Source organism: Lithobates pipiens, unplaced genomic scaffold, assembly GCF_037356315.1.
Source record: "Lithobates pipiens isolate NorthernLeopardFrog02 unplaced genomic scaffold, aLitPip1_a1.2 Scaffold_1, whole genome shotgun sequence".
NCBI lineage: Eukaryota > Metazoa > Chordata > Amphibia > Anura > Ranidae > Lithobates > Lithobates pipiens.
The window spans coordinates 207,767,980-207,912,158 of record NW_027507685.1 but is presented as its reverse complement, the minus strand read 5'-3'; the positions used below and the strand labels follow the sequence as shown (position 1 = coordinate 207,912,158).

At 44.3% G+C, this 144,179-nt stretch overlaps 3 protein-coding genes across 5 annotated transcripts; all 3 read left to right on the top strand.

The window, feature by feature from the left end:
• Positions 1-9,621: 9,621 nt before the first annotated feature.
• LOC143982445 (olfactomedin) lies at positions 9,622-33,409 on the top strand. Its single transcript, XM_077481158.1, has 5 exons — positions 9,622-9,787; positions 26,821-26,973; positions 28,725-28,940; positions 29,065-29,215; positions 32,095-33,409. Exons 1-5 carry the CDS (start codon positions 9,737-9,739, stop codon positions 32,916-32,918), a joined length of 1,395 nt encoding a protein of 464 aa, XP_077337284.1. The 5' UTR covers positions 9,622-9,736; the 3' UTR covers positions 32,919-33,409.
• Positions 33,410-48,517: 15,108 nt separating this feature from the next.
• HNRNPUL1 (heterogeneous nuclear ribonucleoprotein U like 1) lies at positions 48,518-86,177 on the top strand. 3 transcript variants are annotated; one of them, XM_077481139.1, is made up of 15 exons: positions 48,518-48,688; positions 64,699-64,833; positions 68,501-68,645; positions 69,425-69,501; positions 70,754-70,893; positions 71,010-71,109; positions 72,716-72,828; positions 74,828-75,094; positions 75,187-75,309; positions 75,605-75,733; positions 75,831-75,999; positions 78,583-78,900; positions 79,680-79,867; positions 79,955-80,521; positions 81,606-86,177. In XM_077481139.1, the coding sequence occupies exons 1-15, from the start codon at positions 48,619-48,621 to the stop codon at positions 81,765-81,767; spliced, it is 2,703 nt and encodes a 900-aa protein (XP_077337265.1). In that variant the 5' UTR covers positions 48,518-48,618; the 3' UTR covers positions 81,768-86,177. The 3 variants fall into 3 exon arrangements, with proteins under 3 accessions (XP_077337265.1, XP_077337272.1, XP_077337254.1); XM_077481146.1 differs by having other exon boundaries at positions 69,422-69,501; positions 79,958-80,521; XM_077481128.1 differs by having other exon boundaries at positions 48,519-48,688; positions 69,422-69,501.
• A 20,887-nt stretch (positions 86,178-107,064) lies between these two features.
• CCDC97 (coiled-coil domain containing 97) lies at positions 107,065-129,798 on the top strand. Its single transcript, XM_077481116.1, has 5 exons — positions 107,065-107,216; positions 112,504-113,001; positions 117,070-117,321; positions 119,314-119,440; positions 128,851-129,798. Exons 1-5 carry the CDS (start codon positions 107,129-107,131, stop codon positions 128,987-128,989), a joined length of 1,104 nt encoding a protein of 367 aa, XP_077337242.1. The 5' UTR covers positions 107,065-107,128; the 3' UTR covers positions 128,990-129,798.
• Positions 129,799-144,179: the final 14,381 nt, after the last annotated feature.

Genomic DNA, 144,179 nt, shown 5'->3' with positions numbered 1-144,179 from the left:
AGGATGAAACGCCCCTGCAGTCTCAGGTGAATCCCTGTATCAGTCAGCAGAGTTACAGGCAGTCTGATACTCATAGTGGTACCCCCAGAAGGCATCCTGGGTCCCATAACAGATGGTAATCCTGGTACTCGGATCATTTTCTCAGCAAAAATTGACTCTTCTCTTCAGTGTCCCACACAGACACGTGGTGCTTCGTGCAGCAAGTAGACAGAGAAGCTCCTCCTATAAGCTCCTCTGGTCACTCGTGGGCTTTTCTTGACTCCACCCACAGCTCACATGGCAGGTAGTAACCCGCAATTAGCCCCTTATGAATAAAACATGGCACAGTCCAGAACCCTCTATCGTGTAGACTTCAAACAGTTTCCTTGAATTGCGAGAGCAACTGCAAATCCCGGACGAGCCCCCACATGTAGCACTAACCCCCAAAGGAACTGCTGGTTTTATTCAAGCTTACCGTTACCTCTTCATCTTAGGTGGGTCCCATGGAAAGTAGTCCAAAGGACCATACACGTGGTCCTTTTTGAAGATTTATTTAGGGGTAATTCCAAAGAAAGACACAAGACACAGTCCTTCAATAGAGGGTTAGAGGATAAGGGGAGTTCAGGCACCTAGTAATTGCGGGTTAGAAGTATCAGTCAGATCCAGAGGACAAACAGCTCCACAGACTGGATCCAACAATCACCAGATAGGCCCCTCTCAGTTGACCTAGCAGCCGATGATATGCCAAACAAAGTCTCTGCCAAAGACTTGTTAATTAAACTTAGTGATTCTTGAAAGTAGATGCGCAACAAAGTCTCTGCCACAGACTTGTTAACCTGACTTAGAGATTCTTGAGAGTTTTAAGAAAGAACTACCATACAGTACCAGATTCTTTCAGCCGACCCGGCGATACTGTAAGGATATTGATCCGGGATGCGTCCTCAAACTGAGCTTCCAGGCTCCTCCAGAGACACCAGCCTTGCGCTCGGTCCTCCACTGGAAAATTTCTCCTCCTGTATGCCCTTTCCAGATGCTGTTTCTCCCTGTTTCATTCAGGGGAGAAATTTTCCAGTGGAGGACCGAGCGCAAGGCTGGTGTCTCTGGAGGAGCCTGGAAGAGATTCTTGAGAGTTTTAAGAAAGAACTACCATACAGTACCAGATTCTTTCAGCCGACCCGGCGATACTGTAAGGATATTGATCCGGGATGCGTCCTCAAACTGAGCTTCCAGGCTCCTCCAGAGACACCAGCCTTGCGCTCGGTCCTCCACTGGAAAATTTCTCCCCTGAATTCAGGGGAGAAATTTTCCAGTGGAGGACCGAGCGCAAGGCTGGTGTCTCTGGAGGAGCCTGGAAGAGATTCTTGAGAGTTTTAAGAAAGAACTACCATACAGTACCAGATTCTTTCAGCCGACCCGGCGATACTGTAAGGATATTGATCCGGGATGCGTCCTCAAACTGAGCTTCCAGGCTCCTCCAGAGACACCAGCCTTGCGCTCGGTCCTCCACTGGAAAATTTCTCCCCTGAATCCTTCAGCTTTCCTTGGCTTCTCCCCGGAGGCGAGACAGCACAGGCCCACCCCTGGATCAGTAGGCACCAAAACATTCCTGGGCCCACACTCTCAGTTGCGATGCTTCACACCCACTGACGGTGACAGCGATACCTACGGTCAGGTGGGAATCAGTGCAACCCAACTGGACTGGTACAGAAACCAGAACTTTTAGAGAAATTATTCTGAGCCAAACTACAGCTTCAGATAATTACATTTGAAAAAACAATAGCGTCTGCTCATCAGGAGCAGGGCGCTACAAGTGTATTTTAGTATTAGTTTTACTATGGTTTCTATGAATATGGCCCAGGAAGAACTTCATGGGCTAAAATGTATCTGCCCATGATATCTAACCACATTGCAAATACACGCTGGTAGGTTAATACTGTGTTTATCAACCTTTTTTAGTCACTGCACACTTTGTGAACATGCAAAATTTTGAGGTACCCAACTCTAAAATAGGGTCCCCTATTGCATCAGAACCACCCCCCTTCACATCAGAATTCCCAGCATCTCCTTTCACATCAGAGTCCTCAGCAACACCCTTTTTTTTGTAAAGTCAGAATGCAAAAAATGTTATCCTTATTTCTAATGCAAGGGATGTTTATATTCCTTGTAATAGGAATAAACGTGATCCAAAAAAAATTATAAGTAAAGGGACAGTGTAAAAAAAAATGAAAATAAAGGAAAAAAAGCGCCCTAACCCTCCATGTTCACGAGCAGAAGTGAACGCATACGTAATTTGCTAACGCATATGTAAACGGTGTTCAAACCACACATGTGAAGTATCACCGCGATCGTTAGAGCGAGAGCAATAGCACAAGAGCTTCTCTGCTACTCTAAACAGGTAACCTGTAAAAAAATGAAAGCACCACTGTGACAGATCCTATCCCACACTCCACTGAGTGCTTCCGTCAGCAATACCACTTCCTCCAGTCTGACCATAAGAGAGATACATTATTATAGCTGCATTGAATACAAGTCTAGCTAAAAATAGCTTGTAGAATCTTGAATGATTTATTGGACAGAATACAGTCTTTTTATATACTTTTAACACAAGGGGTTAGATAATGAGGTAGGGCTGCTCATGGATACTCCCCCCCTCCCCTATAGCAACAACTTAAAAGACAATTAATAATTAACATGTTATTAACACAGCACTTAAGGCAGCCTAGGTGACCAGACAGTCCCTCTCTGGAAGTCAATGTGATCAGTTCTTTCAATGACCATCTATTGTTCAGAATTAACAACCAAGAATAGTCTTTGGGCAAATCCAAGAAAACCTTCTCATAATAGCAGAGTTGATGACATCAGCATCTTCTATGAGCCCCAACATTATGAATCAGTCACTGTAATTTGTAATCATTTGTAATATGGCAAATTACAGGGTTCCCAGAGTCTGTGTGTCAGTGCCCATGATCGGATGGGCAAGAGGCTGGCATTCAAAAACCTCCAAAAACCTCTGTCCTGGCTAGGTCTGTCACATTTCTCCCCTTTCGGCAGAAGACTAACACAGGAGGAGAACCCAGGCTGGTTGACTCCAAAGTTATTGCATAGTTCCAGTCCCCCAAACAAATTGCTCCAAACAGAGCATTACTCACCCAGCCAACCTCTGCCTATCTTATAGAACATACTCCCTGCTGGGGGTAAGTGCGGGCTGGTCCTTCCCCCTGGAGTCCCTTCAGCTGCTGGAGAGAAGGCATTGTTGCTGGGCTCACTCTGTCATGCTGTTGGGCATCTGGACCAACTGCCCAGCATCCCTGGGGTACACAGGTGGAGACTGAAGTCCCATCCACTTTTACAGGAAATCCATTGTTTGTTATTGGAGGGCAGAGGCCAGAAGCGCTCTGTTCCGTTGCCAGCAGTTCAGCTGAGCATAGGAGCTTCCCTACATCATCTGCTCCAGCTAACTGTTTGGGGAGAGAGGGCAACTGCCCCAGCTCCCTGGAACTCTGCAGTTGTTGCCGATGCTGGGCAGAGGTTGGTAGCACTCTGCCCGGTTGCCAGCACTTCTGCTGGTTTTCTGTTAGTGGAGACCACAGGCCCATCCACCAACACCAGATCAAGCTGCAGTTGTGAGGTGACGACTGCATTCTCTCCTTGGATCCTGATCTGCAGCTCACGATAGACTGCCACCTCCTCACCCTGGGCCTTCAGAATTGCTACAGGTGTGGGGCATTGGTCTTGGACCCTCTGTCTGGTTGTCAGCACTTCTGCTGGGGGTTTGCTAGGAGGTTCCTCCTCTACAGAAATGGAAAATTAAATCCCCAGTCTCTGGAATTGCTAAAAGTGTGGGACAGAGGTCTTGGACCCTCTGTTCAGTTACCAGATCTTCAGCTGGGGAAGTTTGTTGTAACTCCATAGATGCTGCTGGCAGCAAATCCCATGTCCCTGTCAGTGTTGTGGGAGAAAGGCCGACTACCTCTTCTCTCAAGAAGGCTGAAGCCACTGTTGCTGCTGGGCAGAAGTTAGCAGAGCTTTGCCCTGTTGTCAGAACTTCAGGTTTGGGAGCGGCAATCGCCGGAGTTTCCACTGCCGATTCTCTGGCATGCTGCTGAACATGTTCTAGCAGTTTCCTGTATGCCCTTTCCAGATGCTGTTTCTTCCTTAGCAAATTGTCCAGATCTGGTTTAAGCTCTGAGACCCCTGCAAGACCGAGCATAGCCTCTCTATATTCTCGCAGGTCTTCAAGGGTAGGTTCCCCTTCATCCCCAAGCACAAGACGATCTGTAAGGCCCTCCCACAGCAATACAGGGCCTCCAAAGTCATAAGCATTCTTTTGTCTCCCCTAAATATCCCTGCTCTGCGTGCCATTGCAGAGCCCGATAATGATTGTCCAGCTCTATCTCCTGCTGGACTAGCCTGTCCAACTCAGTCAGCCATTGCTCCTGGAGCCGCTCTACCCATAATGCCATCCGCAATGCCCGTTGGTCACTGGCCCGTTGGTCTAGGGTTGGAAAGCACTTGCCCTGTTTTATACCAGCGAGCTGGAGGGCTCCAATTCAGAGCTCCACCCGAATCTGCTGCCTGAGCTGCAGGTATTCATCCTCAGACACAGTCTTAGTGTGTGCTGAAAGGACAATCAGCAGCAGCCCCGGGAACTCTAATGCCAGGTCCATATCTCTGCTGGGGTGACCGAAGTCTGCTATCCTGATCTTGGATCCAGGTGGAGGTTTGGATGTCCCAGACTGCAGGAAGCGTCCCACTGCTTGCCACCAATGTGACAGATCCTATCCCACACTCCACTGAGTGCTTCCGTCAGTAATACTGCTTCCTCCAGTCTGACCATCAGAGAGATATATTATTATAGCTGCATTGAATACAAGTCTAGCCGAAAATAGCTTGTAGAACCTGTAGAAAAGACCAGTCCTTGCTGCTCTCTCTCTGTGCATGGTGACTGGTCTTATCTCTGCTCCTTGCTCTAAATTCCTGTAGACGGCCTGTAATAGGAAAGGGGGGGAAGCTGCTGCGCTCCTCCAACAGCTCTCCTCTCTGCACAGGCTATGTACAGCTAAGAGACAATGAGGTTTATTTACTAAAGACAAATCCACTTTGCACTGCAAGTGCACTTGGAAGTAAAGTCACTGTAGATCCGAGGAGGATATGCAAGGAAAATAAAAAACAGCATTTTAGCTGGCACAAGATTTAATGATAAAATCAGCAGAGCTTCCACTTATTTCAGATCCACCCCTTAGGAAATTGGATGGTGTCAGTGAGTAGAGCAGTGGATGTCTCCCTAGGGCAGAGGCTGGTGTCAGTAGGACATTGGATGGTGTCAGTTAGTAGAGCAATGGACGTGTCAGTAGCACAGTGGATGGTGTCAGTGGGGCAGAGCTCTGTGTCAGTAGAGCAGTGGGCGTGTCAGTAGAGCAGTGGACATGTCAGTAGAGCAGTGGGCGTGTCAGTAGAGCAGTGGACGTGTCACTAGAGCAGTGGATGTGTCACTAGAGCAGACATTGGTGTCAATAGAGCAGTGGATGGTTCAGTAATTTTTTCATTATTATTTTTTAAATTATTTTTTACAATATATTTTTTTCAGGGGTCGGTAAGGAAGATTTACGGTCTACCTGCCCATGATTAACGGGTTGTTGAGCCCCAGATTAGGGTGTGCCCATGTACACCCGGTACACCCTGTGCACATGCCTATGGTTATTATCTTGTGAAAGTAACAGTGATATTGGGGGTTATTTACGAAAGGTAAATCCACTTTGCACTGCAAGTGCACTTGGAAGTCTAAGGCCGCGTACACACGGGCGGATTGTCTGCCCAACTAGGTTCGTCAGACAATCCGACAGACAGTCCGTTCAAACTTTTGAATGAACGGACTTGCCCACACACGGCACTTTTTGAGCGGACTAATTACAGCGGACTAAGTCCGGCATACAATCCGCCCAACTTTTGAAATGAACGGACTCGCCCACACACGCGGAGGAAAGTCCGCTCATTTCAAGCGCGTCTTCAGGTAGGCGGGGCCCGCGAGGGAGACGTCGCGGGCCCACCGCCTGGAATGTACTTAAAGGGGAACCCCAACGCCGAAAAAAATCGGCGTGGGGGTCCCCCCCAAGTCCACAACAGACCCTTGTCCGAGCACGCTACCCGTCCGGCCAGGAAAGGGGGGCGAGCGAGCGCCCCCCCCTCCTGAGCCGTACCAGGCCGCGTGCCCTCAACATGGGGGGTGCCTTGGGGAAGGGGGGGCCACGTGGCCCCCCTACCCCAAAGCACCTTGTCCCCATGTTGATGAGGACAAGGGCCTCTTCCCAACAACCCTGGCCGTTGGTTGTCGGGGTCTGCGGGCGGGGGGCTTATCGGAATCCGGGAGCCCCCTTTAATAAGGGGGCCCCCGGATACCGGCCCCCCACCCTATGTGAATGAGTATGGGGTACAATGTATCCCTACCCATTCACCTGTAAAATAAAAGTACCAAAAAAAAACACAACACACGAGATAAAATATTTTATTGCACAGCTCCGGGGGTCTTCCGTCTTCGGGGGTCTTCTCGCCGGACTCCTCCGCTATCTTCTTGTAGCTCTTTTGCTAGCGGAGGAGTCCGGCTTTCTTCCTCCCCGCCGCCGGCCTCTTCTCCCGACTTCGGGGGTCTTGTCCCCCTCTTCGGTTCTTCTGCCGGGCCACCGCGCCTTCTTATAGCTCTTTTAGAGGCGGTGGCCCGGTCTTCTGTCGCCGCCGCCTTCTGTTCTTCTTCTCCAGGAGATGTTGCCTTGACGATCTCTCCGGCCGGAATGCCAGAGCCGCGCTGCGCGGCCACTTATATAGTGACAATGGGGCGGTGTCACATGGTATATGTCACATGGGTTGATGTCACATGGGGACTATGACATCGTAAGGGGGCGGGGTCACCATGTGACACCAACCCATGTGACATATACCATGTGACACCGCCCCATTGTCACTATATAAGTGGCCGTGCAGCGCGGCTCTGGCATTCCGGCCGGAGAGAGCGTCGAGGCAACATCTCCTGGAGAAGAAGAAGAAGAAGAAGAACGGAAGGCGGCGGCGACAGCGGCGACAGAAGACCGGGCCACCGCCTCTAGCCGCTAGCAAAAGAGCTACAAGAAGATAGCGGAGGAGTCCGGCGAGAAGACACCCCAAAGACGGAAGACCCCCGGAGCTGTGCAATAAAATATTTTATCTCGTGTGTTGTGTTTTTTTTTGGTACTTTTATTTTACAGGTGAATGGGTAGGGATACATTGTACCCCATACTCATTCACATAGGGTGGGGGGCCGGTATCCGGGGGCCCCCTTATTAAAGGGGGCTCCCGGATTCCGATAAGCCCCCCGCCCGCAGACCCCGACAACCAACGGCCAGGGTTGTCGGGAAGAGGCCCTTGTCCTCATCAACATGGGGACAAGGTGCTTTGGGGTGGGGGGGCCGTGCGGCCCCCCCTTCCCCAAGGCACCCCCCATGTTGAGGGCACGCGGCCTGGTACGGCTCAGGAGGGGGGGCGCTCGCTTGCCCCCCTTTCCTGGCCGGCTGGGTAGCGTGCTCGGACAAGGGTCTGTTGTGGACTTGGGGGGGACCCCCACGCCGATTTTTTTCGGCATTGGGGTTCCCCTTTAAGTACATTCCAGGCGGCGGGCCCACGACGTCTCCCTCGCGGGCCCCGCCTACCTGAAGACGCGCTTGAAATGAGCAGACTTTCCTCCGCGTGTGTGGGCGAGTCCGTTCATTTCAAAAGTTGGGCGGATTGTATGCCGGACTTAGTCCGCTGTAATTAGTCCGCTCAAAAAGTGCCGTCTGTGGGCAAGTCCGTTCATTCAAAAGTTTGAACGGACTGTCTGTCGGATTGTCTGACGAACCTAGTTGGGCAGACAATCCGCCCGTGTGTACGCGGCCTTAGACTTCCAAGTGCACTTGCAGTGCAAAGTGGATTTACCTTTCGTAAATAACCCCCAATATCACTGTTACTTTCACAAGATAATAACCATAGGCATGTGCACAGGGTGTACCGGGTGTACATGGGCACACCCTAATCTGGGGCTCAACAACCCGTTAATCATGGGCAGGTAGACCGTAAATCTTCCTTACCGACCCCTGAAAAAAATATATTGTAAAAAATAATTTAAAAAATAATAATGAAAAAATTACTGAACCATCCACTGCTCTATTGACACCAATGTCTGCTCTAGTGACACATCCACTGCTCTAGTGAGACGTCCACTGCTCTACTGACACGCCCACTGCTCTACTGACATGTCCACTGCTCTACTGACACGCCAACTGCTCTACTGACACAGAGCTCTGCCCCACTGACACCATCCACTGTGCTACTGACACGTCCATTGCTCTACTAACTGACACCATCCAATGTCCTACTGACACCAGCCTCTGCCCTAGGGAGACATCCACTGCTCTACTCACTGACACCATCCAATTTCCTACTGACACCAACCTCTACCCTACTGACACATCCACTGCTCTACTGACACCATCCAAAGCCCTACTGACACTGTATACACACACACACACACACATTTGTGTTTGAGCTTTGGGGTGCACATACTAATGCAATGGGCGGAGCACACCAATGGTAATAACTGTGCTTGTAAAAAGCACTTGCTGCTTACAGAGTGTATTTCTTAGGATTTGAGGTTATTGAAGAATATATTTAAAGTGGCTGTAAGCCCTTACATATACCTGGTGAAGTGACTGCCCTTGGGCGATAAACAAAGATGAAACAAGTCCTCCTACATACGTTGTACTTATTTTTATGTAGTCTTTTGTTCTCTACATCCGTTCAAAGCCCAGGATTTATAAAGCTTGTCTGAGCTTCCAGAAAATAGGTGGCAGAGAGCTGAAGTTATACACTGAAAAGCTAAGTAAGGAGAGCTCTGAGAGCTGAGTGGAGGGAACGGACATACCCCTTTTCACACAGCACACAGCAATAGAGCTGAGACTGTCAATCACAGACTGTGTGCTGGAGATCCCTCCCCTGTCACCTTATTTCTCTTGGTTTCAGGAAAATGTATCAAAAGTGACTGAGGCAGCAGATGGAAATTACATTTAGTTTTAATTGAGACAAGTACACACTATATAGAGGGATATGCTTTGTTCACATTTCATGTCTGAGGTTTACAACCACTTTAAATGACATTTTTCGTGCCCAGAGTTCAGCTTTAAATGGTCTGTTCCATACCTTTTCTAATGTACATCTTCCAGCTGCTGTGAATTTGAATTGTATAGAGGATACATGCAGAAATTGTATTTTCATTCCATGACATGCACCCAAAATGTTCTCTGGCATTAGATGTGTCTAGCCATCCTGTGAATGCTGTAATGCAAGAGTTTACTTAAACATTGACAAATGACAACGAGAATTTTGGCAAATAAACACTAAAGTTTTTCCCTTTCATAAAGAGTCCACCAAGGGTGACACAGAAGGGCAGGACAATAGATGTGATTAGTCACAGGGGTTTTATTGCAGTACATGGAACACTGTGCCATTATGTACCATAATCCCAGGCACCTGCCACCATACACCATTAATCCCACATGGCACAGACTGATAGATACAACAGATATCAGTCTTCCCTGCACCCTATAATTATGACAAATATAATTTAAGGATAAAGATTACAAAACACTAATAGAGGGGAGGGTGGAGGAAAAAAGGATGTGATAGGGTCTTGATTCCTCTCTATATAAACCTGTACCTGGTACCCTCAAGTACTTGCAGTCCACCTCCGAAAAAGATGTATATCTGTCTCCTGACGCTGGTCCTGATCCATGCCGCTGCTGCATTCGTGAGTGTTTTTGCTTGTTTAGGACATTAGTATTAATCTATTATATCTAAGGAGGGACAGTAGGCTGATTTATTAAAGAAGTTGAGGACTGTCACTCTAAAAAGAATAAAGATTCACATCTATTGTCCAGTCATGGAAAAAGCAGATTCATCTGCACATGATTGAAAAAATCGAAGTGAATTTTCACTATTTTTATAGAAATCAGTGTCAACTCCTTTTGCAAATCAGCTTCAATGTCTGTCTGTCTAACATAGTAATACATTGATAAATTATGTCTTGCACCTCAATCTTAGAATTAATGCTTCTTTACCAATGAATGTCAATTTTCTTCAGTGAATTTTTACTTATCTAGATTATTTGGTTGTTTATCCCAGCCTTTTTTTAACCAGGGTGCCCAGGCACTCTCTGGTGCCTTGAGGTTCCTTTGGGGGTGCCTTGGCAAAATGTCTAAAAAATTCCCAAAAAATGTATACAAGCCAGCAGGTGGATCAAACCTGCCGTTTAGTTACACAAAGCCACAGGTTTTTTTGTACACCATTTCAACCTTCTAGCCACCGGCATCCTAACAACCAGTGATATCATCAGTGTTGATAAGAAAAGTGTTTTTTGATTGAAAATGTATACTTTATTTTGCATACAATTTATACAAAAATAATACAAATAAATTACATTCATCCTGCGGTATGATGCCTAATGTGTTGCGCAGAGTAATAATACCCTGAAACATGGAAACATCATGCATGACGCCACATTACCCCGAAAGCATTAACTAAAATCTAGTCAAATAACTTTTCAGACAAATTGCATTTCAACAGGCAACGAGTGTGAAGGGGGGTAGGGGGGATAGGGGAGGGGGAGAAAGAGTTTACAGGCCTGAGTTTTATTGAACTGCCAAAGGATACACGGGGGGGGGGGGGGGAATCTTCAGACCTCCTCTTCCTCCTTAAATCCATCAAGTTATAGTCTATGAGCAGACTGTGAACCAGTCTGTGACAGTCCTCGATGGACATCCTCTCCCGCTGGTGGATGAATCGCTTTCTGACGCACCATAAAACACCCTTTAAGCAACACAGCACCCTCTAGGTGCTGTCAATGGCCTCCTGTCAATGAGTTCCACAGAAGAGTCCGTTCAACACACCAAAATGTGCGATTGCACTCTGTGGCACAAAATCTTTAAGTTCAGGTTCCAAGCCCCTCAACAGGCCCTGTACAAAGGGGCACTCTCAGAAAACGTGCAAAGCAGTTACCTCCTGGATAAATGTCCTGAGCGGCAACCCCCCCCCCCCCCCCCTTGGATTGCCATCCATGCCAGATCTTTGTGCCTGTTGGTGAGTCTCTTTGAAGAAACATTCCTCCAGACCACTTTGCAAGTGGCTGAAGGAAGGCCTGGAAGTCTTAACAATGTCCAATGCTCTAATCAACTTGTGGATAGTTTTTGGCTTCCACAAGTTGGGCTTAACTCCTTGCAGTCCCAGCTCCTTAATAAACTTGGAAGTGTCCAAGTAATACCAAGGAGTGTCCCAGTTGAAGGGGAACGAACTGTCCCATTTGACCCATCCAAGGGACCTCCAAAGAGTCAAGAGGAAAAAATGGGACACGGAGTTACCGCCAGAGTCCAAAGTTGCAGTTACAAGCAAAGAACACCCTCAGTAGAGTGGCGATATCAGGCACACCCTTACCGCCCTTGAGATGTTGACAAGAAAGGTGTTGATCACCTGCACAGCATCCTTGTTTGACCCCCCCCTGCCCCCCCTCCGTCAACAGTGGGGTCACATTAGCTGAGTGATGGAGAGAAACTGAGGGAGATGAGAAACACTGGAATACTAGTCGGTACTAGTGTGCAAAAGTGTATTTGCTTTGGAAGAATAAATCACCTCTAATGCTGTGTCGAGGCTGCCACATTGTGTAAAACTGTTAGAATATTTTTTTACATATTACAATTGGGTGCCTTGAGATTGTCCATAATTTTAAATGGTGCCTTTAGATTGACTATAATTTTAAAAGGTGCCTTGATTAAAAAAAGGTTAAGAAACACTGGTTTATCCTTTACTCTCTAAAAGTAGTTGAGCTGAGCAGATAATATTTCTTGTATTTACAGGGATACTCTGCTTAAAAATTGCTGAAGATTATTCTGTTTTTACGAGCCTACAGAATGTTATGAGCTTGATTTACTAAAGGCTCTTCGGTTTTTCACTTTGTAAAATTCAACTTCGCTTGCAAAGGACTTTGCTCCAGAGCTTAGTGAATGTGATGAAGTTTCACTTTACAAAAAATCACATGCAAACAAAAAATAAATGTAAAAAAACATAATTTTTGCTTGCACATGATTGGCTGATGGTAGTTAGCAGTGCTTTACCTCATTCACTATCCTATAGACAATTCCCTTGCAAAGTGCAACTTCTCTTGCAAAAGGAATAGTATATTTGCCTTTAGTAAATCAACCCCTATAACTCAAAAACCCAGAGACAATTAATAGTTAATTCATTGTTGTAACATAAACAAGAGAGGTTTTTTTTTTTGTTATGGTACAGTTGGTTAGTTATTTCTAGAAACAAAGCTTCAAACTCCGGGATGGTTCCCGAAAGTGAGGAATTTTAGGCAACTTTGGGCCAGCTGTGGATTTGTTAAAGTAAGAGTAGTTAACTCTACAAATGGTGAGGTTGTAGGTGTTTTAATTAATACAGAATATTAATTATTTATTGTAAGGGTAGTAAACCTGTAAATGACTCATACAGTATATGAGGTGAACAGGTATAACGGCTGCTGAAGGCGTGCATACAATCTGCTGAAGACACGATTTGCACAGTGGTGGATGATATATGAATTGAGAAGTCACAATAATTGAGAAGTCACAATAATTCAATGCAGAAACGTTTCAGCATATGAACTTTTAATTGTACACATTATTATATAGATTTATTTATTTGAATATAATTTGATATGCACTTATATTTTTAATTTCATTTTATATGTTATATGGTGAAGTGAATTCACTGGAAGTGTACAGCAGCTGTGGAGTACTAATTAGTCAATTTTATCGTTTATTTATAGCACATAACACTTTAGGTAGATGGCGCTAATTGTCTTTTAAACATGATATAGAATCACCATTTTATTCACAAATCCAAAAAACAAGATGATTATTTGCCATGTAGGGCTAGTAATTCACAAAAATCCTCTGCTGGTAACCATGCATTAAACAATTTTTTATAGCACAGATAAAATCTAAAATATGGAGTCCTTTGTCTGCACTTAGACAAATATTTTTGGCAAAAACTATATAACATGAAAGTGTCTAAAGCTTGTTAGCTCTCATTAGTGCAAGATCTGGAATGCCTGGCTTCAACCAGGTAGCCATAGTCCCTATTTATTTCATACAACGTTGGTTAACCTGCAGATTCTGAATGTAACTGTAGTTACGCTGGATTTGTCTACTGTAATCAGACTGTGAACTATTTATTGTAAGGTCAGGCCATACTCTTTGTATTTCTCTGTAAGGTTAGCTAAGATGTGGATTCTTATCGTAAAGGTAGTCAGACAGTGGATTTATTACTGGGTAGTCAGACTCAGAATTTTTTATTGCAAAAGAGGTCAGACCTTGATTTTGTTATGCTAGTATTGATCAAATTGAACATGTTTGAGCTTAAAAGCAGTCAAATTAAGTGCAAGGATTTTTAATGTAAATGAAGGACTTTGATTTTGTTATTGTCAAGTAGGTTGTTGATTTTTTACAAGAAGTCTAAATTAGCCAGAAACAGAGGATACAATGAATTTGGAATTTTGATAAGGTTTTCCCCCATTTCAAAAGTACATTACTTTGTCTTCATCTAAATCTAAACTAGATATTCAAAATAAGTTGAATATAATGGATCAATGCTTTGAAAACTCTGATGCAATGTATAACATTGAACTATGATGATTAGAGAAAGGTGCTTAAACGTTTGTTACAGTGGCGAATAGCATGTCAGTCTGCCATTCTTCCAAGCTGAATTCTTTGTTTGGGGCATTTAAATCCCTTTAGACTTTACAACCCTCCAAGGGCCACCTCAACAAAATATTCAGGATTCAGCACCAAAGGCAAATACAGAGTGGAAAAAGCCTAAATGTGATGTTTAAAAATTGTTCAGAGATCAGACTTGAGTTTGCTGGTGGCAATAAAGCCCACCAACATATTCAAGGTCATTGTCAGTGAATGACCGATAATAAAAAATGTGCTTGTTGGGATCTAGGTGGCTTTGGGGTATAAGGGCAGTTGAGTCACTGACCTTGAGATTGCTTTATCCTTAAAACAATGTGATTTCCATGAGATACAGCAACATATGTAAAATATATGATTTTTCGAGAAGGTTCCATTTTGGTTCCCAACTCTATACTACTAGTAAATGCATATACAATTATGATATTCACAATGCTAATGATTACCACATGGTATGCTATCAGATTTTTTTAAATACTATTAATGTTCAAGATAAACTTTATAATATTATCAGTGCATGCATGACCATCGTTGTTACTGTATTTAAAAAGTCTGGATAAAATTTATGAAGCAAGGACATATTTGCTTAACTCAATAGAGTTTCTTTACAATGCAATGATTTGGACTGTCTGGAGTGTGCTGACATACTCAGTATTGCTGTGTATTGCAGCATGTTCATCTAATGTAGTATTAAATAAAAAAGATGAAGCTTTGCATCATTATAGAATCTGATCCATGCCAACAGTCAAATTTCACCTATATACCATCAAACAGGGCTGCCAAAAGCCCATATTGTGTGATTGGCCCATTAGTACTATTTTATATTAAATCTGCCCATTTGATATCCAAGTTAAAATAGCTTTGAAAGTCAGGTACTACAAGAGCAGTTTCACTGACTGCCATTCCAGTCTGCAATGGTGGGCAAAAGAACAAAGTTTCAGGGAGCAGGATCAATATAAGATATCACTTTATTCCACACATACATTAAAAACTCTGGTGTAACAGCCTGGCAGTGGAAGGGTGTTCACAGCAGCTAGTCCAGGAACCTCGAGAGTCCCTGAGCTGATACCATGCATCTGGACCCAACATTCAGCAGACAACCAGCAGAGATAGTGGGTGAGCATTATCTTCCAGATAAATCAAAACACCTGCTGTGTTGTCAAACCTAGCTCAGCACTCAACAAAGTTCATGCTCTCTGCTGATTAGAGAGGTCTAGATCGGTCTCTGCGTGGGGGGGGGGGGGGGGGTGTTCTTGACTTCTGCAGAAATACCACTGCTCCAGTGTGGCTGGAAAGTAAAATTATAAGAATTTCACACCTTGTTTTAAAGCGCCTTGAATGTATTTGACTGATTGAAGCTGAAAGTTCAATTGAGCTTTATTTTTAAGCTACTTAAAAGAAATCCTATACATACTTATCACTTCTATCTCCCACTTGCTGTTCTTCTCTTCTAAATGTGATTTTCTCATTCAACATTTAAAACTTCCTCTGTGCACAGGCAGGATGATGTAATGGATGTTTTAAGATAGTAGAACAGTTTTCGACTAAGCTAACTGGGGCTTCAGGGTAATATGAAATATATAGGGTTGGGTTTCTCAACCAGGGGGGAATTTGTCCCAATGACCACAAGGGTAAGGAGCATTATTCTCACTGACCATCACACTAGTGTATCAAGAGTTGTAGATATAGTAATTTGTAGCAGGGATTCCTTGAAATTGGAACGTTTGGAAAGTTATTTCAAGGGTTACTCTGTGTTGAAAAGGTTGAGAAAAGTTGATATAGGAAATCATATATACCTCAAAGGCAGGTTTGCATTGCACATAACACTTTGGAATTCTGTGACCCCAAGACTTTCCTATAAAAATATCTTGTACCTGAGAGGTTCACTAGCACTACTAGTGGATCAATTTCAAGACTGCAATAAAAAAAAGTTATCTGTGAGGAGACGGTTCCTAGCAGGATCTGTTGATATAGATACAAGTCGAATGATAACATTATTATATTGAATGAGTGCTATTACAAAGGGAGAATCATGTGAAGACTGCCAGGAGCTCAAGATACAAGTTCAAGAGAGAATTCCATACCAACTCTGAAGATACCAAAGCATGTTATAATGAACTCCCAACAAGTACGCGAAGGAAATGAGAAAAAGAAATTGTGTGCTGGAAGACAAAGTTATCTGGGTATGTTGCTTTGCCTTCTATAAAAATAAAATGAGAACATGTTGCACTATATAGTAATAGAGTATCTCTGTACACTTCCAGCCTGTTGAGACACTAAAGCAGGGGTCTGAAACTGGTGGCCCTCCAGCTGTTGTGAAATTACAAGTCCCATCATGCCCCTGACTGTGGGAGTCATGCTTGTAACTGTCAGCCTTGCAATGCCTCATGGTACTTGTAGTTTTGCAACAGCTGGAGGGCCGCCAGTTTGAGCCCCCTGCACTAAAGGAACCATTAACATTTTACTCTGTTTGAGAACTATTTAGACACAAGGGAGAGCTTTGCTCCAATGTATCTTTGCTGTTTTAAGTAAAGTGACTGATCTGCATTTAGTATATTTAAGCATATTAAAGCAAAAACAAAACATCTCTCATTTTGGCTAGAGTATGGAACCCTTAAAACCAATGACAGTTTGCCATATCTGTCCCATTGGATAGTTCTATCTTCACCTCCTTGTAGACACAACTGGAAGAGAGAAGAAATCTCTCTAAAGTGAGTGAAATGCCATTTTAGACAGCACATACTGGAAAAAGTGTTCCTATGGGAAACTTCCCTTCTTTACCTGTTCTGGTAACAACTCAAAATTTTTGATTTCCATTCTTTTATTCACCAAGAAAAAAGGAGGGACAGAGACACACACACACAGCAGAAAAGAAAAAAAACAATTGGGGTTCTCATCCCTTTATCAAATCTGAAAAAAATGTTTTGTCGTTAAAAACACTTTAACGTTACATACTTCATGGCATTGATCCAATGCTCTACCATCCCAAACATTAAACAATCTCCAGCTAAGTGTTGGGCTTTGAGAAGTCTAAGCAAAACCTCTACATCTTATAGTGAGGAATGGAGCTGGAAATAATTGTTAAGATTTTGAGGTTGAAGGAACGGAGCACCTAATAATGGGTGATAATATTAACATACTTAACCCATTCTCCTCTTGTTAAAATGGCCAAGAATCATTTAAATGGAGTTTTATTAATAATTTTAGGAAACAGAAAAAAAATGTATTTCTCTACAGAGTATAGGAATGCTCAAAAGTGTGTAGAAATATTTAGCATTGCTGATTTCCACAATTACTTTGGTCAAATGGTCATTCATAACTAGCCCTTTTCACTGAAACAGTTGACCTGACTGTCTACTTTAAAGCATGCTCTTTGAAAACAAGACTTTCTGGCAAATAGTTAAAAATGTAAAATGTAATAATTGTAATTTCATTGATGAATATTATATTTCAAAAGTGAAGTATTGTAATATAAAATATATACCTTTATATTTTTGAAAGTACTTCAAGATTCCATTTTTTATTACATTTTTTTGCATCTGCAGAGAATTGGGCACCAAGACACCAACAACAGGACACAATCTGTGGGCTGGCACATCCCCTTTGAAAAGCTTCCCTTGAAGACAAGACAAAAAGCTTTAATGTGAATTGTAACTGTGTCATTAACGTCTGTCTCAGTCCATTTTTAGTTATATTGTATTGTCAATATAAATAACATTTTAATCAGAAGTAGGAAGAGGCAAGCTCTATTGGATATGCTTATACAATGATATAAATAAAATGCATCAAAGTGTATCTATAGTAAAAACTTTTTAAAATTTATTTTATATAGTAGGACAGAGTTAGAACCCCCATCGGATTTTGTTTCTTGTCCTCACTGAAGAGATTCATCCTTTCCATTTGTTTGGGTGACCATTGTATTTTGGACTGAAAGTGAAGGAAAACCTGACATTTGAAGTAGTTACTATAATAGAAATTCTGGGAATTTTTCCAATGAGAACACTTGTCCATTTGTTCTGGTGACTATCAGTTAAAAAGGGGTTTTCTTCACTGTTGTGTCTGAGTAATTATTGTGTAATATAAGATATGAAGCTGAGTGATGCTACATTATGGGCACAATATTGAGCTGACAATCATAGAGAATAAAAAATTTTTCCTATGATCATTATCTCCCTCTTGTGGCTATAATAGGGTATTTTCCTGAGTTACTCTGTTCTGTATGAATGAATACAGTTCAACTTCGAGAGGACATAGTCTAATAAAATTTAGGTTCATAGAATAAATAGCCATGCGATTTATTTTTTTAATAAATACATATTTTAGTGTTGAATTTCACATTAAGGGTCCCTATCATTATTATGCTAATGATGCCCAAATATGGCACAGTTTGACTTCCTTTGTTTATTTTTACTTCACTTTTTTTTTTTTTAGAAAGTAGCGGATGGGAGGAAGGAATGCCCAAAGGGACCTTCTAAGTATTGGGCTCACGGTGTCCAGTTCCACATCCTAAGAAAGAATCTGCACAAAAAACCCTGAAAACTAAATTGCGGAATTTGGCAGTACCACTTTAATTATGATAAAATATCAAATATTTACTTTATTATACAAAATATAAAAACACGTAAACAATGAAAGGACTCGTATCGATACAGACATTAACATGTACACAAAATTTGTATGAAACTGTATGGTAGTTTCTTCATCATCCCTACTATGATCAGGTGATGGGTTGCTTGCTGTGACTTTGACGCATTTTACAGGTCACTGCCCGCTTCATCAGGAAGAGAACTACAGCCAAGACCTATAATATACTGTATGTATAAAGAGGCATTCAAAAAATAAACACAAAAATACTACGACCAGTTGTTGCCAACTCCCTCTGCAGATAGGGTAGTTCGTCAGGCTTGTGTGCACTGTGTCACCAAGGGCCAAGGTTCAAGCCACCATTACAGGTTTTCGTAATGGTGAATATCTTGGCAATATTTAGGAGTCCACAAGTGGTGGAATGTGTGTCCAGAAGCCAGTGTATGGTGACAGACAGCAAACTAGGGAGAAAGAGTATACAGCCATGTCCCTTATCAAGCCAGCATGGAGTTTGCACCTGAACAACTGGTCGTAGTATTATTGTGTTAATTTTTTGTATGTCTTGCCTCTTTATACATATATTAGAGAGCTTGGCTGTAGTTCTGTTCCTGATGAAGCAGGCAGCGGGCCGTGAAATGTGTCAAAGTCACAGCAAACAACTGATAACCTGATCATATTAGGGATGATGAGGAAACTACCATACAGTATCATACATATTTTGTGCTCATGTTAATGTCTGTATCAATATGAGTCCTTTCATTGTTTACACGTTTTTATATTTTGCGTAATGAATATTTAATATTTTAACATAATCAAAGTGGGACTGTCAAAGACCTCAATTTAGTTTTTAGAGTTTTTTTGTGCGGATACTTTACATTTACCTGCAGAAATGTGCAGTACCGATCTCTGCAACAAACACTGTCTTTTATAAATGAGTAACAGTATTGTCCCCTGCTTAAGCTTTTTCACTTTGTATTGTGTTCTTAAACATTTAATTTGCTTGTGATGTCTATTGACAGTCGATTATTGATGAAAGGATGGCGTCACCATGCCATAAAAGACCAAGAGGAGCCTGGTTCTGGACAAGACATTGAGATGTCCGGTGATGAAGATGTTCCAGTGATGAAGGAATGTGTGTGGCTGGTGAGAAGACCATCCTACAGTAGAAGGGATCTGGTTCTTTCTTCTGCTGTGTCGTGTCCATGTTCTGTTCAACTGAGTGTACAAAAGTCAACAATTTCTCTTTGAAGATTGAATGCAGTGAAAATTTTCTAGGCAGTATGAATAACGCCTGTTGTACAAACACACTTAAAAAGAAGTTGAAAAACATTTAAGAAAGCTCAAGCATAAACCTAGAAGTAAGGGCCGGTTCACACAGCGATGCGCGGCGAGGCGTCTCCGACTTACCTCGCCGCGACTTGCGGGGAGCTCAGCGGCGACTTGCAGAGGACTTCTGTATAGAAGTCAATGCAAGTCGCCCCCGAAGTCGCCCCGAAGTAGTACAGGAACCTTTTTTCTGAGTCGGAGCGACTCGAGTCGCTCCTCTCAGAACGGTTCCATAGTACTGAATGGGGGCGACTTGCGGGAGCGAGGCGAGGCGAGCCGTGTCGCCTCGCCTCGCCTCGCAGTGTGAACCGGCCCTAAGGGAGAGGTGGCACTATGTTTAACTGTTGCAGTTTTGCCAGCCATCTGACCTCATGTTAATAGCACATGCTATCAATGGACAGTGTACTACACTCTTATAACAGAGGCTGAGTTACTAAAACTGCAAAATATGGTGCAGCTGTGAATGATAGCCAATTAGCTTCTAACTTCAGCTTGTTCAATTAACCCCCCTGGCGGTATTTCCGAGTCTGGCTCGGGGTGAAAATTCAGTACCATTAGCGGTAACCCCAGAGCCAGACTTGGACCCCTGGATCCAGCGATGTCTCCCCGCACTGCGAGCGGCTCGTCCTCTGCTCGATGTATCACATCGCCGGGCTCCGTTCCCTGCGAGCGCTGCCACGCACGGGGATGGAAAACAGCGCCAAATTCAAAAAGTAAAATACACACATTACATACAGAATAATGTAATCTTACAGATTACATTACTGTATGTAATTATTTCACATCCCCTTTGTCCCTAGTGCTTTCTCCAGTGTCCTGCATGCAGTTTTATATTATAAAAACTGTTCTTTCTGCCTGGAAACTGGAGATTGTCCATAGCAACCAAAACTGTCCCTTTACATCAAAAGAGGTTTTAGACCAGCTAGAAAACAGCGATAATAAATTGGAATCACTCCCAGAATTGAGTGATATAGATTTGTGGGGAGATCCGCCATCAAATACTGAAAAGTAATGACAGCGACAATTCTGCAACTGAGCAAATTTCTGTGTTTTTGATTTGATTACATTATTGAAACATTTTTATTATTATTATATTATTATTTGGTATAATTATTTATAGTTAATTATATTATAATTAATGATTTAATTTTTCAAACTTTATCATACCCGGGATGTCTGCTAGACTCTGGTTTAGACCTGCCCAGGAATGGTTAAGTGCACAGTGCTCCGGACCACTTGGAAATGGTGGTCCAAGGCATGGTTGACTTGTGGTCCAGTGTGGTTCTCCTTAATGTGAGTGAAAACCGTGCCTGAGCACAGAACTCTCTACAGATGAATTAGCACAGAAGCAGGGATCTCTGTGGTTTGGTTGGTAGAAGTGATGCAGTAAGTATGCCCGGGAACACTTGCTCATAGCAGTGTGAGGACAGACCAGGTAGGGGCAATCAAACTCAAGCATTGTTCAGTTCAACTGTGCCCAGTGTTAATTGCCCCCCCCCCCCCCAATGTTCATGTGTACAGTGGTGTGAAAAAGTGTTTGCCCCCTTCCTCATTTCCTGTTCCTTTGCATGTTTGTCACACTTAAGTGTTTCGGAACATCAAACCAATTTAAACAATAGTCAAGGACAACACAAGTAAACACAAAATGCAATTTGTAAATGAAGGTGTTTATTATTAAAGGTGAAAAAAAATCCAAACCATCATGGCCCTGTGTGAAAAAGTGATTGCCCCCCTTGTTAAAACATACTATAACTGTGGTTGTCCACACCTGAGTTCAATTTCTCTAGCCACACCCAGGCCTGATTATTGCCACACCTGTTCACAATCAAGGCATCACTTAAATAGGAGCTGCTTGACACAGTAAGGTCCACCAGAAGATCCTTAAAAGCTACACATCATGCCGAGACCCAAAAAAATTCAGGAACAATTGAGAAAGAAAGTAATTGAGATCTATCAGTCTGGAAAGGGTTATAAAGCCATTTCCAAAGCTTTGGGAATCCAGCGAACCACAGTGAGAGCCATTATCCACAAATGGCGAAGACATGGAACAGTGGTGAACCTTCCCAGGAGTGGCCGGCCGCCCAAAATTACCCCAAGAGCGCAGCGACGACTCATCCAAGAGGTCACAAAAGACCCCACAACAACGTCCAAGGAACTGCAGCCCTCACTTGCCTCAGTTAAGGTCAGCGTTCATGCCTCCACCATCAGGAAAAGACTGGGCAAAAATGGCCTGCATGGCAGAGTTCCAAGGAGAAAACCACTGCTGAGCAAAAAGAACATCAAAGCTCGTCTCAATTTCTCCACAACACATCTTGATGATCCCCAAGACTTTTGGGACAACATTCTGTGGAGCGATGAGACAAAAGTGGAACTCTTTGGAAGGTGTGTGTCCAAGTATATCTGGCGTAGAAGGAACACTGCATTTCATAAAAAGAACATTATACCAACAGTAAAATATGGTGGTGGTAGTGTGATGGTCTGGGGCTGTTTTGCTGCTTCAGGACCTGGAAGACTTGCCGTGATAAAAGGAACTATGAATTCTGCTGTCTACCAAGAGATCCTGAAGGAGAATGTCCGACCATCTGTTCGTGTACTCAAGCTGAAACCAACTTGGGTTCTGCAGCAGGACAATGATCCTAAACACACCAGCAAGTCCACCACCGAATGGCTGAAGAAAAACAAAATGAAGACTTTGGAGTGGCCTAGCCAAAGTCCTGACCTGAATCCTATTGAGATGTTGTGGTATGACCTTAAAAAGGCCGTTCATGCTCGAAAACCCTCTAATGTAACTGAATTAGGACAATTCTGCAAAGATGAGTGGGCCAAAATTCCTCCAGGACGCTGTAAAAGCCTCATTGCACGTTATCGCAAACGCTTGGTTGCAGTTGTTGCTGCTAAGGGTGGCCCAACCAGTTATTAGGTTTAGGGGGCAATCACTTTTTCACACAGGGCCATGATGGTTTGGATTTTTTTTCACCTTTAATAATAAACACCTTCATTTACAAATTGCATTTTGTGTTTACTTGTGTTGTCCTTGACTATTGTTTAAATTGGTTTGATGTTCCGAAACACTTAAGTGTGACAAACATGCAAAGGAACAGGAAATGAGGGAGGGGGCAAACACTTTTTCACACCACTGTATACTTACTAACTGGAGCACAATTTCTGTATAGAATGGATAAAAAAAATGTATGATGATCAACTAACAACGTAAGAATTTATGTTTTTATAATTACCAAAGTTACACTTGTTTGCATTTTACTGTGTCTCTGTGTTGTGACTCACACATGTGTAAGCACAATTAAAATGACGACCAATAAAGTGTACAGTATGATTATTTCCTACCATTTCCTTCCTAGTGCATGCTCATTTTTTTTTTTTTGTGTGTGATTTCAAAAATTCTTGGCTTATCCTAGACTGAAGATGTTTGTGGTTTATCCAAGACACTTCTTTAGTTTCAACGAGTATCAGGAAGATACAATTTAAATCCAAACCTTTAAGGCACCTTAAAGTGATTGTAAAGGTAATAAAACATACAAACATGTCTATGCTTACCTGCTCTGTGCAATGGACACAGACAGCTCATCACTGGCTTTGATTGATATCACTCCTGGTGCCCCAGCAAAGCCAGCGAGACCCGGAAGTGAGGGGATGGAAGAGCTGCAGATGTGCACAGGGCTGGATCCAATGAGGGCTCAAGTAAGTAAAAGAGGGGGGTGCTGGGAGATGCTGACACCTAAACATTTTTAACCTTAATGCAAGGAATGCATTAGGGTAAAAAATGATTTAGGCTTTACAACCACTTTAAATAATACCTAAAGGCAAAGCTTTTTATGTGTTGGTTAGAGTTGAGAATGATTAGGCCCACTGTCGGTTTTTTTTTATTGCTGCCTGTGCCCCCATTAGGGGGATTCATCCTCTCTGTTTGTCATGTTATCACCCAAAAAGAGTTGATCCAGAACGGAAATAGAGGGTACATCTTCAAATGGGGACAATAGTTCCAGTGAACCTGGAGGGATTTCCACTCACTTCCTGTTTTGTCCATGGCAAAGGAAGAGAAGAAAATCTCCCCAATGAGACACATTGGAGGAGATTTACTAAAACTGGTGCAGTTGTGCATGGTAGCCAATCAGCTCCTAACTTCAGCTTGTTCAATTAAGCTTTGGCAATAAAACCAGAAAGCTGGACCAGATGTTGCACACTTTAGTTTTAGTAAATTACCCCCAATTAGACTACATTAATCCAATCACCATGGAAAGTGTAGATGTTAACTGTCCAAGAACAAGATGGAAGGTATGAAAATTGTAGAACCAACCTGTTTTAGGAATACAAGTCTTATTAAATTAACTCCTATTCCTGTCTCCTGTAATGCATGTATATTGAGACAACCCATAACTTAAATTTTCTCATCCTAAATCAAATCCTGAAGATTGCATAGTGAGATGTTAAGAAGTAAGGTGAGCCACTTACTCAATGCCACCACTTAGAGACTGCTCTCTCATCCACAAAAATGTAGGACTTGCCTGACCTTCAAAAGACGCCACATCAACTATCTGCATCATGAATGTTTTGTCCTTTGCATCTAGAAACCAATGTTATTTTCAGGGTTAGGGTCTTTTGTAGAGTAGGCTGCTACCTATGATGATCAGAAAGCAAAATAACACGTCATGCTAGGTTTGTTAATGATGTTATGTTTATGAGTAGAATGTTATTCATACACTAGACAAATTTGAGGCAATCTCAGTTATAGGCAGGTTTCAAAAAGAATCAAACTACTTAAGGCAATGTACCACTAGCCAATAATAGAAGTTTGCCCATCTCCACTTGGTTGTCAATGCAATTTAAAACCCCAAAACTAAAATGTACAAGGATAATGCTACACCTCTTCTACTAAACCTGGCTAAGGGTCTTATATTTCGTTTTTGGAAAAGTAAGATATAGCCTACCATTTTGGATTGGAAGTTGGAAGTGGATAGGATTAGAGAGGCAGAATGGTGTGTTTATAAATGTAAAGGAGAAGAGGAAAAATATCATAAAATATGGGACACATGTCTTTCTTACTTCCCTTGGATTTAATCATAAGGGGATTATACAGGACGTGTATGTATTCTTGTATAGAGGATCCTTTGTTTAAAGTTACCGGGCTCTTGTTAGGGCGGCATGAAGCCCTAAATTCTTTTACTGTCTGATATTCACTTTTTTAATTTAAGGGAACATTTATGAAAATCCTGAGCCCCATACTATGAATATTTATAACTGTCATGATATAAAAATATTGGTAAAATGAATACCTTTTCTTTAATTCACTCTCCTTTTTTTTATTAATTTTGTTTATGCTATATCTTGAAGGTTAAAGCACCAGTGCTGATATCACAGTAGTAGTTATAAAATACATTATATGTGTTGTATTACTTGGAGCTATCCATTGTTAAGATTTGATATTTGAAATAGGTTGCAGTATGGCTGTGTCATTTTATTTTTTTATTATTGGATTTAAAAAATAAAATAAAAAATAATTACAAAAAAAAAAATCCACAATAAAACCCCAAAACTGCAAAAATGGTGAAAATTGCTACAAAAGTACCCAAGTGTATTTCACCTGTAGCCACTGTGAGATGTATGGTCAGACATCAGTTATTGTTATATCCATTTTATTGTTTGCTGTAAATTACGCATAGCAAAAAGCATTTGGCTAAAATGTCTCCTCCACATTCTTTAGTGAATGAAAAGTAATTGCTAAATCTGACCTATAAGAAGTTATTTTTATTTTCTATTTTTATTTTCTATTTTATTATCAAGACTCAAATTAACGCAGTTTTGTAAGCATTTATACATCATCATCATTATACATCATTAAATGTATTTTTAAAAAAAGCATTGTAAGTACCTGAATGTGACTTAGTATCAGCCCTTTTTAGAGCTCAGACTGGGGGGGGGGGGGGGAGAAAGAAGCATCATAAATAGACAGTTGTGCTACAGTACTCATGTACTAATAAGAAGCATGCTGCTAAGAGGATAGAGCAAAATGACAAAGAGATGAGCTCATCAATCTGCTGCTTTGCTTTTCATGTCCAATCACAGGCAGAGGGGAATAGGGAGGGGCAAGACCCGTATGTGTTACTTGAATGCAGCTGGGAAAAATTAGGTCGCCTGTCCTACCAGACAGGACTGTGCTTTGTAGCATAGCCATGTAAATTTGTGAAATACAAATCCTTTGGCAGGTAAATAAAGTCCTATTAATGTATATCATTAGTGCAGTTTTTACACAGCTGCGCCCCCCACCCCCTCTCTCTTCTCATTGGCTCACTGGCTGTAAATGACTCAGCCAATGAGAAATGGGTGTCCCGTAGAGCTGAGGCTATTGTACACATAGCTGGATCAATAGGGGGCTGCAAGTATGATGGGGGCTGGGGGGGCTCCTGCTCAGAGAAGGTTTTTTACCTTCATGCATAGAATACATGAAGTTAAAAAACCTTGAGCCTTTACAACCATTTTAAGCATTAATAAATTACTTTTGATTGAGGCTAAGGAAAACATAGGTCCAATCAACATAAGGCTACAAAAGTATACTTTCTTGTAAGTGTGATAATGCCGGAGTGGGCTGCACTAGGTGTAAGATAAATGCATTGAATTGGTTGTTTGGCCTAGACCACCTTTTTAACATGGAGAACCCCTTGGAATAACTTTCCAGGCTCAGGGAACCCCTGCTAATATACAATATCTGCAGTTCACTGTACATTAGTGTGAAGGTCACTGGGAAAAATGCTCCTTACATTGGTGGTCATTGATAAGAATCCTCCTCCTTTTATTGATGCCTGAAAAGGTGACTTGTGTTGGTGGTTACCCAACTGAGAGGCAGAAGTTGCTCAATGCACAAGGAACTCCTTGTAAACCCTGGAAGAACCCTATCATTCCATGGAACCTGGTTGAGAAAGGTTGGAATAGACTAATGCACTTCATTGTAGAAGAGTCTAGATCACTTGCGATAGCACACTTTATTGGAGAGGGGTGCTCAATGTTGTGATAAAACAAGACTGAATGAAAATTGTATTTTTGCATCATACTGTGATCTTCCCATGCTATATCATAATGTGAGGAAAAAGACAAGTGTGCAGTGCTTCTAAAACCGTCTCTCTTCTTTTTACAGGTGGCCCAAAATGCTACTGGCATCCTAGCTAGGAAAGATCATTGTGTCTGCGAGGTGCTTCTGCCAGACAGTTCTTTCCCTGCCAAGCGGGTGGGGGCTCTGGAGGATGAAACTATCCGGCTGAGCAACAGAGTTGAAGATGAAATGCAGAAGGTTATCTTATTAAGGCTTATATTAAAGCATTGCTTAAAGACTAGTGATGTATAGTAGATATGTGGGCCTTTAAGGAACAGAGATTTGTGTGCAGAGCAAGGTTATCAACAGAAGTCCCTACCTGCAAGTCAGCTATCATTGCTGGACTGATCAGATGTGGGCAGGAGATTCCCTGCCCCAAAGCTGCATGCATACACAGGGGCTGATGGTAGTGACATCTTTACCTAATATGACCTAATATCTGAGATTATCGCATTATCGGATGCCTGGTTCCGATCTAGGGTCGTGGTCCCTTCCACAAACCTCTACGTCCCTACAGGACACAGAGCCACTGGAAAGGAACCACAGTGCTTGGTCAATTAATAGACATTGGGGGTTATTTACGAAAGGCAAATCCACTTTGCACTGCATGTGCACTTGAAAGTGCACTGAAAGTTTACTTGGAATCTAAGGGGTAGATCTGAAATGAGTGGAAGCTCTGCTGATTTTATCATCCAATCATATGCAAGCTAAAATACTGTTTTTTCTTTTCTTTTCATTTCCCCCTCGGATCCTACAGCGACTTTACTTCCAAGTGCACTTGCAGTGCAAAGTGGATTTTCCTTTAGTAATTAACCCCCCATTGAGTCTTAAATCAGTTGTAAACTGCTGGTAGTAAAAATAAAATTCCTGCAAGGCAATGTGATAATGTGCGACTATGCATCACATACTAGCACATTATGAGAAACTTACCTTAGAACAAAGCTCTCCAGCACTGCAATGTCAGTGCTGAGATGGCTGACATGTTCACCCGACTTCCTTCTGGGTTTGCAGCCCCTGGCTTCATGAGTGGCCGGGGGTGTGATGATGTCAAGCCTGCACATGCGCACAGAAGCGCACATTTCCAGCATGGCTCTGAAGGTCCGACACTGTAAGCTGGACCTTCAGAGCGCATGCGCTGATGATGTCATTGGTTGCATGCACTCTCAATATTTCCTAAACTGTTTAGGAGATATTCACAGTACCTACAGGTAAGCCTTAGTATAGGCTTGCCTGTAGGTACAAGTGGTGTAACAGAGTTTGCAACCACTTAAATAGGAAAGAAACAACATAGGAAACAAGTTTGAAGAAAACTAGTATCATTAAATTGTTCTACCATGCTAAGATGCATTAAGGGTTTAGGATAAAGTTAATTTTGAGGGTTTAGGATAAAGTTAAAGTTCAAATTAAAGGGTTTAGGAAAGTTCATTTTGAGGGTTTAGGATAACATTAATTTTGAAGTCCTTGCTGCAAGACACCTATTCTGGTTACACGTGGGGATACTAATGGGTTGGTGACTTATAGCACAAGGAACTTTATTGAGATCGGTATGCACTCTGCAGTTCAGTGGGGTGATCTTATAATGGACACACCATAGAACAGAACAAATGGGGAAGAATGTTTCCACAAATATATCTTGAGTTCTTCCAGGCCAGCTGATAACAGCTGTAGTTTTATGCAAAACTAGCAACTAAACTGTTGGAAAGCTGCTACAGATATGACTAGTACCAGTCAAGGAGCTGGACACATGGTGTAACAGAAAATGACATCATAACCACATAGTTAACCATGTTACATTACACATAATACTGACACCTAGTGCTACAACTAGTAATCAACAGTATATTATATGAGAATGGTTGTTGCACCTATGTTTGTATAAACAGCATGCTTACATAAACCACTGCACCTGTGTCACTTTTTACCTATAACTTGCACCATTTTTCCTACAGTTAGAAGAACAGGACATCATACTGGACACATACTTAGAAAAGATTATGAATCTGACCAGAAGAGTGGAAAATCTGGAGCAGATGCATCCTGATAGCTTAGTGGAAATAAGCTTTGAAGTTCTGAAAAGGGAGATCAGGGAACTGGAAATGTACATCTCAGCAATGAGGGTCAAACCCAATGGAAACAGCGTACAAGTGGAAACCCTTTATAATGAGGTATGTCCTATCAAATATCAAAAAGAGAATTTTAGCAAGGACAGTAACAGGCATATGGAAAACTTAATACCAGCCTATCTATATGTAGCCAGATTCCAAGATTTAATGAATCGTATGTCTTTAGGTCAAGAATATGTCTAAGACTGTCGGACAACTAGAAACTCTTGACAAAAACAATGTTCTACAAGCAAAGAGAGAAATAGTGAATTTGAAGAAACGTCTTGTGGACTGTGAAAAGAATATCAAACCAAAACCTTCAATGATGGTGCCCTTAGGTAAGTTATTTGGGAAATACATGCAGCAAGTAATTAAATAAGTCAGAAATAGCTTTACAATAAAAAGCAGACAGTATAGACAGCCACAAGCACATGCAATGAAATACACTACTACAAAAAAAAACAGATTGCCAGGTGACCTCTAATCTAATCGAAATGCCCATTTTTTTTTTTACCTAAAACTTCAATCACATGACACTACTGGCCCAATTTTTCTCTCTTCTTATATTTACTTCCTGCGGGGTCCTTCTTCAGGTGTCCATGTCACTGACTGGAGTCATCTGTCAGTTGATGGCAGGGGACTGGTGGTCAGGTGTGTAGCACTGGATCAGTGGTCTCAAGCACATGGAAACAGTGGTGGCAAGGGACCTGGACAGGGGACTATAGTATGGGTATGGGGGACTTTAGGGTGAGTATATCTTACTCACCAGTTAAGAAAAGTAAAAAGCCTTATAGGATGGGTTACAGGGGGTAGGAAGGAAGGAATGGAGAGAGTCATATTTAGCCCAGCATGGGGCTTTAATCCTACCTAAGGCAGACTTTTTTTCACAATGTAATTTTCAGCATCATACATAATTTAAGAGGCAATCAATGTAATCTACGATCTGGATATGTTTTAAAGAAGCAACAAATAGCTAAAAAAAAGTTAAGGGATTCCACCTACAAAAAAAATATTAAAAGCCAGCAGCTATAAATACTACAGCTGCTGACTTTTAATAAATGGACACTCACCTGTCCCAGGTTCCAGCGATGCCGGCAGCCGAGGCCGATCGATCGCTCGGCCCTCGGCTGCTGCCGCCACCATTCTAGGTGAGGGAATCAGGAAGTGAAGCGAATCGGCTTCACTTCCCGGTTCCCTACTGCGCATGCGCGAGTTGCGCAGCGCAATAGGAATTGTCCGCGCTGTCTCTGAGACCCGCGTGTGTCCCAGCAGACAGCGCGGCAGGACAGGAAATGGCGTAGACTCCCATGGCAGTCTATGCCCGGAAGTGGGTGTAAATACCTGTCTTTGACAGGTATCTCCACCCCCCTCCCCCCTGAAAGGTGCCAATTGTGACACCGGAGGGGGGGAGGGTTCCGATCAGCGGAGGTTCCACTTTAGGGTGGAACCCCGCTTTAAGCAGCAACAATATTGTGACCATGATAAAAGGGAGAAAGAGGATTTCAATAGAGGTATATTCATCTGTAGGAGATAATATTTACAGGTGTAGTGCCACCCCTGAGGGAGCTGCTTGGTATAATGGGTCCTCTGTTCTCTGCCTCGACTCTTAAAACCACTCGGTCCCCACCAATACACATAGTTACTCATACCTGTGTAGCTTAAGCATTAATATTCTACTGCTCTGTGATAGTATACAGCAAATAGACCCCAAGCAAATTGAGGATTGTTAAGATGAATGTATTATTGAAGGGTTAGCAAATACAATGCATAGAACAAATAAACAGGACAATAGAATACGTTAGATTAACTGATGGGCAGGTTAACCTCACCTACATCCATTAACTAAGACTAAGCCCCATTACACTAGTTTACACTGTAACAGTAAGAATAGCGTCAACTGTGAAAATATGAATGGCACAAAAGAGACCTCACAGTAACTCTCAGCAATAGCTACCCAAAAAGTGTCCTTGAGTGCACTCTGCGCATACAGTCCCAATAATGGGAGGGTGTATGCGTTACTGGCAAAGAGGAAGAGGAAAAGAGGAAATGGGATATATTAGTGTTTAGAGTGCCAACATCCTAAACATACAGAAAGTTTGTACACCTACACCATAGTGCAGGGTTGGAGCAGCCCCAAAGAGGTATCCCTGGTTGTGGCTAAAGTAGATGGTGCCTAACTGTCAGTGTTGGCAGTTTTCGTTTTGGCCCTTCTGTAGGTGGTGCACATGTAGCTGTTCCTTTAAGATTATGGGCTTTTAAGTAAGGGTCATTCTCAGTTGGCATTAACTGTGGGTAGAAAGAAGTTCAACTAGGTGGTGCCGCTTACCACACCCGGTATGCAATGGATCAGACCTAGTATGCTTGGGGATCAGTTGTCCCAAAAGTCCTCATAATCAGGTCTTCACAAGGCTCAGTCTTTTACTGGTGTAGCAACAAGTCTCTACAGCTCCGGTCTGAGTTCAGGGAAAGACTCTCTCTCAGGCCCAGTCTCTTAGCTCAACAGGGCACAGACCCCCAGCAGCAAAACTTCACTGTCCTGTTCCCTGCGCTGGTCTGAAACGATCTCCCCCAATTTGCCTGGGAAAACACCGTATCTTCCCTGCTCTGTGGTGCAATGAATATTGTTCCTTGTAGTTTGTAGCTGTATTTCCCTCTGTAGCGCAGCGCTCCTCCTGGGCTACAATTTCCAGGTTCCATTGTGGCTGCATTATCAGTCCTCTTGCTTCGGGGAGAAAGAAAGCCAGTAGCTATGTTACACTTAAGCATAATAGGGATGTTAGAGGAGAGAGGCCTGCTGGAAACCATGCAGCCTGGCACACATTTCAGAAGCAACACAGTGACGAGCTGTTTGTGCACAGCAGACTCTCCAGCCAGCAAAGAAGCACCCAGCTACACAGGGTAAAAAAGACATAAGCATGGGTGAATCACTGCATCTGTGACTTAGCATAAAAGGTTCCAGTCACGAGAATTTGTAAATGTCTTTTTGTTAAGTAGATAGACTTCTTGATTACATAATATGGTGAGCCATGTGCAGTGTTACATTGCATATCAAATCATACATTTAAGCATTTATGGATTTTTCATAAAGGGATATACCTAGGTATATGAAGTTCTAAAATCTTCAATATCTTTATAATATATGTTAATATATAATATATCAAAAATATAATAATGTTAATGTTTAAATGCTAAATCATTTTTATAAATCTTTCTACAGGTTCTTGTCAGCACCAAGGTTTAGCCCATATCAGTAAACCCAACCTTCTGCAACTCAACTGGAAAGGAAATGCATACAAGTCAGGAGCATGGGGCAAAGATACAGCATGGAACACCACCAAGAAGTCACTGTACTGGGTAGCTCCTCTAAATACTGACGGACGAGTTCTGGAGTCCATACGCATTTACCCATCCATGTCTGACCTGCAGATGTATAAGAATCCCATAGATCTACCCCTTTCTATGCTCATCAAAAATAAATTAAACACTACCTTCTCTGGCCAAGGTGCTGGGATGGTTGTACACAACAACAACTTGTACTACAACTGCTACAACAGCCATGATATGTGCAGAGTCAGTTTGACCAGTGGAGTCTACCAAAAAAAGCCTCTTCCTAATGCACTGTTCAACAACCGCTCCCCTTATGCTGGAACTATGTTCCAAGACATGGACTTTTCTTCAGATGAGAAAGGTCTCTGGGTTATGTTTACCACTGAGAAAAGTGCTGGCAAAATTGTGGTGGGTAAGGTCAACGTTGCCACTCTCACAGTTGATAGTATCTGGATAACCACACAGAGCAAATCTGATGCAAGCAATGCTTTCATGATCTGTGGAGTCCTCTATGTCACTCGTTCACTCGGTCCAAAAATGGAAGAAGTCTTCTACATGTTTGACACGAAAACAGGAAAAGAGGGTCATCTAAGCATCATGATGGAAAAGATGGCTGAGAAAGTGCATAGTCTTAGTTACAATTCAAATGAACGCAAGCTTTACGTGTATAGTGAAGGTTACCTGTTACATTATGACGTTGCTTTGAAGCCTTGAAATTTCCTATCTATCTACATTTTCTCTTATTAGAGCCTTAACATTTTCTACTGTCTGTCCCTATTGCCTACATGGCCCATCAATGTTCAACCACAATAAAACCCTCAGAATAGATTGAAGATATTTAGATGTATACTCTCTGTATATTTTCTTATTATGTGTTCTATATCACTTGAGGGACCATCATACATAAACTTGTCATGTGAAGAACAAAGCTGATATTGAAACTTAATTCATAAGAGTGCAAACGCATGTTTTTTTTGTATGTTCCTGATCAGATAGGTCTGTTGCACAAATAATCCATATTCACCCTTCTCTGATTTCCATGAATTTTGTTATCTATATTACCTTACTTCATCAATTAATCTGTACATTTTGAGGAAGAGTGGTGTTAATCAACCTTGATATGTTCAAATACAAATTACCTAAGATTGAATTTAACAAAATCAAATTATGATTTCAAGTGAAAAATAAAGTAACTAAAATGTGAATGATGTGTTTGGTCGTGACTCATCAGGTGTAAATAGACTTTGGCCTGTGGTCAAGTCTGGCCAACAATACAAATCTGCTCTTGTGGCTGTGTCTACCAAAAAAAATGACTGCATTGAAACAAATGTCTTAAAAGTGTTGTTTCTTTTTTGGAAAAGGCAGGGAAAGGGTTAAAACTTCTGTCATGTTCTATTGCTGTCTATATGCCTGTTGGTTAGATTTCACCTCACCTCACAGTAAGGACTGAAAGTGATAGCAAATCTCTTCAGTGTGGACAAAAAGCAAAATATGTATTTGATAGTGTGGGGAAGGATTAGAACTTCTAACAATATTGTTTTTTCTAACTATGCCTTCCCCTCCCTATGACAACCTTGTGAGTGGGGCCAACTCACCCTGCACATGGGGGTACCTTTTGCTCGTCAATACCTGGGACCAGACGGGGCCACATTCATGTGAAAGTCAAACATTATGGTGGTACCCTGGTTTAGAGATGAGCCGTACACTGTGTGCAGTAGTTAAATGTACAGAGTCTCCCTATTAAAGTGTTCTCCCATGTTACTACACAACTTTCTTGATGTGTGTTGCATTTAGGAGAGACACAGCTGAGCCTATGCCCTCTCCACCAGCCCAACCTACCTCTGCCACTTCACTACCAGTCGCAGAATGGGATCCCACCGAGCACCTAGCGCAGACCTCATGTGTGTTCTCACCCTTTTTCCCCTTTTTGGGGAACCCAACTGCTAGAACCAGCCAGAACACCAAATCCCTCACTTATGGAGGACCTGTCACTTTAGCCAGGTACCATGCTTCATGACCGGATGCTATACCCTTCCCAACAGTTCTTTGTTATGCATAGCAACTACTCCTGCTCCAATGTTCCTGCTGAGATAACCTTCCATAGTTGCCTTGCTCCTGTAACCCATGTGTGCTTTACAGGCCCAGTTCTTCTGATACACCATGTATGCCGGTACACCTCTCAGAAGCAACACATGGGGGGGGGGTGTTTGTGCACAGATGGCTCTCCAGCCAGCACAGCAGGGCCCAGCTATACAGGATAAAAAAAGACATACGCATGGGTGATTCACTGTATCTATGACTTAGGATAAAAAGTTCCAGTCCAGAGAATTTTCAATAGCTTTTTTTAAGTAGATAGACTTCTTTAAAATGTAATATGGTGAGCCAAGTGCACACAATGTCTCTGTACTACGAGTTTGATCCTCAAAGCTTTTAAGGGGAACCAACTGCTAGAACCAGCCAGAACACCAACCTTCTAACTACCGGAGGACCTGTCACCTTCGCCAGGTACTGGCTGCTATGCACTTCCCAACAGTTCTTGGTTATGCATGGCAACTACTCCTGCTTCAATGTTCCTGCTGAGATAACCTTCCATAGTTTCCTTCCTCCTGTACTCTATGTGTGCTTTACAGGTCCAGTTCCTCTGATAAGCCATGTACCACCATGCACCCCTTTGAATAACTTCAGACCAGGCATGAAACAGTTAACAGCTTTACTGGAGATTCAGAAATACAGTTCAACAGTACAGTACATGAGTCCAGCCCTAACTAACTAATGCAGGCTGCCAGGTTAATGCCTTCCAGAGAAGCAAAGTCCAATAATCAAGAGACCAGTGATACTGGATCTCAAGCTTATACTCTTTCTCTAAAGCAAGGGTTAAGATAAACAATATAATATCAGAACCCCTCTCTATATGCAATGGGACGCGACAGGGATGTCCACTCTCCCCTATCCTTTTTATTCTTACATTAGAGCTCTTTTTAAGAACCATACGAGCCAATCCAGATATCAGGGGCATTGCAATAAAGGGGAAAGGACACAAACTGGCGGCATATGCAGACGATCTGCTATTTTTTTTATAACCTCTCCAGTTATATCTCTCCCATCTCTAATATCAGAAATATGCATATATGGAGGAATGTCCAACTTTATGGTAAACTATGGTAAATCAGAAGCGATGGATGTGGAGGTGAGTGTTTATTTACAAAAGCAGCTGTCGGCTTATTTTGCCTTTAGATGGACAGACTCCCACATATGCTATTTAGGGACGAAAATACCAAATAAATTAAGCTGAACATTTGAACTAAATTTTGCACCACTGGCACGACAGATTAAATTAGACCTCCAGTGATGAGATAAGTAAATCTTTACGTGGTTTGGCAGAATTAACATTATAAAAATGAACGTAATGCCAAGAATACTATACCTATTTCAGACTTTGCCGATTAAGATACCCCGAGGGTTTCTGGAAGACCTGAGGACTAGATTTATGCGATTTATCTGGGTGGGAAAATCAGTGTGAGTTCGAAGAGATATTCTAACCCTCCCAAAAGAAAGAGGAGGGGTCAGACTCCTGGACCCAGTTGGGTATTACGAAGCTTCACATTTAGCAAGAGTTTTTGGACTGGTGTAGGTCGAAAAAGATAAGCCTTGGATACATATGGAACAAGCATGTACTAGTATACCCTTGGATGGAATTGCATGGCTCACGGATGTAGAGATACCACAGAAGATGAAACGACACCCTACAGTGGGAGCTACGCTTCATTCTATTAAAAAAACATTTAGGAAAACTGAGATGTCGAAAAATATCCAAGCCCAATGATCCCAATACTAGGTAATCCGAACTTTGAACCAGGCATGATAGACCAGAGTTTCAAAGACTTGAGGAGACAGAGAATTAGCAGGGCTCTGCATTTCTCGATAGATAACCATATGATAACTAACGAAGAGATTGAACGTGTGTTCGGAGAGGATCTAGATCCATTTAGAAAAAATACAGCTTAAAGCCTTCCTCCGAGTAATATCATCACAAGTGTCACTGGTACGCATACCATCGAAGTTCGAGCAGCTGTGACTGAAGGGGGAACCAGTGAGGCACTCACTATCATTAATATACTCTTTGCTAATTGAGCTGCAAGCCCCACAAGAAATGGCATTTGTTCAAGCGTGGGAAAGGGAGTTAGGTGTTACTTTTTCTAAAGCACAGAAAAATAAGATTCTCTTGTTTACGCATAAGGCCTCAATGGCTACTAGATATCAAGAAGGGGGTATAAAATTTTAACTAGGTGGTACAGAACCCCAACAGTTTTGAACCGGATATTCCCACAGGCATCTAATCTATGTTGGCGATGCCTGGGAGCAGAGGGCTCTATGGTACATATATTCTGGCAGTGTCTGAGATTGAAAGAATTTTGGAAGATGGTGTCCGAAATAATCAAGGAACTCACGGAAGTGTCTCTTGGAGAAAATCTAAATGATATTCCAGTATCCATTGAAAAATATAAAAATTCCCTCCTGAGGCAGTAAAAGCATGTATCCCTGCTCTCTGGAAAAGTACTTTACCTCCTACTAGAGCACAATGGTTAGGTAAAATATCTGAATTCCAGCAAATGGAAAATGTTACCATGATGCTGAGAGAGCAGGAGGATAAATATTGGAAAGTCTGGTCGCCCTATATTAAATATAGGGAACAAAATCCCTTAATCGTCAAAACTGAGTAGTATCAAATAATCCAGGGGTGCTCACTTAGGACAATTACTGTTGATGGCAGTGGGAGGGGGGGATGGAGGAGGGTGGAAGACCTGGGGCAGAATATCCTAAAAAATGTTTTTTGATTTGTGATAGGTAGGTAGAGGAGGAAGGAAAAGGGAACTGCTTTATCTCCCATCTTTGAGAACTTTTCAGAAGTTATCAGGCTGATAACAGAGCTATGGAACAGAAGAAACACACGGGACTCAGTGCTTTGAAGAGAGATAAGAAAACACTGCAGATATACAGTATGTGCCCAGCTCAAATTTCATGAATTGGGTTTACATTCACTACAAAGCATACCTCCCAACTTTTAAACTTCAGAATGAGAGACACTTAAGGCAGGAGCTGACCTGCGGGGCACCGTGCCAACATGTGGGTGTGGCCAAATTCTTACCATTGGGAGGGGCTTAACAAAACAACGCTTTCTTGTATCTATAATATATATGCAGAGTGCAGTGTTCAACATTACACTACATACAGAGTACAGAGTTGAGAGGTGTGCTACATACAAAGTGCAGGATTGAAGAGGATGCTACATACAGCATACAGGGTTGAGGAGTGTAATACGTACAAAGTGCAGGGTTGAAGAGTGTGCTACATACAGATTGCAGAGTTGGGGGTACACTGTGTACAGAGTGCAGGGTTGAGGAGTGCTCTACATGCAAAGTACAGGTTAAGGAGCGCGCTACATACAGAGTGCAGGCTTGAGAAGGGCGCTGTGTACAGATTGGAAGGTTGAGGTGTGTGCTACATACAGAGTACAGGGTTGAGGAGTGCGCTACAGAATGGAGGGTTGAGACGTGCGCTACGCACTGAGTGCAGGGTTGAGGGTTGCCCTATGTACTGAGTGCAGAGTTGAGGGGTGCGCTATGTACTAAATGAAGGGTTAAGGATTGCACTACATAAAGACTACGGGGCAGAGGGGTATGCTGTGTACAGAGTGTACGGTTGCGGGGTGCACTATGTACTGAGTGTAGGGTTGAGGGGTGCCCTATATACTGAGTGTATGGTTAAGGAGTGCGCTATGTACTGAGTTCAGGGTCATTGGGTGTGCTATGTACTGAGTGCAGGGTTGAGGTGTGTAGTAAAGAGTGCAGGGTTGAGGGGTGCGATATGTACTGAGTGCAGGGTTGAGGGGTACAGTACATAAAGAGTGTAGGGTTGAGGGGTGCAGTATGTACTGAGTGAAGGGTTGAGGGTAGAGATGAGCCGAACACCCCACGGTTCGGTTCGCACCAGAACTTTCGAACGGACCCCAAATTCGTACGAACTTTAGAACCCCATTGAAGTCTATGGGACTCGAACGTTCGAAATTAAAAGTGCTAATTTTAAAGGCTAATATGCAAGATACTGTCCTAAAAAGGCACGCCCTCCTGTGAAATATTATATCAAGAATTGTAATTACATGTCCCTGTTAAACAGGGGTAGAAAAATTGGGCCTTAGGCACTGGTGCTGGTGCCACCACACTGCAACCTCTCCCATATACTCTTGTTTTATTGCAGGAATTAGCCCTGCTGCAAAGCATTGCATCAAAAATTGTAATTAAACGCCCCTGTTAAACAGGGGCAGAAAAATTGGGCCTTAGGCACTGGTGCTGGTGCCACGACACTGCAACCTCTCCCATATACTCTTGTTTTATTGCAGGAATTAGCCCTGCTGCAAAGCATTGCATAAAAAATTGTAATTAAATGCCCCTGTTAAACAGGGGCAGAAAAATTGGGCCTTAGGCACTGGTGCTGGTGCCACCACAATGCAACCTCTCCCGTATACTCTTGTTTTATTGCAGGAATTAGCCCTGCTGCAAAGCATTGCATCAAAAATTGTAATTAAACGCCTCTGTTAAACAGGGGCAGAAAAATTGGGCCTTAGGCACTGGTGCTGGTGCCACCACACTGCAACCTCTCCCATATACTCTATTTTTATTGCAGGAATTAGCCCTGCTGCAAAGCATTGCATCAAAAATTGTAATTAAATGCCCCTGTTAAACAGGGGCAGAAAAATTGGGCTGATGGCATCACCCAGAACCAGAAATGTTCTTCCAACATATCAGCGGAGGAGGAAGAGGATAGACAATCAACATAACAGGACAGTCACTCAGCATCAGCATAGGCAGTCTTGAAGGGATGTGATATTTCTAAAAAAAAATTTCGGTTACATCAGCTTCAGGTGCTTGGTAGCTGTGGGTGATCCAAGACTGATTCATCTTGATGAAGGTCAGTCAATCAACTGATTCGGTGGACAGGCGCACCCTGTGATCGGTAACAAAGCCACCAGCAGCACTGAAGGTGCGTTCCGAAAGAACGCTGGATGCAGGACAGGCCAGTAGCTCAATTGCATACTGTGCAAGCTCTGGCCAGTGATCCATCCTCAAGACCCAGTAAGCCAGAGGATTTTCGGTGGGAAAGGTGTCCAAGTCTGACCTTGCCCCTAGGTATTTCTGCACCATGTAAATCAGACGCTGGCGATGGTTGCTGGAACCGATCATACCTTGGGGCTGCGGACTAAAAAATTGTCTGAAAGCATCAGTCAGACGGCCACCTTCTCCACCGCTCCTTCTGACCAATTCCTCAGCAACACGTTGTCCAGGACCAGGAGTTTGTAACCTCCCAGTCTCTCGGAACGCGTTGCACAGACCTTTCTGCAAGGTCTCCCGGAGATGTCTCATCCTCTGCTCCCTCTGCGATGGCAAGATAAGGTCGGTAACCTTACCCTTGTACCGTGGATCAAGGAGAGTGGCCAGCCAGTAATGGTCCCTCTCCTTGATCCGAAGAATACGAGGATCCTTCCGCAGGTTTTGCAGGATCAGGGAGGCCATGCAGCGTAGGTTAGCTGAGGCATTCGGTCCGGAGTCCTTTGGGTCACTAAGGACAACATGATCCGCAGCTACCTCCTCCCAGCCACGTACAAGTCCACGGGTTTCTTGGGACTGTAAATCATCCCTACAAGACTGCTGCTGCTGATGCTGAGTGCCAGCCTCCACCTCCATGCTGACACAATCATCCTCCTCCTCCTCTTCCTCCTCCTCATCCTCTTCCTGTGTGATGGGTGGCACAGCAGGAACACTGTCTGGATAAAGGGGGCCTTGAGAGGCAAGGAAGTCCTCCTCTTCCTGCCTCTGTTCTGCCTCAAGTGCCCTGTCCATTATTCCACGCAGTGTATGCTCCAAGAGGTGGACAAGAGGTACAGTGTCACTGATGCATGCACTGTCACTGCTCACCATCCTTGTGGCCTCCTCAAACGTCATCCACTCTACCAAGTCATTGGCATGTTGCGGTTCAACATGTCCAGCTGCCAAAAAGAAGGACAAGCGTGTCCCATGGCCACGTGCTGATGACAATGCACCGCGTCCACGACCAGCACTGTTGTCTCTAGACACAGAGCCTGCTAGCCCTCTTTAATCGGCTCGCGCTTGTCTTCCTCTCCTTGCTGGCCTTCCAGACATGGTAATGGCCTGAAAGGAGTTGGGTAAAACAGCAGTTGGGTAGTGTATATTGTGCTGGAGGCACACAACACCCACTAACTCCTGCAGATGCCTTTATAATAGAACACCAGAGAAAAAGGGGTATACTGTAATGGAGTCACACAACACCCACTAAGCCCTGCAGATGGCTCTATTAGAGAACAGCAATAAAGGGTAGATACAGGTGTATATTGTGCTGGAGGCACAAAACACCCACTAACTCCTGCAGATGCCTTTTTTATAGAACACCAAAGATAAAGGGGTATATACAGATGTATACTGTGCTGTGCTGGAGGCACACACAACTTCCAATAACTCCTGCAGATGGCAAGTGGGCTCAAATAGAGAAGAGCTATGTAGGTGGATATAGCAGTGTGTAATGGGTACAGAGCACGCAGACAGCACGCACAAGCTCCTAACACTACTGACTGCAAGCTCTATTATAAAAGATAGATCACTAGCTATATAGGTGAGGTGAATATAGCGGTGTATACTGTGGTCAGGGCAAGCAGACAACAACCACTACAGAAGAGCAAGATCGAAAATCGGACGATAACGATCGGTGTGTACTGTGTTGAAGGTACACAGAACACCCACTAACTGCTTCAGACGCCAACACACTACACAAGGCCGCCGTGCTAGCGGCCTTATATAGTGTGGGGCGTGTACTACACAGCCTGAGCTATGATTGGCCACAGACATCCTGCCTGTGGCCAATCATGGCTCTCCTCGCTGCTGGCGCTGTGATTGGCCAAGCATGCGGGGTCACAGTGCATGCTTGGCCAATCATGAGCCAGCAATGCACTGCGATGACGCAGTGCATTGTGGGCCGTGAGCGCCACACGAATTTGGCGCGAACGGCCCATAATGTTCGGAATTCGCCAAACGGGCGAACAGCCGATGTTCGAGTCAAACGTATGTTCGACTCGAACACGAAGCTCATCCCTAGTTGAGGGGTACGGTATGTACTAAGTGCAGGGTTGAGAGGTGCAGTATGTGCTGAGAGCAGGGTTGAGGGATACGGTATGTACTGAGAGCAGGTTTGAGGGGTGCTGTATGTACTGAGTGTAGGGTTGAGGGGTGCGGTATGTACTGAGTGCAGGGTTGAGGGGTGCGGTATGTACTGAGTGCAGGGTTGAGGGGTGCTTTATGTACTGAGTGCAGGGTTGAGGCGCTCGGTATGTACTGAGTGCAGGGTCGTTGGGTGCTTTATGTACTGAGTGCAGGGTTGAGGCGTGCGGGAAAACTTTTTCTTTCTTTGGATAGAGTGCAGAGGGATTAGAACACATCAGTTTTTATTGCTGTCTGCTTCCACATTAGGGAGATCCACCCTCTATTTGTGCTGTTAACCATTATCATTGAAAGTGAAAGTAAGAGAAAAGTCCAAATGTTGGGTTGTCCCCAGAAAATTAATTGAGGAAATTCTTCCAACGGGGACACTGGTTCTGGTGACCTGGGGGTCTCCAAGGGTGTCCCTTAATTTGCAGGAATTTCCTCTCACTTCCCCTGTTGGCTATGGGACAGGAAGTGTAGATTAATCACCCCAATGGTGCTTCCATGTCAATAAATAAACCCACAGGGTTATAACCTTTCCTTACACTATCCAAAATGAAAAAAAAAATTTTTGCCTGTGGTTCTACTTTAACCATATGTATATACACAACAGTATGGGAACAATACAAGCTTTATATAAGAAAATATTATTAAAAGTACATACATCCAATGTAAAAATAGGTAATACCAAAAAAGGGCCCAATATGAGTCCTGGTGGAATTGTACACATATACACTATATTATCAAAAGTATTGGGACACCAGCTTTACACACACATGAACTTTAATGGCACCCCAGTCTTAGTCTGTAGGGTTCAATATTGAGTCGGCCCACCCTTTGCAGCTATAACAGCTTCAACTTCTTCTGGGAAGACTGTCCACAAGGTTTAGGAGTGTGTCTATGGGAATGTTTGACCATTTTTCCAGAAGCGCATTTGTGAGGTCAGGCACTGATGTTAATACGGGAGGGCCTGGCTCGCAGTCTCCCCTCTAATGCATTACAAAGGTGTTTTAACAGGTTGAGGTCAGGACTCTGTGCAAGCCAGTCAAGATCCTCTGGCCCAAACTCACACATCCATGCAAAACAATGGGGGTAAATATTGTGTTTTGTTTTTGTTTTTTTAATTCATTAACCACACGAGCGATGATTAGCTTATTCCATGGACACCCTCCCAGAATCTTGCTCCCACGCGCCCCCTGGAGTGCGCAACCTGGAAATATCCATGACTGCTGGGTCCGGAAGACCCAGCGCATCACAGATCACGGTAAATGGGTGCTGATAGCGGCTGTTTACCAGGGGATCACTCTGTCAAATGATGGAGCGATAACAACAACAAACCGGCTCCACGTCCTGTTCCTCCCTCCCTTCTCTGTACTGATCGGTACAGAGAGGGGAGAGATCGTTTGCAGCAGTGATGTGGGCTGGATGTGTAGTGCCCACAGCGCTGCTCAGTGCCTATTCCAGTTGCAATACTCTGCCAATATACTCTGCAATACTCTGCCAATATAATCTGCAATACTCTGCCAATATACTCTGCAATACCCTGCCAATACTCATCCGTCCATCCATACTCTGCAATACTCTTCCGTCCATTCATACTCTGCAATACTCTTCCGTCCATCCATACTGTGCAATACTCTTCCGTCCATCCATACTGTGCAATACTCTTCCGTCCATCCATACTCTGCAATACTCTTCCGTCCATCCATACTCTGCAATACTCTTCCGTCCATCCATACTCTGCAATACTCTTCCGTCCATCCATACTCTGCAATACTCTTCCGTCCATCCATACTCTGCAATACTCTTCCGTCCATCCATACTCTGCAATACTCTTCCGTCCATCCATACTCTGCAATACTCTTCCGTCCATCCATACTCTGCAATACTCTTCCGTCCATCCATACTCTGCAATACTCATCCGTCCATACTCAGCAATACCCAGCTATACTGAGCTATACCCAGTAATCCCACTCACACTCAGCCATACCCACCCACTCATACTCAGCCATCCCATCCATACCCAGCCATCCACATCCACGGCTCATCCATGACACATTAGTTTGCATCCATGCTACTACAGTGCCTCAAAGTGTAATTAGATCAGATTTGACTTGAAATGTATGCCCCTAGAATGCCTGCTGTTGCTCCCTGCATGTCGGTCCCCTCTATGTGGCCACGCTGTTTAAAAGTCTCCCACATGTGGTATCGCCATACTCAGGAGGAGTAGCAGAATGTGTTTCGGGGTGTCATTTGTGGTATGCATATGCTGTGTGTGATAAATAACCTGAAAATGTGACAAATTGTGTTCAAAAAATTTAAAAATAAATAGATTTTGCAAAGAATTGTGAGAAACAAATTACAACTTCAAAAACTTCACCGTGCCTCTTACCTTGGAATGTTTACTTTCCAAAAAGGGGTCATTTGGGGGGGGGGGGGATGTTTGTACTTTCCTGGCATGTTAGGGTCTTAAGAAATGAGATCGGCCATCAGTACTTCAGGTGTGATAAATTTTCAGAGATTGTCACCATAGCTTGTGGACTCTATAACTTACCGATAGGGATGAGCTTCGTGTTCGAGTCGAACGTACGTTCGACTCGAACATTGGCCGTTCGGCCGTTCGGCGAATTCCGAACGTTTTGGCCGTTCGCGTCAAAATTCGAGTGACGCGCGCGCGGACCACAATGCACTGCGTTGGCGCAGTGCATTGCTGCCCGATAATTGGCCAAGCATGCACTGTGACCCCGCATGCTTGGCCAATCGCAGCGCCGGCAGCGAGGAGAGCCATGATTGGCCACAGGCATCCTGCCTGTGGCCAATCATAGCTCAGGCTGTGTAGTGCACACCCCACACTATATAAGGCCGCCTTTAAGGCGGCCTCCTGTAGTGTGTTACTTTGCATCTGAAGCAGTGGGTGTTCTGTGTACCTTCAACACAGTACACACCAATCGTTTTTGGCTGATTTTCTATCTTGCTGCTGTGTAGTGGTTGTTGTCTGTGCCCTGACTGCAGTATACACCACTATATTCACCTCACCTATATAGCTAGTGATCTAGCTTTAACCACTTAACAACTGCCCATTGCCGATTAACGGCTTCAGGGCGGTTGTTTAACTCAGAGAGGCCGTTAATTAACGGCCTCCCAGAATTCTGCTCTCGCGTGCCCCGAGGTGTGCGCACTCGAGAGCATCCGTGACCGCCGGGTCCATAGGACCCGGCGCATCACGGTAAACGGCCGCTCATAGCGGCCGTTTACCACGTGATTGCTCCGTCAAATGACGGAGTGATCACTTGGAAACAAACCGGCGTCATGTTATGACGCCTGTTCCTACCTCCCCTTTCTGTACCGATCGGTACAGCGGAGGGGAAAGAGATCGGTGTCAGCAGCGATGTGGGCTGCATCTGCAGTGCCCACATCGCTGCTCACCGAATTTAACCCCTCAATTCCCTGCCAATACTCTGCAATACCAGTGCATACTCTGCAGTACCCTGCCATTACTCTGCAGTACCCCGCCATTACTCTGCAGTACCCCGCCATTACTCTGCAGTGCAGTACCCCGCCATTACTCTGCAGTGCAGTACCCCGCCATTACTCTGCAGTGCAGTACCCCGCCATTACTCTGCAGTGCAGTACCCTGCCATTACTCTGCAGTGCAGTACCCTGCTATTACTCTGTAGTACCCCGCCAATACCCCGCCAATACTCTGTAATACCCTGCCATAAATTGCCATACCCAGCCATACTCAGAGATACCCAGCCATACTCGGTGATACCCTGAAATACCCAGCCATAGACGCCCCCCACCCCTCACCGCCCTCCGGTGCTTCTACCAACTCGCCAGTACGATCAAAGCCAGAATCTTTTTTTTATTTTTTATTTCAGGCTTCCCAGCCTAGAGGTGAGATGTGGGGTCATATTGACCCCCCAGATTTCACTGTAAAGAGGACCTGTCACCCCATATTCCTATTACAAGGGATGTTTACATTTCTTGTAATAGGAATAAAAGTGATCAAAAATATATTTTTGGGAAAAAAAATGTCAAACTAAAATAAATAAAGTAAAATGAACAATAAAAAAATAAAATAAAAATTAAAGCGCCCATGTCCCCATGTGCTCGCATGTGCCACACATGTGAGGTATCGCCGAGAATGTTAGAGCGAGAGCAATAATTCTAGTCCTAGACCTCCTCTGCAACTCAAAACATGTAACCAGTAAAAAAATATTTAAAGCGTCGCCTATGGGGATTTTTTAAGTAGCGACGTTTGGCGCCATTCCACGGGCATGTGCAATTTTGAAGAGTGACATGTTTGATATCTATTTACTCAGCATAACTTCATCTTTCACTTTATGCAAACATTGGGCTAACAAGTGGTTAATAATAGAGCTTGCAGTCAGTAGTGTTAGGAGTGCGTGCTGTCTGCGTGCTCTGTACCCAGTACATACCGCTATAATATAGGGCAGGCCCCTACTTTCAAACATCCAACTTACAAACATCTCCTACTTGCAAACGCAAGGAGACAGCAGCAAGTGAGATGAAAAAAGATGGACGACAAAACAAATTATACAGGGGTGATAACCCTTCCCTATGTTTTCCAAAAAGCTTAAAGATAGTTTTTTTGACTGGAGCTACACTTTAAAAATGTACCGGTTGAAAATGACAAACAGATTCAACTTAACACAACAAACCTACACAGTCCCTGTCTTGTTTGCACCGCCTGTATACTGCTGTTCTGAGTATATAGGGCCTGGGGGCCACACGCATTTCCTTTTTTTAATATGGGTACGGGGTTCCCCTTAATATGTGTACAAGACCCAAATAGGCTGGTAATGGGCAGGGGGGGGGGCTACCCATGCCATGTTTCTCAATGATTTTCAACCATATTGCAGGAACCAGATATAACATTAAAACCGCAAGCAGTTTTAAATGGTGTTATTTCCGTTTAATGTCATTTTGTGCAGGGACTGTTCTAAACACGGTAAAACACGTGGCACTTCACAGGCATACTACAGACACCCCGCAGGCACCATATTTAAAGGAATATTTCACTTTTTTTTTTTCACTTTAATCGTCATTAAAATCAGTGCTCCCGCCAAAACGGTAGTTTTTAAAACTTTTTTTTGCAGTGACCCATGTCCCCTGAGGCAGGAGGCAGGTCGCCAAACCCTTTTTAGGACACTATCTTGCATATTAGCCGTTAAAATGAGCACTTTCCAATTCGAACGTTCGAGTCCCATAGACTTCAATGGGGTTCTAACGTTCGTACCGAACGCGGGGGTCGTTCGCAAGTTCTGGTGCGAACCGAACCGGGGGGTGTTCGGCTCATCCCTACTTACCGACCAAATAATATACACGAATTTTGATTATTTTTACCAAAGATATGTAGCAGTATACATTTTGGCCAGTGGTTAGTGTTTTTTTTTTTCACCAAAAAATCACATTTAAAAAATTGCTGCGCAAATACTGTGTGACATAAAAAAATTGCCACAACCACCATTGTATTCCCCTAGGGTATCTGCTAAAAAAATATATATATATAATGTTTTGGGGTTCTGAGTAATTTTCTAACAAAAAAAATAATGATTTTAACATGTAGGAGAGAAGTTTCTGAATTGCCCTGGGTAGCAAGTGGTTAAAAAAAATAAAAAATAAACTTTATGCAGCGTTTATTTAATGCTTCATGCGGCATCATGCTGCAATGTGCACTGGAACAAACTGCAGAGAAACGCAACACGTTCTACTTTTTTTCAGCATGTTGGTGCAAATTGAAGCAATGGGACATAAGGTACGATGCCTTGCCTGTGTGATTGGTGGGCATGAATCATAAGACCCTTTCACACTGAAGGCGCTTTTCAGGCATTTTAGCGCTAAAAATAGCACCTGAAAAAACACCTTTCATGCCTCCCCAGTGTGAAAGTCTGAGTGCTTTCACACTGGGGCGGTGCGCTTGTGAGACAGGAAAAAAATTACTGCAAGCAGCATCTTTGGGGTGGTTTGGGAGCGGTGTATACACCTCTCCCAAAATGCCCTGCCCATTGAAATAAATGGGCAGCACTGCTGAAGCGCCTGAAAAGCGTTTTAGCATGGGCACTTTTAACCCTTTGTTCAGCTGCTAGTGGGGGTTAAAAGCACCCCACTAGTGGCTGAAAAGCGCCGCTAAAACATTGGTAAAGCGACCCTAAAACTAGCAGCGCTTTACCGCAAACGCTCTGTGAGTGTGAAAGTGGTCTAAGACACCTTTCACACTGGGGCGGTTTTCAGGCGTTTTAGCTCTAGAAATAGCGCCTGTAAAGTGACTTTTCACACTGGGGCGGTGCGTTAGCAGAATGTTAGGAAAATTCCTGCAAGCAGCATCTTTGGGGCCGTTTGGGAACGGTGTATACAGCACCCTTGCAACGCCCTACCCATTGGAATGAATGGGCAGCGCTTATGAATGCCTGAAAAGCGCTTCGGAAGTGCCACAACATGGGTGTTTTTACCCTCTTCTTTGGAGTTAAAAGCGCCCCGCTAGCAGCTGAAAAACAGCTTAAACAGTGCTAAAACGCTACTAAAACTAGCAGCGCTTTAGCAATAACGTGACCGCGGCCCCAGCATGATTCTGTGAAAGGGGTCTGTCATGGTTTGCATGCTAAGCATGAAAGAGAATGCAATAATCTCCACCAAGAAGGTGAACAACCTCACATAAAACCATGACATGTTAACATTAGAAGCTTTTTGCACACTCCAACTTCGAATTCTTTTATTTACATATAACAGCAACGTCTCAGGAGACTCATGAGGCGTAATACAATGCGAGGAGCAAGATGGCGCTTTAAACCTCTCCAATGTGCGCCTCCAATAAGACACGCAGACTCTCGGGTGCACTAACATGGCCGCCCTTTTAACCCATTCACGCCCACTGTTGCCAAGGGAGACGGGTGTCCGCCTGTTCCATTGGCGAGACCGGTCTCCGCCCATAGACTGATAGCCAATGCGGAATGGCGCTGGCCAAGAGAGCGGAACCCTATTGGTCGGAAGCGCGGTCGTGCCGTATGCTGTCACCAGAGGGCTTCCTTTGCACAGGTCGTCGCTGAGGGGGCTAGTCCAGCGCCGCCATTTTGTCCGTCCGCTTGTGATACCCGCGCTGCGAACCCGTGAGCTGCGAAGAGAGGATGGGGGATCATTACCATCGAGGTGGATACCCACCGGGGCCTCCTAGGGATTTCCGCAGGGATGAACGATGTAAGTGAGGAGGGGGACACAAAGCCAAGGCTGAGAGGGCAGAGGGACAATGGCAGGGCTGGTCACCCTGACTGGGCCCCCATAGACAATAGGGGGGGAGATGAGGGGACACCTGAGGCCCAGGTGCGGAGACTAGGCCTTGCTGTGAATTAGTAGGACTCCCTATCGTCCAGAAATGAGTCTGAGGGGCCCAGGAGTGGATGAATGTCTATTGTGGGGGGTCTGGAGGGATTTCTGTCACACATAAGATAAAACAAGCCGCATATTTCCAGAATATTCCACATAGAGTGCTTATTGTGTGCGTTGCCCGTAGCAACCAGGCCACGTCTGCGTATGCTGGTCTAGCTGGTTGCTATGGGTTACTGTGTTTAAAGGGGACCTTTACCTTCTAGGGCATGTTGGCGTGCCTCCTCCCCCTCATTCTAAAACCCCCCTCCCCCCCCCCCCCTTTTTTTTGTAAGTGCTTTATTTGTGCCCTACTGCACACAATAAGCACTCTATGTGGAATAACTCCTAGATTGTAAGCTCTAACGAGCGGAGCCCTCTGATCCCTCTCGTATTGAATTGTAATTGTACTGTTTGCCCTCATATTGTAAAGCGCTGCGCAAACTGTTGGCACTATATGAATCCTGTATAATAATGATGATGTGGCCTAGGCATGTCTCCCCCCGTGTAGATCTGCACCTTTCCCCGGCCATCTGCACACATGCGTGGGGTTTGCATGCAAAAGACTACTACTAGGGAGGTCCAAAACCTTCCCTGTCTATGCGTGTGTGCAGATGTGCCTTATAGGCCAGGCGCAGCCCATGCATACATCTGGGCATGTGCAAGAATGGTGACACCGGGGGGTGGGGGGGCTGAATGGGGAACTCACAATGAGGATATTTGCCAGCACACCACGGATTGACAAGTGTATGTATGTATATATATATATATATATATAATTTATGAAGAATGATCACATCACAGAGCAGGTAGTGCACCGTCTTGGAGTCAGGCATGTGATGGACCAGTCCTGGGTGACTCCACAGCATTGCACTGCCTGCTCTGTGACGTGATCACTATATAAAAATAAATGTTTGGATGCTAGTTGTCGATCTGTGGTGTGCTGGCAGATGTGATTTTCTATAAACAATTATGTAGCTGAGGCTCCATACAGCATGTCGCACTGTGTTCTGGATTCGAGCCGAGACTTCCTGTCTTGTACCCGGGAAACACGCCAGAGTCTATCTGGTTGGCGTTTTAGAGCAAGCAATGTATTTTGTCAGTGAATGCAAAGCGTCATCTGATTGGCCGAGAGGATGTGACATCATTAGCACACCTCTGACTCAGCCAGTCAGAGGAAGCTTTGTATTCATTGATAGAATACATTGCTTGCTCTGAGCGTCAATCAGATAGACTCGTCTGTGTTCCGGGAATGAGACAGGAAGTCTCGGCTCCAACCCAGAACACAGTGCGGCATGCTGTATGGAGCATCAGCTACATATTGTTTATACCACACATAGTTACATAGTAGTAAGGTAGAATAAAGAAACCAGTCCATCCAGTTCAACCTGAGTGTCTACAATTGTCCTTGTACATTGCACACTCACATCGGTCCCTACCCTCAGGGAGCCCACAATCCAAGGTCCCCATTCATATACTAGGAACAATTTTTGGAGAGAAGCCAATTAACCTACCTGCATGTCTTTGCACATCTAGCAGCCTCACAGATTAGTGAGGGGGGGCATACACTTACCAAAAGTATTGGGACACCTACTTTCACAGTGAAGTTTTACTTTTTTTATTTTTTATTTTTTATGCTAAAAATAGCACCTGTAAACTGCCTCTTTTGCTGCCCCAGTGTGAAAGCCCGAGTGGTTGCAGAATGGGGGAAAAAAGTCCTGCAAGCATCATCTTTTGGGTGGTGCGGGAGTGGTGCATGCACCATGCCTAAACCGCCCCTGCCATTGAAATCAACGGGCAGCGCTTTTTATCCTTTCCTCAGCCGCTAGTGGGGGTTAAAAGTGCACCGCTAAAACTGCCCTTTACCGCTAACGCCTCAGTGTGAAAGATGAACTTACACAAACATGAACTTTAATGACATCCCAGTCTTAGTCCGTAGGGTTCAATATTGAGTCGGCCCACCCTTTGCAGCTATAACAGCTTCAACTCGTCTGGGAAGGCTGTCCACAAGGTTTAGGAGGGTGTCTATGGGAATGTTTGACCATTCTTCCAGAAGTGCATTTGTGAGGTCAGGCACTGATGTTACGAGAAGACCTGACTCGCAGTCTCCACTTTAATTCATTCAAAGGTGTTCTAATGGGTTGGTAAGGCTGTCTTCAATGTTTAGGAGTGTCCATGGGATTGTTTGACTATTCTTGCAGAAACGCAATTGGAATGTTGGACGAGAAGGCCTGGCTCACAGTCTCCACTCTAAATTATTCCAAAGGCGTTCTCTATCGGGTTGAGGTCAGGACTCTGCAGGCCAGTCAAGTTCCTCCCGCCCCCAAACTCGCTCATCCATGTCTTTATGGGGGGTTGGGCTTGGTCCGCTTAAAGTAAAACATGGTCTGAATGTGTGAGCCATTCATCCAGCAAATCTTTATAAATGCAGCCTTTAGTGTGAAATATACCATTTAGAATCATTCCATTGCACATATATGCTTCTAGAAAAGTCTTATAAACACAAGTATATCATTGCCAGTGTGAATGAGGCCTTGGTTGTGGACTGCATGGCCTGCCTTGATGTAAATCAGGTGTTTGGGGGGGGGGGGGGTGCTCATTGTATTGGCTCTGAATTGGATGCCAGTTTCTCCACATCCAATTTGCATGACAGGAGAGTGTGATCGGCCCTCAATGGAGTGGGTTCACATACCTCCCTGGGGTGGCGGCGTCACAGAGCCCACTGCAGAAGGGTCCTGTGCATCTCTGTTCAGGTCCGAATTCAGACCTGATTTGCCCTGAAACAGAGAACAGGGAAGCACCGCACCCTGCGCTGTGAGCCGCATATAGTGTGAACCCAGCCTTAAAGCGGGAGTTCCGCCGTTTTATTTATTTATTTATTTATTTTTAAGCCAGCAGCTACAAATACTGCAGCTGCTGACTTTTAACCACTTTCAGACCGGACCATTTTGCTGGTAAATGACCAGAGGTCTTTTTACAATTTGGCACTGCGCTGCTTTAACTGGTAATTGCGCGGTCATGCAATGTTGTACCCAAACAAAATTTGCGTCCTTTTCTTCCCACAAATAGAGCTTTCTTTTGATGGTATTTGATTGCCTCTGCGATTTTTATTTTTTTGCGATATAAATGGAAAAGACCGCAAATTTTGAAAAAAAAATGATATTTTCTACTTTTTGTTATTAGAAAAATCCAATAAATTCAATTTTAGTCATACATTTAGGCCAAAATGTATTCAGCCACATGTCTTTGGTAAAAAAAAAGTCAATAACTGTATATTTATTGGTTTGCGCAAAAGTTGTCACATCTACAAACTAAGGTACGTTTTCTGGAATTTACGCAGCTTTTAGTTTACGACTGCCTATCTCAGTTCTTGAGGTGCTAAAATGGCAGGGCAGTACAAAACCCCCCAAATGACCCCATTTTGGAAAGTAGACCCCCTAAGGAAATTGATAAGTGGCATGTTGAGCCCATCGAATATTTTATTTTTTTGCCTCAAGCGATTGAATAATGACAAAAAAATAAATTTTTTTTTTTTTACACAAAGTTGTCACTAAATGATATATTGCTCACACATGCTATGGGCGTATGTGAAATGACACCCCAAAATAAATTCTGCTGCTTCTCCTGAGTACGGAGATACCACACGTGTGGGATTTTTTGGGAGCCTAGCCGCGTACGGGGCCCCGAAAGCCAAGAACCGCCTTCAGGTTTTCTAAGGGCGTAAATATTTGACTTCACTCCTCACTACCTATTACAGTTTTGAAGGCCATAAAATGCCAAGATGGCACAAAACCCCCACAAATGACCCCATTTTAGAAAGTAGACACCCCAAGCTATTTGCTGAGAGGCATGTTGAGTCCATGGAATATTTTATATTTGCCACAAGTTGCGGGAAAATTACAAACTTTAATTTTTATTTATTTTTTTCACAAAGTTGTCACTAAATGATATATTGCTCACGCATGCCATGGGCATATGTGAAACGACACCCCAAAATAAATTCTGCTGCTTCTCCTGAGTACGGGGATACCACATATGTGGGACTTTTTGGGAGCCTAGCCGCGTACGGGGCCCCGAAAACCAAGCACCGCCTTCAGGCTTTCTAAGGGCGTTACAGTTTTGAAGGCCATAAAATGCCAAGATGGCACAAACCCCCCCAAATGACCCCATTTTGGAAAGTAGACACCCCTAAATTTAGGGGTACACTAGTGAGACTAGGTAATAAATGGCGGGTGCCCTGAAACTATAAAAAAATAACTAACCAACCAGCGTCACCTGTAACAGTTATATGGTGATCACTGGTGAAAGGGTTAACTAGGGGGCAATCAGGGGGCTTTATGCGGTAGTATATGGGGGTCCCTGGCGCTATAAAAAGTTGCGGCGAACCTAAATACCTACCTGCCTAACTAGCATCACCTGTGACACTAATACAGCGATCAGAAAAACGATTGCTTATTAGGCTGGGTTCACACTGGAGCGATGCGGGAACGCCACGAATCCGCGCCGGGTTCCCGCATCGCATGCCTCCTGGCGGCAGTTCACACTGCCCTATGCGAACTGCTGGGAGTGTCAGTGAAATGTTAATGACACCCCCAGATCAGTTCGCATATCGCAGTGCGATCTGCAAACTCGGATCGCATGGTGTGAACACCCATGCGATCCGATTCTGCTGCGGACCAAAAAAGGGTCCCGTGCGAGTTTGCGGCGGGTGCGACACGAATTCAGCCATACTATCTGTATGGCTGAACTCGAATCGCACAGAGATCGGATGTGATTTGCACTGCAGTGCGGTGCGAATCACATCCGTTCTCAAACCGCTGCAATGTGAACCCAGCCTTAGTGACACTGGCGACGGGGGGTGATCACGGGGTTAAACCTTTATTGGGGGGTTAGGGGGGTACCTTAGAACTAAAGGGGGCTAACCCTAACTGCCCTAACAGTTATTACAGTCACAAATGACACCAATGCAAAAAAAAAAAAAGCAATTGGTGTCACTGACTGGGGGGGCAGGGGTAATTGGGGGGGGTGATCGGGGGGGTAAAGGGGGGTGTGAGTGTGCCTGGCATGTTCTACTGTATGTGTGGTGTGTTGGTGCAACTCACCGAACCTCCTCTCCTCCTCGGTTGCCGGAACGAAAATAACAGACACGGAGGAGAGATTACATCACTTCCTCTCCTGTGTTTACATTACAGGAGAGGAAGTGATGTCACGAAGGATTTCCATTCGTCGAGAGCGATCGCGAGGGGGTGGCCATGAATGAATGGCCGCCCCCTCATCCCGGATCGCTCTCGAAGGAATGCCGACCGCCGCAGGCACCGGGGGGGGGGGCCCGACCTTATATATACGCCCATATGCCTGCCCGTGCCATTCTGCCGACGTATATCGTCGTGCGGCGGTCGGCAAGTGGTTAAAATAAGGACACTTACCCGCCCAGCGCGCCCGCGATGTCGGCACCTGAAGCCAATCTCTCGATCGTCTCTCGGGTGCTGCCGCCGCCATCTTGGGTATGGGAATCAGGAAGTGGTGCCTCTCGGCTTCATTTCCCGGTTCCCTTACTGCGCATGCGCGAGTCGCGCTGCGCAATAAGGATGGACCCGCTGCCTCTGGGATCTGTGTGTTTCCCAGCAGGCAGCGGGGGACTTTCGGAAAGGGGCGTAATCTACGCCCCTTTCGGCAGAGAGCTATCCCGGAAGTGGGTGCAGATACCTGTACTGTACAGGTACCTGCACCCCCCTCCCCCCTGAAAGGTGCCAATTGTGGTGCCGGAGGGGGGGGGGGATTCCAATGAGCGGAAGGTCCACTTTAGGGTGGACCTCCGCTTTAAGTTGGTCATAGACATGACATGATACGGCAGACATATATGCAGGTTTGATTTTGTTACTGATTTTATAGAAAGTATAACTGGTGCAGCTTTGTAGCAACACAGAGGAGGTATATGAGCTTTCCAATTTCCATTGCAACCTAACTGTACTATTTCTGTACTTTTTATTTAAAATTTAACAAAACTGTGTAGTTTAATGACCTCCCTAAAGCAGAGTTCCACGTTTTTGTTTTGTTTGTTTTTTCGGCAAACAAAAAGTGTAGCTGCTGACTTTTAATAAACAGACACTCACCTGTCCCACGGTCCAGTGATGCGGCCGCTCGGAGCCTCGCTTCTCTCCTCCTCCTCTCCGCCAGCACCATCATAGCCACTGTGGGCACCCAGCCATGACCGCTTTCGGCTTCACAGCCGGACGCGCATGTGCAAGTCACGGTGCGCTCTGCTAGTGACCAGGCAATCTTCTGAGACCTGTCGCATGTCCCAGAAGATTGCGGAGAGGAGGAGTCACCAAGTGGCCAAGAGGAGGAAGTGGAAGTCCCACTCTAAACTAAGTACCCCCCCTCCCAAAAATGACATGCCAAATGTGGCATGTCAGGGCGAGGAGTGCTTAAAGAGGAAGGTTCACTTTTGGGTGGAACTCCGCTTTAAAGCGAGGTTCCAATCATGCTTTTGTTTAGTCAGCAGCTACAAAAAGTGTAGCTGCTGTCTTTTTATTGAACACCCACTCACCTGTCCCACAATCCATTGGTGCACTCACCTGTGCTGTGTTTTCCTGGTGTCCTCCCTCGCTGGTATTGGCATCTCAACAGGGTGCCCACTGCTCGTGCTCAATGTCTTCTAGGACCTGTCATGTGTCTCAGAAGTCTTTGGGAGGGAGAACTTCCGATCCGAAGGCAACTGGAGCTGAAATGGGAGTATGTACCTGTTCTCCCCCCTCCTCCCCAAAAGCTCAGTTTCACAAACGAGTCGGAGAGGAGGCCTTAAAGTGGAAGTTCTGCTTTTGGGTGTAACTCTGCTTTAAGGAATTGATACTGTCTAACCAATTGGGCAAGCAGTTGAACTACATAGTACATAGTTTTAAATTTCAAGGTGATATTACTATCAGATTGTAAATGGCTAGATTGTTTTCACATAAGTTTATAATTAACCACTTCAATACCGGGCACTTAAACACCTTCCTGCCCAGACCAATTTTGAGCTTTCAGCTCTGTCGCACTTTGAATGACAATTGCGCGGTCATGCTACACTGTACCCAAATGACATTTTTATCATTTTTTTTCCACACAAATAGAGCCTTCTTTTGGTGGTATTTGATCACCTCTACGGTTTTTATTTTTTGCGCTACAAATAAAAAAAAAATACCGAAAATTTTGAAAAAAAAAATGTTTTTTTTGTTTCAGTTTCAAAACTTAGTAAATAAGTACGTTGTCTCCTTCACTGATGGGCACTGATGGGGCTACACTGATGGGGCTACACTGATGGGCACTGATGGGGCTACACTGAAGGGCACTGATAAGGCGGCACTGATGGGCACCAATGAAGTGGCACCGATGGGTGGCACCGATGGGCGGCACTGATGGGTGGCACAGATGGGCATGGATGGGTGGGCACTGATAGGTGGCATGGATAGGCACTGATAGGCGGCACAGGTGGGCACTGATAGGCGGCATTGTATTGTTATACTGTACTAATGGATGCCAGTCAGTGCCAAACAATAATGCATGCCAATCAGTGATGCCCATTGTGGGCCCTGATTGGCATCCATTATGGCCACTGATTGGCATCCATTATGGCCACTGATTGGCATCCATTGTGGCACTGACTGGCATCCCTGGTGGTCTAGGGAGGATTACCTTTTTCTGGGCATCCCTGGTGGTCTGGTGGTGTCCCTGGTGGTCCAGTGTGGGCATCCTCGGGGGGGCTGTGCTGATCGATCAGCACAGACCCCCCCCCCTCTGTCAGAGGAGCAGCCGATCGGCTCTCCTCTACTCGCGTCTGACAGGCGAGTGAGGAAAAGTCGATCACCGGCTCTTCCTGTTTGCATTGTGATCAGCCGTGATTGGACACGGCTGATCACGTGGTAAAGAGTCTCCGTCGGAGACTCTTTACCGAGATCGTAGTTGCCGGGTGTCAGACTGACACCCCGCACAAACGATCGCCGCGTTGCGCGCCCCTGGGGGCGCGCAGTGGCTCATAATCCTGATCACGTCATATGACGTCCGGTCAGGATTATGCAACCACTTTGCCACCGTCAATTGCCTATAGGGCGGGCGGCAAGTGGTTAATGAATAGTTTGTCACATGGTTTCTCTTTTGTATTGGGTGCTTTACCCTCCTCCCCCCTTTTATACATTTTTATTTATTTATTTTTTGGTTTTATACTTGCTTCTAGGGCTGCAACTAAAGCCCCATACACACTATCAGTTTTTCTGCTGAGTTTTTCCTTCAGGATTACCAAAACCATATATGAGGTCAAACCTTAGGAGTTTCAATCTGTATGCAATCAGGCAGACCCTTATACTACATGGTTTTGGTAAATCTGAAGGAAAAACTCAGCAGAAAAACTGATAGTGTGTATGGGGCTTTACGATTATTTTCATAATCGATTAGTTGGCCGATTATTGTTTAGATTAATCGGTTAATAACCTTTAAAAAAGAAAAAGTGGGTCAAATTGACGTTCATTTTCAACCACAGTGATGGAAAATTTAGAAATAATAGAAAACTTCTTAGTCAAAGGAATTTTCAGACAGTGTATGTGGTTTTCGTTCAGATATTACATTCATTTTAAAAACAAGTGAAAATTTCAAAGAAAATGCTTTCATTCAGCGAATGTACAAAGATTTTTGTCTGAATATTCTCATCTGAAAATTGATCTGTGTGGCCAACATAAGGTTCGGTACACACCTATGCAGTTTGCTTTTGATCTGTTTCTGCGGTGCCTTTTGCTGTGCGTTTTGATTTTTACGCACGTGATTTTACTGCAATTTGCATTTTTTTGGGCAGATTAAAAAAGACAAATTGCTGCAAAATGCATTACATGCTTTTCTGCAGCTTTTCCATTGAAGTATATTGAACCAATATAGAACCATTTTGCGTTAAAAGTCCCTGACCCTTTCAGATGTGAACGTGTCCCATAGGAAACCATGTAAATGAACTGTAGTGCATTTCTGCAAAAAACACCAACAAACACATAGATGTGAACCAGGTCTAAGATATTTAGTAACACAATGGGGTTAAAAAAACTAAAATGAGCCCTTTTTATAGTAGAAAAAGCAGATAATCACTACTGTAAGGGGATCATTTTTTACTGTAGAACAGTGAAAGTAATATCTACAGTAGCGATTATTTGCTCTTTGTATTATAAAGGGCTCATTTTAGTTTTTTTAACCCATTATATTACTGGCCGATTAATCAATTATGAAAATAGTAATCGATTAGTTGTTTCAGCCCTACTTGCTTCCCTGATTCAGATACTCACTTACCCAGCTGATTCAGCGTTCTCCTGCTAAAATCTACTTTTCGGGTCCTGTGCTGCCATTTTTTTCTATGACATCATCAGAAGGTGGCCGTGTCTTCTGAGTTCAGGCAGCCGCCCAATGATGACAGACTGCTAGGTAGTGAAATCAAAAATGTCACTTCTATCACAGTTTTGAAGGCCATAAAATGCCAAGATGGCACAACCAACCCTCCCCCCCCCGCCCCCGCCCCCCCATGACCCCATTTTGGAAAGTAGACACCCCAAGCTATTTCATGAGAGGCATGTTGAGCCATGGAATATTTGATAATAATCCCTAAATGATATATTGCTCAAAAATGCCATGGTCATATGTGAAATTACACCCCAAAATACATTCTGCTGCTTCTTCTGAGTACGGGGATACCACATTTTGTGAGACTTTTTCAGTGGACCGATATGACCACTACTCACTCTTTTTAGATATGCCCATGAGGAGGGATAGGCCCAGAAAGGTCTTAAATTCGGAAACCGTAATGGGTTTCCATTCTCTGGCAAAGGTCAAATGGGGATTAGCGGCAATGAATTGACCAGCATACAAATTGCTTTGGTCCACAATAGATCTATAGAGATATTCTGTGAAAAAACAGCGAATAAAAATTAAGTGTCGTAAAATCAACTGTTTTCACCTGAATTCCCGGGTTGGCCAGTCAATGGGGGAAGTACGGGTGCTGCAGAAGTGGTGGATTCCCAATTAGGATTGGCAAATGCAGCGGGAAGGGCACTATGACAGGCCTCTGTTTGTCTTCTTGGTGGCTGCGGGACACTAGTTGTGCTAGACACCTTACCAGCTTGAACTGCACTTCATCATGTGATACTGCAGGGCTGGCTTGACTATGACCAGGATGTACTAGGCCACTGGTGCTTGCCAGCTCACCAGAAGGATGAGCGGCACTAGTACTGGCTTTCTGCTGCATACAAGAGCCCTGGGGTTCTTGCACCTCAACAACTGCAGAACAACGTGGTCGGGTACGCCTGACCTTAGCTCTGACAACAGAGTTGTCTGTCAGGATACTGCTACTGTCTACAGGTTCGTATTCTGAGCCTAAATCTGACACATGGATGACTTCATCTTCACTATCTGTCATGCTCAGAAACGTGTAGGACTCTTCACTTATGTACCTTCGATTTGACATTTTGGTCTCTATTTACTGGTACACTAGTGAGACTTACAAGAACAAGAGCTCCTGACTGTCAGCGACTGATTAAAACACTACCAAAAAAAACTATTCGCGTTCACAGGGATCAGGCCTGACTCTGCGAACGCTGCGGTTATGTGTGTTGTGTTTTTGTAAGTGACATTGATTGATACTGCACTTGGATGGGCTGGGCGGAGGGGCCAAACGCAGGTGGTAGCAGGTTATCTGGGCTGATTCCGCTAATGCTGGGAACCCTAAACTATTGGGGATGCTAATATAGTTCTGATCAGATCAAAGATATCAATCCGTTCAGGTACTATACTACTAAGGTAGGTGTATGGTGCGTGCGTGGGTGTCAGCTCTACTGGCACTAATCTGACGCTGCCTGGGGAGACACAGGCCCTATCTGACACTAAAACCTAACTTTGATCACCCTCTGGGGCAAAACCGGGGGGGGGGGGGGGGGGTGATATACGGTGGGTTCCCTAACACTATAAAAAAACCATACAAACTAACCAGTGTCACCCGTAACACTAATACAGTGACCACTGGTGACAGGGTGAAAGGGTTAATTAGGGAGCAATCAGGGTTAAAACCTTTTATTAGGTAATCTATGGGGGTACCTGACCCTACCCTATAAAAACCTGATTGTGAAACTAATCAACTAACTGGCTAACTAGCGTCACCCGTGACACACATACAGCGATCAGAAAAATGTTCTATTAGTGACACTGGCAGTGGGGGGGGCGGCGGCGATCAAGGGTTAAACCTTTATTAGGTGGGTACCCTGGACCTAACAGGGCACTACTGACTGCCCTAACACTTATTACATTCACAAATGACACCAATGCAGTAATCTGTGAAATATCTGAAAACTGCAATTGGTGACACAGTGGCAGGGAGTGAAGGGGTTAACTTGGGGGGGGGGGGGGGGGGGTCGGTGACAAGTGTACCTGTGTGTACTGCTGTTGGTGTAGTGTTGTGCAACTCATGGTAAGACATCCTCTCTCCTCTCGCTGGAATCAAAAAGACTCCACTAGGAGAGATGACATCAGGTTTCTATTCGTTAGGACCGATCAGCAGGTCCAGGCCATAAATTATTGGCCCTCTAATGAATCAGACTGCCACAGCATTTGCCCACTCTTGCCATTATTCTGACGTAAATCGGCGGTCAGCAAGTGGTTAATAAATGCAGCCCATTTATTGTGAATGAGCTGGCGCTGAACTTCAATGCATGAAAGGCAGCGTTTTCAGCAACAAATCGCTCTACAAATACTAAATGTGCTTTCTTTCTTTCTTTCTTTCTTCATTTTTTTTTTTCTTTCCTTCTCTCCTCCCTCCCTTCTCTCCTCCCTCCCTTCTCTCCTCCCCTCCCTTCTCTCCTCCCCTCCCTTCTCTCCTCCCCTCCCTTCTCTCCTCCCCTCCCTTCTCTCCTCCCCTCCCTTCTCTCCTCCCCTCCCTTCTCTCCTCCCCTCCCTTCTCTCCTCCCCTCCCCTCTCTTCTCTCCTCCCCTCCCTCCCTCCCCCTTCTCCCTCCCCCTTCTCCCTCCCCTTCTCCCTCCCCCTTCTCCCTCCCCTTCTCTCTCCCCTTCCTCCCTTCTCTCTCCCCTTCCTCCCTTCTCTCTCCCCTTCCTCCCTTCTCTCTCCCCTTCCTCCCTTCTCTCTCCCCTTCCTCCCTTCTCTCTCCCCTTCCTCCCTTCTCTCTCCCCTTCCTCCCTTCTCTCTCCCCTTCCTCCCTTCTCTCTCCCCTTCCTCCCTTCTCTCTCCCCTTCCTCCCTTCTCTCTCCCCTTCCTCCCTTCTCTCTCCCCTTCCTCCCTTCTCTCTCCCCTTCCTCCCTTCTCCCTCCCCTTCCTCCCTTCTCGCTCCCCTTCCTCCCTTCTCGCTCCCCTTCCTCCCTTCTCGCTCCCCTTCCTCCCTTCTCGCTCCCCTTCCTCCCTTCTCGCTCCCCTTCCTCCCTTCTCGCTCCCCTTCCTCCCTTCTCGCTCCCCTTCTCCCTCCCCTTCTCTCTCGCTCCCCTTCTCGCTCCCCTTCTCTCTCCCTCCCCTTCTCTCTCGCTCCCCTTCTCTCTCGCTCCCCTTCTCTCTCGCTCCCCTTCTCTCTCGCTCCCCTTCTCTCTCGCTCCCCTTCTCTCTCGCTCCCCTTCTCTCTCGCTCCCCTTCTCTCTCGCTCCCCTTCTCTCTCGCTCCCCTTCTCTCTCGCTCCCCTTCTCTCTCGCTCCCCTTCTCTCTCGCTCCCCTTCTCTCTCGCTCCCCTTCTCTCTCGCTCCCCTTCTCTCTCGCTCCCCTTCTCTCTCGCTCCCCTTCTCTCTCGCTCCCCTTCTCTCTCGCTCCCCTTCTCTCTCGCTCCCCTTCTCTCTCGCTCCCCTTCTCTCTCGCTCCCCTTCTCTCTCGCTCGCCCCCCTTCTATTGCTGTCTGTGCCCCTGTTACACTTCGTTCACACTTGTTACGTTACAGAAAGGTGCACAATGATGCCATTCATTTTTACCCCCATCTTTATATTGTGCACAATAAACCGCCTTATCGTGCAATAGATTTGTATAAGCAACTTTTTTCCGTGCGTTTCTCACATGTAGAGCAGCCCATTGAAATGAATCGGCTACTCTAAATGTGATGGGCGGAAACTGCATGAGTTTGTCACACCTCCACGGTTTGAAGGAAGCTTTAAAGTGGAAGTCCAGCAGTCAACATGCGTGGTGGTGGGGGGGGGGGGGGGGGACTGCACCCTCCCTTCCGCAGCGAGAGCCCCTTGGGGGCGACGGGGGGGGGGCCTTGCCCTTACACCCTCACCCGTACTCTAGTTAAGGGCACTTGGACTGTTGTCCTCTGCCCGGTCTGCTCTGGGTACATTTTTTTTTTTCTTTTATTTTTCTTTGTTTATGGTTGTTTGGGTCGATATCAGACGGGGTTTGTACCCCGACGGTCACCCCTGAAATATTGTTACTCACTGGAGTTGGCACTACAGTGCTCATTTTCTAATTTTCGACTGTGTATGGGTTTTTTTTTATTTTTGTGTTGTAAAAATGATCTACTGTAACCTGGTCTTTGTATGCATCTTCCACATGTTGTTATTTTCAAATACTTAATAAAAATTATTGAAAGTAAAGTGGAAGTCCAGTCCAAAATGAAGAAAAATCTATTAATGATATTTAAAATATCTTTATCTTTCACATTTATTCATTTTCTGTATAGCTGATTGCGAAGCTTATGAAGTTTAATCAAAGCCAGACAAAGCCTATTCTTCAGGGCTTTGGAAGTATGTTATGTTTGGTAGATTACAATGCAACATGCTGCAGATTTTCTACAGTGTAGAACCACGTGGTTGTTTCTGCATGGCACTGTGTGCATGGTGTGTGGCACATGCCAAGCTGAGGGAGCTACCCCGTGTGTAATGAGTTTAAGGCTCCGTTTTCACTAGTGTGGCTTGTCATGTGATTTTGGACACATAGTGGCAAGACAAGTCACAGCCCATTGATTTAAATGACAAACGTTTCCATGTGTGTGCCTTTCGAAAATCAGCGACTTTGAAAAGGGGCCTGCACTAATTTGATGCAACTTTGAATGTAAAGTTGGATCAAAGCTGCACTCAGTTGCACTCTAAATCTCACAGCTTTGGAGTCGCACTAGTGAAACGCTAAGGCTAGAGTGTGACTTTGATGCAACTTTGAGTGCAGCTTTGATCCAACTTGACACTCTGTGGATCAGTGGCATCAAAGCATTGCATGTACCTATTCAAAGTCGAGTAGATGGGAACGGGTGCCATTAAAATCAATGGAATGTGACTTTGTGTCCAAAGTCATATTACAAGACACACAAGTGGAAACTGAGCCTTATGGCCCATACACATGATCCAAAAATTGGATGAAAAATACAGGTTTTGATGCGATTGTACGATAATCAGATCGTTGGTACAGAGCTTTCAAGAGCCAATCACGACAGTTCATCCAATTTTATTATTCGATCGGACAAACACGAAGATTTTCTTTGTACAATTTTTGTTTAGTCAGTACAGTTGTCTTCCGAAAATGCACTACAACACATGACATCACTTCCGATTTTTTTTTTTTTTTTTTTTTTTGTCGTAATGATGATTGTGGACTGTGAGCTGAGACCCCTGGAGCACTTTCTGCTACACTGACAGTCTCTTCCCCCGTGTCCAGCTCCCTTCTGTGCAGTTATACTGTATATGTGCACTGCACATCCCATCCCCTCCCCTGTGTCCTGTATGGACGGGGCTTTTTATTTTTTCATTTTCTCATGAATGAGGATGTACTGGGCAGGAACCTATGATCAGCTCCTCCCATCCTGTATACACAGACTGGCTACACAGGACAGTGTCCCTCCCAGGAAGTTATGTCACTAGCTTTCAGGAACCACACACAGTGGCTGATTTTAGTCTCAGAAGGAAGTAGAATTGAAGTCATGTGACAGCACTGGATACTACAAAATAAAGGTAGAAAAACAGATTTTTTTTTTCATTTTGAGGTATGAGGCTGAACTTGCCTCACATTAATGATTACAGGTTGAGAATTTAAGTGTTGGGATGGACTTCCACTTTAAGGAGATTCGCTCACTCTATTTATTCTGTTTACTGTTCTCACCAACAGTGAAAAATAATCCCAAATTTTGGTTTGTCACCAAAAAAGTATTAGGCTGGGTTCACATATGTGCAGCCGGGTTTCCCAGCATGGGGTCTGGTGCATTCCTGTTCACCTCTTCAGGTGTGAATCGGGTCTGAATTTATGCCTGAATTCGCACCTGAAGCGGACCCAAACACTCACTGAACCCTTTTGAAAGGGGGACCACAGCCACCTTGAACCTCTGTGAACCGGCTCCAATTCGCACATCTGTAAACTCAGCCTTAGAGGGGAAAGCTTCCAATGAGGGCACTAGATATAACGCTGGTGTCAACCAGGGATTTCCTTTTTTTTTTTTTTGGTTATGGGATGGGTAGTAAATGGAAATCTCCCAAACGGGACACAGTTGGCAAAAAAAGTTACAGGTATTATATTTGCCTTTCATTCTGCTTTCATGTATACCATCCTACTGTACATTTTACCACAAAAGGAAATCGGCCTTCTCCTTTTGAGCGTGTTCCACAGATGCCAACATGGACTTTTTCTGCCAGTGGATTACTGTACTGTTTTTTTTAAAATGTTTTTGTTATCCTTGCACATTTTGTATAGTACTCTGGGAAATCTATGTACAGTTGGAACATCATTCTTTCTGGAAATGTTGGTGAGAAGAACAAAGCTCTATATATATATATATATATATAATGGAGGGAAGCTGTCTTTGAGAGGGAGCTTTGTGGCATAAGTGATGCATTTGTGTGATGTAAAGCGGAATTAAAAGTAATTATTTCCTTTTTCAGATTTCGGACATGGACCAGACAATTATGGCCCTCCAGGAGGAGGGTTTCCACCTCACAGCAGACTAGATCCTATTAAGCAGGAGCGAGACCAGTTCTATGACAGGAGGCCTTTGGATCCAGGACCTCCTATGCATAGTATGTGTAATTGTTGGCAAATTCTACTTTTTATTTATTTATTTATTTATTTTTTATACAATTTGTTCTATGTAGAAATTGCCTCTGGTGGATGCCTTGTTCGTTGTGAAGTGAAATTTTCTCTAGTATTCACTGGGCAAAACAGTTTTTGGCCACTTGTCGGCCACATAAAGTGGTTCTCCTGTGCTGGATCACATACCTGGTACATGATCTGACCCTTTAGGTAGGGGGCACGGTGGCTGTGCTGTGATTAGACACAGCACAAGCCAATCAGCAGGTACCGACCAATGGATGACTGTTGACGCAGCTGATCAGTGAGGAGACAGACAGGACAGAGCTGCATATGTAAACAATAGAGACCTCTGTTCTGTCCCTGCAAAGCAGAGAATAAAAACCAGCATAGTACACACACAAACACTGGTTAGGCACACATTTTAACCCATAATGAAACTGCTTCTGAATTAACTCCCCCATCACTCCTCTATGCAGCAATTTTTTTTAAATACCTGCATGTGCACAGATTTGCTACTGGTCTCTTCCAGGCATTGGAAGCTGAAAGAGACTGGCAGCACAACTGCGCACATGTAGTGGATAGTCTCACATTTGTGCACATCCACAATAATCTGCTGGACATGTGCTGCAAAGTTACGGCTTAGTAACCTACTACCTCCTGGGGATAACTGTGACATAGCAGTCCCAGGAGGCAGCAGGGGCACCAGGAAGTGCTGCCTTGCAGCACAAAAAACTGAATGGTAAAAATTAGAACAGATTTTGTTGGCATAAGTAGAAGGGACAAACTGAAGATGTTTTGAGTTTAGAAAAATGTCTAAAAATTTTAAAAATGTAAAACTTTAAACTTTAAAAAAAAGTTTAAAAAATGAACAAACATGTCATACTGGCCCTAATCCTTCTCTTCCCACAGAGACCTGCATTCCATGGGGGCTTGCTCCTCCTGCTGCGTTCATTGACATTGACAGCAGGACTCGGCAAACTTGCAGGGCTTGTGAATGAAATAAAAATGCGCTTGTCAGTGTCCTCAGTTTGTTCAGGCGGGCAGGGATCAGGGGGAGTGGAGGCATGAGCTGGCTCATGTTACATGTCTCATCCTAAATATGGGTAACATGTTCCAGAAGGTGAACTTTTTAATTTGAGAAGCAGTAACCCGCATACTGAATTAAGATTGGAGGCCATTACATAGACAAACGTGTTTCTTTGTAGGGAGCCCCAAATACTAAAGTGCTCTGGTAAGCAAAAAAACAAGACTTTAACGGTAACTGCCTCTGACCCACAACCCCAATTGATTAGGGAGGCCAGCACTCACAGTAATAGATCAGTATTGATGAGGGGGATGGACAGACCAGAGTCAGCAATTCGAAAGTCAGATGCTATTTGCTTAACAGAGCTTCCTGGTGTTCTTTGCTTTCTTGAGGCATTTGTCAACAAATCTGGGAGTCACCAGGGCCACCAGAACTAATGCTCCCATTGGAAGTTTCCCCCTTTATTCCTGTTCTGGCGACGACCCACTAGTCACCAGGACAACTAAAGAGGATGAATCTCACTAACGTGTTCCAGTACATTTATGTGACATTTTTATATATATAATGTGCAGCATGCTATGCTTTTTATTACATGAAAGCACAGGAATGGTGTAAGCTAGACTTACTGAAATTCCTTCATATTTCTTACATATGGGTTTGTGTTGCGTTTAAAAACAAATGACTGATTCTGGTGTAAACGAGCCCTAAGAGTCCTTGAGACAGCGGCAGTGATTAGCAAAGAATGTATTGGTGCGATTGGACAGTTTTAGTCTCAGATAGCTTTCTATAGAAAACTTGTTCCTCCAGGCGGTTGTGCAAAGGTTTAGTTGGAAGATTTCTGACACTCTACACAGGCAGAACACCCTGGAGGCAGAGCTAGTCAGTGCAAGACCTTAAGATGAACAGATGGGCAGAAAATACTAGTCTAGGACATTGCATCTACTGACAGATGTGCAGTGTTAAGCCATAAGGCTGCATATTTTAGCTACTGATTCCCTAAAATATTACATAAATATGCTCCAGGGTTCTCCTTGGACCTGTGGTGTGTTTGTTTTTAGTTTTTTTTGTGCTGGTCTCAGTGTTCATGTAGCCTTGTACAAAATGGAAGGAGGTTGGCCATTCATAACGCCAGTGTGCTAGGGATTTATACTTGCATAAGGCGCGCATTCTCTGTACTGAGAAATGCTCCAGCTTGTAAGGGTATCTGTCGGAGGTTGCAAAACAGACTTCCAACATCTTCCAACTCCTATTTGGCTTTAGCTGAGCTGAGTGACCTCCTCCAACCAAACCCTTTATGATCTTGGGCAGTTTTAAGCATGTGGTTAAATGGACAAACAGAGAATACCTTCAGTAGAAGTCACACATCAAAACAATCAGTAGATCCAGAAATATTGGCTACATATGTATGCGATTTTCTCAAAACATTGAGTTTGGCTTATACTTGCTGTCTTCTAAGTCCAATAACACAGGCACTTTGTTGGAGGAGGATAAAAGGGGAAAACACTGCCTTCAGGTTTAAAAATAAAGGAAAAACTGCCAGCACTGAAAATTCAGATCCTAGAATTAACAATTAAAGAAAAAAGTGCAGCGCTACAAATCAATGAATAACATATGTGACAGTAAAGTGCAAAAAACTCTGTACAAAAAGTATACAAAAGATGCATATAAATAATAATAAATAATAGTATTATGTGTAAAAGGGTTATTCCAGTCCACAGTAATATTGAAGGTCCACAAATGTAAAATAATGGGTGAGATGAAGTGAAAAGACACCTTGTAAAAAGTCCATATGGACACTCTGAAAAGTGATTCACAGTGCACCCCCAACCATAAGTGCAATAGAGCTCCTTAAGAGAAATTGTTTGCCTCTGTTACAGATGGTCATAAAGCGCTTTAGGGGATTTAGGTCTCCCTCAAACCAAACTGCATCTTTCTTCAGAGCCAATATGTAACGTGTCACCAACATCGCTCAAAGATGAGATATAATAGAAGATTAAAATGCGCACTCATATGTTGATAAATCAAAACTGGCTTTACGAGCGTTTGTGGCTCTGATTTGGCATTCCTACAAGCTTTTTAAGCTAGCAGTCCCAACCGTCCAATGATGTGCGCGATGACCTCACTGTCCTAGCCCTCACCCTACGCATTTCATCGGATGAGGTTGTCTTGCATGATGACGAAATGCAAAGGGTGGGGCCTATGACTGCCGTCATCACGCACGCGGACCTCATTGGATGGTCAGGGCTGTTAGCGTTCCTATGGGCTTGTAAACTATTCTGAGCCATGGACACGCGTAAAGCCGGTTTTTATCAACATGTGATTGTGCATTTTAGTCATTTCGGTATAACGTTAGTTATGTCCCTTTTTTGATTATGCTGTTGTAGCATTAGCTCAGTTTGATTGCCCAGGTCTGTAACTAGATTTTGTTAAGTTTTTCTGTTAGGGAATTGAAGAGTCTCAGATTTTTTAGAAGAGATGTTTTTCAGACATTTCCTACAACTGTGACCAGTCCTGACATGAGTTTGTTTGGTTTCATTACACTAAAGTTCTCCCTATAAACAAATGAATGGATAAAATAATTTAATATTATATATAACTTTTTTTTTTTTTTTTTTCTTCCCATTTTTCAGGTCTAAAGACAGAGTTTAAACAGGAGGAGCCTGACCCTGCTTACCGGAGCCCAAATGCATCTGGTCCTCCACAGTCCTTGCTGAATCGCAAAAGACCATTTGAAGAAAAAGGGAAGGGATTCTATGAACACCGTGATGACAGAAGGTGTGTACATCTGGTGATTGCTCATTCCAGATAGGAATTTACAGATTGGTTTGGAACTTCGACTCCAGCTTGTTGCTGAAGTATATCTTTGAACTTGCAAAAACTCTACTGTGTAAAGCAGGATCGCTTGCCCTTGCAAGCTCTTATTACCATCGCCCCCAATTCTCCTCAGACCAGTGGCTAAAGTAAATATATGGAAGGATGCAGAGCTACATGGGGAGTACTATCTGCAAATCAAACTGTAGCAATATTGTTTCCAAAGACTGTACTTCTATTCCGATCTTTTTTGAGGAACTCCGCTAGCTCAGCCGGCATCGCTCTGCAGAGCAGACGACTGATAGGTCCATCACCGCTCATTGTGCCGAGATGGTCTTGTCAGTCTTTATCTCCTTTATGGGGAGATTGGATGAAAATGGACCGCCTGTGGACGAATGGCGAATATATCGCCATACGTCTGTTCTGAGCGGATCTTATCGGATGTCAGGCAATTGTCTGCGGACACATATCGGCTGACACCTGCCTCCCCATAGAAGTCAATGGGTGGCCTGATCGGATCCGCCTGACAAAATGGACAAGCTGAAAGGGGCCTTAGAGCATTTGTTATGCTTCTCTTGATTTTGTATTGTTTATAAATGTATAAGAAAAAAAAATGTGTGTGTGTGTGTGTGTGTGTGTGTGAGAATTCCAGCAGCATTGGTCCTGTGAATTGGTAAATCTTTATCAATACTCTTGGTTAGAAATAAAACTTTGATGGGGTTTGTTTTGTTTTTTTGCAGCAGAGCACGGTCCCCACAAAGTCGTGGAGGGGATGATGAAGATGATCCCTTTGATGAGAGCATTGTTGTCTTGGATAATTGTGAGTTATAATTTGTTCATCTCTTACAGCCCACTTGTAGAAATGTCATGCCCTTGTGAGATCTAATGTAGTGGATATCTGTCTTTAACAACACCTGAGCGATGATCTCATGGGAGCCTTCTCAGGAATGTATGTAAGGCACCATTCACATCTAGGCATATGGGGGTGTCAATCACAGTAAAATCGTGCAAATAGAATCATGGGACACTCTTTCGTCCAAAAGAAGCTCATGTACTTTTCGTGAGTTTTTACCGCAATTGTACTGGACGAATCAAGGTAATGTCGTGACTGGCTGCGATTTCCGCACACGATTTGGAACGTGGGGATGTGAAAAGAGCCAAAAATGTGCTGTACGCTTTGTGGCCAGGCTACTACTCAAGGCATGGAAGTGGTGGGAGCTGAATAGTTTGACTCACAGCTGTTTATGGTTGTTGATTGATAGTGATCACCAGACCAACCAGGAATTACTGTTGAAGCAAAGAGAATCAGAGCTACTACAGTGTGAGCACTTTGTAGCTGGCCAAAGGGAGTAACTCCTGGCTTGGGGGCCCGATGTCAGACTGCTAGGAGTTGCTCCAAAATATTCTGAATCCATTGACCCTCATGATGAGCTAGAAGGTAAAACCTTTTAACTTTTTTTTTTTTTTTTTTTTTTTTTTTTTTTACCTCTTGGGACACTAAGCTTTTTTTTAATCATATGCAGAGCAGGGCCCTTCTGTATTGTGTTAGTGTCTGTTATCTTAATGAATGGGCCTATACCCCCTGGTCTTCTGTTTTCCATAGGGCCCTTTTTACACTGAGGAGTTTTCAAGTGCTTTTGGTTTAAAAAAAAAAAAAAACTCAAGAAAAATGCTTCCCTTTTTAAAATCAATAAATGTGTTCACACTGCTTCTTTTGCAGTGAAAAAAAATCCTGCTCGGAGCATGCTTGGGGAGCTAAAAAAATGCACCAAGAACTCACCTTCCTATTAAGAGCAATGGAGGACACTGTAAAACCATGGCAAAAAACTTGCCCGCGATGCGTTTGTTTGGTGGGGTTTTTGCGTCGCATGTCCTTTAAAAAAAACATACTGCAAAAGCAGTAATGTTTTTGCAGCGGATCAGTGTGAAATTGCCCATAATGATCATTCAAATGAGGCTTTTTTTAGCCTTCTTGCTAGACTTACATTCATCATTAATGTACTGATTATCATTACAGGAAGGGGTTACATTTTAATTCCATGTTAGTAATAAAAAGCATATCCCTATTTCAGATAACAGTGATCTTCACTTCAAACTCAGCAAAGACCGCACAACAGGTTTCCCACTTACCATGCAAGGGTTTGCTTACCTGTGGTCTGGAGCTCGGGCGACACATGGAGTCAGCAGGGGTCGGGTGTGCTTTGAGATGAAGGTAAGGCTTTGCGAGCTCTGAATGGATGCTATGGGGTTATTTACCACATTGATATTTTGCCTTAATGAATGCATAAAAACCTGCTGTGTTTCACATTGCGATTCTGTCCCACAAAGGTTAAGGAAGAAATTGCAGTCGGGGACCTTCCATCCAATGAGCCAGATCCCCATGTAGTACGTGTTGGGTGGTCTCTGGATTCCTGCAGTACTCAGTTAGGTATGATGTTATTCTCTGTACTTCACAGCAGACACATTTGCGTTCTAGTTGATAATTATTGTGTGTACGTGACATGTATATATTGGCCATAACATACCTCTGTGTTTAATATTTGAGCATAGGCCCACTTTAAAAGAAACTTCTATTAAAAACAAGGGCACTACATTGCTGAATTCTCATTCTATACATGCTAATAGACTGACTGTATAATTTTGGGTTAGTGACTTAAAAACAGTGTTGATCAGCAACAAGGTAACTAGTGTTGGCAATGTCGTCGTTCCTCCCCCCCACCCCCTACGCGAAACTAACAGAAAAAAAAAAAAACAATGTTGGTCATACTTTCTTAGACCAGAGAGATGTGTTATCACAATTGGCGGTGCTAAGACATCTGCAGGCCCTGGAACCTCTGGCTGTATTTATCAAATTGGTTGACAGTCCAGCAGAACAAGAGTTCACAAGATCTAAGCTGGAAAGTCTGCATAATAAATTCTAACTTTCGTCGCCCACTGTAGACTGCCTAGGACTTGATCCATTCATCCATTTCACAAAATTATCTCTGCCAGTTTCTTAATTTAGTTTTGAATGTTTCTCTGTTCACGCAGGCATTCTGATCTGGGCAGGCACTAAAGAGGCCTCACCCTCAGTTTGATACTCTACCCCACCACTCAGACAAGTGAAAGTAAATACAATAACCGGCTTGGATATAAATATTTCAACCACTGACAACTCTATAAATTGTGTTTTAAATGTTACATTGTAGGTGAGGTTGAAAAAAGTGTCCAACCTATGTGTGTGATTATATGTCAGTATTACAGGGAATTCCACATCCTTGCCCCTCGTACATTAAAGAACCCTCTACGTAGTTTAAAATTAGAAGAAAATAGGTTTAACCTTAATGAGTGGCCACATGTCTTGTTAAACTCAATTCCGTGAAAAAGTTTTATCCCTATTGTGGGGTCACAAGTACGGTATTTGTAAATTCAAATCATATCCCCTCTCAAGCGTCTCTTCTCCAGAGAGAATAAGTTCAGTGCTCGCAACCTTTCCTCATAACTAATATCCTCCAGACCCTTTATTAGCTTTGTTGCCCTTCTTTGTACTCACTCCATCGCTCCATTTCCAGTAAATCCTCCCTGAGCACTGGTGCCCAGAACTGGACAGCATACATTTAAGTGCGGCCGGACTGAGTTTTTTATTATGCAAATTGGGAGAATTATCGTTTTATCTCTGGAGTTGATCCCTTTTTAATGCATGCCAATATTCTATTTGCTTTGATAGCAGCAACTTGGCATTGCTGAGCCTATCATCTATTAGGACCCCCAGGTCCTTTTCCATCCTAGATCCCCCCCCCCCCCCCTCACAGGTTCTCCCCCTTTTGTATAGATTGCATTCATATTTTTGCCACCCAAATGCATTATTTTACATTTTTCTACATTGAACCTCATTTGTTGTTGCTTCTTGTTCCCTACCACCCACCCCTACGATTTTGAAAAACATTAGATTGTGATATTGGTTATCCTAGAACAGTTTAAATTGGTGATTTTTAAATATATACATTTTCTATTTGTTTCATAACTTTTTTTTTTTTCTTTTTTTTTTATAACAGGAGAGGAACCTTTTTCCTATGGTTACGGGGGAACAGCAAAGAAATCTTTGAACAGCAAGTTTGAAAACTATGGGGAAACCTTTGGAGAGAATGATGTCATTGGGTGTTTTATTGTACGTGATTACATTCCTATAGATCATATATATATATATATATATATATATATATATATATGTATATATATGTATATATATGTATATATATATATATATATATATATATATATATATATATATATATATATATATATGGCTTTTGTTTGTGGGTAAAAAAGTATAATATCAAAGCACAACATTCTTTGTGCTTTTAAAATTTTCAGCTGCTGTGCGTGGCTCAACCCGCACCGCTACACCATTCATCCACAGGGTGTTGGCATTGCACTTTTGTAGTCTGCAGTTTACTTCTTCCAGCTCTGTAACCCAAAGTCTGTACCTCAATATGGACCTGGAACTTGAGGAACAGCCTGCAGAAGTCTGTAAATTTTCATCTATGCTGCAAGAAAAAAACAGACGGGTGGCTTATGCACTCTGCCATTAGGAGGATGGACACTGCAATGGGCAGATGGGAATTGCATGCATCCTTGTTGGCTTCAGGACATAAAGCTAATGAAGAGTTCAGGTTCAGCTCACCGTCCTATGAAGAAAAATATCTTGACTTTTTTTTTTTTTCTGTATTAATATAGGTTGATGAATTCTCCTAGCTGAAGTCCTAGCATCAGGGTATTTCTACCTGGTCCTAGAGCCCAAACCTAGATATTAACTGTCAGGCACACTGTCTGATCCAGTGAGACATGGTGGAAAAGCTAGCTTTTTAAGCTATGTCTGTACTGGACTGCCCACTAAGGGTATGTGCCATGTAGGCCATGGACTCGCCAGTCTGCTGTGTTCGTTTTTTGCTTTATTTTTTGTGACATCTTAAAGTGGTTGTAAACTTTCCCAGATAACTTTTCCCCATTTAAATCGTTAATAGGCACTGTACAAGTTGCTGTGTGTGAATAAATTCTAAACCTATGCGGTTTAGGAGATATTTACAAAAAGACAGGCACCGCTGTCTACGGCACATGCCCCGTAGACAGCCGCGTGCAGGCGCACTGAGCAGGCCACAGATCACTGCGATATGCCCCTCGGGTTGGCTCCCGTGCACATGTGCGGGAGTGACGTCATTGCGGCTCCGGCGAATCACAGCGCGGGAGCAGCAAGACCCGGAAGTCACTCCGGGATACATGGCAGTGGCGAAGATAAAGACGGAGGACTGCTTCGCGGGCTTCGTTCTCAGGTAAGTTATTCATAATGAGCTAGTATGCTATGCATACTAGCTCATTATGCCTTTGCCTTGCAGGTTGAATTTTTTTTCTTTTTTATTGCCTTTTACCTCCTCTTTAAATCAACTGAGGGAAAAAAAGTAATAAACATCCTTAGGGGGGAAAGAATAATGCAGAATGTTATGGAAAGCTTTATCAGACTGGATTTATTAAGAAGGTGCATTTGAGGGGCTGAGTTTACTTCCTCTTTAATTTCCTGTGCAGACTGACATTGTAGATGTGTTGTACTCTTGTGTAGATATCCTCTGGTGATGGCTGTAGTGCCCATGTAGCAAAGGTCAAGGCTGCAGCACAGATGCATAGGAATTTGTACAGTGATGTGTGCTGCCATGCTGATCCACATTGCATAAGGTAAATGCAAGCTGTGTCTCCAGGGTGTTTTAAATTGCATCTGCTTGCACACATGCTCTGCAAGCTTATAAAGTGCTCCAAGAACCCAATATTCAATTTGCGCTTTCCATTAGAAGGATGGCACTTGACCATGCAATATGTGGGTGTCTGTTAATAATCGAGGTTGCCCTCAGACTGGTGCAGGTTTAAATGGTGAAGTTGAAAATTCCATATTACAGCAAATTGGGGTACTGGTTACAAAATAATTGACTTGTTTTGTGTCTGTTTTTAGTGTAGGAGAGTGCAGATTAACTTTAATGCTCTTATAGATAAGGAAGTTACATGTTCATAAATGTAATGCCTGTGATGCACTAATTACAATGCGGTACGCTGGATGGCACATCATCAAAGCTCTTGTTTTAAAAATCCTGATTTCCTTTGTTTCATCTCTCTCACTGCAGGATTTTGAAACACGTGGAGACGTAGAGATATCCTTCTCTAAAAATGGACGGCATTTAGGCACGGCTTTCCGTCTGCCCAGAAATACTATAGGCAGTCAAGCCTTATTCCCCCACATACTAGTGAAGAACTGCTGTGTGGAGTTTAACTTTGGGCAGAGAGTTGATCCTTTCTGCAGTATTCCACCAGGCTTTACTTTCATCCAGCATGTGCCCCCCTTTGAACTAATACGAGGGACACCAGCCCCCAAGAACAAAGGAGAGTGTGAGGTGAGCTGTCCGCAGAGATTGCAGATGAGTTTCATACAATAGCTCTAGTTTGGTATTACAGCTTTTACATGATGTTGCATTTATCTTTATAGATTGTGATGATGGTGGGGCTGCCTGGAGCTGGAAAGACAACCTGGGCAATGAAGCATGCAGCAGAACACCCTGAAAAGAAATACAATATCCTCGGCACCAATGCCATTATGGAAAAGATGAGGGTAAGAGGCTAATTTTAAGTTATGTAACAACTTTATAACTGTTCCCCTTTTTTTTCCGCCAAGCAAATATGGCTAGGGTTTGTTTGTGTATTTTACCAGCAGAAAATGCATTTTTATATTTTATTTTTTGTCTTTGTTGCTTGTCTTCAAAGGTTTAATAGTGTAGTTCCAGAACTTCAGAAAACTGAAGTATAATGGTGTAGAGAGAAGCTAATAAAAATGGTTTCTGCCAGAGCTGAAAAGAGGCTTTCACACACCTCGTACTTTTTCATAATTTGACTGAACTTCTCCCCAGGTAATGGGTCTCAGAAGACAGCGTAACTATGCCGGTCGCTGGGATGTCCTTATTCAGCAAGCCACAAAGTGTTTAAATCAACTTATCCAGATAGCTTCCCGTAGGAAACGGAACTACATTCTAGATCAGGTAAGACAAAGACTGGAAAGGGCAGTGCCAAATTTCGCTAATGCCTTAAACAGCCCTTCATACTCTCCATTTTTATTTTTTCCCATTCTCTCGTTAGACTAATGTCTATGGTACAGCCCAGCGCAGGAAGATGCGACCGTTTGAAGGTTTTCAGCGCAAGGCCGTCATAATCTGCCCCACAGATGCTGATCTACTAGATCGTATTGTTAAGCGAACGGATGAGGAAGGAAAAGATGTGCCTGACTCGGCCGTGTTAGAAATGAAAGGTAATTTCTTAATTCTTAAATTAATTTTTTTTTTTATTTCTACTGATCTTTATATTGCTCCAAAAGCTGGTAAACACAGTTCATAAGTGCATGATAGTCCAAACACTTGGTGTCTGCAGCTCTCAAGATATCCACTAGGTGGCAGGAAGTTCACCTTTTACAGAATCTGTAAGGTGAACTTACACAGGACCCCCTCCCAGTCCCACTGTCCTGGAACGTGGTGATTTGCCGTTGTGATCCCTGCTAAAGCCATGTCATGGGTCCGGGGCTTAGAATTCCCCACAGCTTAATCTCCAAAATGTCATCCATCAGGAGGTACGTTTAGGAGCATTTGAATTGGTCATTGCCGTCACATGGTTGGCGCCAACCAATCAGAACCTGCGTAGCCCGTCCTGTCAGCGGGGAAGAAGATGAGTTTTTTTTTTTTTTTTTTTTTTTAACAAAGGTGGGAACTTACACATTTTAAGCATGGAGCCAAGCCTACATGTATTGAGCATGAATGGCTGCTCCCTGTAAATACATAGCTTTTAAATACAAAAGCGAGTACACACCTCACATTTTTGTAAAAATATTATCTTTATGTGACAACACTAAAGAAATGACACTTTGCTACAATGTAAAGTAGTGAGTGTACAGCTTGTATAATAGTGCAAATTTTCTGTCCCCTCAAAATAACTCAACACAAAGCCATTAATGTCTAAACCGCTGGCAACAAAAGTGAGTACATCCCCAAGTAGAAATGTCCAAATTGGGCCCGAAGTGTCAATATTTTGTGTGGTCATAATTTATTTTCTAGCACTGCCTTAACCCTCTTGGGCATGGCATTCACCAGAGCTTCACAGGTTGCCACTGGAGTCTTCTTCCACTTTGGTCTTGAAACATGCTTGACATCTCCTTTTACCCTCAGCTTCTTTAGCAAGGCAGTGTCTTGGAGGTGTGTTTGGGGTCTCCCCAGTCCTGGGAGCACTCATGCAGCCTCAGTCCTTGATACTCCCACCACCATGCTTGACTGTAGGCAAAACACACTTGTCTTTGTACTCCTCACCTAGTTGCTGCCACAAACGCTTGATACCATCTGAACCAAATAAGTTTATCTTGGTCTCATCAGACCACAGGACATGGTTAGAGTAATCCATGTCCTTAGTCTGCTTGTCTTCAGCAAACTGTGGGCTTTCTTTTGCATTATCTTTAGAAGAGGCTTCCTGCTGGGATGACTGCCATGCAGACCAATTTTATGCGGTGTATGGTCTGAGCACTGACAGGCTGACGCCCCCACCCCTTCAACCTCTGCAGCAATGCTGGCAGCACTCGAATGTCTATTTCCCAGAGACAACCTCTGGATATGATGCTGAGCATATGTACGTAAGTATGCACTTACGAGTCACATGACACCAGGAAGTGAAAATGGCTAATTGGACCTAATTTGGACATTTTCACTTAGGGGTGTACTCACTTTTGTTGCCAGCTATTTAGACATTAATGGCTGTGTTATTTTGAAGGGACAGCAAATTTACACTGTTATACAAGCTGTACACTCACTACTTTACATTGTAGCAAAGTGTCATTTCTTCAGTGTTGTCACATGAAAAGATATAATAAAATATTTACAAAAATGTGAGGGGTGTACTCACTTTTTCAAGATTTCAAGAAGGTTATAATTTTCACATGTATAGTAAAAAAATATATATAAATGTATCATTTTTCTGGATATACTGCAGCATCTCTTCCTATAAAATTCTTATCCTCGCACGCTGCATCTTTTTAACTAAAGTAGTTGGCCCCATAGGCAGTCCTTGTAAATTTACAAATGCTAAAGGCAGAGTGCAGCAATGGAAAGCATGAGCGTGACCAGTGTAGAGAGCTTGTATTTTGTTGCAGTATGTTTAGTAAAGGGTGCCATGGAGGTTCATTTAACTTCCATTTCTACAAATGCTGCAGAACACTTCAGGCGCAAATTTAAGCTTGTAGATCTTTTTAAACTATCAGGCTTGCTGTCCATCCTCCAGCAGCACATACTCTCCTTGCTTTTTGCTTCCCTGTTGCTCCATTCCATGGCTGGGAGTAAATAAAATACTCACTACTTCTGATTCTGGAGAAGCATATGACTGGCTCCATGTGACTGACCCAGTGCTGTCACATCGGGGTAAGTGAATGGGCAGTGTCATCAATTTATTTCATGACCAGCACTACTCTAAATGTACACCATCTTGGTGATTGAATGAAGCAGTGGGGGAGTGCAGGGAAGGGGGTCCAGGAAAGTGAATCTGTTGTGCTGTTACTTTTTTTTTTTTTTTTTATGAGAAAATCACAGGTTTGTTTTCTGGGCATTCCACAATTAAACAGAGAAAAAAAAATTGATTTTTTTTTTTTTTTTTTTTTTTAATCTGGTTTTCCATGTCATTTATCTAGTTGAGAAAAAATCTAGTGTTGAAAGTATATGACAGTAATCCTCCAAACTCTTATACTTCCTAGAATACAAAGAAGTTATCTCTCATTGGCCAGTATCTTGCTCACAGCTTTTTCAGGGTACTTTAGTAACTAGGGGATATTTTAGGTTAACTTCAACTTTTGATCTTTTATCAGCTAATTTTAGCTTGCCAGAAGCTGGAGATTTTCTGGACGAGGTGATCTACATTGAGATGCAGAAGGAGGAGGCTGAACAATTAGTCCGCGAGTACAATGTGGAGGGTAAGAAGGCCGGTCCACCTCCAGAAAAGAAGTTCAGGGGCCGTGGCGGAGGACCACCTGGTGGCGGAGGAGGCAGAGGAGAAGGAGGCCGAGAAGAATTTCAGCGCTTTGACAATCGCGGCCCTCCTGGAGGGACCAGGGGAGGATTTTCTGGTAGAGGTGGAGGAAGTGGTGGACCTGGGTACAGAGGTGGTGGAGGAGAACGAGGTCGTGGTGAGTAGTTTCCCTACCATCTTCCTGTGTTTTATATTGTGTGAGTAGTATGACCTGGATCATTGTTAAAAAATATTTGTTTAGTAATAGAATCGTCCATATGTCGTCTCCTTCTGGTGCTGATTGTACCTGCCACTCCAATCTGACACGCTTTTACATATGACTGTATGTTTGGTAATGGGGGTGAGGCATAACCTTGTAGGTATGACCTGAGAAAGTGTAAATGTGATGAGAGATAGTTGTAACTTAATGACGTTTTTTTTTCTCTCCATGTGATACACTGTATATTTTTATTTTAGGTACATTTTATAACACAGTATTCACAGAGCATTATGTTTTTAAGTTTTCAGACTTTCTTTGATTAGAACTGCCAACTGAGCCACCTGAAAAAGCAGCCAGGGAGGAGTAACTGCTGTGACTCATAACAATGCAGATCCTAACAATTGATGTTTAGTATATAAAGCACGCAATCTTGCTGCTAGTCCTTGGCTTGTGTGTTCCCTGTATCCCCTAACCAGCAGTGGATGTATCTTTATAGGTTACACAGGGTGGCTATATTGCATTGTGTAATGAGCAGCGTGTGTGTGTGTGTGTGTGTATCTAGTTTAGCCAATGGGGGGGACTAAAGACCTTCATATACACAATCTTATCCCCGCAGTTGATCCAGAGGATAGCAAAAAAAATGAAGCATGGCCCTTCTTGCTCTTGAAGGCGAAATAACAAATAATTGCTTAGCATGCCTTTTATGACTTTTTAATTTTACACTTTTGCATTTGCAGGCTTTGGCCGAGGGGAAAACTCTCAAAGTCGATGGTCAGGAGGCTCTCAGGATAATGGTTCTGAACATAGAGGAGGCTTTGGCCATAACAGCCAGCAGAACTACAGTCCAGGAGGCAACCAGGGTAGCAGTTATGGCGGAGGCGGGCACTCAAGTCTGTCCCAGAATGCACCGAGCAGCTATGGCCAAGTATGTGCTTGCTTGACCAATTTGTAAATTTTGCCACAATTTTTATAGTGTACCAGTTTTCATTCATTGTTTCCTCTTGTTTTTCAGCAGTCGAGCTATGGACAAGGTGGCTATGGCCACAGTGGTGGAAGCGGATACAGCCAAGGTGGCAGTTATGGCCAGGGTGGAGGAAGTGGTGGTGGTGGTGGTGGTGGTGGTGGATACAGCCAGGGTGGACCAAGCGGGGGTGGATCTAGCCAGGGCAGTGGCACCGGCGGCTACATGCAAGGAGGTGGAAGCAGTGGAGGATATGGTAGTGGAAGCTATGATCAAGGCAGCGGAGGTGGTTATGGCCAGGGAAGTGGAAGCAGCAGCAGCTACAATCAGGGCAGTGGTAGCTACAACCAGGGAAGTGGAGGAAGCTACGGTCAAGGCTCTGGAAGTGGAGGTGGCTATGGCCAGGGTAGCAGCGGTGGCTACAGCCAGGGTAGCGGAGGTGGCTACAGTCAAAGCAGCGGGAGTGGCTATGGCAGTCAGAGTTATAACAGCAGCAGCCAAAGCTATGGGGGTTCACAAAGTTTAAACCAAGGGTACAGCCAAACTGCTCCACCAAGCTCTGCGTCCTCTCATTCCTCCTATAATCAAGGAAGCTACAGTCAGCCGTATCAACAGTCTGTAAGTATAGCTCATCGATATCATGTCATATTAAATGCTCTTGTTCTTAATTTTTTTTTTTTTTTTTTCTTCTTCTTCTTTCTGTCCTTGCTTTTAAGCACGTTCATAATAGTCATACTTATGCATGTAATTCTAAGCACAGTTCCCATACATGCAGGCTGCACATGAAAGACCATGAGGGCTGCAGGGAGCGTGCACAAGTACCATGTAGAATTTGAACAGGGCAGTCTGTACAGCAGAGATCTCATACAAGCAGGGTAGTAATAAAAGTATATGTAAATATTCCACTCCCTTTTGTGCTGTAATGTTCAGGTATTGGTGTACAATTTTATCAAAATAGTCTAAAAGAAAAAAACTATTATTTGTAGTGGTTGTGTGCAGGTGGCGTATGATGTTGTTGGCCAATGCATTATGCTGTAATGCTTTATTACGTGGGAGTGGGAGCCATTATTGCTCATTGGAGAATAACTGATATAACCACCACCCCCTCCCAAAATAAGTTACATAGAAAGTTTAATGACTTATGCAGAAACTCAAGGATGCATTTTGCGGGTTAGGGGGAGGGGGCTCTTGCATACAAGTTTTAGGTAAAACCCTTTTGAAGAGGAATAGACTAGGATAAAGTAAACGAAGGAGGTACTTCATAAAACAGCTGTATAACTTTACCACTGTAAGGTGTGCAAAACTGTTGCTTAAAAAAAAAAACATTTTACATTTAAATATCCACAGCAAGGCATTTAGGATGTTGCTAAATGGAAGAAGAAAGCTGGGGATTGAGCCTAATCATGTGACCCATCAAGTCATGTTATGACTATTCTTCAGTCTTAAGCTGAAAGAACAAACTAGGACCCATACGCAGTACACTCTGTACCTTCATTTTATAAACGGCCATAAAAACGCAGTCTGTGATGCGGACAAATTTTGCAATTAATAGCCGAGAACAGATGGTGTTATCTGTTCTCCATTATAAATGTAGCCCTAAAAGTTACCTTCGTTGAATAAAACAACTTCTAATTTTATTATACTGCTGGCATCTTGTCATGTAAAGCACATAAATAAATTTTGCCTTATATTTGTCTTCTAGTATGGAGGAGGCCAGCCGTGGAACCAGTATTCGAGCCAAGGACAGGCCCAGAATCCTAGTCAAAGTCAAACACCAGGCCAAGGCCAGTGGAGCCAATATAATTACGGAAGTGGCAGCAGTGGTGGCTATGACCAGTCTGGTCGATATGGAGGAACCCAATGAGATTCTCTAGCATCCAATCCCCAGGAATATGACACTCTGTTTTTGTCTTGCGCCAGGACTGAAAGATCTTAAACCATGTTGGATTATTTCACAATCTTTGTTATCCAAACAAATACAGACACTTGTGCCGAGTCTGATATGGAATAATGGTTTGTTAGCACCAAGACTAAGTACTATGTTAATGATTTTACTGTGTCTGAACAGGAATACATTCAGTGAATAGAATCCCTTTTAGCTAGTAACTGTCCATTTGAAAGTTGTTTCTCTGGAAAAAAAAAATCCCTTTCTGATGCTTGCATTCCATGCCATGTTAACGATGCAGCCAAACACATAACTGACTGCACATACTTCAGTTTTATTTTATTTTACCCTATTCAGTCTGTTCTTTTATGATTTCAGTGTATGATGATCTGTTCTGGTCTGCATGGATCTTTAATGCGATATCTGTATCATAGGCTCTAACTTTCTTTTCTTTAATTCCCTCCATTGAAGACAAGTGACTTTGTTTTTTTATTGTAGAATATTAATGTTTTATTGGATTTTCAGCTGTTTAAAAAAAAAAAAAAAAAAAGACATTTAAGATTTATTTGCGTAACCCAGAGTCTAAATAGGCCACAATGTGTTCCCTGTCTGAGTTTCATTGCACATTATTGTGTTAAAGGCATTTGTATTTTTTTTTTTTTTTTTTTTATTTGAAAAGGAGTGAATAATGAAGTTTAAAAAAAAAAAAGTCCTCCTGTGTGTTTCTTCACTCTTGGCAAACTGTTGTCAATTATATTAAGCATTTCAGCAGTTTGCTTTGTATTGTACAAGGAGGTGTTCAAATTGGGGTCGACCAATATTGTTTTTTCATGACAGATACCGATTTATGGCTGACTTTCAGGTCGCTTATCAGGTGCCGATATTCTGTAGATTTAAAAAAAAAAATTTTACGCTGTCCTTTTTAAAAATGTAATATATATATAATATATTTTGCTGTTGCAAGGAATGTAAGCATCCCTTGTGACAGGTACTATTCATGGAGGGATCTGTGTGCGGTCTATAACCCCAAACCCCTCCTCTGTACTTGAAAGTATTCAAAATGTCAAGCTCTGTGTTTTTGAACACTTTTTTTCTATTTTTTAAAACTGGCGCCTTTAATCCTAAAGGCGGAAGATGACATGACATCGGTTCTGGGTTACTAGATCTGAACAAAGATCTGGCTTTGTTCGGGTCTTTGGCCAGCCGGTGGATGTGCCGGGTGGTTGCTTGGGCCTCTGGTGGTACGAGAGACCCCTGGCGGAAGGGGGGGGCGGAGACATGTCCCCTTCCGCTGCCTGACCTCAGTCTAGTAAAACCCTTTTGAAATATTAGTAAGTTTGTGACCAATACCGATGAATATCAGCCGCACTGGTAATCGGATGACTCCTAGTTCAAATTAAGCTTAAAGCACTGGGGAAGATTTACTAAAACTGGTGCAGCTCTGCATATTAACCAATCGGGTTTCAGATCTTATTGTCATAGCGCAATTGAGGAAAGCTGCATTTAGAAGCTGATTGGTTGCTATGTGCTGCTGCAACAGTTTTAGTAAGTCCCCCACTGTCACATTTTATGTGGGGCAAGGTGACTGTGGTGTGGGACAGAGAATCCTCTGATCCCTATATTCTTGCTTTAACTGCGCTTCTTCCTAGTTGGTAGAAATGTCATTAGTTCAGCCATGTTGACCATGCTTGAGCCTACTGATTGGTTCCTAAGCCCCTGGCGCCATCACAAGGGAGCAGGCCACCTTCTTCATACCTAAAATGTGCTGGGTATTTTCTCCAGCTCTAGAGAAGCGAGGAACAATGAGCAAGTAAGGCGAGTATGTCGGGGGAGATTTGGAATACCCTTTCCACAGACATTGTTATCTTGGCTTGCATGGGGTTTTCGGTTTTCCCTACTTTACCCAAAAATGAAAAATGCTAATTGGCTGGTTTCTATGCTAGCCCCTAGATTTAGTCCCTAAATCACTGAACCAGTGCAAGTATGTGGATTCAAAGTCTTGATTTGAGAACCCTTTTCTGATCTGTGACACAAAACATTGGTTATCAACTTGCGAGGTCTGAAGGGCGTCAACCATGGTCTTTGAAATTTCCAAGAACTGAAGTTCAGTATACAGTACTGTATATAATGCTAGAGAGGACTGAAGAAAATGATGGACATGTTGCAGAAGACATCGAGAGACTGGGGAGATGTTATGGTTCTATTGCCCCTTTTACAAATCGGTGCTTCTACTAATAGATTGCAGGGGTACGCAAGTACCAAAAAGCTGCAGGTTGGGCCCCATGGGTCTCTAACTGTTGAAGTAAGAGGATCAGTAGAGCAACCAGCATTTTCAGACGAGCTCAACAATGGCAGCCGCTGCTTGTTTTTAGTACATGGTACCATGAACCTGACTTGACAAGTTTAGTGTATCTATAGCCAAATGTTTTTGGATAGCGTAAGGCAGGGTTGTCAAACGCAGTTTCATTCCGGGCCGCATAAGCATTAGGCTCTGTTCACACCTAGGCATTTTTGGGTGTTTTTTTGCTGTAAGCCTCAGCTCTAAAAACGCCAAACAAAACAAATTCCATTCATTTCAGTAGCCCCTGTTCATGAGTGTTCTGTTGCCTGAAGCAAATCGCCTGTCGCTCAAAGTACAGGAGCTTCTTTTTTGGCAGATTACAGGTGATTTCTGCTTTTTGCATTGGTGACCTTTTGACCTGTACAAAATCACTGCAAAAATTATGTGAATTTCTGCCTGAAAAACAATATGCTCAGGTGTGAATGCAGCCTTATGGTTGCTCTCAATGGGCTAGTTGTATCTGTAAGACTAGATGTTCAGCGCGCCCCCCCCCCCCCCCCGAACATACTCAAGAAGTAAAAAGGTTCTGTGTTTATAAACGGATGTTAATACAGAGATAAGCAAGCCAATTGGCCATTTGTTCACAGACCAGCAAGTATGACAGTATGCAGACAAACTAGGATTCTCTAATTCTGAAAAACAAACCGCAAACACTCAGCATTACCGTTGCTATAACGAGAATAATTGCATGCAACCAAATTGGATTGTGTGTGGGGGAGCTGGTTAGACAGAAACAATTTGCATGTGTATAGGAAAAAATGGAGATAATTGGAAATGTTGAAACTATTATATCAGTATATCATTATATAGTGTATATGAGAGTATAATCCCAGTGGTTAAAACCAATGGGTTAAACCAGTCCCTGGCTAACGCAGACTGGAGCCGAGGTTGCCTTCTCAGGTGTTATGAACCCTGAGCACTGTAACAAGGGAAGGAGAGCAACCAAGCCACCAAAGGAGGAAGCACAGTTTAATAAAGAACATCAATACATTTTTTATTGTGTATTGATCTTTTTAATAAACTGCTACACTGTCGGTAGGTTGGTGACTCTCCTCTTCACTTTCTCTAATTCTGAATCTGTTTATGCCAATAGTTCTGTGCTTAGATCAGGCTGCTCAGTAATCCTGGTTGTGGGCTTTCAGATTTCTCACCAGGCTGGTTACTTGGCACATGCATATTCATTGATATAACCACGTTTCTTTTCTGCTACTTTGAACTGTTGGCAGCAGGACAATGGAGGCTATGAGGTATTTATGTGTTGCCATATGCAGACATTAGCCAACCTCCATAAACCATGAGAGTATGTTAATCAAGGCCATCATCTTCACCTTCACTTGTGCCAGGCTGATGGGTGCTACAACAACCCCTCTGCCATCCAAATCATGTGTCTGAAAATGTGATCTAGTTGAATATATCTAGAGACTGTTTTATGCGCCAGAAGAGGTAAAACATTGCATATAGTTCACCAACCTTTGCTGTGCTCTGACTGTGTAGGATAAAGCATCTGCAGACTGTTAAGCCCAGCCTACCATTTACCATCACCACCTTTTTAAAGCCTAAGTATATAAAAATAAAAAACACATAGGGCACATTACCATCAGTGTGATGTATACCCTGTCCTGCGGTTTTGTGGTTTAGGTGAAATCTTCCTTCTATGCCCCCTACAGCTGTAATCTTCCCAAGTCTCAGGAGTTTATTGCAGTGAGTGAGCTGTGACAGGCACTCATCAAGAGTGCCTGACTACCCCCGTTTCCACCCAGCATCTCTATTCATAGAAGTCATACTACAATTACTATGAGTGTGGGACCGGTAGATGATTGAAAGGGGTTGACTGCCTCCATTCATAAATTCTGTTTTAAGTTATAGAAGTTCTAATTCAGCTTCTATGAATGCGGAAGCTGGATGGTCATAGACAGGCACTCTTGATGAGTGCCTGTCATAGCTCCCATAATCTGTTAAATCCACTTTTGTTGAGAGAAAAAAAAACATTCCTCTGGGTGATCTATGTCCATTGAACTGATTTTAATAAACTCATTTGTTGCAAATTCCTACCTTTTTATTATTCTGAAGAAAGAGTTGTTTGTGCCCATGTGCAAAATTAATGGGAGCGATTCTATAGTCCGCTGCGGCATTTGCAGGAGTCTGAGGAAAGTTGCAGGGTCTAGATACTTTTAGACACCATGACATCTTTGTTTCAGGGGAAGCCCAAAAGCTGACTCGTTCCCCTGCCCAGGGCAAAAGCTTGTGACATTCTTTCTGCCACTCTGATGTTAGCATGTGGGGGTGCGTATAGCAGTTTTACCCAAGTAAAGAACTGGTCCCCAAACCCAAATGTATATAGCATTGCCCATAAGTATCTCCAGCCTATGCTGTCAAATGCCTTATTGGCATCGAGGGACAATAGGGCCCTCTGACCCCCATTGTCCGCCTGCAGCTGCATATTTAGGAATAGTCTCCTCAAGTTGGTTGCTGTGGATTTTTGTGGCATAAAGCCAGCCTAGTCTTGGTGAATGATGGAGGATATTCTCTCGTTGACCCGAAGCGCCAAGACCTTAGCAAGGATCTTTACATCACTTTGAAGCAATGAAATCAGCCTGTAGGAGACGGAGTCAACCGGATCCTTCCCCGGCTTAAGTAGTAAAATTACATTTGCTCTGGCCATAGACTCAGGAAGTCTACCCTCCTCCAGACATGCATTAAAGACCTTTAATAGTTCCGGGAGTATCAGTTCCCCATATTGAGTGAATACCTCCATAGGGAGGCCATCCTCCCTGGCTGCCTTACAGGTAGGGAAATAACAGGCCGCCATCAGAAGCCCCTCAAGTTATTGGGGCATCTAATTGTTTGGCTTCATCAGACAGTGAGGGCAGATCAATGTTGGATACATCCGTAGTCAGGTCATCGTCAGAGTAAGCCTCCCTTGACCTAATATAGGTCTACATAGAAGGTTGCCAGCTCGCTTACGATGTCTTCTGGAGAGTTAAACCACTTTTCCATTTGCGGCGTGAACAGCACCGATGGCTGGTGACTGTTGGGATCTTGCGATTCTGGCAAGTAGGCGGCCCGTCTTTTCCCCCTCCTCATAGAACACCAGCTTTGTAAAGAACCTCTTGCATTCCACAGTGGAGGATCTCTGACGGTCCAAGGAGTCTTGGGCCGACATCCCTGCCTCCCTCGCTGAGCCAGAGGGGTTAGTTACGTATGTTCCAATTGTCTTACCAAATCCCCCACCTATTCTAACGTAGCAGAGGTCTTTTGCTTGACCATTTGTATTTCTTGTATGAATACACCCCTGAGATAGGCTTTAAAGGTTTCCAATTTCTGCAGATTGTCGTGTTGCTGGTGTGACCGGAAAAAGTCCTGAATCTGGGAGGCTATCCTTTTCTGTGAATTGAACAATTTGAGCCAGAAGGCGATCAGCTTCCACGGGGCCCTGGGCAGGGAACTAGGGGATTGAGTGATTAGCCATAGAGCTAGTGGGGAGTGGTCTGACACTCCCTGTGGAAAATATTCCACTTTAGAAATTTTACCGACCATATTTGGGGTGCCCATAAATCTATACCGGACAGTGAGCCGTGGGTCTTGGAGAAGCAGGAAAATTGTTTTTTTTTTTTTGGATTGCAACTACGCCATATGTCAATCCATCCCACTTCCACCAGTAGGTGGCTAAGAGCTGTGCCTCATCCGCCCCTAGGTGGCAATATAGGGGGGTGTCTGTCTAGTCTAGGTTCCAAGTAACAGTTGAAGTCTCCTATAACTAGGACTGGGGTATCAGGTTTGTTTGCCAGAGAGGACAGTAACAATTGCAGCACCGCCCTGGAGAACCGGGGGGGGGGGGGGGTTTATGTACACAAAGGCCAAAATCAGAGTAATTGTGTGCAGTTTACAGTACAGAAACACAAATCTACCAGATATATCAATCAGGGAGTCCAGCTCTTGGTAAGCTAGTGCCTTATGTATCAATACACTCACTCCGCGAGAAAATGCAGATTAAGTGGAGTGATAGGCCTTCCCAACCCAGGCATATTGCAGAAAGCTGACTGTATCCCCCTGCAGGTGAGTCTCCTGCAAGCTGATTATGGCCAGGTGGAACTTCCGCAAACCAGCTGATATCGTAGATCTTTTCAATGGGTCATTTACACCCCGGACATTCCAGGACACTGGGTGTAGCAGACATGGCAGGTATGGATATAGTCTCCTGTGATTATAAGGGGGTCTTAGTATAGTTCCCACATACCACTGGCAGATGGCCATTGTACAGTCTGCAAAGGCTTTAAAATGGCACAGGGGAGGTGGTGATGAGATAGCTGGTACATTGAAGATGCATCAAAAAACTGTGGAGGGACATCCTGCGCAGCAAGGCGAACTGGGTGGTAAATCGGGGGATGGCCTTCAGCCAGTGGTTCAATCCCTGCCAACAGGGCAGAGTAGGGGTGTTCCAAAGGGTGTGGGGATCGGCCCCCATGGGCTCTAATCGTGCCAACAGGGCACGCAAACTTGAGCCATATCAACCATAGCAACAAACAGGATTCAGATGAGGTTCACACTCACATTCCGCTTGAATGTGTAGACAAAAAATGTAGAAAGCAAAAAAAACGTAGATGGCTATTCGCTCGCTAATTGTGGATGTTAAGTAAGGGTCCTCTTTCAATCATATGGTAGTTTCAGGAGCAAGTAGGCACCCCTTTGTGCTCGCTCGGCATAGGTAGTTTAAGCATCGTCAACCTCCATTTTCACGTCCTCTGTGACCTAGGTCTTGTTCATTCTGATCCAGCCATCTTGCCGCTTCTCGTGCGTTTTCAAAAAGTGGTTTCCCTTCTTCGGCTGTTATTCGTAGCTTGGCTGGAAACAACAACGCGTATTTCAGCTGTAGTCGTTGTAGCTGCTTTTTGACGTCTGCAAACTTGGATCTCCTGCGTTGCACTTCCGTGGAGAAGCCGGGGTAGAAGGATATTTTGGTGCCGTTGTATTGCACAGCCCCCTTTTCTCTGGCTAGTCTCAACAGAACTTCACAGTCTCGGTAGTTCAGAAGTCTGGCCAGCATTGCTCTCGGGGGGGCTGCCTGGCAGGAGAGGGCTTGGCAGGACCCGGTGCGCCCGCTCCACTGCGTACAGGGAAGGCCTCACAAATATTTCTTGTGGCCAGCCTTCTACGAATACAGTGGGGTCTCTGCCCTCTGCCTTTTCTGGAAGCCCCACTATGTGGACGTTGTTTCGTCTTAGGCGGTTCTCAATATTGTCAGTTTTTTCAAAGGCCTGGTGTGCATGTTGAGCAGCCCCCCTCATGTCCCGGGTTAGGTGGGGCATCTGGTCCTCTATATCGCTTACTCTCCCCTCCACTGAAGTGGTTCTCTCTCTCTGATTTTTTGAATGTCCTGATGGAGGAGAGACACAGTCTCCTTCAACCCCCCAAATTTTTCTTTGAGATCATCCACAGAAGCGGTGCACCTGTGGACAGCGTGCAGTATTTCACTTAGTTTGGGTTGGGGGGTGTCCTCCGTTTGCATATCATACAAGCCAGGTATGGGATCAGGGACAGATTCCATATAGTCAGTGTCTTCCAGCCTGTTTAGCATTGTCTGTCTGCCTGCTCTGTGGACACTGCTGGGTGCTGTGTTCTAGCTTGTGCTGATTCCGCAGAGCCTGCTAGCTTTTGTGCATAGTATAGCATGTCTCTGGGCTGATCTTTATTCCTAAGGGGTTTTAGTGACTTACCCCCCTGCTCCGTTTTATTCTCCTGGCCTCATGGTGTCTTCTGAGGCTGAGAGCCGGCGCCATCTTGTGAGTCTGGAGCGTCTGAGATCGCAGCACCCCAGCCCCCCCGGTTCCAGCGGGTCATCATGCCCGTTAGTTCGTTCCTGCTGAGTCCTGAGGTGACAGGGGGGCAGCGGGTACTGATCCCTTGTGTTTTTGGGTGTTAAAAGTGGAGAGGAAAGGATCGATTTAAGGATCAGCGGAGGGAGCTCCAGTGAACAGGTCTGTTCTCATGCCGTGCTAGGCCACGCCCCACCCTGCAGGAATTTGGTTTTACACAATAGTCCTTCAAGATCACAGCAATGTCTTCTGGTGTTGTCAATTTGCCACGGTTGTATCAGCAGCGTCTGATTATGCATGTAGTTAGAGGAGCATGTACCTACAGTGAGCATGAAAGTGAACTGTTGCAGACAGAGGTGGCTAGGTTAGGACAGGAAAGGGGAGAGATTTTGTCATAGAGGTGGTCAGTAGCAGAAAAGAGAAGAGTTAAAGTCCAGAAGGTTTCTACAAATAATCATTTGCTGGTGGATAGGTGGTTGAAAAAAAAGAATACTGTGAAACTGACGAGGTTGTCATCAGCGAGATGAAAGGGGTGTTAATGAGTTTGCCAGGAGTGCAGAGATGGGAGAATACAAAGTCAAGGTTTATACCACTGGAGTGAGTGGAAGTGTGTGTCCATTGTGTTAGGTCAAAAGATGAGGTTACATTGAGAAGTTGAGATGTAGCCGGGCTGTTAACATTAACAGGGATGTTAAAGTCACTAAGAATGATAGTGAATATTTCAGAGGAGAGAAAGTAGGGTAACCAGGCAGAGAAATCATCAAAAAAGCATGATACTGCTCCAGGAGGCCAATAAATCACTGCAATCCTCAGATAAATTGGACAAAACAGAAAGATACAGTGAGTTTTAAAATAAGAGAAGAATACAGAGGGAGGCGTAGAAGTGGAGATAGAAGGAATCCAACTTCACCTTCTTTTTGTGCATTTGGTCTAGGTGAGCGAGTCCACTGGAGGCCAGAGAAGGCAGCAGGAGAAGCCGAGTCAGAATCTTGAAGCCAGATTTCAGTAATGGCAAATACGTTAAAGCAATGAGTGATAAAAAGGTTATGTACAGATGGAAGCTTGTTCCAAGGTCCATAAAGACATGGATGATCGAGTTTGGGGTGGAGGAACTTGACTGGTCTGCACCTGACCTGTGGTCCTGACCTCAACCCAACAGAACACCTTTGGGATGAATTGGAGCGGAGACTGCGAGCCAGTCCTTCTTGTGCAACATCAGTGCCTGAACTCACAAATGCGCTTCTGTAAAAATGGTCGAACATTCCCAGAGACACACTCCTAAACCTTGTGGACAGCCTTTCCAGAAAAATTGATGACCGTGTAATGGCAGTATCCCAATACTTTTGACAATATAGTGTAGTACAAAGACAGAAGCAAATTTATTATTCGCAGGGGTACTTGGATCACGGTGTTCACCTCTGTCTCTTAATTTAACCCTTTCATGACTAAGCCTATTTTTGGCATTTGGTGTTTACAAGTTAACCACTTTCAGACCGGACCATTTTGCTGGTAAATGACCAGAGGTCTTTTTACACTTTGGCACTGCGCTGCTTTAACTGGTAATTGCGCGGTCATGCAATATTGTACCCAAACAAAATTTGCGTCCTTTTCTTCCCACAAATAGAGCTTTCTTTTGATGGTATTTGATTGCCTCTGCGATTTTTATTTTTTGCGATATAAACGTAAAAAGACCGCAAATTTTGAAAAAAAATGATATTTTCTACTTTTTGTTATTAGAAAAATCCAATAAACTCAATTTTAGTCATACATTTAGGCCAAAATGTATTCAGCCACATGTCTTTGGTAAAAAAAAAGTCAATAATTGTATATTTATTGGTTTGCGCAAAAGTTGTCACATCTACAAACTAAGGTACGTTTTCTGGAATTTACGCAGCTTTTAGTTTACGACTGCCTATCTCATTTCTTGAGGTGCTAAAATGGCAGGGCAGTACAAAACCCCCCCAAATGACCCCATTTTGGAAAGTAGACCCCCTAAGGAAATTGATAAGAGGCATGTTGAGCCCATTGAATATTTTATTTTTTTGCCTCAAGCGATTGAATAATGACAAAAAAAAAATTTTTTTTTTTTTTTTACACAAAGTTGTCACTAAATGATATATTGCTCACACATGCTATGGGCGTATGTGAAATGACACCCCAAAATAAATTCTGCTGCTTCTCCTGAGTACGGGGATACCACATATGTGGGACTTTTTGGGAGCCTAGCCGCGTACGGGGCCCCGAAAACCAAGCACCGCCTTCAGGCTTTCTAAGGGCGTAAATTTTTGAGTTCACTTCTCACTACCTATTACAGTTTTGAAGGCCATAAAATGCCAAGATGGCACAAAACCCCCACAAATGACCCCATTTTAGAAAGTAGACACCCCAAGCTATTTGCTGAGAGGCATGTTGAGTTCATGGAATATTTTATATTTTGCCACAAGTTGCGGGAAAATTACAAACTTTTTTTTTTTTTTTTTTTTTTTCACAAAGTTGTCACTAAATGATATATTGCTCACACATGCCATAAGCATATGTGAAATGACACCCCAAAATAAATTCTGCTGCTTCTCCTGAGTACGGGGATACCACATATGTGGGACTTTTTGGGAGCCTAGCCGCGTACGGGGCCCCGAAAACCAAGCACCGCCTTCAGGCTTTCTAAGGGCGTAAATATTTGACTTCACTCCTCACTACCTATTACAGTTTTGAAGGCCATAAAATGCCAAGATGGCACAAAACCCCCACAAATGACCCCATTTTAGAAAGTAGACACCCCAAGCTATTTGCTGAGAGGCATGTTGAGTCCATGGAATATTTTATATTTTGCCACAAGTTGCGGGAAAATTACAAACTTTTTTTTTTTTTTTTTTTTTTTCACAAAGTTGTCACTAAATGATATATTGCTCACGCATGCCATGGGCATATGTGAAATGACACCCCAAAATAAATTCTGCTGCTTCTCCTGAGTACGGGGATACCACATATGTGGGACTTTTTGGGAGCCTAGCCGCGTACGGGGCCCCGAAAACCAAGCACCGCCTTCAGGCTTTCTAAGGGCGTTACAGTTTTGAAGGCCATAAAATGCCAAGATGGCACAAACCCCCCCCAAATGACCCCATTTTGGAAAGTAGACACCCCTAAATTTAGGGGTACACTAGTGAGACTAGGTAATAAATGGCGGGTGCCCTGAAACTATAAAAAAATAACTAACCAACCAGCGTCACCTGTAACAGTTATATGGTGATCACTGGTGAAAGGGTTAACTAGGGGGCAATCAGGGGGCTTTATGCGGTAGTATATGGGGGTCCCTGGCGCTATAAAAAGCTGCGGCGAACCTAAATACCTACTTGCCTAACTAGCGTCACCTGTGACACTAATACAGCGATCAGAAAAACGATCGCTTATTAGGCTGGGTTCACACTGGAGCGATGCGGGAACGCCACGAATGCGCGGCGGGTTCCCGCATCGCATGCCTCCCGGCGGCAGTTCACACTGCCCTATGCGAACTGCTGGGAGTGTCAGTGAAATGTTACTGACACCCCCAGATCAGTTCGCATATCGCAGTGCGATCTGCAAACTCGGATCGCATGGTGTGAACACCCATGCGATCCGATTCTGCTGCGGGCCAAAAAAAGGGTCCCGTGCGAATTTGCGGCGGGTGCGGCGGGTGTGGCGGGTGCGGCGAATGGCTGAACTCGAATCGCACAGAGATCGGATGTGATTTGCACTGCAGTGCGAATCACATCCGTTCTCAAACCGCTGCAATCTGAACCCAGCCTTAGTGACACTGGCGACGGGGGGTGATCACGGGGTTAAACCTTTATTGGGGGGGTTAGGGGGGTACCTTAGAACTAAAGGGGGCTAACCCTAACTGCCCTAACAGTTATTAGTCACAAATGACACCCGCCGGGTGATCAGGGGGTTAAACCTTTATTAGGTAATAAATGGCGGGTGCCCTGAAACTATAAAAAAATAACTAACCAACCAGCGTCACCTGTAACAGTTATATGGTGATCACTGGTGAAAGGGTTAACTAGGGGGCAATCAGGGGGCTTTATGCGGTAGTATATGGGGGTCCCTGGCGCTATAAAAAGCTGCGGCGAACCTAAATACCTACCTGCCTAACTAGCGTCACCTGGGACACTAATACGGCGATCAGAAAAATGATCGCTTATTAGGCTGGGTTCACACTGGAGCGATGCGGAAACGCCGCGAATCCGCGGCGGGTTCCCGCATCGCATGCCTCCCGGCGGCAGTTCACACTGCCCTATGCGAACTGCTGGGAGTGTCAGTGAAATGTTACTGACACCCCCAGATCAGTTCGCATATCGCAGTGCGATCTGCAAACTCGGATCGCATGGTGTGAACACCCATGCGATCCGATTCTGCTGCGGGCCAAAAAAAGGGTCCCGTGCGAATTTGCGGCGGGTGCGGCGGGTGTGGCGGGTGCGGCGGGTGCGGCGAATGGCTGAACTCGAATCGCACAGAGATCGGATGTGATTTGCACTGCAGTGCGGTGCGAATCACATTCGTTCTCATAAACCGCTGCAATGTGAACCCAGCCTTAGTGACACTGGCGACGGGGGGTGATCACGGGGTTAAACCTTTATTGGGGGGGTTAGGGGGGTACATTAGAACTAAAGGGGGCTAACTCTAACTGCCCTAACAGTTATTACAGTCACAAATGACACCAATGCAAAAAAAAAAAAAAAAAAAAAAAAATGACATTGGTGTCACTGTGACTGGGGGGCAGGGGTAATTGGGGGGGTGATCGGGGGGTAAAGGGGGGGTGTGAGTGTGCCTGGCATGTTCTACTGTGTGTGGGATGTGTTGGTGCAACTCACTGATCCGCTCTCCTCCGTGTCGGAACGAAAAATACCGACACGGAGGAGAGAATACATCACTTCCTCTCCTGTGTTTACATTACAGGAGAGGAAGTGATGTCACCGGGGATTTCTATTCGTCGGGAGCGATCGCGAGGGGGTGGCCATGAATGAATGGCCGTCCCCTCGTCCGGGATCGCTCCCGAACGAAAACCGACCGCCGCAGGCACCGGGCGGGGGCCCGATCGGGCCCCCGACCCGCGGGAGGCAAATCACGTACATGTACGTGCTTATGCCTGCCCGTGCCATTCTGCCGACGTACATCGGCGTTAGGCGGTCGGCAAGTGGTTAAAAATCCATATTTTTTTGCTAGAAAATTACTTGGAACCCCCAACATTATATATATATTTTTAGCAGAGACTCTATAGAATAAAATGGCGATTGTTGCAATATTTTGTCACATGGTATTTGCGCAGCGGTGTTTTAAACGCAACTTTTTTGGGAAAAGGGACACTTTCATGAATTTAAAAAAAACAAAACCATAAAATTAGCCCAATTTTTTTGCATAATGTGAAAGATAATATTATGCCGAGTAAATAGATACCAAACATGTCACACTTTATAATTGCATGCACTCGTGGATTGATGACGAAATACGGTACCTAAAAATCTCAATAGGCGACACTTTAAATTTTTTTTACGGTTACCAGGTTAGCGTTATAGAGGAGGTCTAGTGCTAGAATTATTGCGCTCGCTTTGACGATCATGACAGATCATCACATGTGTGATTTGAACACCGTTTACATATGCGAGCGCGACTTCCGTATGTACGTTTTCTTGGCTCCGCGAGCTCGCGGGGACAATGGGCGCTTTAAAACATTTTCTTTAATTTATTTTAAAATGAATAAATTGTTTAAAAAAAAAAAAAAAAGATCACTTTTATTGCTGTCACAAGGAATGTAAACATCCCTTGTGACAGTAATAGGTGGTGACAAGTACTCTTTATGGAGGGATCGGGGGTCTAAAAGACGAGCGAGCGCCCTCCTCCTGAGCAAAAAAAGTCTGCGTGCCCTCAACATGGGGGGTGCTTTGGGGAAGGGGGGCCCTGTGACCCCCCCCCCCACCCCAAAGCATCTTGTCCCCATGTTGATGAGGACAAGGGCCTCTTCCCGACAACCCTGGCCGTTGGTTGTGGGGTCTGCGGGTGGGGGGCTTATTGGAATCCGGGAGCCCCCTTTAATAAGGGGGCCCCCAGATACCGGGCCCCAACCTTTGTGAATGAGTATTGGGGTACCATGTAGCCATACCCATTCACCTGGTGAAAAAAAAGTAAAGAAAAAAACACAACATATGTTTTTAAAATAATTTATTGCACCACTCCAGTGGTCTTCCGTCTTGAGGGGTCTTCTCCCCGGACTCCTCCGCTATCTTCTGCTAGCTCTTTTACTAGCGGAGAAGCCCGGCTCTCTTCTTCAACACCTTCCGGGGGTCTTCTTCCGACTTTGGGGGTCTTGTCCCCCTCTTCGGTTCTTCTTGCCGGGCCTCCGCTATTTTCCTATAACTCTTTTACTAGCGGTGGCCCGGTCTTCTGATGCTGTCGCCTTCTCTTCTTCTTCCTTCAGATGTTGACTCGACACTCTCTCTGGCCTCAATGACAAGGACGCGTTGTGTGGCGACACCATCCTACACCAAGTAAAAGGATTCCTAACATGTCACGTTTTAAAATTAAAAATGCCCGTGGAATGGCTGCAAGCTACAGTTCGTTGAAATATCCATAGGTAGGGATGAGCTCTGTGTTCAACTCGAACGCATGTTCAACTTGAACGCGGGCCGTTCGGTGAATTAAGAACTTTGTGGACCATTCGCATCAAATTCGTGTGGCACGAACGGCCCACAATGCACTACGCCATTGCAGTGCATTGCTGGCTCATGATTGGCCAAGCATGCACTGTGACCCCGCATGCTTTGCCAATCACATCGCCGGCAGCGAGGAGGGCCAATTATAGCTCAGGGGGGTTTACTACACGCCCCACACTATATAAGGCCGCCTGCACGGCGGCCTTGTGTAGTGCTGCTGCGGTCAGGGAAAGAGCACGATAGGCAGGGGCGGTGTCTTTACTGCTTGGGAACCTAGCGCTTGTTCAGTGGGTGTTGTGTGGCTCCTGCACAGTATACAGCTGAAGCTACCCTTTATTACTGGTGTTCTGTTTCTGTAATACAGGCATCTTCAGAAGTTAGAGTGGGTGTTGTGTGCCTCCTGCACAGTATACACTTGAAGCTACCCTTTATTACTGATGTTCTGTTTCTGCAATACAGGCATCTGCAGAAGTTAGAGTGGGTGTTGTGTGCCTCCTGCACAGTATACACCTGAAGATACCCCCTTATTGCTGGTTTTCTGTTTCTGTAATACAGGCATCTGCAGCAGTTAAAGTGGGTGTTGTGTGCGTCCTGCACACTATACACCTGAAGCTACCCTTTATTACTGGTTTTCTGTTTCTGTAATACAGGCATCCTGTCAGGGCTGGCTTAGCCCTTCTTTCTCTAGGCTGGCCGCTCAGCTGTCGGCTAATTGCCAGCTCTCTTCCCTCTCCACAGTTACCAGCTGTTCCTGATGATGCTCGTCTGACCTGCCTACTTAAAGCCTTCCAGCTCACTTCACCTCTGCCTTCGCCGTGGTCACATCACTGAAACCATCTCCTGTGGTTCTGTTTAACCACTTGAGATCCGCGCTATAGTGAAATGACGGCTACAGCGCGGATCTCGAATGCCGGGACTACGTCTATTGACGTCGTCCCCTTTAATGGCTCCCCGCGCGCTCCCGGGAGCGCGCATCGGGGAAAATCTGTGTTGGCCATGTCCCCTGGACACAGCCAATCACAGATCGCTGTAAACGGCCAATCACAGCGGCCGTTTACAGCGCGATCGCCGCCTCCAATGGGTGATGATCTCAAATGTAAACAAATGAGATCATCACCCATTGCCGAATCTGTCTCCTCACACAGAGATAGCGTGTGAGGAGAGAGATTCTGTGAGTTAACAAAAAAAGTGTTTTTTGTGCCATCTGTGCCCGCCAGTGCCCATCTCTACTCCGCCAGTGCCCACCTGTGGCCACCTTTGCCCATCTGTGCACCATCTGTGCAACGTCAGTGCCCATCTGTGCACCGCCAGTGCCAATCGGTGCCCATCTGTGCCGCCTCAGTGCCCATCTGTGCTGCCTCAGCAGTGCCCATCTGCTGCCTCATCAGTGCACATCTGTGCAATAAATCAGTGCACATCTGTGCCGACCCATCAGTGCCCATCTGTGTCACCTCAGCAGTGCCCATCTGTGCCCATCTGCCGCCTCATCAGTGCACATCTGTGCAATAAATCTGCACATCTGTGCAATAAATCAGTGCACATCTGTGCCGACCCATCAGTGCCAATTTGTGCCGCCTCAACAGCGCCCATCTGTGCCACCTCAAAAGCGCCCATCTGTGCCACCTCAAAAGCGTCCATCTGTGCCACCTAAACAGTGCACATCTGTACAATCAGTGCCCATCTGTGCCACCTCTGTGCTGCTTCAACAGTACACATCTGTGCCACCTCATCAGTGCACATCTGTGCCATCAATCAGTGCACATCAGTGCCACCTCATCAGTGCCCATCAGTGCAGGCTTAACCATGTCTAAACGAGTCTTCAGATTCGGATTCTGAAGCCGACATAAATTATGAGCCAGTCCTCAGCAGTGAAACACTGACTGAATCCGAGGAGGAAGATATCCGGCCCATCAAACGAAGGCGTTCTAGTGAGGCAGTGCCGTCCACCAGCACCGCAGTGCCCCGGCAAGAAAGGCCAAGTACCAGTGGGGTGTCATCTCAGCGCCAAAGGGTTAGGAGCCATGCCGGCCTTCCCTATGCCCTTCAGAACCCCTTGTGGCTTCCTCCTAATTCACGAGAGGCCAATGTTCCCCCTTTCACTGCCCAGCCAGGAGTCCAGGTGGACACAGAGAATTTTACCCCAATAGATTTTTTTTATTTAATTTTTACGGAGGATATGTTGTCGTCAATTGTGGCCCAGTGCAACCTGTATGCACAACAATTTATTTAGAAAAATCCGACATCTTATTATGCCCGTCCCTACGAATGGAGAGACCTAATGGCGGAGGAGTTCAAGGTTTTTTTAGGCCTCACATTTAACATGGGACTTAACAAATAAAATCAATTGCGTACCTATTGGTCAACCCATCCCCTCCACCACACACCGCTCTTCTCCGCGGTAATGCCCAGAACCAGGTATCAGATGATCCTGAGGTTCTTACATTTCAGCGACAATACCCAGTGCCTTCCACGAAATGATCCAAATTATGACAGGCTTTACAAAATTCGACCAATACTTAATTATTTTTCACAAACATTCCCCAAATTGTTTACCCCGGACCAACACATATGTGTGGATGAGTCCCTTATTAAATTTAGCGGCAGGCTTAAAATGAAGCAATTTATGCCCAGCAAAAGGGCCCGCTATGGGGTGAAGATCTACAAATTATGTGACCGAGCCACAGGGTACACATATTCATTCATAGTGTACGAAGGGAAGGACACCCAGCTGCAGCCCCCTAATTGTCCGGACTAAAGTAGAAAAGATGTAGCTGGATAGCCGCACTCCAAATTATTCAACTTTATTTCAAAAATGTAATTAAAATCATAGCATCTAGGCTGGCAAACAGACTAACTGCACAGCCGCTGACATGTTTCACACCGAACACTATGACTAAGCACCGTGTTCGGTGTGAAACATGTCAGCGGCTGTGCAGTTAGTCTGTTTGCCAGCCTAGATGCTATGATTTTAATTACATTTTTGAAATAAAGTTGAATAATTTGGAGTGCGGCTATCCAGCTACATCTTTTCTACTTCAGTTCCTGTTGCAAACAGAGCCAGCACCCTGTGGGATTGTGGAGACAGCTGTTTTGGGAGAAGTCATTACCTTAGAGCGGTAATTCTTTGTAATTGTCCGGACTACTTGGGATCCAGCGGAAAAGTTGTTTGGGACCTCATATACCCCCTATTGGATAAAGGCTACCACCTGTATGTAGATAACTTCTACACATCTCTGCCCCTGTTCCACAACCTTCACCGGAAGAAGACGCCAGCATGTGGCACCGTAAAAAGGAATTGGAAGGGCTTTCCTCAAAGTCTTGTGAATAAGAAGCTGCGAAAAGGAGAAACCGCAAGTCTGAGAAACAAGGAGGTTCTGGCAGTGAAGTGGAGGGACAGAAGGGATGTGTATATGTTGTCTTCTATCCACAATGATACCTTCGTGGAAATCCCCAGAAGGAATGGCCCCGTAAAAAAAACAAAATGCATTTATGAATACAATTTGTTCATGGGGGGAGTCGACTTCAACGACCAAATGATGGAACCATATCTTGCCACAAGACGGACATACTATTGGTACAAAAAAGTAGCAATTTATTTTTTTCAATTGGCCATTTACAATTCCTATGTCATTTACCGCAACTCCACCCAAAACCCGAAGGAAGTTTTCACTGCCCTTATTTTCCCAAACGGCCCACCAGAAAATATCCGATCAGATGTTATTAGTCGACTCTCCGAGCGCCACTTTCCCGATAAAATCCCTCCCAAACCAACAGGCCAAAGACGTCAAAAAAGATGTAAGGTGTGTACCAGAGCAGGAGTCAGAAGAGACACATCTTATTATTGTGCACAATGTCCTTCCCAACCAGGCCTCTGCATAGGCGACTGTTTTCGGTGTTACCATAGTTCAATAAATTTTTAGTGAAGTATGGTAAACATAATCCTCAGTTCCTGCCTTCATACACCTTCACACCCCTTATGCCACTGCCTGCTCTGTAACTGACCCTGGCTTGTTATTTGACCACTCTTATGCCTGCCGATTCTGTACATACCGCTGCCTGATCTGGAACTGACCCTGAACTGTTATTCGACCATGCTTCTGCCTAATGATTCTGTACATACCTCTGCCTGATCTGGAACTGACCCTGAACTGTTATTCGACCATGCTTCTGCCTAACGATTCTGTACATACCTCTGCCTGATCTGGAACTGACCCTGGACTGTTATTCGACTATGCTTCTGCCTAACGATTCTGTACATACCTCTGCCTGATCTGAAACTGGCCTTGGACTGTTTGACCAGGATATTTGCCTGCCTCTTGGACTGATCTTGTATTCTGCAACTGGACTAGTGGGATTCAACACGGGGTCTCACATATGTGAGGGGCTCCAGTATAGTTTTTCTGGATGAAGAAAACAATTTTCTTTGTTTTCTTATTCCTAGATTAGGGTCTGGAGACTCGGAGGCTTCAAACAGATTTGGGAGGGAGAAGTCTCTACCCCTATCCCCATTCTGTCCTGAACGAGGCTCTACTTCTGTCTGCTGCCTGTAGGACTTACTGCCGTCATGCCGCACTGACCACACCACAAGGACCTGCCTACTACCAGGACCAATATTTTTGGCACTGCTGACATCTCTGCACTGACCCTGGACTGTAATATGGACAGTATCCCTGCCTGCTGCCTGAAAAACTGTGTTCGCTGTTGCTGACCAAGTCCCTGCCTGCTGCCTGGACCAGTGATATCCTCCTGTGGACAACTGCGCTTCTAAAACCACAGGTAATCTTTTCTTTACCCTTTGCTCAGCATAATGTATTTGGGGGTGTAATTCTTGGTATGTGCAGGCTATGTGTCCCTGGAACGCCAACGGTGTTCCTTGCATGTTGCGCCTCTGTATGTGGCCAGGCTGTGTAAACGTCTCACACATGTGGTATTGCCATACTCAGGAGGAGTAGTAGAATGGATTTTGGGGTGTTATTTTTGCTATGTAATTGCTATGCGTTGGAAATATCTTATAAACGGACAACTTTGTGTAAAAAAAAATGCGTTTAAATTTTTTTCCACATTTTCCAAAAACTTCTGGAAAAAAATGAACCATTGAAAAGACTCATTATGCCTCATAGATTATACGTTGGGGTGTCAGCTTTCCAAAATGGGGTCATTTTCTGGACGTTTCCATTGCCCTGGTGTTCCAGGGCCTTCAAAACTGTAATAGGTGGTTGAGAAATGAAATGTGTAATTTATGCTCCTAGAATGCCTGAAGGTGCTACTTCAAAATTAGGCCTCTGTATGTGGTCAGGCTGTGTAAAAGTCTCACACATGTGGTATCGTTATACTCAGGAGGAGTAGGAGTATGTATTTTGGGGTGTTATTTGTGGTATGCACATTCCGTGTGGGAGAAAGAAGCTATTACAGTGAAAATTTTGTGAAAAAAAATCGTAATTTTGCAAAGAATTGTGGGAAAAAATGACAACTTAAAACAACTCACCATGCCTCTTACTAAATACATTGGAATGTCTACTTTCCAAAAAGGGGTCATTTGGGGGGCATTTGTACTTTCCTGGCTTGTTAGGGTCTCAAGAATGGAGATAGGCCTTAGTACATCAGATGTGATCTTTTTTTGCAAATCTTTATGATTTGCACCACAGCTTGTAGACTCTATAAATTTCACACAGATCATATAATATGCAATAATTTGGGTTATTTTTACCAAAGATGTGTAGTAGTATAAATTGTGGCCAAAATTTATGAAGAAAAATTGCTAATTTGCTAAATTTTATCACAGAAACGAAGAAAAATTCATTTTTTTTCAAAATTTTCTGTCTTTTTTCATTTATAGCGCAGAAAATAAAAAACCGAGAGGTGATCAAATACCACCAAAAGAAAGCTCTATTGGTATGAAGAAAAGGACAAAAAAATAATTTGGTTACAGTGTTGCATGACTGAGTAATTGTCATTCAAAATGTGAGAGCACTGAAAGCTGAAAATTGGTCTGGGACTGAGGGGGGTTTAAGTGCCCAGTAAGCAAGTGGTTAAAGACTGGCTTGCTGACATCCCTTCTGGCTCCTTATCCTGCTTGCTGTGCTCTACTTGGATCCCTGACTTCTGGCCTGGCTGACTACCCGATCTGGTTACTGGACTCTGGCTATGTTTGACTATGCTTTTTCTATTTTTTATGTTTATTAATAAACAAGTGTGATTTAATTGTACTTCCGTCTCAGCCTGTTTCATGGTTTCTGACACATCCGCAGCAGTTAAAGTGGGTGTTGTGTGCTTCCTGCACAGTATACACCTGAAGCTACCCTTTATTACTGGTGTTCTGTTTCTGTAATACAGGCAACTGCAGTGCAGAAGTTAGAGTGGGTGTTGTGTGCCTCCTGCACAGTATACACCTGAAGATACCCCTTATTGCTGGTTTTCTGTTTCTGTAATACAATCATCCTGTCAGGGCTGGCTTAGCCCTTCCTTCTCTGGGCTGGCCGCTCAGCTGTTGGCTAATTGCCAGCTCTCTTCTCTCTCCACAGTTACCAGCTGTTCCTGATGATGCTCGTCTGACCTGCCTACTTAAAGCCTTCAGCTCACTTCACCTCTGCCTTCACCGTGGTCACATCACTGAAACCATCTCCTGCGGTTCTGTTTAAAGACTGGCTTGCTGACATCCCTTCTGGCTCCTTATCCTGCTTGCTGTGCTCTACTTGGATCCCTGACTTCTGGCCTGGCTGACTACCCGATCTAGTTACTGGACTCTGGCTATGCTTGACTACGCTTTTTCTATTTTTTATGTTTATTAATAAACAAGTGTGATTTAATTGTACTTCCGTCTCAGCCTGTTTCATGGTTTCTGACACATCCGCAGCAGTTAAAGTGGGTGTTGTGTGCTTCCTGCACAGTATACACCTTAAGCTACCCTTTGTTACTGGTGTTCTGTTTCTGTAATACAGGCAACTGCAGTGCAGGAGTTAGAGTGGGTGTTGTGTGCCTCCTGCACGGTATACACCTGAAGCTACCGTTTATTACTGGTGTTCTGTTTCTGCAATACAGGCATCTGCAGAAGTTAGAGTGGGTGTTGTGTGCCTCCTGCACAGTATATACCTGAAGTTACCCTTTATTACTGGTGTTCTGTTTCTGTAATACAGGCATCTGCAGAAGTTAGAGTGGGTGTTGTGTGCCTCCTGCACAGTATACACCTGAAGCTACCCTTTATTACTGGTGTTCTGTTTCTGTAATACGGGCATCTTCAGAAGTTAGAGTGGGTGTTGTGTGCCTCCTGCACAGTATACACCTGAAGCTACTCTTTATCACTGGTGTTCTTTTTCTGTAATATAGGCATCTGCAGAAGTTAGAGTGGGTGTTGTGTGCCTCCTGCACAGTATAAACCTGAAGATACCCCTTATTGCTGATGTTCTGCTTCTGTAATACAGGCATCTGCAGCAGTTAAAGTGGGTGTTGTGTGCCTCCTGCACAGTATACACCTGAAGATACCCCTTATTGCTGGTGTTCTGTTTCTGTAATACAGGCATCTGCAGCATTTACAGTGGGTGTTGTGTGCCTCATGCACAGTATACACCTGAAGCTACCCCTTATTGCTGGTGTTGTTCTGTTTCTGTAACACAGGCAGGCAGTTGCAGTAATTACAGTCGGTGTACTGTGTCACCTGCTCAGTGTGCACCTAAAGCTACCCAGTTGCTGGTTTTACCATCTCCCTGCAGGCCATTACTATGTCTGGAAAGCCAACATGGAGAGGCAGACAGTCACAAGCCAATAAAAGAGGGCAAGCAGGCTCTGTGTCTAGAGAAACGGTGCATCGTCATCAGCCCCTGTCCAACAGGGGCATGTAATTACAATTTCAGCGCAGCCCCCCCCCCTCGGGTGACCACACTGGACCACCAGGGACGCCACTAGGACCACCAGGGAAGGGGGCAACATGTGGATGGCCAGGTATGTACCCCATGGCCATCCACATGTTCAAATGAATGCCCAATCGGTGTCAATCAGTGCCCACAAATGGGCACTGATTGGCACCAGTAGGTAATAAAAGAGAACAGTGATGCCCATCACTATAGTTCCATCAGTGCCACCTATCAGTGCCCATCCATGGCCATCAGTGCCCACCTATCAATGCCACCCATAAGTACCCATCAGTGCTTCCTATGTGGGCCCATCAGTACCAACTATGAGTGCCCATCCATACCACCAATCAGTGCCACCTCATCGGTGCCCATCAGTGCCGCCTTATCAGTGCCCGTCAGTGCAGCCATATAAGTGCCCATCATTGAAGGAGAAAACGTACTTATTTACAAAAAATTTTAACAGAAACAAAGAAAAGCTTGTTTTTTTTTTATTTGTTGCTCAAAAAAGAAAAATTGCAGAAGTGATCAAATACCACAAAAATAAAGCTCTATTTGTGGGAACAAAATGATAAAAAATTTGGTTGGGTACAATGTCACATGACCACACAATTGTCATTCAAATTGCGACAACGCTGAAAATTTAACATTGGCTTGGGCAGGAAGGTGTCTCAAGTGCCTGGTATTGAAGTGGTTAAACAGAGCCAAATATATACATGCAGCCACTCACAACCACTGTACAACCACTTTTACCTGCAGGTAAGCTTATATTAAGGCTTACCTGTAGGTGCCGGAAATATCTCCTAAACCTTCACGGTTTAGGAGATATTTACAATAATGCTGTGTGCGGATGTCTACGGCACATGCGCACTTTAGAAAGGGCAGATCGTGCCATTTTTAAAGGGGGTCATGCCGTGACTGGCGGCTCTTGTGCGCATGAGTGGAAGTGACGTCACGTGATTCCAGCCAGTCTCAGACCCGGAGATCGAAGCCCCAGAAAGAAGAGGGGTGAAGATGGACGCTCGCTGCTAGTGGAGACAGCAGTGACATCACAGGCTCCGGTTTCAGGTAAGTGACACATAATAGGCTAACATACGATGCATAGTAGTAGCCCATTATGCTTTACCTTTACAAGGAGCAAAAGAGGAAGTAAAACCCATACTTCCTCTTTAAGAACTGCCCATTGTTGCTAGATACAAAATGTACTTGTAAAAAAGAAAGTTTGATTTATACTTACCTTACCCCGATGTCTGCCTGTGGTGTCTAGGTAATGATGACAATCTGACAATCACACTCCTCACGGGAAGATCCTGGGGAATATGGCACAGCTGAAATCTCTTGAGTTGACACTCTTACAATGGACTGTAGCGTCTTCTCATTAAATTTCGCCTCATCTGAATTCTGAGACAGGAAATAAGGGGAAATTTCCCCAATGGAACACAGATGGCAAAAAAACAAACAAAAAAAAAACTGACAGGGGTCATAACCCTCCCTTAGGGCTGGTTCACACCAGAGGCAGTCCAGTGTGTTTTTATTCTGCATCAAAAGTGTATGGACAGTGTTTACTCCTTGGCACCAACAGTACACATATATGCATTCTCTCGGCAGGTGGGCCTTTAACAGGAAGTAAACCCTGGCGGGTTTTACTTCCTCTTTTGCTCCCTGCAAAGCCTGCAAATTAAAAGCATAATGGGCTAGTATGCATTACATACTAGCCCATTATGTGACTCTTACCTGCAAATGAATCCATCGCTGTCCCCTGTGCAGGCTGCGTCCATCTTAGCCCCTCTTCCTTCCGGGGGCTGCGGACTCCAGCTCTGTGACTGGCCTGTGCCGTGTGACGTCACTCCCGCGCATGCGCGCGGGAGCCATCAGTTACGGCACATGCTGGGGGGGAAAAAAAACAGCACGGAGGCCTATTTCTTCACAAGGCATGTGCCAATTACATCATCGCACACGTTATGGTGAGTTGAATGATTTCATTTTATATTACAATGTAATAATAGTAATAATGCGCTCCAATCATCCTGACACCATAACAACCATGGTAGCGGGATGATTGAATCGCTAACCCCAGGTGTTTGGAGTATCTTTATCTGCCGATTTGTTAAACGTTCTGGAATACACACATTTTCTTTCTTTCTTTCCTCTTTTATCTCAGACTCTAACCACACCCCGTTCCAAGCCACGCCCACTTAAGCAACATCCACTATATCGCAAAGCACGCCCTTTTTTGCAGACCCATCTTACAATTACAATAGGCCACGCCTACAAACAAATGTCCCACCCCCCCAATTATAGCAAGGCTCCGCCTACACGCAAAAAGGTGTCCCGAATTTATTTTTATTTTTTTGCAATGTTGGCAACTATGTAAAAGCACAACACTGGAAACACAAGCCAAACTTTCACATAGAACCAACAGTAAAATGATTTCATACTAAGCTGTGGGCTTTATTAACATCAGTCCCACACGCTGAGAACAGCACATCACACAACGTCTGGTACTTTAGGGAGTACTAATATGGCGGCCGCCCGCTGATACTGCACGGGTGTAATAAGGTGGCGTCCCGGGTCCTTCCGGTGTATCACTAGGTGGTGTAGCAAGATGGCGGCCTGCAGACTTCCGGCGTCAGAGAGGAAATAGTGTTGGAGGAGTAAGATGGCGGTGTCCAGTGGCGATTCCCAGGTAATGACTGGGAGCTCGGAGGGAGATGTGGAAGAGCAGGAGGGCAACAAAGATGACCAAGGTGAGCTGTCACCACCTATCTGATAATAGGGAGGGGGCACATGTGCCTTTTGATAGGAGCAGCTTTATTTATAATTGTTTACATGGCTGCCTGTCCTCCTGTACTGAGACCTGCACACTACATGTGATACCCATAGATAATGAGTGGGGAAAACATCCTTTATTACTGATTATTGACTTGGTAAGGTTGTCATGAGAAGGTCATATCAAGTGAAAGGGATTTTTTTTTACATTTCGGAAGCCCAGATGTACATAATATGGCACTATATTGTAAATCGCTGCGCAAACTTTTGGCGCTATATAAATCCTGAATAATAAAGTCCGCTTCCTGTCATTTATTTCTCTGGGCTGCTCCCCCTCCCCCCTCCTGTTTGGAGGTGTCTCCTTTAGCCAGGCATCTACCAAGGAGACACCCCAACCAGGGGCACGTGCGTCCAATAAATGCGCAGCACCCAGCAAGCCACGCCCCCCGCTCCCTCCTCCCAGACAGATCTTCTCCAATTAGAAAGTTTGGAGAGTGGTGTAGGTGACAAGGACAGCAGGTAAGTGTGCGGAGACACCTTGGACCATTTTTTATATTTAACCTAAAAGTAAACATTCCTAACATATTTCAGCTTACTAATTCTTAGATGTGACGGCTGCATTGGTTTTCTTCTTTCTTCCCTTTTTTTTTTTTTTTGGCTTGCTTTCTTCTATTTTCACCTGGGTGATTTGGCCAGTTTTTCAACAGAAAAGCTCTCCTGCAATTGCAGGGATGAGACCAACCATTTACCACTAGCAGGGGTGCTTGCAATGATCAGCTTTTATTTACATAAAACCTTTTATCCCAAAAGGGGGGAACAAAAAATAACAGTTTTCTGTAACTGATTATAAAGTGTGAGATGGAGTTTGGCTTCAGTTTGTTAGTGTATTTAACCGATTACGGACCGCCGCATGCTGATATATGTCCTAAGATTGACGAGGAATATCGTTGTTATGGCAGCAGCAGCTAGCTACCATAACCCCCGGTATCCTCTTCTTCGGCCGGTGGTCCGCTTTCCGATAAGAGCGGTCTCTGCGGCGGATTCACAGTGAGACCACTTTTATTGCCCCCCCCCCCCCTTGTGCCCTCTGCCGCTGCACTAAGCGATCGGATCCTTGTCCTTCCTGGGTATGAAGACGAGTGAGGGGAAGATGGCCCCCACCCCTCTCCATAACATTACAGGGCGGACGCAGCATCAAAACGTCATAGCTCTTAAAGGGACCCCAAATCTCATATTTAAGTGGTCCTGTCATGCCTTTTTTTCTATTACAAGGGATGTTTACATTCCTTGTAATAGGAATACAAGCGACAAAAAAAACAATGTAAAAATAAAAGGTAAAAACATACATTACGTATTGCCGCAATCAGTAGAGCAAGAGCAATAATTCTAGCCCTAGACCTCCTCTATAACTTAAAACGTGCAACCTGTAGAATTTTTTTTAAACCTCGTCTATGGAGATTTTTGAGGCTAAAAGTTTGTCGCCATTCCACGAGCAGGCGCAATTTTGAAGCGTGACATGTTTGGTATCAATTTACTCGGTGTAACATTAACTTTCACAATATAAAAAAAAAATGGGCTAACTTTACTGTTGTCTTAGTTTTTAATTAAAAAAATTCATTTTTTTCCAAAAAGAGAGTGCGATTGTAAGACTGCTGCGCAAATACAGTGTGACAAACTATTGCAACGACTGCCATTTTATTCTCTGGGGGGTTAGAAAAAAAATGTATAATGTTTAGGGGTTCTAAGTCATTTTCTAACAAACAAAAACTGTTTTTAACTTGTAAACAACACTCAAAAAGAGGCCCGGTTCTTAAGGCCCCTTTCACACATGCAGACCGTATGTCCATATTTCATCCATCTGTTCTTGGATGAAATACGGACATACATGCATCCCTATAGGATAGCGGGTGTCTGCGGATGAACATCCGCTGACACCTGATATCATCCGTCTCCGCTATGGTCTGATTCTGCAGACGGAGGAAAATCCTATTTTTCTATCCGTTTGCGGATCGGATGAACACAGACAGACGGTCCGTGCTCATCCGATCCCCCATAGAGGAGAGCGGAGATCTGACAGGACGGTTCCTGCACAGTGTGAAGGGACCGCCCTGTCATCCGCCAGCTCAGCGGGGATAAACAGAGCGATCCCGCTGAGCGAGCGGATCATCACGGGGTGGATCATTACGGATCTGTCCCGTGTGAAAGGAGCCTGTGTGGTTAAATTTGCTGATACATCTAACACTCCCCTCCCCCCGTCAGATTGACAATGTTGCTGTCTAGAGATGAACTCCGGCGTGTTCACACAGTCCACATGCAGAGCCCGCCAGGAAGTCGGCGCAGTGCTGCGCTAATCACAGACAGTGAGACATTGCCCCGATGCGCAGCTGCAGAGATCGGGCAATGTCTCACTGCCTGTTATTAGCGAAGTGCCGACATCCTGGCGGGCTCTGCACGTGGGCTGTGCGAACACGCCAGAGCTCATCCCTACTGCTGTCCGAAGGTGCCCCCTCTGCTCCTTCATCTAGAGTGGAGGCACTTTAATACAGGAGGTGTGTTACTGGCCAGATCACCAAGTGAAAACAGAGGGTAAAAAGCCAAGGAAAATTAAAAGGAATGCAGCCACCACATCTATTTATTGGTAAGCTGCAATGTATACAATTCTTGATTTTAAAGAGGAAGTAAACCCTGATGGGTTTACTTCCTCTTTTTTTCCCTGCAAAGGTAAAGCATAATGGACTACTATGCATCGCATAGTAGCTCATTATGTGTCACTTACCTGACACAGGAGCCAGCGAAGTCGCCGCTGATCCCTGTAGTCCGCCGCATCCATCTTGCTGGTGGCGTCTCGCAGCTCCGACCAATGACAGCGGCGAAGCCGCGATGACGTCACTCCCGCGCATGCGCACGGGAGTCGCGTCTCGCAGGTCCGCCTCTGCCATTCTGCGAAGCCGCGATGACGTCACTCCCGCGCATGCGCACGGGAGTCGACAAATTAGGCAAATCCATTCTTGGATTTGCCGCATTTAGTGCGCCTGCGCGCCGCTGTCTACGGCGCATGCGCCGTAGACAGCGGTGCCCATTTTCGGGCAAATATCTCCTAAACCATATAGGTTTAGGAGATATTGCTTGGACCTACAGGTAAGCCTTAATCTAGGCTTACCTGTAGGTCAAAGTGGTTTGAAGGGGTTTACTTCCTCTTTAAAGCAGTAGTAAACCGCATACTAACATTATGAAATACTTACTTACCTTTTAGAAAGAGACCTTCTAGGGGCATGCTGTCACCGCTGAAGGCTCTTCCCTCTTCACCTGACCTTCCTTCCAGCCATGTTTGCGTCCTCCACCCGTCTGATTGTCTGTGCCGCGATGACATCACAGACCGAAGCACAGAGCTCTGAAGGGACAGCATGGCTATGGCGTCTCCTCAGAACGTATGCGCCGGTGATCTCACTAGTTGCATGTAGTGTGAATATCTCCTAAACAGTACAGGTTTAGGAGATATTTAGTACAGGTAAATCTTATTATAGGCTTACCTGTAGGTACAACTGTAAAAAAAACAAAAAAAAAAAAAAACGGGTTTACTGTTTTGGACAACAAAGAGATATTCAAACCTCTGTAAAGTTTTTTTTTTTTTTTTGCACCAATAAAGAGATTTACCTTCTTTATTTGCCCTGGTGACGATTATCACCCAAAAAGAAAGAAAAATCACAAATTTTGGGTTGTAACCAGAACAAGAATAAAGGAGAAATCTTCCATTTTAGGGACTCGCTCTCATTTCCTGTTTTGGCTATGGGACAGGAAGTAAAGGGAAATCTCCCCAATGGGAAGCAAATGGCAGGAAAACACTGGCAGAGGTTCTAAACGATTATTATGTCCAAAACTTTTAAAAAAAAGTTTTGACTTTAGTTAAACTTTCAAGCTCATCGCCTTTTTAGTGCACTTTAATCACTTCAATACAGGGCATTTATACACCCTTCCTGCCCAGACCAATTTTCAGCTTTCAGCACTCTCACGCTTTGACAATTACACAGTCATGCTACACTGTACTCAAAGAAAATGTTATCTATTTTTTTTTCTCACAAATAGAGCTTTCTTTTGGTGGTATTTAATCACAGCTGTTTTTTTTTTTTTGCAATGTAAGCGAAAAAATAGAGAACCATTTAAAAAAAAAATAAAAAAAAAACTTTTTTTTTTTTTAGTTTCTATTGTAACATTTTGCAAAGAAGTAATTTTTCTTCATATATTTTGGCCAAAATTTATACTACTCCATATCTTTAGTAAAAATTACCCAAATTATTGTATATTATTTAGTCTCTGTGAAAGTTAGAGTCTACAAGGTATGGTGCCAGTCATTAAACTGATCACACCTGATGTACTGATGGCCTATCTCACTTCTTGAGACCCTAAGGCCTCTTTCGTAAGTGCGATCCATTCAGGTCCGCCTGCCGGTTTTTCAGTCGGACCTGAAAGGATGCTCCATAGAGATCTATATAGCGTCGGATTTCAGCGGTGACATGTCCGCTGACATCTGACCCGCTCCGTTCCGAAAAAGTGTGACGGAGGAAAAAGTACAAATACCCCCCAAATTACCCCCTTTTTGCAAAGTAGACATTCCAAGGTATTTAGCAAGAGGCATGGCCACATACAGAGGCCCAACATCCAAGTAGGAACACCAAGTGTTCTAGGACACCTGGAGAATTACACATCTAATTTGATGACAACCTTTTTACACTTTTGAAGGCCCTGGAGCACCAAGACAATGGAAAACAGCCACAAAATTATCCCATTTTGGAAAGCAAACGTATATTCTATGAGTTATTTGGGACTGCCAGCACAGGGATGCACGCAACACCTCTGCATCCTCGTACCAGCAAAACACGGCCCTGCACGTCATATATTGAAGTATGAACGATCCTTAATAAAGTGGTTGTAAATCTTCACATATACCAGTGAAGTGACTGGCTTCGGGTGATACACAGTGATGAAACAAATCCTTCTACATAAGTTGTGCCTGTTTTTCTATAGCAGTATTCCCCCCCCCCCCCCCCATCCATTCAAAGTGCAGGAATTACATAGAATCTCTCGGCTCTAAAAAAATAAATAAAAAAGCAGAGCGTGGGGATTGGCAGTTACATTAGTAAGGGAAGGCACAGAACACAGGAACAGAATTCTTATTTTATGTCTGAGGTTTACAACCACTTTAAATAAATAGGTATCCTTGTTTACAGTCCTTTTTTTTTCCCCCACCCTCATTTTTTTTCTGTTTAGATAACAGCCAGGAATACATGCAGGAGGTTTCAGATGAAAACAATGGAACCGCTAAGCCCTGTTGTGGGGCGGAAACCGAGGCCAATGGTGAGGGTAATAATTTGCTTGAAAAAGCCCTAAAAGAGGCACAGCGATTGGGAAGTCGTGAAGACCCAGAAATCCAAGACCCATCAGATGTGAGCGAACCTCTCCTGGATATGTTCGTTGCAATCATCAAGAGCCACGTACCCATCCGAAGTCAGCAAATAGGGGAGCCAGAGTTCAGCCATGACCAGAAGATGTCCATTCTGCTCGACTTGTACAATTCCAAGCCTCTCATCTTTCTGGAGCGGTTCCGAAAAGTTCTTAAAGAGGAACATCTGCTGTGCTTCAGCCACCTGTCCGGTGACTACACTGCCGATTTTTACTTCAAGGAGATCCGCAAAGCTTCTCAGAAGAAAGTCAATCACACGAGAGTCCGAAACAAAAGATACGCTGCTCTGCAACAGCTTATTTCAGGTAAAGCTTGTGTACAGCTTTGGACCCATCTCATTATGGGGCCAGCATTCATTAGTACTGCTGTAAGTGAGTGTGATGTGGCTGCACAGGATGCCAGGGGGTTGGTTGATGTAGTTATATGGGGTGAACATTTATTATGGCTTCAGTTGGAGGGAAGCACATTATGGGGATATAGAGGGAGGGATGGCAGCGGTGTATGTGGACATAGATAGTCGAGGACACTCTAATGACAGCAGTGTTTAGGTGTGCCGAATAGTAGTAGTACTATTTGGAACCCTGTTTCTATGATATTGTCCATTATTGTAATAATAATTCTGGTGCACGCACCTGGCTACTTATTTTTTCCAACCTGTCCTCCCTTACCGTGTGCCCACACTGCAAGTGTTAACTTCTTGCTCAGTCTAGTGGACATGAAAAGCAATTTTACTTATCAGATCATTCAGTTCCTTGGCATATGGGGCTTCCCTCTGCTCCCGCAGTGGACTGTCCCTCAGTGTCCTTATGTCCAATGCACAGACTCTACATTGGTGTTGCTGACGTTAGAGGGCCTTAGCCCTCCAAAGTGTAGAAGAGAAGAGGGTCAGTTAAGTAAACCTGCTTATTGCAGTCCCCTAGGCATTAAAGAATAGCTTCACCTTTTAGAGCATGTTGCACATAATTCAGTTGTAACATGCGCCAGACCTGCCACACATACCCTCCATTCCCTACACTTGGGATCTTCTCCTCGCTCCCGCTGTCACATTTTGAAAGTAGCACAGCTGTGCAGGCCTCCGTCCACACAGCCGCATCATTCATTCAGAGATCTGTAATCGAGAGAACTACAAGTACCCTCATCCATTGGGGTTGACGTCTTGTAGTTCTCAATGAACTGGAAGATCACTGATGAGCGTTCTCATAGTTCATTCACAAGCTCTGTAACTTGTGAACAGTCAGCCCATATCGGAGGTCCGGGCTGCAATCTGCGGGACCTGATCAGGTGTGCAATGCACATTTTATTCCAGCAAAAATGTGTGCATTTATTATTTTCCCCAGAAGGTGAACTTATCCTTTAGCAAGCAGTTAACCCCTGTAGCCCACTGCAAGGGAGGGCTTTCAGTTTTCCGCAGCTAAGTAGATGGAAACCCTAAATGAGCGATGTAACTAAAATACTTATTTGACTTTTTTTTTTAAATATATTCTTTGTTGCATCTAAGTGCTGCGGATCCCGTGCACCTTCTTTGTAGCTCCTTGCTGTCTGCATGCATGCTCTGCAGTAATGGCTGCATGTTTTTTTCTGTGTAGTGAGATGACATGGGGACAATGTGGCAGTAAAGTTTGGAGACTGACGGAGTGCTGTAGCCATATAACAGGAAGTACATAAACAAGGAAAACATTGCAAATAATCTGAGCTGTTCTGCTACAAAGCTCCATCGAGCAAAGGCTCCAAAACAGTCTGTGCTCCATCAACACTAGTAGCATAAAAAAAAACAAGAATGGAACCACTGAACTTCCAGGGGGTCAGAATACAGACGCACTATGACTAGGCTCCTGATGGAGCGAAATGTGTAAGGAGAGCAGGTGGATGATATTCATTTATTCTGGACCTCTGGAAGTTTAGCGGCTCCATGCTTTTTTGTTGTGCTGCTAAAAGCCGAATCCCACTCAAAAGAGGACCTTCTGCTTTAAAGTGGAAGTAAAGTTCCACACATTACTTTTACCTATAGGTAACCCTTGGTATAGGCTTACCTGTAGGTAGTGTAAATATCTCCTAAACGGGCAGCTGGAAACAAGATGGGTGACGATGGGATCCCGTTGCAGCTATGAGATCTGGTTGTGGGAGGGCTTTGTTTTAAGGTAAGCTTAACATAATGTGCTAGTATGCGAAGCAGGGTGTAAAAAAAAAAAAAAAATATATATATATATATATATATATATATATATATATATATATATATATATATATATATATATATATATATATATATATATATTCAGCAGTTTACAACCCCTCTAAGTCCCCCTCCCCTGCTACATTTGGCATGTATTTTTTTTTGCCGAAAGCAGCATAGCTGACTGCCCACAGTTAGAATGCCGGCATCAGGAACCTGAAGGATAGTGAACAACTATCTGGGTGAGGGCGGCGCTGAATTCCTGGACAAGTGTCCTTTTATTAAAGCTGTATTAAACTCCCACGTTTTAGCTTGTACCTAAAAGATAAGCCTATAATAAGGCTTACCTGTAGGTACAGTGAATATCCCCTAAACTTGCAGTGCTTAGGACATATTCACACTGGATGCAGACGGTGACGTCACCGGTGCTTGCGCTCTGAAGTGACAGCATACCCACTCCATCCCTTCTCGCATGCACAGGAGTGACGTCACTGCGGCTAGACCATTCAGAGGACCAGAGCCAGCGAACCAGGATGGGATGTCAGAAGGGCTCCCTTCTAAGGTAAGTATTTTTAAGTATTTCATAATGTGCTAGTTTGCAAAGCATATTAGCACTAGCACAGTTTGCAAAGCATACTAGCACATTATGCCATTGCCTTGCAGGGGAGTTATTCTTACTTAGAGCTGAAACAATCGATTATGAAATGAATCGATAACTATTTTCATAATTGATTAATCGGCCAGCTGATTAGTTGGCCTGCATACAGAATGCATTATTTGTTTAGAATATAGTAAATACAGCGCAGCACACATACAGCTCCTTATATCATCCATACATGTCAGTAAGTGCCTGAGAACTTGTGAATGTGTGAGGAGCAATGCCTCATGGGACATGTAGTCCAGGGCAGGAAGTGATTGGTTCTAAAGGCAGACGGTTACCTCTATACTGTACTTAACACACAGCAAAAAGCAGTTTAGAAACAGATCAAAAGCAAACTGCGTAGATGTGTACCGAGCCATATGCTGGCCACACGGATCAATTTTCGGATGAGAATATTCATATGAAAAATCTTTGTACATTTGCTGAATGAAAGAATGTTTGAAATTTTCACTTGTTTTTAAAGTGGTTGTAAACCCTTACAAACCACTTTGACCTACTGGTAAGCCTAGATTAAAGCTTACCTGTAGGTCCAAGAAATATCTCCTAAACCTACACGGTTTAGGAGATATTTACAAAAACGCAGGCAAAGACAGGCTATGCATACTAGCTCATTATGCCTTTGCCTTGCAGGTTGCATTTTTTTATTTTTTTATTATTATTTATTTTTTAAAGTGCCTTTACTTCCTCTTTAACATTCTGTTTTAAAATTAATGTCATTGCGAAAACCACATACACTGTCTGAAAATTCCTTTGACCAAGCAGTTTTCAATTATTTCTAAATTTTCCTGTCACTGTGGTTGAAAACTAACATCGATGACCCCACTAACGATTCGAAAATTGAACGAACGTTCTTAAAAATAAATAAATAAATAAAATAAAAAAAGTAATTTTAAGGAAGACATTGTTTTTGTACAACCAGCATATACTATATTCCAGTTCTGTTTCAAAATCTGCAAAATAGTCTAACTTTTTTTTCTTTTTTTTTTTTCTTTAAAAAAAGGTCCGAGTCTGATCTTTACCAGATTCAACCTCTAATAGTATATACAGTATATCTCTTCTGTCTGTTATTCTCAGAGTGGATTAGAGGTTTTGCTGTCTAATAAAATAATTTGTTTATTTACTAAATTCTACACCACACGTTTTTTTTTTTTTTTTTAAGGTTATTAATCGAAACAATAATCGGCCAACTAAACGATTAAGAAAATAATCGATTATTTTTTTTTTTTTTGGAAAGGCCATGGTTTATTACTGCTTTAAAAGTCAGCACCTATAGGATTTATAGCTGCTGACCTTTTTTATGTTTAATTTTTTTCCAGTGTTAATCACCTCTTTAAAAAAGAAAAAAAAAAGAAAAAAAAAAAGCCCTTCATGGCATTATCAATGGGTATTATTTTATTATAAAATATTGAAAATGACTTTTGAAGAGACTTTAACATGATAAAACTTATGAGATTTTAGTGATTTGAGTTTATATATACCGAATACTGAGAAAAATGTGAATTCCCAACGGTGATACTTGTGCTTGTTCCCCTTTTATAGCTGGCGAGTATTTCAGTGATGAGGAGATGCGGCAACGGGACCCTCTAATGTATGAACACTACGTGGGCCAATACCAGAGCGAGGAGGAGATCATGTCACAGAATAGTCGGGATTTGGCTCAGGCCAACAGCCTGTCTGATGTCCTTCTCGACTCCTGCCAGGAACAGATCATACAGAGGAAGCTGGAGGTGCAACGTGAACTGGAGGAGAACTGCGAGGAGGAGGAGGAGGAGGACAGTACAGAGGAGGAAGGTTGGTTCCCTCATCTAGCAATGTATGTGGAGCGTAACTAGGCAGCACTCATTTTTCAGGAAAGTTAAATTGACATATTTGATACTTCTAAAGCCTGTGCAAGGACATTTTTTAAAGTGGAGCCCTCTACTCCAGATGTTTAAAAAATTATCCTAACATTAAAATAGTAAAAGGACTGAAATTCTTAAGTTTTAGATTAAATGCTGATCCAGGCCTACTGGTCTAGTCACATGTGAAGGCCTAGGCATTTGGTCATATGATTTATGCTGAAGATGGAAGTTCATCCATTCTGAGTTCTGCTTGGGATGTGATCAACAGCCTGAGCCTTTAGACGTTTAGCAGCACTGAAGGGAGCCTAGAGCTTCATTTCATCAAATGTGATGCAACCCCTTTTGTTACTGTTCATCCATCACAACATACATCTTAAGATAACTTTAACCACTAGCCGACGAGTTCACGTAGATGTATTGCAGCAGGTCGGCTCTCCTGCGTGAACTGACATACCTGTACGTCGGTTCGTGCAAGGAGGATAGTGGCAGCGTGCCCGCGGGTTCCGCGGACTTTATGTCCGCTGGTGAGGAGAGGCAGGAAAGGGAACTGCCTATGTAAACAAGGCGATTTCCCCGTTCTGCCAGGTGACATGACAGAGATCTACGGTTCCCAGTGGTCGGGAACAGTGATCTGTGTCATGTTCCAATAATCCCCCCCCCTTCAGTTACAACACCCAGGGAACACACTAAACCTCTTGATCGCCCCCTAGTGTTAACCCCTTTCCTGCCAGTGACATTACATTGATCAGTGCATTTTTATAGCCCTGATCGATGTAGTAATGTCACTGGTCCCCAAAAAGTGTAATTTGGGGTCAGATTTGTCCGCCGCAATGTCACAGTCCCGCTAAAAATTGTAGATTTCTAAAAACCGTAGATCACTGCCATTACTTTAAAAAAATAAATAAATAAAGTCCCTAAATCTATCCCGTAGTTTGTAGATGCAATAACTAGCCTACACTATTTTTGGGATATGTATTATAGCAGAAAGTAAAAAAAAAAAAAGTTGTGTTGCCCGGTCATTAAGGGGGTAAATCCTTCCATGACTGAAGTGGTTATAGTGGTTGTAAACCCTTAGATATACCCAGTGAAGTGACTGGCCTAAGGGGATACACAGAAATGAAACAAATCCTCTAAGTTGTACCTGTTTATCTGCGGTCTTCTCTTTATCCATTCAAATCAAGAATTTATAAAGCTTGTCTAAGCTGTCAGAAAACAGGGAGCAGAGAGCTGAAATTACACTCTCTGCAGAGCTAAGTGAGGTGAGCTCTGACAGCTGATTGGAGAGAAGGAACACACCCCCTTCCCATAGGAACAGAGCCGAAACTGTCGATCGCAGGCTGTGCCCTACGTCACCTTTTTTTCTCTTGGTGTCAGGAAAACTTGTCAGAAGTGATTAATGCTGATAGCAGAGGAAGGAGGCAGCAGACAGAAATAACAATTGGTGCTCTGGATTGAGACATGTACATGCTATAGAGGGATATTGCTTTGTTCATATTTCATGTCTGAGGTTTACAACCACTTTAACTTTTGGGCATAGGTTCTTGGAACTTTAAAGAGAATCTGTCACTTTGCCAGTTCAGATTTCTCTTAAAAGCCCCCAATCAGTAACTGACTGTTACTCAAATTCACTCCACTGATCTTTCGTTCTGTTCAGTACAAATTTGTATGGGGGAGCATGTAACAATCTCCCCTTCTTCTTAGGGCACAGTGCTTTTATGGGCCAGGTGCCAGGCCTGAGCAGTGCCAGGACAGTGAGAGAAGGCGGTTAACCCGGTGTAAATTTCAACACATACTGAAGCAGAGCTTACACAGGGTTTAGACCCACAGCTCTGACAGGGAGTCTCGCATGCTTTTCTAAGTTTCGTTAGTCCGTTTTTTTTTATTTTTATTTTTTTATAAATATCTGATCTTCACCTTGCAGTGTGCTCTTCTCTCCCCCTAGACTCTGAGCTGCAGTCAGACGAGGAGCGTACTGTAGACAGCGAGGAGAAGGATCTAATGCGTGAAGAATTCCTCACCCGCATGTACCAGAGCTTTTTGGATGGAAAAGATAAAAATTTTGACTACAGGTAATGTGCAAAAACAAAATAATGTGGTGTTCCCCCCCCCCCCCGCCCAAAAAAAAAACAACCGTATTTTTATTGGAGTTGGAGCCTGGTGGGCCAAACCAGCCCCAGGTTTCTTATGTACCCCCAAGAGTGAGACCCACCTGCCATAATTCCAGATTGTGTTTCAGTTCACCTGGGAGTTTCAGATGTTCCTGCCTGCCTGTGAAATGGACCACCTATAATGGCCACAGCAGGTGTAAGAGCTCTGAACACAAAGGAGAACCTGAAATTTAGATGCTGTGCCCAAAAAAGGCAAAGGGCAAAAGACTGGGCACCAGCGTTGCCTGTAAACTATTGTTGATCTTGTCCCCATTTAGAGACTTACCATGCTTTGTTATGCACCACATCTCTGGGGGTTATTTACGAAAGGCAAATCCACTTTGCACTGCAAGTGCACTTGGAAGTACAGTCACTCTAAATCTGAGGGGTAGATCTGAAATGAGGGGGAAGCTCTGCTGATTTTATCATCCAATCATGTGCAAGCTAAAATGCTGTTTTCTCATATCGTCTTCCAGGACAGCCTTTGAGATATAGGGCTCCTCCCTCCGGGACAGGAAACACGTCAAGCCAATTAAATAAAAGGTGTGGTCCTCCAGGCCCTCCTCAGTTTTTGTGTTTCCTGCCGGACGGGAAGGAGCACGTTTGGAACTGGTAAGGGGAGCTCCTTCTCAGGGGTTTTGCCTGGGGAGAGCACCTTGATGGACCTGACCCTTAGCACCCCTCGGTCCGTATGAAGGGAGGAGAGGGTAGCTTTCAGTCCCCGCTGCCATTTAAAACGTTTGGAGAGAACGGGACCCCGATGCGCGGCAATCTCCCCCTCGGAGCGCTAACCGCTAGTACCTGTCGGTCGGATGGCGGCGGGAGACGTTCGTTCCACCGACCGACGTCCGGGTACTGGGAGCGGTGCGTTCGTAAGGAACGCACGGCGTCGGGGCGAAGACTTTGCGTTCTGGCATACGGAAGTGGGAGAGACGCACTTCCGCCGGATTCGCGTCATCAGGGGGCGCCGCAGGACCTGTTCCAGTCCTTTGGGCGCGGCGGTGTGACTACAGGGTTGCCTGGAGCGGTGTGAAGGCTCAGAGAGACTGAGTGAGACACAGGAACCATGGAGAGTGCAGTTGTGCAGATGGACTCCGGTTCAACAGGCTCCAGTACCTCTCAGGTAAGCTTGGTGAGGGCAGACCAGGACTTACACTGGGGGGTCACTCTGACCTATAGTACCTTCCCGGGGTGGAGAACCTGCTGGTGAAGGGGGGCACTTCCTAGGCGGACCCTAGAAGCACAGTGGTGTGGTCAGGGGTGGTATTTTAATGGGACCCTGTTTTTCTTTGTTGGTAGGTTAAACAGGACAGAGCCCAGATACCTTTTGTCCAGAAGGAAATGTGCCGTGTGTGGGCTAAGTTAGGCACCGGTTGGGGGAAGCCGCTTGCCCGGATTGTGTCAGTAGCCTGGTGAAAGAGGACTCGGTGGCAGCTTGTCACAATGTTTTAACATCCGTAAAGGATGAAATTGCATCCACTTTCCAGTCATTTAAAAGCATGATGGATAGGGTGCAGGGTCCCTCTGTCTCTTTACCCAGGGCTGTGAGTTTGCTTTCCTTATCCGAACCAAGTCAGGTGGATAGGGAGAGGTTACCCAGGTAATTAGCCTCCTCTAGGACAGTCTACTTCTGAATCTGAGGGGGAGGAAGAGGCCATTAGATCTGCCAGATACAAGCTGTCTTTGGATGAGGTGGGTGACCTCCTCAAGGCTATATATGACACTTTGGAGGTCAACAGGTCCAGCTTTCAAAACACGACATGATGATGTATCAAGGGTCGATTGTAATGAAAGACAGGGTATTCCCCGTCCATAGGTCGCTAGTGGAGGCGATTCTGCTGGAGTGGGAACAACTGGAAAAAAGGCAATTTTTTTTTTCAAGGAGCCTTAAAAGGAGGTTCCCTTTTGAGTCGGATGCGGTGCATCCCTGGAACAAGGTTCCCTGGAAGACAGATTTGGCCTTTGATGATATGGGTTCACTCAGGGATCCTACGGATAAGAGGGGAGATGTGCTGCTTAAGAGAGCCTGGGATGCCTCTTCCAGCGGGCTTAAACCAGCCCTAGCAGCTACCTGTGTGGCCAGAAACTTGGAGTGTTGGCTTACACAGTTACAATCGCATATTTCTGCGGGTACTTCTAGGCAGCAGCTGTTGAAGTCCTTTCCGCTACTGTTCAAGGCTGTGGGCTTTTTAGCTGATGCCTCTGCAGAATCAGTCAAACTGGCTGCTAGATCTGCAGCACTAGTGAACGTTGCCAGAAGGGCCGTTTGGCTTAAAACCTGGTCAGGAGACACCGCTTCAAAATTGAGGTTATGTGGATTACCCTTTTCAGGGGACCATTTGTTCGGGCCCGGCCTGCAAGAGGCGTTAGAGCGCACACAGGATAGGAAGAAAGCTTTCCCAGAAAGGAAAAAGAGACCAGAAGGGAAGCGCCTTTTTCGAAGCCCCAGGCAGCAGAACCTACAGGAACGGGAGGTTCGCCCCAAAAAGCATTGGCAAGGGAAGGGGCAAAGGAGGAATCTTATTCAGTCCTCCTCAACCCTCCCCTAAAACACAGTGACTCCTGCGTCCCGGTGGGAGGAAGACTGGGGAAGTTCCTCCCACACTGGGAAGCTTCAACCGAAAGTCCGTTCATTCGAGATATAATAAGGAACGGCTACAGGTTGGAGTTTGGTTCAGTTCCCCTCCCAAATTTTCAAGTAACAAGGTTACCAAGGGACCAAGAGAAAGCAGAGGCTTTGGCTCTTCTTCTGGGGGATCTGGTGGACCAAGAAGGAATGGCGCAGGTGCCTCAGGAGGAGCGAGGCTTGGGGGTTTACTCCCACGTATTTGTGGTAAAGTAACCTTCGGGAAAGTTCAGGTTAATACTGAATCCCCGCCCCCTAAACAGATTCATGAAATACAAGCGGTTCCGGATGGGGTCAATCTTCTCGGTAACCAAGTTCCTGTTTCAGGGCTGTCACATGGCCACAGTGGATCTCAGGGATGCATATTGGCATATCCCAATTCATCTGGAATCTCAGAGATTTCTCAGGTTGGCGGTGAGGTTGAACACGGGTGTGTTACACCTCCAGTCTCGGGCTCTCCCCTTCGGGCTTTCAGCCTCACCAAGAATCTTTACAAAGGTTCTGGCAGAGGCAATGGCCCCATTAAGGCTCAAGGCTATAACAGTGATCCCATATCTGGACGATCTACTGTTCATAGCCCAGTCGGCCCAACAGCTGCAGAGGGACATACAGGAGGCCTTGGTTTTTCTGCGCTCACTGGGGTGGCTGATAAACCAGGAAAAATCCCAGCTGACCCCCTCACAGGAAGTCCTGTATTTAGGATACAGGATTTCTTCGATGGAAATGAGGGTATTCCTTCCGGAGGAGAAGAACTGCAAGCTAGAGCAGGCGGTAGCCCAGCTTCAATCTGGTCGGGAAGCCCAGATCAGGGAGGTTATGAGAGTCCTGGGGTTGATGACATCATGCTTTCCAGCGGTGGTCTGGGCAAGGCATCATCAGCGCCCTTTACAGAGACTCATGCTCCGTTATTGAGATGGCAGGCAGGAGAGCCTGGATCAGGTTATGCCCCTATCCTCGGCAGTCAGGAGGTCTCTTTGGTGGTGGCGGGCCCAGGTCAACCTAGACAGGGGTCTCCCCTGGTCCCCACAAGCTACGGTGGTGGTCACGACCGATGCCAGTACGCTGGGTTGGGGTGCCCACCTAGAGGGAAGCTTAGCCCAGGGTTCCTGGTCGAACCTAGAGACAGGTCGTTCCTCAAACCAGAAGGAACTTCTGGCAGTTTGGAAGGCTATAGAAACCTTCCAGTCCCAGTTACATGGCAGGGATCTGCAGGTTCGCTCAGACAATGTGGCAGCAGTAGCCTACCTGGACAAGCAAGGGGGAACCAAAAGCCCTGCACTCCAGGTAATTGCGGACAGAAGCTTCTGCTGGGCAGAGAAGAACTTGTCCGCAATATCAGCCATTCACCTAAAGGGAACTCAGAATTTACTGGCCGACTTTCTCAGTCGCCAGAAGATAGGTCAGGACGAGTGGTCCCTCAACAAGGAAGTGTTCAAGGAGATTGTGTCATGCTGGGGAAGGCCAGAAATAGACCTATTTGCAACAGAAGGCAACAGGAAGGTGACGCACTTTTTTTCGGTTCACCCACAGGATCGGGCCAGGGGGATAGACGCCCTTGCCAATCCATGGCTGTTCGGCCTGTGTTATGCCTTTCCTCCCGTAAGGATGGTGGCGGAGGTCCTGCAGAAGTTCCGTTCGGAGACTACGGACCTCATTTTAGTAGCTCTTTTTTGGCCAAGGAGACTCTGGTTTGCCAGCATAAAGAGATTGGCCGTCCATCCTCTGCTGTTTCTACCAGTCAGGGAGGATTTACTTTCCCAGGGGCCGATCCGGTGTCCTCAGATAGAGAGGCTCAAGCTTGCGGCCTGGTATCTGAGGAACAAATCTTAAGGTCACAGGGTTTCTCAGAAAGAGTGATTATGACCTTGTTAGAATGCCGTAAACCAGTTGCTAGGGCAATTTACGCCAAGGTAGGAAAGCGGTTTAATTCCTGGTTGCGAGAACAGGGAATTGCAAGCCCCGGGGTCCCGGCAGTCCTGGACTTTCTACAAGCAGGGGTAGAGCTGGGCCTATCTATCAGCACTCTAAAGGTACAGGTGGCGGCCCTAAGCGTTTTCCTTCAGTCCTCCCTTCAGCAGAATCCATTTGTCAGGAACTTCTTCAAGGCTCTGTCTAGATCCAGGCCTGTCAGAATGAAGACCTGTCCTACCTGGGATTTGGCCTTGGTTCTTAGGGCTTTGACCCAAGACCCATTTGAACCATTAGAGGGAGCATCACTTAAGTGGATGGTACTAAAGACTGTGTTTTTGATAGCGATCACGTCAGCTAGAAGGGTCAGTGATCGGCAGGCACTCTCGGTCAGAGAGCCATTTTTGTTAATCTTAGAGGACAGGGTAGTACTTAAGACTGACCCTAGTTTTCTTCCTAAAGTGGTGTCCACTCTTCATAGGACACAGGATATTATTTTGCCAACTTTTTTCTCAACCTCGGACGAGGCGAGATCTTTAAGTTTGTTAGACGTCAGGAGAAGTCTATTAATTTTTCTAGAAGCCACTAGGGTCTTCAGGAAGTCAGACTCACTTTTTGTTAATTTTTCGGGCGCCCACAAGGGCTGCAAGGCGTCCAAAGCGTCTATCGCCAGGTGGATACGGATGGCGATAGTTAAAGCCTATGAGTTAGAGGGGAAGCAGGCACCCTTAGTTAAGGCACACTCTACAAGGGCGGTTTCCACATCGTGGGCAGAGAGGGCTGGAGCCTCTCCGGAGGAGATCTGCAAAGCAGCAACGTGGTCCAGCTACTCAACGTTTGCAAGACATTACCGTCTGGATTTATGGTCTGATAAAGAACAGACTTTTGGACGTAAGGTCCTCCAGGTAGTGGTCCCGCCCTGACAAGGTGAGCTCCTTGCTTATCATCTCAAAGGCTGTCCTGGAAGACGATATGAGAAAACCGGAGTTAGACTTACCGGTAACTCTTTTTCTAGGAGTCTTCCAGGACAGCCTGGCTTCCCACCCAAAGTTGTTTAAATTGGACTAAGTGGTGAGGATGTGTATTAACGTGATTGTTAGTGTGTTATGTCTTTCAGAGCCTCCCGGCGGTTCTTGGAGTAAAACTGAGGAGGGCCTGGAGGACCACACCTTTTATTTAATTGGCTTGACGTGTTTCCTGTCCCGGAGGGAGGAGCCCTATATCTCAAAGGCTGTCCTGGAAGACTCCTAGAAAAAGAGTTACCGGTAAGTCTAACTCCGTTTTTTTTTTTCCCTTGCATGTCCCCCTCAGATCTACAGCGACTTTACTCCCAAGTGCACTTGCAGTGCAAAATGGATTTTCCTTTAGCAACTAACCTCCCATGTCTCTGGGGGTTATTTACTAAAGGCAAATCCACTTTGCACTTGGAAGTGCAGTTGCTGTAGAAAGGGGGACATGCAAGAAAAAAAAAATGCATTTTAGCTTACACATGATTGGATATTAAAATCAGCAGAGCTTCCCCTCATTTCAGATTTACAGCGACTGCAATTTCAAGTGCACTTGTAGTGAAAAGTGGATTTGCCTTTAGTAAATAACCCCCTCTGTGTGGAGGCAGCCTTCTTGGTAGTGGCGCAGCCTTTCACTCCCTGATGTCAGAGTGGCACTTCTAATGACTGGTGTAACAATTTGATGTAGGCATTAGCAGAGGAGGAGAAAGCACAGAATCTCAGAATTAATAAAGCAAAAGGAGGGTGATCCTTGCATTGCAGGTCCTTTTTAGTTATAGCTTTTCCTACAGCAAGGGGAGAACAGCAGGTGGCACATGTGTGACATCCCCAAATTTCACTCCGAATCTAGTGACACTATTGGGCAAAGACAGCAGTGCCTTAGATGATATCCCACTGAAGATATACAGCTCCAGGCACAATAAGTGCATTGCTTTTTACAGGAGGAATGCCACACAAAGTGTATTTTCAGAGCACAGTTAACATTTTATGGGTGTTAATAACGGTGAATAGTCACTTTTTCAGATTTAGGTCCAATTTAAGTGTAGATATTTCACTAGCAGAGTCGGCAAGAGATACAATACGTTTTCCATTTGGATGACTGACCCTAAAAGTGTGTGTGTATGTGTGTGTATGTATAAAATATATAAAATCTATATCTGCACTTGGTTTTTCACATTTCTTCCCCCCCCACCCCACCTGTAATTTTTTTTGGTGTAGTGTGAAGGGCAGACCGGCAAATCTGAATACAGTGGGGGAGATTTACTAAAGCTGGTCACACAGAATCTGGTGCAGCTGTGCATAGTAACCAATCGGCTTTTAGGGTTTATTGCCAAAACTTAATTAAACACTTGCCTACTGGGCACTCTTACCACCTTCCTGCCCAGGCCAATTTTCAGCTTTCAGCACTGTCACACTTTGAGTGACAATTGCGTGGTCATGCAACACTGTATCCAAACAAAATGTTTATCTTTTTGTTTTTTTTCACACAAATAGAGCTTTCTTTTGGTGGTATTTAATCATCACTGTGTTTTATTTTAGCAAAAAAAAAAAAAAAATGAAAGAAGAGAAAATTAAATAAAAACTTTTTCTTAGTTTGTTATAAAATTTAGCAGACGGGTAATTTTTTCTTTCACTGATGGGCACTGATAGACTGCACTGATTAGACAGCATTGATGAGGAGGCACTGGTGGGCACAGATTGGCAGCACTGATAATCAGGACACTGATAATCAGTGTAGATGTCCCTTTTTAGGGAAGCCAGCTATCGGCTCTCTTCTCTCTTCAAGATCTCAGCATGAGGAAAGGAGTGTCGATAACCGGCATCTGTTAAGCTCCGTGATCAGCTGTGATTGGACATAGCTGATCGGCTGATTGGCTCTTTACCTTAATCTGCGATCAGCAGTGTCCGGAGGACCATGCAATTACATGAGCCCGCCGTCTAACAAGACTAGACGACCATGCTGTAGCCATCATTCGACTATAATGTGATATATAAGTGGTTAACCACTTGCTTACTGGGCACTTAAACCCCCCTCAGTCCCAGACCAATTTTCAGCTTTCAGCGCTGATGCACTTTGAATGACAATTGCGCGGGCATACAACACTGTACCCAAATGAAATTTTTATCATTTTTTTCCCACAAATAGAGCTTTCTTTTGGTGGTATTTAGTTACAGCTCGGAGTTTTATTTTTTGCTAAACAAACAAAAAAAGATGCAAAAAAAAAAAAAAAAAAAAAATCATGTTTTAATAGTTTGTTATAAAATTTTGCAAACGGGTCATTTTTCTCCTTCATTGAAGTGCGCTGATTAGGCGGCACTGATGGCTGCATTGGTGGGCACTGATGGGCTGCATTGGTGGGCACTGATGGGCTGCATTGGTGGGCACTGATGAGCTGCATTGGTGGGCACTGATGGGCTGCACTGGTGGGCACTGATGGGCATAGTTAAGGCGGCACTAATAGGCACAGATAAGGCGGCACCGATGGGCACAGATAAGGCGGCACTGATGGGCAAAGATGGGCACAGATAAGATGGCATGGATGGGTGGCACGGATAAGTGGCACGGATGGGTGGCACGGATGGGCACTGATAGGTACCACTGATAGATGGGACTGATGGGCACTGATAGGTGGCTCTGATAGGTGGCACTGCTGGGCACTGATGGGCGGCACTGCTGGGCACTGATGGGCGGCACTGCTGGGCACTGATGGGCGGCACTGGGTCGCAGCACCTTTGAGGCAGATTGTGGGCACTGTGGGTGGCACTGCTGGATGGCACTGCTGGATGGCACTGCTGGATGGCACTGTGGGTGGCATTGTGGGTGGCACTGTAGGTGGCACTGTGGGCACTATGGGCACTGATGGGGGGGCACTGATGGGGGGCACTTTTATTCAGGATGGCACGGCGCTGGGCAGGTGGGCACTGGCAGGGGGCAGGTGGTCAGCTGTATTGCTGGCCGTGATCGGGACTGATGTCCCGATCACGGCCGCCGGTGATCGGCTTTTTTTTTCTCTCCTCGCGCTGTCAGCGCGAGGAGGAATAATAGCCGATTACCGGCTCCGTTCTATCACATGATCAGCTGTCATTGGCTGACAGCTGATCACGTGATAAGGGGTCGGGATCGACCCCTTGCACGGATCGGTGATCAGGCGAGTCTCACGGACTCGCCGATCACAGAGCGCGCCGCGCGCGCCCCTCAGGGGGCGCGCAGGCCGCTCGTATCCGGGACGACGTCAATAGACGTAGTCCCGGAAATGTAGGTCCGCGCTGATGCCGTCATTTGGCAATAGCGCGGATCTGTAGTGGTTAAACAAGCTGAAGTTGGAAGCTGATTCGTTATTATTCACAGATTTTGTGTGCACTGCTTTTAGTAAATCTCCCCCAGTGTGACCCACATCCTTCTGAGTTAAAAGGGACTTGTTCCTGCTTTATTTACTTATTCTCACTTTTTTTTATTTATTTTTTTTTTTTTTCTTGTGAACTTTTGTGTCTGCAAAAACGTCTTTTGCTGAGACTTTTTCCTTAATGTTTTGTATTGATTTTGTTTCTCCGAATATTACGAATTATAAGGTCACCTGGAGCAGAACAGAATGCAACATCAAAAGCCATGCAGCCTCCAGCTGGGGATTTTTCTGGTGTACAGTGTTTCCCTTTTGTGTAATTTTATCCCATCTCAATATATGCCTTGCTCTTCTCACCATACATTTCAGGCTTTTTACTATTAAAACCAACATTCTAAACCCTTCCCAATCCCATTTAACAACTCTATGAATGGTCTGCTTCTTTGACAGTGAAGTCGATGACAATCCAGATTTTGATAACTTGGACATTGTGACCCGAGATGAAGAAGAGCGGTATTTTGATGATGATGATCTGGAAGACATGGATGCAGAGGATGAGCAGAAAGAGGAAGAACCAGAGTGTGGGTAGCAGTGTGTGATTGCTTTGCTTAGTAGTGGTTGGTTACATTCAACCTGGCCTGTTCTGAGAGGTTAAGGATGATTTGCTGCTGATCCAAATGGATTTCTCAGCTCTAATGATTGTCAGTAATATACTGTGGTACGTTCCTGACACTCACTACAAGTGAAGAATCCAGTTGGATGAAACCTCATCATCACAGAAAAAGTTCAGTTGCATGTGACTAACTACTACGGAGAATGCCATGACCTGGATAAATGAGGATCTTCACAGACAAGTGATTGCCTTAGACAGCTTTATAAGCTGCTGACAACCTGGCATGTGGGTATATGTGAGGACCCGACAACATTGCCCAATTGCCATCCAGAACAGTCTTTTTAAACTCTTTGACAATGCGGCAAACGCTATGTGATGACCACAAGAGGGCAGCAGATTCCCAGCTGTGATTTATTTCTGTATTTTGCAGAGATCTATAGGAGTCACTGGTTTTATTGCCGGTCTTTCCTTTAATACCTCTGTGTTCCACACTCAGACAGCTGTAGAACGGTAGCAGATCCTCATAAAGATATTTAGGCAATTTATGGGAAAACTGGGACCTGTTATATACATGAAGCAGACTGTAACAATCACCAATGGAAACATTGTGGTGTTCATGAACTTTTGCAATGTCGCAGAAGGAAGAGAGGATTGTTGACCATTTATTGTTCACAGAATATGTTGGCTAAAATTTGAAATGTTTTGCTGTTTTTTTATTTTTGTTAATCTGCCCTGTGGGACAAAATTTCAGCTTAAATATTTAAGAGATTAAAGTTTTAGTTTTATGAGTATTTTTTTTTTGTTCTACACTGAGGGCTGAAACAGTCCAAGTCCCCCCAACAATTTGTGTACTATGGATATCCACGTAGGTAAGTAAATTGAATTGCTGAGATGTTAAAATTGATGTAAATCCTATTTGAATTGCATTTAGTTTTCTAATGCACTGTTTATAAACAAGTGGCGCTTTCTTGCTGCTTTCACTTTGTAAAAAAAAAACAAAAAAACTTCTATTGCATTTCCATGCTTATTGATCTTCTGCAGCTTTCTTTCAGCCATTTCCTGTCTACATGCACTCCAGTGATGGCTGCATAGTTTTTCTTAGGGCAAGGTTTCTGATGGTGACAACTAGGGCTGCACCAGTACCGTTTATGCCGAGTACCAATATTTTGCGATGCGATTTGCATCAATACGCACTGCAAAAATCGCATGCATATTGTACAGGAATGCAGTGCATTTCTTGTCTGAATCGCATCATGATTTCCTCCATTGCTCGTGTATGTGTGAAATATTACATACTGTATTCTACTATCCACTGATTCCAGAAAAACATCACAGCTCACAAACCATTAAGCGAATGGTGGTCAAGATTTAAAATGATTATACAGTGCCTTACGAAAGTATTCGGCCCCCTTGAACTTTTCAACCTTTTGCCACATTTCAGGCTTCAAACATAAAGATATAAAATTTAAATTTTTTGTGAAGAATCACCAACAAGTGGGACACAATTGTGAAGTGGAACGAAATCTATTGGATATTTTAAACTTTTTTAGCAAATAAAAAACTGAAAAGTGGTGCGTGCAAAATTATTCGGCCCCTTTACTTTCAGTGCAGCAAACTCTCACTCCAGAAGTTCAGCGAGGATCTCTGAATGATCCAATGTTGTCCTAAATGATTGATGGTGATAAATAGAATCCACCTGTGTGTAATTAAGTCTCTGTATAAATGCACCTGCTCTTTGATAGTCTCAGGGTTCCGTTGAAAGCTCAGAGAGCATCATAAAGACCAAGGAACACACCAGGCAGGTCCGTAATACTGTTGTGGAGAAGTTTAAAGCCGGATTTGGATACAAAAAGATTTCCCAAGCTTTAAACATCCCAAGGAGCACTGTGCAAGCGATCATTTTGAAATGGAAGGAGTATCAGACCACTGCAAATCTACCAAGACCTGGCCGTCCCTCTAAACTTTCAGCTCAGACAAGGAGAAGACTGATCAGAGATGCAGCCAAGAGGCCTATGATCACTCTGGATGAACTGCAGAGAACTACAGCTGAGGTGGGAGAGTCTGTCCATAGGACAACAATCAGTCGTACACTGCACAAATCTGGCCTTTATGGAAGAGTGGCAAGAAGAAAGCCATTTCTCAAAGATATCCATAAAAAGTCTCGTCTAAAGTTTGCCACAAGCCACCTGGGAGACACACCAAACATGTGGAAGAAGGTGCTCTGGTCAGATGAAACCCAAATCGAACTTTTTGCCCACAATGCAAAACGATATGTTTGGCTTTAAAGCAACACAGCTCATCACCCTCAACACACCATCCCCACTGTCAAACATGGTGGTGGCAGCATCATGGTTTGGGCCTGCTTTTCTTCAGCAGGGACAGGCAAGATGGTTAAAATTGAGGGGAAGATGGATGCAGCCAAATACAGGACCATTCTGGATGAAAACCTGTTGGAGTCTGCAAAAGACCTGAAACTAGGATGGAGATTTATCTTCCAACAAGACAATGATGCCAAACATACAGCAAAATCTACAAAGGAATGGTTCACAAATAAACGTATCCAGGTGTTAGAATGGCCAAGTCAAAGTCCAGACCTGAATCCAATTGAGTATCTGTGGAAAGAGCTGAAAACTGCTGTTCACAAACGCTCTCCATCCAACCTCACTGAGCTCGAGCTGTTTTGCAAGGAAGAATGGGCAAGAATTTCAGTCTCTCGATGTGCAAAACTGATAGAGACATACCCCAAGCGACTTGCAGCTGTAATCGCAGCAAAAGGTGGCTCTACAAAGTATTAACGCAAGGGGGCCGAATAATTTTGCACGCCCCACTTTTCATTTTTTTATTAGTTAAAAAAGTTTCAAAAATCCAATAGATTTCGTTCCACTTCACAATTGTGTCCCACTTGTTGGTGATTCTTCACAAAAAATAAAAATTTTATATCTTTATGTTTGAAGCCTGAAATGTGGCAAAAGGTTGAAAAGTTCGAGGGGGGCCTAATACTTTCGCAAGGCACTGTACTTGCACGTTTTTTTTTTTTTTTTTAAAGATATTTATTTTTCACAATAATACATAACAAAATAAAAACCACACAATCCAAAATAAACGATGAACCTTGCAGGGTCTCAAAATTTTCTTGCATCTACACCCTGGCAGAAACTAAGATGTGAATGTAGCATTAGACCCGATGGACGCTCATCTATTATATTACACTGCCACTTTGTTTTTTATGTGGGCTGAATTTTATCACATGCACATTATGACGGAAAATTGTATACTCGCCTTTCTGTAATTTTCCTTTCCTGACGCATCTTCATGGCAGCACACACTGGTTGTGACTCCGCCCCCACAACCTGACAGGATTGGTTTAACTATAAATTTGAAGGGGAGACACCCTGCTGCATTCTCTGTATATATCATTACAAAAACGGGGTGGGAAACTGTGTGCTGCCATGAATATGCTTCAGGAAAGGAAAATTACGGAAAGTTGAGTATACAATTTTCAGTTTTCCTGATGCCTTCATGGCATCACACACTGACAAATAACTCGCCAGTCAGGTGGGTGCATGAAAATAATATTTATTCCTTAATAATGCGGAAGAATTGGCTCTAACAACGGATCTACCGAAGTCTGCCATGGTCAAGTGAGCAGAATCTACTCTATAGTGGGAAATGAAAGTGTGTCTGGAGGACCATGTTGCTGCCTTGCATATGGTCTCTGGTGAGACCCTGCAATATGCTGCCCAGGAGGTAGCCACTGCCCTAGTCGAGTGAGCCCTAATGTCTTCAGGAATTGTCAGATGCTGAGTGGAATATGCCTTCTTAATGGATCTTAGTAACCAGGATGCAATAGTACGTGAGGTGGCTGCTTGCCTGCATCTGCTTCCATGGGGAATGACTATGAGGGAATCAGTTTTCCTTAAAGAGGTAGTAGCTGGCAGGTAGTTAATGATGGTAGTTTTAACATCCAGCGGATGAGGTTCACCTTGATCTTTAGTGAAGGATGGAAGGATGATGTCTTGGTTATAATGGAAAGCAGTTGCTACTTTAGGTATGAAGCGATCCGAAGGTCAACAGAACCACTCTGTCAGGAAAGAATACTAAGTAGGGCTCAGAAGCCATTAGCGCCTGGATCTCGGATACTTTCTTTGCTGATGTTATTGGGATGCGGAAGGATAGCTTCAGGGTTAGGTCCCACAGTGAAATAGATTGAGATGGAGTAAAAGGAGGATTGGAAAAAGCATTTAGGACTACTGAGAGATCCCACGATGGAAAGACTGGCTCCTGGGAGATTTTAATCTTTAGACAGGCTCTCAGGAACTATATTATCAGAGGGTGAAACGCCCACCTGGTACCGGTTTTGGCAGACAGAGCAGATACTTGAACCTTTTAGGGTACTCAAGCTTAGGCCCTTATCAACCCCTGATTGGAGGAACTCTAGAATCTGCGAAGGCTCTGGAGAAAAGGGATTCCATTCCCTCTGCTGGGCCATGGAGAGGAATTTCTTCCAAATTCTTGTATAGATAGTATTGGTAGTGATTTTCCTGGATTGCATCAGAGTGGAGATAATTTCCTGAGAACAGCCCTGTGCCCTTAGTCTAGCCCTTTCAACTTCCAGGCCATCAGATGCAATTTCTCTGGTGCTGGATGTAAGAACTGCCCTTGGGATAGGAGATCCGGGGTTATCGGAAAAGAGGGATTGGAGGTTGAAGGCTGAGCTGTAAGAGGGTCGTAAACCATGGTCTTCTCGGCCAAAGTGGAATTTCCGCGCTTACCCATTACTGAGGATCTCCGGAGCCTGGACAGGAACTTCGCAATTAGCGGAGTTGGAGGGAATATGTACCCCAACCTGAAGTTCCATGGGTGAATCCCTTTAGGACCGATGTAAAAGCCCTGAGAGCATGAAAAGCCGCCCTGAGTTCCAGTATGTTCGATACTACACCCTGTGCCTTGAAGTGCCAACGGCCCTGGGCTGCTAGATCTTGAAAGTGGGCTCCCCAACCACTCTGGCAGGCATCCGAAGTGACTACTTCAGGGTCTGGAGGGACTATTGGTCTGCATCTTCCGAGATTGCTCGGGTGTGTCCACCACCATATCGATTGTTTCACTGATCTGGAGATGAGAATGGTCTGATGCATCAATACTCCATCCCACTCCATGAGAAAGGAGTTCTGTAGGACTCTCATGTGCCATTGTGACCATTGCACCATGGGTATAGTTGTGGACATGGACCCCAGCACACTCAAACTGTCAAAAGCTCTGGCTGGTAGATGGCTTGCTGACAACATTTTCTGTATTAGGGGCTGAACCTTTCCTTGCGGGAGTTGTATCTTATTTTGGTGTTCAGATCTGCTCCCAGAAATACCATATTTTGAGTGGGTTGCAAACTGCTCTTTTTCCAGTTGATTAGCCATCCAAAGCTCTGGAGAGTTGTAAGTAGGATTTCTCGATGATGGATCAATGTCTCCCGACTCTCTGCTAAAAGTAAGATATCGTCTAGGTGGATTCGTAATCCCTTCTCTCTGAGGAATGCCACCAAGGGTAACAGGACCTTTGTGATTGTCCTGGGTCCCAAAGAGATGCCGAAAGGGAGACGAAATTGGAAATGACACTGGTTGATGGCGAATCTGAGAAACTGGATGAATTGGGATATGAAGATAGGCGTCTGGTAAATCTACTGATAGCATCCAGTCACCCAGATTTATTGCCAGAAGTATGGACTGGAGACTTTTCATTTTGAAAGCCTCTATCTTGATACACTTGTTGCGTTTTGAGATCCAATACTGTCTTCTTCACCAGAAACAAAGGTGGAGTAGAATCCTCCTCTTCCCCCCCCCCCCCCCCCCGACATGATGGGACCTCCAGATTTGCTCCCTTTTTGTTTCAACTCTGCTACATATTTTACTAGTAGACTTCTTCTGGTTAGTGAGGATGGCAGTCTGGTTGGTTTCCTGGGAGTCTGTTCATGAATTCCCATTTGTGTCCAAATTTAATTGTGGACAGTAGGGATGAGCCTGGTGTTCTATTCGAACCCATGTTCGAATCGTACATCGGCCGTTCGTCAAAAACGGAACTCTGTTGGCCGTTCGCATCAAATTCGTGTGATAAGAACGGCCCACAATGCACTGCGCCAGTCGCAGTGCATTACTGGCTGATGATTGGCCAACCATGCACTGTGACCCCCGCATGCTTTGGCCAATCACAGCGCCGGCAGCGAGGAGAGCCATAATTGGCCACAGGTTGGATGCCTGTGGCCAATTATAGCTCAGGGGGTTTAGTATAGGGCCCACACTATATAAGGCTGCCAGCGCAGCGGCCTTGTGTAGTGTTGCGGCGTTCATAGAGAGGATAGGCAGGGACAGTGTCAGCTGTGCTTTACTTCTTTAGATAGCACTGTTGCAGTGAGTGTAGTGTTCAGGGAGAGAGCAGGATAGGCAGGGACAGTGTCAGCTTTGCTTTGCTTCCTAACCTAGCACTGTTACAGTGGGTGTAGTGTGCCTCCTGCACAGCATACACCTGAATCTACCCCCCTCCCCCTCATTGTTGGTGTTGTGTAGTTGATTTGTGCAACACAGGCATCTGCCTAATATTCAGTTAGTGTAGTGTGCCTCCTGCACAGCATACACCTGAATCTACCCCCTTGTTGCTGGTGTTGTGTAGTTCATTTGTGCAACACAGGCATCTGCCTAAGATTAACATCACATATTTTGGGTGCGGGGTTCCCCTTAATATCCATACAAGACCCAAAGGGGCTGGTAATGGGCTGGGGTAGGGGGGCTGATGGGGTAGCCATGCCATTTTTCTCAAAGATTTTCCTCCATATTGCCAGGACAAGACATTACTTAATAATTATTTAATTAATGCTTTAATAGCCGCAAGCAGTTTTAAATGGCTTTTTTTCCTTTTACAAATGTCATTTTGTGCAGGGACTGTTCTAAACATGGGAAACACATGCCACTTCACAGGCATACTTTAGACACCCCCCAGGTACGATATTTAAAGTAATATTTCACTTTTTTTTTCACTGTATGCATCATAAAAATGACTGCTACAGAAAAAACATCAGTTTTTAAAACTTCTTTTTGCATTGATACATGTCCCCTGAGGCAGGACCCGGGTCCCCAAACCATTTTTAGGACAATAACATGCATATTGGCCGTTATAATTAGCACTTTAAATTTCGAACGTTCGATTTCGAATGTTCGCGTCCATTGTAATTAATAGGATTCTAACGTTCGTGCGAACTTTCGGTCCGTTCGCAGGTTCTGGTGCGAAACCGAACCGGGGGGGGGTGTTCAGCTCATCCCCAGTCTCTTCTAAATTCCCTATCAGGACGATAGGATCTAGATTCCCTGTATTTATCCGGAAGTGGGATGGCCCTTTCTGGGCCTTGGGTCCCCTATCGGAGGGAATCAGACCCGATTTTCCTCCTGTTACTTTGGAGATGGCGGAGTCTAATTTGGCTCCGAACAGATTTGCGCCATCGTATGGAATTCTGCACCAGTTTGTCTTGGATGCAGTATCGGCCATCCATAGTTTAAGCCACAAGGCCCTTCTTGCTGTTACTGAGGCATTGCCCTGGCTGAGGATCTTATAATATCAACGGAGGCCTCTGCTACGAAGCCACCCACCAGTCTAATTTCTTGAAGAGAGGAGATTATCTTTTCCAATTCAATGCCGTCTTGCAGATCTTTTTCTATCTTAGATGTCCATCCTGAAATGGCCTTGGCCGCTGCTGCTGTGGTAATTGCTGGACTATAGGCGCCCCCGGCCGTGGAATAATGCTTTCTTCAATTCCAGGTCCATTTTCCAATCAAGAACGTCCCAAAAGTAGGCGGCATCCTCAATTGCGTGACGGTGCGGGCGAGATGCATCGGAGGAATCGACGACGGGAGCATTAATCAAAGATTTTACTTTAGACTCGTTTAAAGGGTACATTTTAGACAGCCTGTTGGTAAGACTCGATCGCTTATCAGATCTCTCCCATTTGTCTTTAATGAGATCCTCGAGTTTTCCTGTAAACAGGAAAGATTCCGGATCTCTTTTTAAATTTGGGAAATATTTCCAAATTTTCTGTGGTTCTGCCTTCCCAGCCGATCGCTTCCTTGATTGACTTTGCAAAAGGCTGACCTAGAGAAAAATCAAACCCTGCTGCCATTTTCTGATCTTCATTTTCGGAGGAAGATTCTGATGCTTGGGTGTGATGGGGTTCTGCTGAAGATTTACTAGGAGCATTCTATCCATTATTGGCGCTGTTGTTTCCAGTATGGACTCCCGCACTGACTCTATTATGAGCTCTGTAGCCATCATTGTGTCTGATTCCTTCTCCTTGGTAGCTTCATTGAAGCAAGAGCGGCAGGCTAGTTTATCTGGCAGTGCCAGAGCACCGCATACCCAGTAAGCGTTTGGCTGCAGGTCAGGTGTGGCGGCTCTGATAATGTGATGAAGGAGATCGCCTGCGGTGTGACCGACTATGACGAGAACGGCTGTGGCATGAATGGCTGTGATGTGAGTAGCTATGCCTTCGATGATGAGATGGGGATCTTGAGCGGCACCTCCTGCTTGAAGCATGGCTTGATCTTCTCCCATGCCTAGAACTTGCAGCTCTTGATCTGGTAGGGCTGCTAAGAAAATGCAGCATTTAGCGGTCTAGCACTTTTTCCTCCCCCTTCTTCAATACTTACCTATGCTGGTACGGCCTCTTGCCTAGTTTGCTGATGGTGGTCTGTGTGGGCAGTGGACATAGGGGGGGAAAAAAAGGCAGTCTGAAGGAATATATAAAAGAGAAAAAAGTGTGTGTGTGTGTGTATATATATATATATATATATATAATGTGTGTGTGTATATGTATGTGTATATATATATATATATATATATATATATATAATATAAAATTAGATACAGGAGCAGTACAGCTTCTTGTTGTGAATAGAGAGAAAAAACTGTATTTAAAAATGGCGCCATTTCGGTGGCCAAATGGTGCTCATGCGCAGCAGCGTCCCGAGCGTTCCGGCGCCATCTTGGACAAGGGCACAGTGGTAGCCTGCAACTACCTGGCTCTGCGCAGAGCGGAGAAATAACGAATGGCGGAGGACAGCAAGGACCAGCAGACCAGGGAAAAAAGTAAGGAAATATTAGTTAACCACTTTCAGACCGGACCATTTTGCTGGTAAATGACCAGAGGTCTTTTTACAATTTGGCACTGCGCTGCTTTAACTGGTAATTGCGCGGTCATGCAATGTTGTACCCAAACAAAATTTGCGTCCTTTTCTTCCCACAAATAGAGCTTTCTTTTGATGGTATTTGATTGCCTCTGCGATTTTTATTTTTTGCGATATAAACGTAAAAAGACCGCAAATTTTGAAAAAAAATGATATTTTCTACTTTTTGTTATTAGAAAAATCCAATAAACTCAATTTTAGTCATACATTTAGGCCAAAATGTATTCAGCCACATGTCTTTGGTAAAAAAAAGTCAATAATTTGTATATTTATTGGTTTGCGCAAAAGTTGTCACATCTACAAACTAAGGTACATTTTCTGGAATTTACGCAGCTTTTAGTTTACGACTGCCTATCTCATTTCTTGAGGTGCTAAAATGGCAGGGCAGTACAAAACCCCCCCCCAAATGACCCCATTTTGGAAAGTAGACCGCCTAAGGAAATTGATAAGTGGCATGTTGAGCCCATTGAATATTTTATTTTTTTGCCTCAAGCGATTGAATAATGACAAAAAAAATTTTTTTTTTTTTTTTTTACACAAAGTTGTCACTAAATGATATATTGCTCACACATGCTATGGGCATATGTGAAATGACACCCCAAAATAAATTCTGCTACTTCTCCTGAGTACGGGGATACCACATATGTGGGACTTTTTGGGAGCCTAGCCGCGTACGGAGCCCCGAAAACCAAGCACCGCCTTCAGGCTTTCTAAGGGCGTAAATTTTTGATTTCACTTCTCACTACCTATTACAGTTTTGAAGGCCATAAAATGCCAAGATGGCACAAAACCCCCACAAATTACCCCATTTTAGAAAGTAGACTCCCCAAGCTATTTGCTGAGAGGCATGTTGAGTCTATGGAATATTTTGCCACAAGTTGTGGGAAAATTACAAACTTTTTTTTTTTTTTCACAAAGTTGTCACTAAATGATATATTGCTCACGCATGCCATGGGCATATGTGAAATGACACCCCAAAATAAATTCTGCTGCTTCTCCTGAGTACGGGGATACCACATATGTGGGACTTTTTGGGAGCCTAGCCGCGTACGGGGCCCCGAAAACCAAGCACCGCCTTCAGGCTTTCTAAGGGCGTTACAGTTTTGAAGGCCATAAAATGCCCAGATGGCACAACCCCCCCCCCCCAAATGACCCCATTTTGGAAAGTAGACACCCCTAAATTTAGGGGTACACTAGTGAGACTAGGTAATAAATGGCGGGTGCCCTGAAACTATAAAAAAATAACTAACCAACCAGCGTCACCTGTAACAGTTATATGGTGATCACTGGTGAAAGGGTTAACTAGGGGGCAATCAGGGGGCTTTATGCGGTAGTATATGGGGGTCCCTGGCGCTATAAAAAGCTGCGGCGAACCTAAATACCTACCTACCTGCCTAACTAGCGTCACCTGTGACACTAATACAGCGATCAGAAAAATGATCGCTTATTAGGCTGGGTTCACACTGGAGCGATGCGGGAACGCCACGAATCCACGGCGGGTTCCCGCATCGCATGCCTCCCGGCGGCAGTTCACACTGCCCTATGCGAACTGCTGGGAGTGTCAGTGAAATGTTAATGACACCCCCAGATCAGTTCGCACTGCCCTATGCGAACTGCTGGGAGTGTCAGTGAAATGTTAATGACACCCCCAGATCAGTTCGCATATCGCAGTGCGATCTGCAAACTCGGATCGCATGGTGTGAACACCCATGCGATCCGATTCTGCTGCGGACCAAAAAAAGGGTCCCGTGCGAATTTGCGGCGGGTGCGATGCGAATTCAGCCATACTATCTGTATAGCTGAACTCGAATCGCACAGAGATCGGATGTGATTTGCACTGCAGTGCGGTGCGAATCACATTCGTTCTCATAAACCGCTGCAATGTGAACCCAGCCTTAGTGACACTGGCGACGGGGGGTGATCACGGGGTTAAACCTTTATTGGGGGGGTTAGGGGGGTACATTAGAACTAAAGGGGGCTAACCCAACTGCCCTAACAGTTATTACAGTCACAAATGACACCAATGCAAAAAAAAAAAAAAAAATGACATTGGTGTCACTGTGACTGGGGGGCAGGGGTAATTGGGGGGGGGGGGTGATCGGGGGGGTGTGAGTGTGCCTGGCATGTTCTACTGTGAAGTGTCGTGTTGGTGCAACTCACCGATCCTCTCTCCTCGGTGTCGGAACGAAAAATACCGACACGGAGGAGAGATTACATCACTTCCTCTCCTGTGTTTACATTACAGGAGAGGAAGTGATGTCACGAAGGATTTCTATTCATCGGGAGCGATCGCGAGGGGGTGGCCATGAATGAATGGCCGCCCCCTCATCCCGGATCGCTCCCGTACGAATACCGACCGCCGCAGGCACCGGGCGGGGGCCCGATCGGGCCCCCGACCCGCGGCAAGGCAGGGACGTACATGTATGCCCATATGCCTGCCTGTGCCATTCTGTCGACGTACATCGTCGTGCGGCGGTCGGGAAGTGGTTAAAAGGAAAAAAAAGAGAGTAATTTGAGGGAGTCCACTGCAAAAAGTGAAGCTTCTTTAAAGCTTATTAGTGCCAGAATCCAGATGCCCCTGAGACCACCAGAACGGGGGTTCCCTTCATAGAAGCTCCTTTTAGAGACTGTACAGGAGGTACTTCCAAATAGGAGAGACTTGAACCTGCTGGGGCGATAAGAGGCTTTTTCATCTGTAAAATAGGAGAAACCTTTTCATCCAACCTGCCAGGTGAGGATAAAAAAGAGAATGGGGTGTCTCCCCTTCAAATTTACAGTTAAACCAATCCTGTCAGGTTGTGGGGGCGGAGTCACAACCAGTGTGTGCTGCCACGAAGGCGTCAGGAAAACACATTTTGTTTGTATATTACATACACTCACTGTTTGAGATGACCTCCAAAACGGGAATGGTTTTACAGGTGGGGGCCACTGACATTTTTTCCTCTAATCATCTTTTCTGACAATTTTTTTTTACTAGTTTTGTATTTGGCTAGGGTCAGTGTCACTACTGGTAGCATGAGGCGATACCTGTACCTTTATAGAGGAGGCACAGGCAGTCCAACTCCTCCAGGATGGCACATCAATACGTGCCATTGCCAGAAGGTTTGCTGTGTCTCACAGCACAGGCTCAAGAACATGGAGGAGATTCCAGGAGACGGGCAGTTACTCTAGGATAGCTGGACAGGGCTGCAGAAGGTCATTAACCTATCGGCAGGACCGGTATCTGCTCCTTTGTGCAAGGAGGAACAGGATGAGCACCCCCAGAGCTCTACAAAATGACCTCAAGCAGGCCCCTGGTGTGAATGTCTCTGACCAAACAATCAGAAACAGACTTCATGAGGGTAGCCTGAGGGCCCGACATCCTCTAAGGAGCCCTCTGTTTACTGCCTGCCACCGTGGAGCTTGATTGGCATTTGCCATTGAACACCAGAGTTGCCCTGTGCTGTTCACAGATGAGAGCAGGTTCACCATGAGCAGTGTGACAGACGTAAAAGGGTCTAGAAAAACCATGGAGGACGTTATGTTGCCTGTAATATCGTTCAGCATGGCCTATTTGGTGGTGGGTCAGTGATGGTCTGGGGAGGCATATCTATGAAGGGATGCACAGACCTCTACAGGCTAGACAATGGCACCCTGGCTGCCATTATGTATCGGGATGAAATCCTTGGACCCGTTGTAAGACCCTACGCTGGTGCAGTGGGTCGTAGGTTTCTCCTGGTGCACGACAATAGCTGGGCTCGTGGCAAGAGTATGCAGCCAGTTCCTGGAGGATGATGGAATTGATACGTTGAATGGCCCCTATGCTCGCCTTACCTAAATCCAATAGAACACCTCTGGGACATTGTTTGAGTTCATCTGACGCCACCAGGTTGCACCTCAGTCTCTTCAGGTGCTCAGTGATGCCCTGGTCCAGATCTGGCAGTTAATACCCCAGGACACCATCTATCGTCTCATTAGGAGCATGCCTTCACATTGTATGCTCCCCACGTGCTTGTATGCATGCCTGACAAACTACTGAGCACCATTTTGAGTTGCTGCAATGAAATTTCAGCAAAATGAACTAAAATCCTTTGTACTATTTTGTGCAATATATTTTAAATATTAAATAGTAATGATGGGCTAATGGCGCTACCTCAAACCTTCTGTTACCTATTATCTTCCCTATAGGCTCTGTGAGACCCAATTTGTGCTTACTATGATGTCCCAATTGTTTAGTGTTTATATCCAACTAATTCTTTCTGTTAACCCAAATTCAACCATGTGCCACTACAAATCAATTATATTGCTTACCCTAAAAAAAGGTGACACGTACAGTTATTCATTAGCGTGATCAAACCCTCAATCAGAATCCCAAAAAAATAAATAAATTAAACCCTAAAACACCTAAAACCACATATAAAATCCAAGAATCCCAAACAATAACAAAGTATTTTTGTGATAGTAATTTTTGTGATACCAAAAATATCAGTATACTACACAGCAAACAACCGCACTTAGTGTACAAAACCCCTAATCGGGGAAAATTACACCTATAATCGCACTGCGTTTATGCAGTTCCTGTGCAATTACTGACACTGTGCACAATTTATATTTCCACTATAATGCCCCGTGGTTAAAAAAATATTACAATAAGGGAACAAAGACCACCAAGACCATGAGAAATACAAAAATAAAAAATAATAAAAAATAAAAATGTGCGGGGTGATTCCTAACCCCCTTACAAATGTGAAAGATACAAAAACCTGGAAAAAATGTAAATAAAATCCAAAAAATATCAATAGGTATATATATATATATATATATATATATATATATATATATATATAAGGTCCACAAAGAGTCTCTTATCATGTATTTTCAACCATGCGATTATTCTTTTTCAAATAACAGGAAGGTGACTTTTGTGATTAGGCCTGCTTATTGGTGACTTCCGTGCTCGTTCCCCCTCAAGGGTCCCCACTCACCGAATCCACGCACCCCCTAGGGGGTATATTGCCTGTAATCTGTGCTCCACTAGGTTGAGGATTCTTCTAATTAGCTCTGTCTTCAGCTGGTCTTCCCCAGGGTTTATTGGAAATGGTGAGAGAAGGAGGCTTTGTTATCCACCAATGGGTCCTCAAAAAAGAAAAAATCTACTCATGGTGTAGTATTCTCAATAACTGACCACTTGAGAGAAAGGGAAGCGGGCTACAAAAAAGTTCTTCAAAAAGGCTTGCACAGGGTAATAGCTTCTGAAAAGATTTATATACCTTATTGATATGTATATAGCAGGGGACTAATGATCACTCAAAATATGCTTTATTACAAAAATATTATATAATTACAAAAAAGAGAGCTTTCGCATATGCTAAAAAGTTTTTTTACAGCGCTTAGTGCAAAAGAAACTTTTTTACAAAAATGTCCCTTTAAGTCAAAAGTGTGATCTACAGCAATTGCACTATGAGCCTGTAAATTTAGTATATATGTATGTACCAATAATGCATCTCAAAAGAGTATACCAAAAAGTGGCAAAAAATAAAATAAACTAAAAGCCAAAAAATCTGAGAAATATTAAAAATAAAAAATAAAATTGTATCTTAAAAACAGCGGTACAATCCTTTTTAGTGCAAACCAGCGCTATACACAGTTACATGGAGCCTAAGTCCCCAATTCTCTAGGGGGTCCCGTTTTTTTAGGCACTACAGGCTTCCCATACACTGGATGCAAAGCTACTTATCTTGATTAAGCAGTCATCCTCCTATGGACGGAGGTTTAAAAGAAATTTTAGCACCAGCCCGGTTCGCTCATCCACAAGGGTAATCCCCTAATCGAACGGCGTGCGCTCCAGCTGCGCTCCACCGGGTCAGGCGCACCGGAAGTGACGTGGTGTACGTAATGACGCTGTACGCGTTTCGTCATAGACGTCCTCAGCAGCCAGGCTTTTGGGTATTTGTAAGTTGAAAGGAGGG

Excerpts from the sequence above, each read along its gene's own strand:
- LOC143982445 (XM_077481158.1), top strand. The coding sequence starts at position 9,737 with ATGTATATCTGTCTCCTGACGCTGGTCCTGATCCATGCCGCTGCTGCA. Across the intron at positions 9,788-26,820 it reads TCCATGCCGCTGCTGCATTC|GTGGCCCAAAATGCTACTGG; the intron begins GTGAGTGTTTTT and ends TTCTTTTTACAG. Across the intron at positions 26,974-28,724 it reads TTGAAGATGAAATGCAGAAG|TTAGAAGAACAGGACATCAT; the intron begins GTTATCTTATTA and ends TTTTTCCTACAG.
- CCDC97 (XM_077481116.1), top strand. The coding sequence starts at position 107,129 with ATGGCGGTGTCCAGTGGCGATTCCCAGGTAATGACTGGGAGCTCGGAG. Across the intron at positions 107,217-112,503 it reads GGGCAACAAAGATGACCAAG|ATAACAGCCAGGAATACATG; the intron begins GTGAGCTGTCAC and ends TTTTCTGTTTAG. Across the intron at positions 113,002-117,069 it reads TCTGCAACAGCTTATTTCAG|CTGGCGAGTATTTCAGTGAT; the intron begins GTAAAGCTTGTG and ends CCCCTTTTATAG.
- HNRNPUL1 (XM_077481128.1), top strand. The coding sequence starts at position 48,619 with ATGGGGGATCATTACCATCGAGGTGGATACCCACCGGGGCCTCCTAGG. Across the intron at positions 64,834-68,500 it reads TCCAGGACCTCCTATGCATA|GTCTAAAGACAGAGTTTAAA; the intron begins GTATGTGTAATT and ends CCCATTTTTCAG. Across the intron at positions 72,829-74,827 it reads ATGTCATTGGGTGTTTTATT|GATTTTGAAACACGTGGAGA; the intron begins GTACGTGATTAC and ends CTCTCACTGCAG.